The sequence below is a fragment of the Bufo gargarizans genome, chromosome 3, assembly GCF_014858855.1.
Source record: "Bufo gargarizans isolate SCDJY-AF-19 chromosome 3, ASM1485885v1, whole genome shotgun sequence".
Lineage (NCBI taxonomy): Eukaryota > Metazoa > Chordata > Amphibia > Anura > Bufonidae > Bufo > Bufo gargarizans.
The window spans coordinates 209706473-209832741 of record NC_058082.1 but is presented as its reverse complement, the minus strand read 5'-3'; the positions used below and the strand labels follow the sequence as shown (position 1 = coordinate 209832741).

General features: G+C 46.0%; 1 protein-coding gene across 6 annotated transcripts; it reads left to right on the top strand.

The window, feature by feature from the left end:
• Positions 1–26054: 26054 nt before the first annotated feature.
• Positions 26055–103935, top strand: LIMS1 (LIM zinc finger domain containing 1). Of its 6 annotated transcripts, none has more exons than XM_044283823.1 (11): positions 26055–26211; positions 80354–80513; positions 89485–89551; positions 91258–91378; positions 92475–92624; positions 92764–92914; positions 93649–93741; positions 94489–94537; positions 95548–95623; positions 97548–97718; positions 102225–103935. In XM_044283823.1, exons 1-10 carry the CDS (start codon positions 26183–26185, stop codon positions 97687–97689), a joined length of 1038 nt encoding a protein of 345 aa, XP_044139758.1. In that variant the 5' UTR covers positions 26055–26182; the 3' UTR covers positions 97690–97718; positions 102225–103935. The 6 variants fall into 6 exon arrangements, with proteins under 6 accessions (XP_044139758.1, XP_044139761.1, XP_044139759.1 ...); XM_044283826.1 differs by lacking the exon at positions 26055–26211 and adding an exon at positions 52614–52752; XM_044283824.1 differs by lacking the exon at positions 26055–26211 and adding an exon at positions 67893–68110.
• The last annotated feature ends 22334 nt before the right edge of the window (positions 103936–126269 follow it).

The following is a 126269-nucleotide window of genomic DNA, read 5'->3' as shown; positions in this document are numbered from 1 at the left end:
TGATAGAATTTTACAGCATATTGCCTGGGTATACCATAAGGTTGTGATGTATGGAGGTCACACTCATCTGGTCAGAGGTGGACAACCCACTTTAGTCAAGTGTTAAGACCTAGGGTGATAGGGGATAATCATCTGATCAGCAGGAGTCTGGCTACTGGGACCCCCACTGATGACAACAGGGGTCTTAAGTCCACTGTATGCAGTAGTGGTCGAGCATGCGCATTCTGCTGCAAAGTCTATGGGGTTGCTAAAGATATCCTAGTAAGGTGTAGTCCTCTCTCTGCAAGATAATTTTAGGGAGGGGGGGGGGATTTGGGTGATAGTCAAATTTGTTATTTTTTATTTTTTTTTGTATTGCTCTGTATTATCATTGCATTAGATTTTTGTCCATGTAAATGGCTGGATCCTGTTCATTGTGTGCAATGTGTACCTCATTTAAAATCAATAAAAATTATTTAGATTTTTTTTAAAAAGATATCCTAGTAAGGCAGGGATGTCAAACTCGTGGCCCTCCAGCTGTTGCAAAACTACAACTCCCATCATGCCTGGGCATACTACAGCTATCAGGGAATGATGGGAGTTGTAGTTTTGCAACATCTGCAGGGCCATGAGTTTGACATCCATGTAGTAAGGCGTTCAGCTATCTCTGGCAGTCACGTAGAGCTTCAGTGGAGTAGCAATGTGCATGCTCCAATCAACAGGAGACACAGGGTGCCTGTTCTCATGAGTTAGGCACTTATCCCCTAGGATGTGGATAGGTGATAAGGTAACATTATGGGGCAACCTACAGAAGGGCCTTGTAATACTCCACCCCAGCTTGGAGTAGTGTTCTATCTCTGAAGAGCGGTCACTACTAGTATTATATTCTAGTTAGTAAAGAGGTTGTAGACAGGTCCATATATATTTGGACAGAGACAACATTTTTCTAATTTTTGTTCTGTACATTACCACAATGGACTTTGAACAAAACAATTCAGATGCAGTTGAAGTTCAGACTTTCAGCTTTAATTCAGTGGGTTGAACAAAATGATTGCATAAAAATGTGAGAAACTGGACTTGGAGGGAGGCGACAAAGGTGGGAGAACGGAGTCTCTAGGAGCAGGATCAACGCGCCACCCCCCCCCTCCTCCTAGAGACAAATTAGCATATTATAAAAGTTAGATTCCTGGTGTAACGGGGGCATAGATGAAAGTAGGAATAGGCTAGTTAGGTTTAGCTGACATTAGCACATCGCTAATGTCAGCCAGCTTAATAGGGTTAAATCTGGTGACAGAATCCCTTTAACAAGTGAAATGCATGCTCTTGGGTTCAGTTCAGGTGACTGACTTGGCCATTCTAGAATATTCCACTTCTTTGCTTTAATAAACTCCTGGGTTGCTTTGGCTTTATGTTTTGGGTCATTGTCCATCTGTATTATGAAACACTGACCCATCAGTTTGGCTGGATTTGAGCACACAGTATGTCTCTGAAAACCCCAGAATTCATCCGTCTGCTTCTGTCCTGTGTCACATCATCAATAAACACTAGGGACCCAGTGCCACTGGCAGCCATGCATGCCCAAGCCATCACACTGCCTCCGCCGTGTTTTACAGATGATGTGGTATGCTTTGGATCATGAGCTGTACCATGCCTTCGCCATACATTTTTCTTTCCATCATTCTGGTTGATCTTGAAAAAAAATCACAGAAATAAGATAATGCAAGTAGTGGCGTCTGCGCTCCTGAACATAAAAGCCCAATGGTTTAGGTAGGTTTAGCGTAGGACCCGCCTGACCTGAGACCACCTTGGCGCTTGGTAGGCGGGCACAGATGTGTTTCGATCAAAATATATTGGCTAAGTGTCTCAGATTTTATCATATCAGAGTGAGGACTTTGTCCATATATAATGCTTGCATCTAATTTACTAAGTGCATTATTATCTTATTTCTGTGATTTTCTTCAATAATATGGCCAGTGACATCCGCAGATTTGTATATCATACCGTGCAAGATGTTTTTTACCTTTTTTGTTTTTTCTGTGATTTTGCATCTATCATCATCGTAAAACCATACTGGATGCCCGTGATCTCCAGGCCCTTAAACGACACTGCACCACAAACAGGAATGCTACTGTAAAGGAAATCACAGAATGGGCTCAGGAATACTTCCAGAAACCGTTGTCAGTGAACACAATCCACCGTGCCATCCGCCGTTGCCAGCTGAAACTCTACAGTGCAAAGAAGAAGCCATTTCTAAGAAAGATCCACAAGCTCAGGTGTTTTCACTGGGCCAGGGATCATTTAAAATGGCGTGTGGCAAAATGGAAGACTGTTCTGTGGTCAGACGAGTCACGATTCGAAGTTCTTTTTGGAAATCTGGGACGCCATGTCATCCGGACCAAAGAGGACAAGGACAACCCAAGTTGTTATCAACGCTCAGTTCAGAAGCCTGCATCTCTGATGGTATGGGGTTGCATGAGTGCGTGTGGCATGGGCAGCTTGCATGTCTGGAAAGGCACCATCAATGCAGAAAAATATATTCAGGTTCTAGAACAACATATGCTCCCATCCAGACGTCATCTCTTTCAGGGAAGACCCTGCATTTTTCAACAAGATAATGCCAGACCACATTCTGCATCAATCACAACATCATGGCTGCGTAGGAGAAGGATCCGGGGACTGAAATGGCCAGTCTGCAGTCCAGATCTTTCACCTATAGAGAACATTTGGCGCATCATAAAGAGGAAGGTGCAACAAAGAAGGCCCAAGACGATTGAACAGTTAGAGGCCTGTATTAGACAAGAATGGGAGAGCATTCCTAAATGGCCTTATCCCAACTTTTTGGGGATTTGTTGACACCAGGAAATTCTGATTCAACATATTTTTCCCTTTAAAATGGTACATTTTCTCAGTTTAAACTTTTTGTTCCGTGATTTATGTTCTATTCTGAATAAAATATTAGAAGTTGGCACCTCCACATCAGTGCATTCAGTTTTTATTCACTATTTGTATAGTGTCCCAACTTTTTGGGAATCCGGTTTGTTCTCAGATTGGGTCACTGTCACTAGTGGGGTACCTCAGGGGTCAGTATTGGGCCCTATTCTCTTCAATATAGTTATTAATGATCTTGTAGAAGGCTTGCATAATAAAATATCAATTTTCACAGATGACCCTAAACTGTGTAAAGTAATTAACACTGACGAGGACAGTATACTACTACAGAGGGATCTGTATAGATTGCAGGCTTGGGCAGATAAGTGGCAGATGAGGTTTAACACAAATGTAACAGCAAACAAAGCTGCAAAAAACAGTGTCAGGCAGCTGCTGCCAAGGCCAATAAGATAATGGGTGGCTTTAGAAGGGGCATAGATGCCCGTGATGAGAGCATAGTCCTACCACTTTACAAATCATTAGTCAGACCACACATGGAGTACTGTGTACAGTTCTGGGCTCCAGTGAACAAGGCAGACATAGCAGAACTGGAGAGGGTCCAGAGGAGGGCAACTAAAGTAATAACTGGAATGGGGCAACTACAGTACCCTGAAAGATTATCAACATTAGGGTTATTCACTTTAGAAAAAAGACAACTGAGGGGAGATCTAATTACTATGTATAAATATATCAGGGGACAGTACAGAGATCTATCCCATCATCTATTTATCCCCAGGACTGTGACTGTGACTGTGGGACATCCTCTGCGTCTGGAGGAAAGAAGGTTTGTACACAAACATAGAAAAGGATTCTTTACGGTAAGAGCAGTGAGACTATGGAACTCTCTGCCTGAGGAGATGGTGATGGTGAGTACAATAAAGGAATTCAAGAGGGGCCTGGATGTATTTCTGGAGTGTAATAATATTACAGGCTATAGTTACTAGAGAGGGGTTGTTAATCCAGGGAGTTATTCTGATTGCCTGATTGGAGTCGGGAAGGAATTTTTTATTCCCCTAAAGCAGTGGTTCTCAACCTTTCTAAAGCCGTGACCCCTTAATACAGTTCCTCATGTTGTGGTGACCCCCAACCATTAAATTTTTTCCCTTGCTACGTCATAACTACCGTTTTTTTCGCCGTATAAGACGCACTTTTTCTTCCCCCAAAATGGGGGAGAAATGCCCCTGCGTCTTATACGGCGAATGCAGTCAGTTTTACATCGCTGGCAGCGATGTAAAGCGAGCGGGGACTCGGGGAGGGACTGGGAGGAGGAGCTGGGGCCGGCAATAGCGGCGGGGCGGTGCAGTCACTGTACTAAAGGCCCGCCCCGCCGCTCCGGTGTACTAATAAAATATGTCATATTCAATTAATAGTTATTAAATATGCCCCTTTATGCCTAATAGTACCTTAAATCCTAAGCGCATCCGTACAATGCAGGCCGGGCGGGCGGCAGCGTAACTCCTTGATGTCACGTGCCTGCGCCGCCTACTTTATGAATGAAGCAGGCGGCGCAGGCAAGTGACGTCAGTGAGTGACGCGCCGCGCCGGCTGCCCGGCCTGCCGGCATTGTACTGAAGCGCTTAGGATTTAAGGTACTTTTAGGAATTTAATAACTATTAATTGAATAAGACATATTATATTAGTATACTGGAGCGGCGGGGGATCTGTGGATGGCACAGTTATGGGCTGGGAGGGTCTGTGGATGACTCATGTATAACAGTGCCATCCACAGATCCCCCCCCTGTAACAGTGCCAGCCACAGATCCCCCTGTAACAGTGCAAGCCACAGATCCCCCCATAAGTGTCTGTCATCCACAGTTCCCCCATAACAGTGTCCGTCATCCACAGTTCCCCCCATAACAGTGTCCGTCATCCACAGATCCCCCCATAAGTGTCCGTCATCCACAGATCCCCCCATAACAGTGTCAGTCATCCACAGATCCCCCATAAGTGTCCGTCATCCACAGATCCCCCCATAACAGTGTCCGTCATCCACAGATCCCCCCATAACAGTGTCCGTCATCCACAGATCCCCCCATAAGTGTCCGTCATCCACAGATCCCCAGTAATAGTGCCATCCACAGACCACCTAGTTCCAAACCCACCAAACCCACAGCACACCTTTTGGTTAAAAATATTTTTTTTCTTACTTTCCTCCCCAAAAACCTAGGTGCGTCTTATACGGCGAAAAATACGGTAATTTTGCTACTGTTATGAATTGTAATGTAAATATCTGATATGCAAGATGTATTGCTACAAATTAAACATAATTAAAGCAGAGTAATTAATCACAAAGACAAAATGTTGGGTACCCCTCAAATAAATAAATCAGTGGTGCTTCAAGTCCCCCCCAAATAAATAAATCTGAAGTGCTCAGGGTCCCCCAAATAAATAAATCAGTGGGGCTTCAGGTCTCCCCCAAATAAATAAATCAGTGGTGCATCAGGTTTCCCCCAAATAAATAAATTAATGGTGCTCAGGGTCCCCCAAATAAATAAATCAGAAGTGCTCAGGGTCCCCCAAATAAATCAGTGGTGCTTCAGGTCCCCCCCCCCCCCCCAAATAAATAAATCAATGGTGCTCTGGGTACCCCCAAATAAATAAATCTGTGGTGCATCAGGTTTCCCCAAATAAATAAATCAATGGTGCTCTGGGTACCCCCAAATAAATAAATCAGTGGTGCATCAGGTTTCCCCAAATAAATAAATCAATGGTGCTCAGGGTCCCCCAAATAAATAAATCAGCAGTGCTTCAGGTCCCCCCCCCCCCCCCCCAATAAATAAATCAATGGTGCTCAGGGTCCCCAAAATAAATAAATCAGCGGTGCTTCATGTCCCCCCAAATAAATGAAGCCTTGCTCAGTCAAATAATTAAAATAAAATTAGCCAGGCTCAGCCAGGCTCAATTAAATCATTGGTGGCAGTGGTGCCCAGCGGCGGTGTCATTAACGAAAAAACTCGGACCTCAGCAGACAGGCGGCCCGACTTACCCGTCCAGACGTCAGGCTCCTTCAAGCACAGGCAGTGATAGGACATCACTTCCTGGGCGCGAGGATAAGGGGCCGCTGCCGTTGTGCGGGCGACCCACAATAGGAAGCCTCAGACGACCCCCCGAAAAGGGCCGATCGACCCCCAAAGGGGTCGCGACCCCTAGGTTGAGGACCACTGCCTTAAAGTGAGGAAAAACTTCCTCACTGTTTTTTTTTTTTGCCTTCCTCTGGATCAACTTGCAGGATGACAGGCCGAACTGGATGGACAAATGTCTTTTCTCGGCCTTATGTACTATGTTACTTATGTACTATGTTACTATCTTGGTTTCATCTGTCCAAAGAATGTTCTTCCAGAAGTGTGTGGTGTGTTTTTTTGTTTTTTTTAGCAAAGTCCAATCTAGCCTTCTCATTCTTGAGGCTGATGAATGGCTTGCACCGTGCAGTGAACCCTTTGTATTTACTTTCATGCAGTCTTCTCTTTATGGTAGATTTGGATATTGATACGCCTATATCCGGAGAGTGTTGTTGGCTTGGTTGGCTGTTGTGAAGGGGTTTCTCCTCACCATGGTAATTGTTCTGTGATCATCCACCACTGTTGTCTTCCGTGGGCGTCCCGGTCTTTTTGCATTGTTGAGGTCACCAGTGCTTTCTTTCTTTCTCAGGATCTACCAAACTGTAGATTTTGCACTCCTAATAGTGTAGCAATTTGAATATGTTTTAGTAAACAGGTAATAAAAACTAAATTTGTGTCAGTGTCCAAATATATATGGACCTAACTAAGTATAGGATTTGTGAAGTTGTATAGATCTTCTTTTGGTTATGTTTTATCACTAGAGATGATCGAATTTCATATTTTGAAATTCATTCACGCTTCGTTTACTGGTAAAAGCAGAATTGCGTTATGGATTCCGTTACCACGGACCATAACTCAATTCTATAACGGAATGCCTTAAGAGGCATTCTGTTATTCATTCCTTCATTATAGAGGTGTATGGGCTGCAAAACGGATCCGTTCCATTTGCGTCATGCAGGGGATTCCTCTCCCGATACTGAGGACTCTACATAATACACCTCTATTATGACTGAATGAATAATGGAATGCCTCGAAAGGCTTTCCTTTATGCATTCCATAATAAAATTGCATTATGGTCTGTGGTGACGGAATGCATAACGCAATTCACCTTTACCAGTAAACGAAGCGTGAACGAATTTCAAAACCGGAAATTCTCTCTCTCATCTCCATTTTTCACTTCAGACCTACATATCATCAGATTAGTTTGCTAGCTGTAGAGGCCAAAGTCTGATTCCTGCACTCTGGTAATCAAAAGGTAACATTCTACTTGGAAGAGATCCCAGTACAGTTACAATGGAGCCTCCCATGTAGTAAATCCGCTTCAGACTTATTTAATGGTTGGTGACTATGAGAGCCCTTAGGTAATAATACATTTTTATGATCTACTAGGGAAGACACACACACACACACACATTTATCAATGTATTTGTTCCTTTTTCTGCACATTTTGCACACAAAAAAAAGTCAAATCTGCGGTATTCCAAGTTTTTTTTTTAACTGATGATCTGCCCTTTGGATAGGTAATCATTATTAGATCGGTGGGGGTCTAACATCTGGGACCCCCGCCGATCAGCTGTTTGGGAAGACACTAGCGCTCGCAGTAGCACTTGCGGCCTTCTCTCAGCTCACCGTGTGCAATGCCGTACACTGTACAATGGCTGTGCTTGGTAACGCAGCTCAGCACCCTTCACTTAAATGCACTAGGCCATGTGACCAATGAACGTGTTGTCACTCGACCTAGGGAAAGATGAAGGCCATGATGCTACCGTGAGCACCGATACCTTCTCAAACCGCTCACGTGACTACTAGGGGAATCCAACTGTAACTGGCATCTAAGGCCCCTTTCATACGAGCAAGTTTTCCCGCACTTGTGTAATGTGTAACGTGAACGCATAGCACCCGCACTGAATCCTGACCCATGCATTTCAATGGGTCTGTGTACATGAGCGTTGTTTTTCACGCATCAGTTCTGCGTTGCGTGAAAAACGCAGCATGTTCTATATTCTGTGTTTTTCACTCAGCCCTGGCCCCATAGAAGTGAATGGGTCTCCAGTGAAAAGCGCATTGCATCTGCAAGCAAGTGCGGGTGCAATGCGTTTATCACTGATGGTTGTTAGGAGATGTTGTTTGTAAAATACCTCAAAACGCATTACACCTCCGCTTAAAAAACTGAACGCTATTGCAAACAAAACTGACTGAACTTGCTTGCAAAATGGTGCTAGTTTCACTGAACGCATCCAGACCTAATCAGTCACGCTCATGTGAAAGAGGCCTAAGGGCTGTTTCACACGTACGGATGCCGTGCGTGACATCCGCTCCGTGAATGACAGCCAAGACCCGATGCAGGACTGCAGACGCAGGGAACATTAACATGACTGATAATGCTCCGTGCCTCTCTGTGACCTCTTTACTACGAAATCACAGTGACAACTTTATCTCACTGTGATTTTGTAGTAAAGAGATCACAGAGAGGCACGGAGCATTATCAGTCATGTTAATGCTCCGTGTCTCTGCTGTCCGCATCGGGTCTTGGCTGTCTTTCACAGAGCGGATGTCACGCGTGGCATCCGCTCGTGTGAAACAGTCCTAAGAGTCTGCATGAGTGACTGACATCCATTTCCAATCCTATCCTACTCCCACAACACGATTGCAGGGTGCAGATGGATTGCTATGGCAGCTGGAGTCCCAACAATGGCCTTCTAGCCTCCCAGCTAGAGGCAGGGTCTAAGGGCTCGTTCACACAACCGTTGCCGTATTGCGGCCCGCAATACACGGGGCACAGGCTGTGTGCATTCCGCATCGCGGATGTCACATGAATGGGTCCTGCAAATCCGGAGGTGCGGAACAGAAGCACGGAATGGAATCCCATGGAAGCACTACGGAGTGCTTCCTGGGGTTCTGTTCTGTGTCTCCGTTTTATCGTTTACCCTGTCCCGTGGGCCACCACAAATTCTTCTCCTTTTGTCTTCGTGGAGAATGGCGCTTTCTCTTTTGTTCCTATTTTTTACCTTGTATCGTTCCTTCTTACAAGCTTGCTAGTCGGTAAGCGCCTTTTGTGAAGTTTTTTTCCCTGACTGACAAGTTTTAATTACTCTTCTGGATCACCAAGTGTATAGCTCCGCTAACACTATCTCCAGTTGCCTTCTCCACCACCTCACAACCCTCTGTCTTCACCTCTTTTACTTTTAAAAATTTCATTCGCTACCATCACCTTTGGCGCCTCTGGTTTAACACTACTCCTGGGATATCATAGACGGAGGAAGCTTTTGTTACCCTCCTCCTCTCTTTTTTTCCTCTTTTATGTGTCCACTGTAATACCAGACACAGCCACTGCTAAAGTATGGCGCTCTGTCTCCTAAACAATCAAAGAGGCGGGACCTACTGGAGCACTTTGACCTCTTCAAACAGCTGATTGGTGGGAATCCCAGGAGTCATACAGCTGTAATGATGTTTGTTAAAAAGGAAAAACTTATAGGGCCTAAGGAGTCATTGTGTGTCACATGGGATTCTGCCTTTGGTGTTCTTTGAATCCCAATGTCACACACTGTCCCCTCAGGCCCTGCACAACGGGTGGCATATTTACATTTCACTCCAAATTGCTGATTGAAGAATACATTGCTACTCACTATTCTCCACCTTCTACCCAATATGTGCCATGGTTAGGCCATGACTGATGTAAAAATTTTAAATTAAACATCCATCTCTTTCTAATAAAGCTAGGACCAGCCCTGTACCTCACATGGATCCAAAGATTTACCCATTCACTGCTAGATTATCTTCAGCCTGGCAGCTCAGGGGGACATGTCCTTTCTGCTGCACTTCTCTCCCTGTAACAGTAGGTACAGCTGGTGGCAGTTGAAGGTTGAGCTGAGCATGTGCGACCACCTCTGTAGGCAAAAGGGCACCTAACTAAACAGATTAAACACCGGGGGTGCCATTATATAGAAGAAAAGAGCATTTCTCACAACTGGAACAGAAAGTAAATTACAAAAGTAACTAGTTTTTCATGCTGAATTACAATAAAATAACATTTATGGGTGGCACAACCCTTTTAGGCTACTTTCACATTAGCGTTGTTCTTTTCAGGCATAGAGTTCCGTCCTAGGGGCTCTATACCGGAAAAGAACTGATCAGGTATATCCCCATGCATTCTGAATGGAGAGTAATCCGTTCAGGATGCATCAGTTCAGTCATTTTGACTGATCAGGCAAAAGAGAAAACCGTAGCATGCTACGGTTTTATCTCCGGCGAAAAAAGACTTGCCTTAATGCCGGCATTTTTTCCATAGGAATGCATTAGTTCAAAATACCAGAATGCGCAGACCTTTAAAAATGAGAAAATAAATAAATACCTGATCCGTTTTGCCTGATGACACCGGAAAAACGGATCCGGTATTGCAATGCATTATTCAGACTGATCAGTCTGAAAAAAATGACATGCGTTTGCATACAGTTTGCCTGATCAGGCAGGCAGTTCAGGCAACGGAACTGCCTGCCGGAATCAAACAACGCAAGTGTGAAAGTACCCTAAAGGACACTACTCTCTCTGAATGCTCATTCAGTGTATCATTTCTCAGCTAGACTACTACTCCTCTCCACCTTGCTGTTGTGGTCCCTCAGGCTTCAGTCCTAGGTGCTCCCCTCTTTTCTCTCTACATAGCGCCTAATGGACAAACTAACAGCAGATCTGGTTTTCAGTACCATCTCTGTGTTAATGACACCTAACTGTATACCTCTGGTGACATCTACCCTCCAATACCACCAAACCCCAGTGATTGTATGCTGTCACTAACATCATGTCCTCTCTCTGTTCTAAACCAAATGTCAAAAATGTTTCCACCATCTACAAACTTGTGTAAACCTGATATTTCCCTCTCCATGTGGGCATAGATAACTACCAAATCGTATACGTCTGTGTAGTTTTTTTTTTTTTTTACTGTATGCATAAACGTATCCGCCTGATGTACAACAAAAACAAGATGTGAGCAGCCCGTGAGGCTTCATGCACATGACAGTGAAAAAAATATAATTGATGGCCATGGCCAGTTTTTTGTCTGTATTTAATGGCTGTTTTGCATCACTTTTTAAAAACAGTTGAATTTTATTGGTTTATTTTCTTTTAGCATCCCAACCCCCGCAGTTCCCTCAGTATCTTTAATGATCCCCCCCCCCCCTATAATGTTCCCAGGTTCAATAATGCCCCCCCCCCCCATAGTAGCCCCAGTATATATAAGGTCCCCCACCATTCCACCCTGTATGTAAAATCTACCCAATAGTGTTCCACTGGTATAAAATACCCCCAATAGTGCCACCTTATGTATGAAACCGCCCCAGCAGTGATTGCAAAAAAAATACTTACCTTATCTATTTCAACGCTCTGATACTTGCTCTGCAGTCGAAGGACCGGACACTCCCACAAATGCCAATTGTCACTATCCAACAATCCAAAATATCTCTTTCACACTTTACACTCCCTTCTTACTGACCTCTGTGCTGAAGATCTGGCCACCCACTTCAAAGATAAAACTCAAAACATCTGGCAAGAAATTATCTCCCAGTCTCCAAGTATCATTGATCCCCTTCCCTTTCCCACCTCTTCTGGTTCACTTTGTACATTTGACCCAGTCACAGAAGAAGTCGTCTCCAGGCTCCTCTCTTCTTCTTGACCTACTACCTACACTAATGACCCTATTCTCTAACACCTCCTTCAGTTTTTCTCCCCAGCTGTCACTAGTCAGCAATTGTTTTTCTCTCTTTCTCTCTCTCTCTCTCTCTCTCTCTCTCTTTCTTTCACCCATTCTATCATAACCCCATTACTGAAAACTAGTTGAGTGCTCTCATAAGAGAAACAAATTTGCAGGTTTGATACCTTTTAATGACTAACAAAAATCGAAGTAATGATGTTACATAGCGAGCTTTCGAGACATCACCAGTCCCTTCATCAGGCATACTCCAAGAATATATGAAGAAACAGCAATATATATATACACAATAAGAACAGAGACATGGGGGAATGAATGGACATTTAAAAAATTACAGAACAACAGAATATCAAAGATCTTGAGAATGAGTCCTTAATTATCTTACAGATAAGGGTTGTGAAAGTTTTATGGTCTGTAAATTTATGTTATCTCAGAGACCTGGTGCCCCGACAATGTCTATAGAAGACTCTTTAGATCTTGTAGTGTGTCATAAATCCTGGGGACAAATTCAGTCCAGTATTCACAGTGTCAAGCAGGGTTATAAATTTGTATTCCCAAATTCTTCTAGCTCTTTGAGATTTAAAGTTACCTTTTAATATGGGAACTTTCATGTGTTCTTCGTTGTGTCCTGGGCTACAGAAATGCTTAGCCACAGGAAAGTGTAGCTTATTCTAGATAGGTCCTCTCTTAGACATACTACCAGGTAGATATAGTTTACAGTAATCATCTTCACGCTGATGACGATACTACTGAACTATATAATTCTTCTCATGTCATCAGTCTCACACTACAAACAATACAGCAGTGACTGCCTCTCCAATTTAAACTTCTCGCTCTCACCCACAAAGCCCTTCATAAAGCTGCACCTCCAATATCTACTTACTAATATCTGTCTATTACCCTACCCCTACTCTCCACTCTGCCAAGGATTTATGACCACTATAATTAGAATCTCTCACCCCCAACTCCAAGACTTCCCTTGAGCTGCACCACTTCTCTGGTTTACGCTACCCCAGACAATTCTGTTTATTCTCAACTATATCTCATAGAGTCCTATGGCTTTCAGTATCACTCTTATGCTGATGACACAAAAATCTACCTCTCTGGTCCAGACATCACCACCTTATTATCCAGAATCCCAAAATGTCTATCTGCTATATCATCCTTCTTCTCTTCTTGCTTTCTAAAACTTAACATGAATAAAACAGAATTCATCATCTTTCCCCCATCTTGCTCAACTCCCCAACAGACCTATCTATCACGATCAAAGGCTGCACACACTCCCCGGTCAACCAAGTCCGCTGCCTTGGAGTGACCTTGGATTCTGCCCTCTACTTCCGACCACACATCCAAGCCCTTTCCACCACCTGCCGCCTCCAACTCAAAAACATCTCCCGCATCTGCGCTTTCCTCTACTTTGAATCTGCGAAAATGCTTGTACATGCCCTCATCATCTCCTGCCTAGATTACTGCAACATTCTCCTCTGTGACCTTCCATCTAGCACTCTCGCACCCCTCCAATGTATCCTCAACTCTGCTGCCTGACTAATCCACCTCTCACTCTGTTAGTCCTCTGCCAATACCTTCACTGGCTCCCCATTGCCCAGTGAATTCAGTTCAAAATACTAACAAATACATACAAGGCCGTCCACAACCTGTCCCCTCCCTACATCTCTGAGCTACTTTCCCTATACATCCCCACACGCAATCTCCGATCCTCACAAGACCTCCTTCTCTCCTCTCCTCTTATCACCTCTTCCCACAATCGCCTCCAAGACTTCTCCCGTGCATCCCCCACACTCTGGAACTCGCTACCCCAACATATCAGACTCTCACCGACAGTGGAATCCTTCAAAAGAAACCTAAAAACCCACCTCTTCAGACAAGCCTACAACCAGTGACCCTGCTGCCTCTATACCACCATAACCAGCTTCACCCTCACCTGCTGTGTCCTTCACCCATACCATGTAGATTGCAAGCCCTCACGAGCAGGGCCCTCTCTCCTTCTGTACCAGTTTGTAACTCGTCTTGTTTATGCTTAGTGCAATTAAGTCTGTATTATGTATGTATACCCCTTTTCATATGTACAGCGCTATGGAATGAATGGCGCTTTAATAATAATAATAATAATAACTCTCTCCCTGATGGACTATCATACAGCCAGGTCCATAAATATTGGGACATCGACACAATTCTAACATTTTTGGCTCTATACACTACCACAATGGATTTGAAATGAAACGAACAAGATGTGCTTTAACTGCAGACTGTCAGCTTTAATTTGAGGATATTTACATCCAAATCAGGTGAACGGTGTAGTAATTACAACAGTTTGCATATGTGCCTCCCACTTGTTAGGGGACCAAAAGTAATGGGACAGAATAATAATCGTAAATAAAACTTTCACTTTTTAATACTTGGTTTCAAATCCTTTGCAGTCAATTACAGCCTGAAGTCTGGAACGCATAGACATCACCAGATGCTGGGTTTCATCCCTGATGATGCTCTGCCAGGCCTCTACTGCAACTGTCTTCAGTTCCTGCTTGTTCTTGGGGGCATTTTCCCTTCAGTTTTGTCTTCAGCAAGTGAAATGCATGCTCAATCGGATTCAGGTGAGGTGATTGACTTGGCCATTTCATAACATTCCACTTCTTTCCCTTAAAAAACCTCTTTGGTTGCTTTTGCAGTATGCTTTGGGTCATTGTCCATCTGCACTGTGAAGCGCCGTCCAATGAGTTCTGAAGCATTTGGCTGAATATGAGCAGATAATATTGCCCAAAACACTTCAGGATTCATCCTGCTGCTTTTGTCAGCAGTCACATCATCAATAAATACAAGAGAACCAGTTCCATTGGCAGCCATACATGCCCACGCCATGACACCACCACCACCACTACCATACTTCACTGATGAGGTGGTATGCTTAGGATCATGAGCAGTTCCTTTCCTTCTCCATACCCTTCTCTTCCCATCACTCTGGTACAAGTTGATCTTGGTCTCATCTGTCCATAGGATGTTGTTTCAGAACTGTGAAGGCTTTTTTAGATGTCGTTTGGCAAACTCTAATCTGGCCTTCCTGTTTTTGAGGCTCACCAATGGTTTACATCTTGTGGTGAACCCGTCTGTATTGACTCTGGTGAAGTCTTCTCTTGATTGTTGACTTTGACACACATACACCTACCCCCTGGAGAGTGTTCTTGATCTGGCCAACTGTTGTGAAGGGTGTTTTCTTCACCAGGGAAAGAATTCTTCGGTCATCCACCACAGTTGTTTTCCGTGGTCTTCCGGGTCTTTTGGTGTTGATGAGCTCACCGGTGCGTTCCTTCTTTTTAAGAATGTTCCAAACAGTTGTTTTGGCCACACCTAATGTTTTTTCTATCTCTCTGATGGGTTTGTTATGTTTTTTTCAGCCTAATGATGGCTTGCTTCACTGATAGTGACAGCTCTTTGGATCTCATCTTGAGAGTTGACAGCAACAGATTCCAAATGCAAAAAGCACACTTGAAATGAACTCTGGACCTTTTATCTGCTCATTGTAACTGGGATAATGAGGGAATAACCCACACCTGGCCATGGAAAAGCTGAGAAGCCATTGTCCCATTACTTTTGGTCCCTTAACAAGTGGGAGGCACATATGCAAACTGTTGTAATTCCTACACCAGTCACCTGATTTGGATGTAAGTTCCCTCAAATTAAAGCTGACAGTCTGCAGTTAAAGCACTATCGTGTTTGTTTAATTTCAAATCCATTGTGGTGGTGTATAGAGCCAAATATGTTAGAATTGTGTCCATGTCCAAATATTTATGGACCTGACTGTATACTCTATTCTAACTCTTCTCCATTCACCTCCTTCAACATTATTCCTCAGAACCTGATCTGTCATCCAACAGCATCCACTACACCCCATGCACTAAAACACACTTCAGATATCAGCTTGTGACTTTGTATATACAGTTCTTTTGTGCCCCCCTCTTATCTCCTTATAGAATGTAAGCTCTTGTGAGCAGGGCTCTCACTCCTCTTGTTTTAATTGTTGACTAGTTTGATGCTAAGTAATGTATACTCTTGGAGCTATATCTATAAAGATTATTATATATCAATAAAGATTATCATTATATCATTAGGTATATAATTATCATATTACTGCCATTTTATACAACTGACGCGCTTTAGTGACTCATAGCTATGAGCATATATGCAGCGGCAAATATCTGGTAATTAAACTGAATTTATGAGCAGACAGACAGGCAGCTTACGAAATCTCTCACTAATCTGCCATGTGAGTAGACTGCAGACCCTACGGAAAATATTTTGCTGGGAATCAGCCCAAAGAGTTTGATATCTGACTGAGGCTAAGTGCACATCTGTGATTGGATTCTGGTATTCTTTTCTGGTATAAGGACGGAATACTCCAGCCGGGCCTAACAGATCCTATTCACTATAATGGGGTTTTCTGGGTATCTGGAGTGAATAATGGAATTTTGCTGCACAGGTACTGCTGCATGCAGCGGTATTTACAGCAGATGTGAACTTTGGGTAACACTATGAACTTTTTGAAGGCCATCAATGAGAAGTTTATTTATGGTCCTTGTTCACTTCCAGAACAAAACAGGAATAAGTCTTGGCCGTGGCAGGAAGGAAAACCTTTCCTTAGGGAGGTTAGCGGATCTGACTTATTAATACTGGAGAAAATGGGGAACGGTTTTATGTTATATCCAGTAAAAAAATATACAAAGAAACACAAAACTCTGCATTCACATGTATTGTGCTCCACTTAGAATATGCGGCATCTGGTAACAGAAATCTCGCAGTGTTGTATGCAGATTCAGTGGCACTCCAGGATCCCATGCTTCTATATACGTCTTATCGCGACCCCACTATTGGGGGTTGGTCACAGCCTTCACAGCACCAGCACTGCTAAAAAGCCACAGTGTACACTGCTGATTATAAAGCAATGTTTATATTGTATTTATGAGCAGGGGTGGACTGAGAACTTAAAGGGAACCTGTCACCGGGATTTAGGGTATAGAGCTGAGGACATGGGCTGCTAGATGGCCGCTAGCACATCCACAATACCTAGTCCCCATAGCTCTGTGTGCTTTTATTGTGTAAAAAAATAGATTTGATACATATGCAAATTAACCTGAGATGAGTCCTGTCCCTGACTCATCTCACCTACAGGACTCATCTCAGGTTAATTTGCATATGTATCAAATCAGTTTTTTTACATAATAAAAGCACACAGAGCTATGGGGACTGGGTATTGAGGATGTGCTAGCGGCCATCTAGCAACCCATGTCCTCAGCTCTATACACAAAATCCCGGTGACAGGTTCCCTTTAAGGCCCCTTGCAGACGAGCGTTCCTCCCGCAGCGAGTCCGCATCGCAGGCACCCTGGCCTTACCTACCAGCGCTGCCGGGATTCACATAGCATTATATTGATTTATGATGCTATGTAACCCTTACAGTTCTAGAATGTATTGGATAACACTGGCAGCAGAGTTTTTTACACAGATATTTTAAATTCCTCACTTTTCCATCATTCTCTCCACCTTCCAAACACAAACTTCCGATCCTGGTGCCCCAGTAGTGTAAGGCTACTTTCACACTAGCGTTAAAGTTTTCCGGTATTGAGTTCCATCACAGGGGCTCAATACCGGAAAAAAAAAACTCATCAGTTTTGTCCTAATGCATTCTGAATAGAAAGCAATGCGTTCAGTATGCATCAGGATGTCTTCCGTTCCGTCCCTTTTACGGTATTTGGCTGGCATCTGGATCCGGAAACAAATTATATCTGTTTGCATATGGATTTCCAGATCCGGCAGGCAGTTCCAGCATACTGCAGAAAAATAGTAACTCTAGTAGTAATAATGCCCACTAAAATGCCCCCAGTAATACTAATGCCTGCATTATTAAAAATTCCCCCTATAGTGCCCCCTGCAATAATAACGTCTCTGTATTGTGCCCTTAGTAATTATAATGCCCCCATAGTGCATCCAGTTGTAAAAATGCCCCTATAGTGCTTCAAACAATACTAATGCCCCCTATTGTGCCTCCAGTAATAATAATGCCCCCATAGTACCTTCTCCAATAATAAGGCCCCCTTTAAACTTCTAGCTAGTTCCCTGGTGTAGAAATGTTCCAAATTTTGGTGCAAGTCCCAGTTTGCACCAGAAGTTTTCCAACCCTCACCACTTTTTGTAAAAAGAGGGCTAAGGCATGGTCGAGGACCTCTGTGGCCTGATACATTTAACAGTATACATGACAGAAAATTGGCACATGCTACTCCTGAAATCTACTCCAGGTTTCAGTTCTAAAGTAGGTGATCAGTATCTGATTGGTGGGGTCTGACATCTGGGACCCCCGCTGATCAGCTGTCTGAGGAGGCACTGACAGTTTGCAGTAGCACCGCATGCTTCTCCTAGTTTTGCCTAGGCCAGTGACGACACTTGCATCTATCACATGGACTATAGAAGTGAATGGTGCTGAGCATGATACCAAGTACAGCCGCTATACAATGTACAGCGCCGTACATGGTGAGCTGCAAGAAGGCCTGCGGTGCTACTGTGAGCGCAGATGCCTTCTCTAACAGCTGATTAGGTACTGATGACCTATCCAGAGGATCGTATGGCTTTTTCAGTATTTTGCGGTCCGCAAAAAACGGATCCACAAAAATACGGATGGCGTCCGTGTGCATTCCGTTTTTTGAGGAACGGAACAGCTGGCCCCCGATAGAACAGTACTATCGTTGTCCGTTATGCGGACAATAAATAAGGGTCCATTCACACGTCCGCAAAATGGGTCCGCATCCGTTCCGCAATTTTGCGGAACGGGTGCAGACCCATTCATTTTTAATGGGGCCGGAATGTACTGTCCGCATCCGCATTTGTGGATCCGCACTTCCGTTCCGCAAAAAAATAGAACATGTCCTATTCTTGTCCTCAATTGCGGACAAGAAAAGGCATTTTCTATAAGAGTGCCGGCAATGTGCAGTCCGTAAAATGCAGAACACACATTGCCGGTGTCCGTGTTTTGGGGATCTGCAAAACACATACGGACGTGTGAATGGACCATAGGACATGTTTTATCCTTAAACGGAATGGAAATACAGAAACGGAAGGCATACGGAGTACCTTCTGTTTTTTTTGCGGATCCATTGAAATGAATGGTTCTGTATACGGTCCGTATACTGGAACGTAAACGGGAGAAAAAAAAACGTTTGCATGCAAGAGGAACCTCTGGCACTCCAGCTGTCGTAAAACTACGACTCCCAAGATGTACACTTGCTTGGCTGTTCTCAGAGCATGCTGGAAGTCGTAGTTTAACCACAGAGGCCTTATTCACATTTCCATGTCCATTTGACATCCATGAAAAATCCGTGTTGTGTCAGTGGTTTTTCACTGACCCATATACTTCAATGAGTGTTTGGTGTTTGGACCAAAGTAGTGAATACTCACTTGGAAAACCACTAATGTGTGATCACAATAAAATCCATGGGTATGTGTGCTGTCCGTGAAGAACATGGACAGCACATGTCCGTGATTCACTGAAGTGTGAATGAGGCCTCAGAGCGGCATACAAAATACTATTCTTTGGCTACGTTAACAGACAGTGAAAAAAACGGCCCTTAAAAATGGCAAACCGGTCTGTTTGTAAAGGACATTTTTTTCACCTATGCCTTTCTGAGAAACGGCTGTTAAAAACTTCAACTGTATGGGGCTGTCGGTCCATGAAAACGGACAAGATAGAACATGTCCTATATTTTTACGTTTGTTATTCACTAACATTCACGACATGTCGTACTTTTATTCCGGCCGCCTCTCGGCATGTTTGCCATGCTGCTGCCGGAACTCCAGCCCGCCCCCATTATAGTCAATGGGGCCAGAGCGGAACTCCGGCGGCAGTGCACGTGTGCACTAGAGGCAGCACGGATCCAGCAGGCTGTTTACCCGCCAAAACAGCTTGCCGGAGAAGGCTGCCGCTAGTGTGAAAGTAGCCTTACAGTTCTGGAATGTATTGGATAACACTGGCAGTACTATGTCAGTGTGATCTAATACATTCCAGAACTGTAAGGGTTACATAGCATCATAAATCAATACAATGCTATGTGACCCAGGCAGTGCTGGGAGGTCAGGACAGGAACTGTGCTGCGGACTCTTAGCGTGACACACACTTGCAGCATGCCGGGGTTCCCTAAGGATGATGAGCGCATGAGCGTACTAGTGATAAGGTGCCGAGGATAGTAGTACTCACAGGTTTAGTTGTCCCTTGGGGCCGGCAGCAGCAGTGGATGGGAAGACAGCACAAAATCCTCTGGGGCACTCTCGGTTGCAGGGAACACCAGCCAGATGGAAGTTGAGGTGCCCTTGATGTAGGTGATGTTTAGGGTGCTTGTGGCGGAAGGGGCCCCTGTGTTCATGACGCCAGCACCGTTAGGTGCAGATGTTGAGAGTAGTGGTAGTAAGAACGAGGAGTCGGTAGTTGTAAACCAGTTGAACTTTTACTGACAATCAATAGTCTCTGAACAGTTGGTACAGTTCATCAATGGGAAGCTTTTTATAAGCAATAAAAAGTTCAATGGTAATCCTATTGTCAGATAATGGCAGATGTCAATGGAGGGATTCTTCTAATGCTGATACCTTACAGACAAGGATCCAGGTGGTAATCCCAAAATTCACTCTTTACAGCACTCTGGCACTAAAGATGCTGATATATATACACAGTCAGGTCCATAAATATTGTGACCTCGACACAATGCTAACATTTTTGGCTCTATACACCACCACAATGGATTTGAAATGAAACGAACACGATGTGCTTTAACTGCAGACTGTCGGCTTTAATTTGAGGGTATTTACATCCAAATCAGGTGAACGGTGTAGGAATTACAACAATTTGCATATGTGCCTCCCACTTATTAAGGGACCAAAAGTAATGGGACAATAGGCATTTCAGCTGTTCCATGGCCAGGTGTGTGTTATTCCCTCATTATCCCAATTACAATGAGCAGATAAAAGGTCCAGAGTTCATTTCAAGTGTGCTATTTGCATTTGGAATCTGTTGCTGTCAAATCTCAAGATGAGATCCAAAGAGCTGCCACTATCAGTGAAGCAAGCCATCATTAGGCTGAAAAAACAAAACAAACCCACCAGAGAGATGGCAAAAACATTAGGTATGGCCAAAACAACTGTTTGGAACGTTCTTAAAAAGAAGGAACGCACCGGTGACTTCAGCAACACCAAAAGACCCGGAAGACCGCGGAACACAACTGTGGTGGATGACCAAAGAATTCTTTCCCTGGTGAAGAAAACACCCTTCACAACAGTTGGCCAGATCAAGAACACTCTCCAGGAGGTATGTGTATGTGTGTCAAAGTCAACAATCAGGAGAAGACTTCACCAGAGTGAATACAGAGGGTTCACCACAAGATGTAAACCATTGGTGAGCCTCAAAAACAGGAAGGCCAGATTAGAGTTTGCCAAACGACATCTAAAAAAGCCTTCACAGTTCTGGAACATCATCCTATGGACAGATTAGACCAAGATCAACTTGTACCAGAGTGATGGGAAGAGAAGAGTATGGAGAAGGAAAGGAACTGCTCATGATCCTAAGCATACCACCTCATCAATGAAGCATGGTGGTGGTTGTGTCATGGCATGGGGATGTATGGCCAGGGCCGTCTTTACCAAGGGGCAAAAGGGGCAGCTGCCCCGGGCCCAGTTGCTCCTGGGGGGCCCAAGGCAGCTGCCTCTTGAGCCCTGCTAGCTACTGCCCCGGGTGTCAAGCTGTCTGTGTACGTTAACGTTGTGATCTAGGACCTTAATGACATCATCACCATGTGCCCAGTAACCTAGCAATTACTGGTCACATGGCTATGAGGTCATCACAGGAGTGTTGCAGAAGTTAACTGTGGAGCTTTTTTGTGTGAAGATTACATCAGAAAAAGGTGACAGGGGCTGTTATGTTAATATACTGTAAACTACTGTATAGTGGGGTGCTGTATATTGTGTGGGGCCCTGTATACTGTGGGGGGGTGTATATTGTGTGGGACTGTATACTGTGGGGGGCTGTATATTGTGTGGGACTGTATACTGTGTGGTGGGCTGTATACTGTGTGGGGCTGTATACTGTGGGGGCCTGTATACTGTGGGGGCTGTATACTGTGTGGTGGGCTGTATACTGTGTGGGGGCCTGTATACTGTGGGGGGCCTTATACTGTGCGGTGGGCTGTATACTGTGCAGTGGGCTGTATACTGTGTGGGGGGGGGGGCTGTATACTGTGTGGGGGTCTGTATACTGTGTGGGGGCCTGTATACTGTGTGGGGGGGCTGTATACTGTGTGGTGGGCTGTATACTGTGTGGGGGCCTGCATACTGTGGTGGGCTGTATACTATGTGGGGGGGGCTGTATAGTGTGTGGGGGGGCTGTATATTGTTTGGGGGGCCTTATACTGTGTGAGGGGGCTGTATACTGTGTGGGGGGCTGTATACTGTGTGGGGTGCTGTATACTGTGGGGTGCTGTATACTGTGGGCTGCTATACTGCTCTACTATATACTGTGGGGTACTGTATAGTGTGGGGTGCTATACTGCATACTGTGGGGTGCTGGGGTGCACTGTAACACTAGGGTGAGCCGAGCCCTGGTCTCCTTCCTGCAGAGCGGTGCCCACTTCCAGCCTGAGCCCAGCTGCCCAGAACACTGATCCTGAGCCGCGGGAGTCTTCAGAACTGGAAGTATTTACAGTCATTTACTGTACTCTACCAGATGTGTGGATTTTTTGTGTGTGTGTTGTGGTGGAGGGCATGATTGCCTGCTAAGGTGTGGGAAGGCGGGATCCAGGGGGCCCAAGTAAATTTTTGCCCAGGGTCCAATCAATATTAAAGGGAACCTGTCACCGGGATTTTGGGTATAGAGCTGAGGACATGGGTTGCTAGATGGCCGCTAGCACATCCGCAATACCCAGTCCCCATAGCTCTGTCATAGCTGACAAAAGCAGCAGGATGAATTCTGAAGTGTTTTCGGGAAATATTATCTGCTCATATTCAGCCAAATGCTTCAGAACTCATTGGACGGCGCTTCACAGTGCAGATGGACAATGACCCAAAGCATACTGCAAAAGCAACCAAAGAGTTTTTTAAGGGAAAGAAGTGGAATGTTATGCAATGGCCAAGTCAATCACCTGACCTGAATCCGATTGAGCATGCATTTCACTTGCTGAAGACAAAACTGAAGGGAAAATGCCCCAACAACAAGCAGGAACTGAAGACAGTTGCAGTAGAGGCCTGGCAGAGCATCACCAGGGATGAAACCCAGCGTCTGGTGATGTCTATGCGTTCCAGACTTCAGGCTGCAATTGACTGCAAAGGATTTGAAACCAAGTATTAAAAGGCGAAAGTTTTATTTACGATTATTATTCTGTCCCATTACTTTTGGCCCCTTAACAAGTGGGAGGCACATATGCAAACTGTTGTCATTCCTGCACCGTTCACCTGATTTGGATGTAAATACCCTCAAATTAAAGATGACTGTCTGCAGTTAAAGCACATCTTGTTTGTTTCATTTCAGATCCATAGTGGTGGTGTATAGAGCCAAAAATAAATATTAGAATTGCGTAGATGTCCCGAAATTTATGGACCTGACTGTAGTTGGCAGGCAAACACATCTGCTTAATTATTTGGCAGGATACTTTTATAAATAGGTTTTTCCACTATGACCCGGAAGGCTTGTGTAGTGGATAAGGACAATTTTGGCCTTAATCATCCCGTTATGTCCAGGCACTCGGAAAGCCTGGACATAACTGGATCACAATGTTGGTTCTCAGCCCTGCAAAGGGCCTGGAAAAGAGTCCTGGTTATTCATGGCTTCCTGCTCTCCTGCCCACCTGCTGATGACTGGCAGTCTTCTACCTACTTGTATCCCTTTCTATCTAAGAGAGAACTGTGTAACAATGTACTGTAGACTGATAGGACCCGGGGTTGGCGTCCCGATCGCCCGGCAACTGTCAGTATATCTCACGAGAATGGACGAGATTGGACGCGGTGACGTCATCACATTCACTAGCATCCTCCTGGCTATTCCTACTAGTGCTGCAGTATATGCCCCCCATGCGCATGCGCAGGCGTGACCCACACCGCTATCAGCAGTAGGAGTGTCTTTAGCCAAGCCTCATCTTGAGGCTGGCGTTTTAAAAAGGTGGCGGTTTCTATCTCCGCCGCAGGCAACATCTGTCTATGCGCTAGTTTTTTGGCAGGGGGAGGGTGGTCAAGTATCAGTGGTCCTCTCCCATCTGTTCTGCCAGCTAGTCCATTTGGAGCCACATCTGGTCAGTGGACATCTCATTTTGCTGTTTAGGGGTATCGGCTAGCATCACTGTCTGTACCCCGTTCAGCTAGTCAGCCCAAGCTCCCTTTTTGTTTCCCGATGAGCTTTATACTCATATTTCAGTGAAACATGCGTGTAGGGACTAGGTAGGAGAGGGCTTACTAGGGCGCATTAATTCCAGGGCTAGGTTCCTGCTTGTGCCTGGTCACGGGGGTCCGTGATCAGGTCACTTAGGCCAGTGTAGTTCCCCAAGGCATCTTTAGGGCCAGCTAGCCTAGCTTTCCTAACCCTGTGATCAGCAACTGTTTCCAGCCTCGTTGTATGGACACTATCCAATATCGGTGAGGCAACCGTTGCACCGAGAATCATCTCATCGGAGCGGTAGGACCATCTGGTTATTTAATTTTGGTGCCGCCGAGCACCTTCACTATCAAGCGTATCCTGGTTATCCGGTACCACAATCATCTGTGGGGTGACTTACCATGCTTCTTTATTGTTGAAATTGTATATTTATCTAATTTTGGGGCCATTTTCATAATTATTGTATATTGCTAGGAGAGAACTGCCAATCATCAGCAGATGGGCTGGAGATTAGGAATACCCATGACTCTTCTCAGGTAGATTTGACTCTTATTAAGGCCTGGGCTGCAATGATTATGATGCTGGTTCTCAGCAACCACTTACATTTAGCTCATGAGAGACACACCGCTGAGATCAGCATTTCTGTCAGTACTTTACGCTGCCCTCAGTGAGGTCAGCATAAAGTTGATGACACGTTCCCTTTAAAAGATGTGACGGCCATTAAAAAAAAGTGTCATATGTCTGTTTTTCATCTTGTGAATACCTTAAAGGGGTTATTTTCAGGTTGGAAATGGCCCCCCATACGCCCTGGTCCCTCACACTGATTCTACTTACCTGGCGCGATGCCTCTCTTGGTTCCTGCACCTCCGCCGCTTCTTCTTTCCGTGCGCAGATGAAAACATCCGTTGTCGGGGGGAAGCAGCCAATGGCAGGCGGCGACGAGTCTCCTTAGCATGCAGGTGACACTAGGGAGGCTCGTCCCAGTCTGCCATTGGCTGCTCCCCCCCTCCTCCCCGGATGTTTTCATAAGTGCGCGGGGAGAAGCAGCAGCGGTGCGGGGTAAGTAGAATCAGTGTGAGGGGCCCGGGCATATGGGGGGGGAGGGGGGCATTTTCAGCCTCGGATAACCCCTTTAGTTCATTTATGACCTAACAGGGCAAAGTGGGGTCCTGCACAGTTCAGGGGGCAGCTGTGAAATAGGTGGAGGGGATTTAGGCCCCTTGCAGACGAGCGTGAGCGGATTAGATCCAGATGCGTTCAGTCAAAAATGCGTGATTTCGCAAGCAAGGTCATTCAGTTTTGTTTGCTATTGCGTTCAGCAACCATCAGTGAAAAACGCATCGCACCCGCTTGCGGATGCAATGCTTTTTTCACGCAGCCCCATTCACTTCTCTGGGGCCAGCGTTGCGTGAAAAACGCCAAATATAGAACATGCTGCGATTTTTACGCAACGCACAAATGAAACCCAACGCTCATGTACTCAGCCCCATTGAAATGAACGGGTCCGGATTCCATGCGGGTGCAATGCTTTCTCATCATGCACTGCACCCGCGCGGAATACTCGCTCGTCTGCAAGGGGTCTCATTGTATTATTCACGGCTCTTTCAGTTATACCTGTTCACACTTTTGGGCATTTGCATCATTTCTGGCCGCACTGTATGTTAAAAATGACAGGAAAAATGTGTTTTTTTGCACACTACAGTGCAGACAAGTGAGGCAGCAGCACACACGCACACTACAGTAGACAGTGTGTCCGATGAGCTAATGGCGCGGAAATGCCTCAAATGACATCACCGCTCGCGGCTGGAAACCATCAAGCAAGGTTAGTGGGCGTGGCCACCGCCAGATCCGGATATAGTAAGGGGGCTGCTGTTATAATAACCTGTGGAGTAAACCAGTGGGCGTGTCCTGCAGCCTGCCTCCTGGCGTCCCCATGGCAACCCCTCCTCCGCGGGTGATTGGCAGCCCAGGGTGGGCGGAGGTGAGTCAGAGCGGGCGTGGAGCAGCCTGCAGTGGGAGGGGGGAGTGCGCGCTCCCGGGACTCTGCCCATTCCGCTCTCCGAGGCGCTCTCCGTACCCCATCGTTCTTCACCGGACCGAGCCAGGGGCCCTCATGTTGGGCGTCGTGGGGATGACGAACAGGTAAAGGACTCCGGGGTTCGCTCTGTGCCACTCACCTGCTGGCAGAGGATAGCGGGCACGCAAGTGACTTTCTGTCGCCTGGGGGCTCATGTGACTGCTCTGTACATGTGGACATTGTATGGTGTGATGGCATCTGGCCAGTGGCACAGGGGGAACTTGGAGCAGCATCTGCTTCTGCTGGCTTCCTCTGTGCTGCTGTAGGTAGGGCACAGATGGCATTCGTCAGGGCCCCACCCTCCCTGAGAGCAGCCCCTGCATGGGGGCACAATCCTCCCTTCCCTTTGGTGAAGATCACTAGTAACATCCCATGGAATACAAAGGGTGTCAGACCCTGGTGCCCATAGTGTGCCAGCTGTGCATCTCCCTCCAGGGCATCTGTTATGTGGCATGCCCTCTCCAGCTCACATACTTGTGGATCCGCACTCACATTGTGGTTTCATACATTCAAGGAGAAGGCAAACACCACACCCAGCGCAGCCTGGCATGGGCCCATAACTGAAGCTGCCCGTCATGTAAAGTGTCCCCATGGTTGAGAGAAAGGAAAGTGTCAGTAAGTGTCCTTACAAGGAGCTTCGGAATATCTGGAATGTCTCTGATTCAGCCCAGATTGCTCCACCATATGGTGTGGTGACCCCAGCCAGCTGCTGTGGAGACCCCCCTTATAGCTGTGCCTGCTGACATGTGTCAGGCATGTAGTCTCTCGCTGCCGGGCACGTCCAGCTTGCAGAATGCCCACGTACGTTCATTTCTATGGCTGCCCAAGATCTCCATGTAGCCCTAGCCTTAGAGGCGATAAGATAGATCTGCTATCCATGGCCAGTTTTATGGGCAAACCTTTATTGGGACGGCTGTTTCGTGTGCACAGTCCGATTAGCTAAACCTGCGTATTTTTGTACGGCCTCGTGCACATTTGTCCTATTCTGGTCCGTATTGCAGATACGAGTAGTGCTTTCTGTTGATGGGTGTGAGCAAAATGCGGCGTGCACGTAGAAGATTCCCGTATTTTGCGTTGTTTGCAGACATAGCTTTGTGCATAACGCCTTAAAGGAGTTGTCTCATGACTGTTATTAGCCATCTGAATATAGCGTAAAACTGGCCGTATGACTAAGTATTGTCACACAGCCAGTCAAAAAATGGACTTCCGACTAAAAAAAGTCACAAGTCCCTTCATTAAATGACCCTCTATGAGTCTATATTATACTATGTCTGTTACCATGGGGACGCACATCGGTGAATTTGGACATAGCCTTTAAAGGGGCTGTCTCACTTCAGCAAATGGCATTTATCATGTAGAGAAAGTTAATACATGGCTCTTACTAATGTATTGTTATTGTCCATATTGCCTCCTTTGCTGGCTGGATTCATATTTCCATCACATTACACATTGCTCGTTTCCAGGGGTTAGGGCCACCGATGCAGAGCAGATTCAAGGTGGTCGGGGCGGAAGCTGCTGCGCATGCTGTGCCTATGTGCCTCCGGCAATCCCAGCCACTAGAGAGGACGGCATCTTTTCCTACAGTGTGCAAGCATGTCCACCACTGCTGATGGATTACAGGGTGGTCGTAACATAGGAGAAGTGTATAAGGTGATGGAAAAATGAACCAAGCCAGCAAAGGAGGCAACATGGACAATCGCAGTACATTAGTAAGTGCCTTGTATTAACTTCTCTACATGATGAATGCAACTTGCTGAAGTGAGACAACCCCTTTAAGCTGGGGAGGGTGGTTGGCGTCACTTACCTCTAGTGGAGAAATAAAATATAAAGCCAGCAATCCACATTAGGAGTTGGTCAGCTACTTATGCCAAGTTGACAGACGAGTGAGGCAATGTAGCTTTTGGATGAATACAGCTCTACCAAGTTGTACCACTTTGGCGCATCTAGGGTTTCTGCACTCTTTTCTGACATGCCTGAAACAGGCCTAAAATGTACCATTTGTGCCACAATTCCTGCCATCAAATCCTGTCTCAAAGTAATCGCTGTATGACACTAGCAGATGAGCATTACAGTTGTCCTGGTCCGTAAAGGAGACTGCGGCATTTACATGCAGCGATCTCCTCCACAGTATAGGGAGGAGTTGGCACTAATGCCGTGGCTCGTCCCCATACATGATCTGCTGCCAACAAACCATTTTTTAGCCTGCATAAAAGATGCTGTTGCCCCAATGAACAAGCTCGGCGGCACTTTTACACAGGCAGATCATCGCCCAGTGTAATACAGGCCTAAAACAACCAATAGTCGGTATGGAGTCGGACAAAAGTGTCTATCCCTGCAGCCTGGGCCCCGGTGAGAAATCGGTCTATAGGACTAGTAAATGAGGGTCTATGTGTATGGCCAGTCCTTGTTATCCCTATTAGTGGATAACTTGGGGCTGTCTGACAGCCCCCCAAAAATATTAAACCAGTGGTCTTGGTCAGGTTATGTCTGCGCATTTTTTTTCTGTGTGGGTAAACCGCATAGTAAGGCATCGTCCACACTTAGGTTTTCCACGGACAACACATGTACCCATTGATTTAAATGTGTCTGTTCACACATCAGTTCACACCGTGTGTCGGTAAAAAAAAAATCATGGAGACCTGCACTACTGTGGTTCATGAGGCGGATCAAACACGCCCATTGAAGTCTATGGGTCTAAAAATCACGGGAACAACACAGATGGCATCCGTGACGCGTCTGTTTTTCACGGAAGACAGATTGGAAATGCTCTTGAAATTTTCAGCTGAGCAACGTCCGAGGATTATAGATGACACATGGAGGGTAAAAATCGACACATGGACCATCCACGTATCCTTCGTGGACATCTTCACGGATAAAATAAGGATGCGTTTTTCACATACGTAATACTGACATGGAAATGTGAACGAGGCCTAAGCAAAGTGTGTGGGATCAGACAGATGTCATGGGCACTTTTTTTTTATACTGTGGTTCTACTGAGGAAGGGGGAGAATTTCCCGATGTGATTGTGCCTGGACTCTTATAAAATGCCCAAAAATGCGGTGCATAAAGTCGCATGAAAAAATGATCCATTGGGCCTGGCTCGACCGTATGTATAAAGTTACATACGATAGGATGGGATAGCCGCCAGCTCATGAGTACACCGGACTCTTCCTCCATCGCGCTGCCACCATTCAACTGGGAGTTCTCCAAATCGCAGCCATCTTTACTAATAACAGACACACTACTGGAATCGGGGGCTCTCTCCCTATTTCGTGCTGCCCTCAGATGTGTCATTTCCAAAATTGTTCCTCTGATGGGTTGCCAAGACGGGCTGTCACAAAGCCTGGCATTCACATGAATTGGCATATTTGCCCTTGGGAGCATAGCTGTGTGAAGGAGCCAGAGCACTTAAAGGCTCACTAAGTGTCACAGAGACATATCCAAAGTTTAGATCGGTGGGTGTCTGAGTGCTGAGAAGCCCATCCATCTCTCTCCTCGCTGCGTGAGACGGGCCCATCTCAGCGCTTAGACCTCCACCAATCTAACGTTTTAATATGTCTCTGTGACAAGTTCTTGAGCTTCTTTGGGGCGTTTTGTCGCGCGTTCCCGTACATAGACTTTCGGGAAAGCGCGACAATGGGCGTTCGCTTGTCTCAGTATGCGCGATTGTAAACGCCGGTACAATCGTGCATACAGAGCGCTCCTTTCAGAACGCTCAGGTGTGGACCCAGGGTTAGAGGGAACCTGTGACCTGGATTTTGGGTATAGAGCTGAGGAGCTGGGTTGCTAGATGGCCGCTAGCACATCCGCAATACCCAGTCCCCATAGCTCTGTGTGCTTTTATTGTGTAAAAAAAAAAAAACGATTTGATACATATGTAAATTAACCTGAGATGAGTCAGAGCTTGAAAATATGACTCTTCTCTGGTCACACAAGTAAGATTTGACTCTTTTATGTTAATTTGCATATGTTTCAAATCTTTTTTTTTTTTTTTTTTTACACAATAAAAGCACACAGAGCTATGGGGACTGGGTATTGAGGATGTGCTAGTGGCCATCTAGTAACCTATGTCCTCAGCTCTGTACCCAAAATCCAGGTGACAGGTTCCCTTTAACTAGCGCTATGCCCAATAGTCGTACCTCCTCAGTCGTGCTATATTAGAAGTGATGACATACTGTATTTTCCGGCGTATAAGAAGACTTTCTAACACTAGAAATTCTTTTCAAAAGTCGGGGGTCGTCTTATACGCCGGGTATACTCAGATCCGATGGTATATTCTAACCCCCAGGCGTTCCCATGGTGACGGGGATGCTTGTCTGGGGGTTAGAATATACAGGGCTCCACCGCTCAGAGGAGTATACATTTATTAACTGTAATCTTTAAATCAGCGCTCATCTCTTTACTAGGGTGTCTTACTCTCAGCTCCAGTAACGAGCAGTGCGGGCGGCGCTCACTCACTGACGTCACGTGTCTGCTCCTCCCACTAGGCGGCGCAGGCGCGTGACGTCAGTGAGTGAGCGCCGCCCGCACCGCCTGTTACTGGAGCTAAGAGTAAGATACCCTAGTAAAGAGATGAGCGCTGATTTAAAGTTATGGATTACAGTTAATAAATGTAATTTTTAATTATTTTTTGTTGGAGTACTCGATTCATCGATAGAATACTTGATTACAAAAATAGTCGATAGCTGCAGCCCTAAATGGTGAGACTAAGGGCTCATGCACACAAATTTATTTTTTCCCTCTGTCCGTTCTCTTTTTTTGTGTGGCGCACATGCTGAACCATTCACTTCAATCGGGCTGCAAAAAAAAAATATGAATCTGTGTGTAGTCAGTGTTCCTATTATTGACCGCATTACGATGAAGGATAGGACTGGTCTATTAGGGGCCGGCTGTTCTGTTCCGCAGAATGCACACGGCCGGTATCGGTGTTTTGTGAATCTGCAATTTGCTGACCCCAAAAACCGCATCCGGTTGTGTGAATGTACCCTAAAATAGAACTTTAGGGTTAAACACTGTATTCCAGCATAACAACCTCATCCCATCTGTGATACGTGGTGGAGTTCTCATGGTTTGGGCCTTTTTTTCTGCCTGTAGGCCAGAACATCTTGCCCCCATTGATGGTACAAATGAATTCTGAATTATATAAGCAAATTCTAACGGCAAATGTCAAGACATCCGTCCGTGAGGGCTCGCAAACTTTCAAGCTCCTCTGTAACTGGCTTCTTACATATGTATCTCTGGGGCTGTTTTGTATTTGGGGGATGAAGTGTTCAATGAGAGCTTATGGCAAGGCATCCTGGGAGATGTAAGGGCTTGAGGAGCTGCTGCCAACCTACAGAAAGGGAGGCCTGTCCTCCAGATGTGGGGTGATCTCTTTAAATGACCTCTGTATTCTTCTGATAGGAGTGGTCGGGTGTTTTATATTCCCACAGGATCACTCCCTCTTCTTCTAGTAAAGTTATGAGAATTACTCATAAATCACTGTAGAGACTCCAAGATGCTGCTTTACTTTTAATGTGGACATCCATTGTGAAGTAGGTTGTTGGCATAGTATCGCCCTGTGCCCAAGATAAAGTGCTGGCACAAGCACCCAGGCTCATAAGCTGCCATGTATTACGCCTTACAGCAGATGGTTTGCAGGGAGTGTTTAAATGACTCCTTTCCAAAGTTACAATAGCTTGGCTTTTCCCGAAGAGGACATGAAGCAAAAAGAGAAAAAACAAAACTCGAGCCTTTCCAGAAGAGACATATGTAGGTGCAATCCAGTGCATCTGTTATAATGTCACACATTTATGCACAACTTTGCCCCTTTTTGCCACGCTCCCCTCTTGTTAAAAGCTATTGGGGCCTAATCATTTCAACACTTTTACTGTTACGCCAGTTTCCTGGCACAAGTCACGCTTGAACCTACGTAAGCTCCTAGCTGGCATAGCTTTCATGCTGGTGCATGGATCAGCCAAGTTGTGCTAGAATTAGGACGTGCATCTCACGTCACCGCTCTCTCGATCGACTGGCGTAAGAAATGTCATTCTTGATAAATCTCCCCCAAAGCGTTTTTTTTTTTTTTTATTGCATTTCTTTGTGCATTTTTTTTTTTTGTCAAAACACAGCTTGCTGTAGGTATGTTTTTTTCCAGGCATTTTTCCCATATAAATTTCTGTGGCAGTTGAAAAGCACCTGTTTTAAATATGATTAAAAAAGAAAAGCAGCAAAAAACTTAAATGGTCCAAACTGCATGGTATTTTTACCCGCAAAAATATTCAGGTAGGGAAAGCAACAATCAAATATGTTGTTAAAGACAATAGTTGTGAACCTGTGCCAACTGGCCGGTTTGACTTTGGGCTAGTCCTGTGGGCTCCTGGTTTACACCCTTTAACCCCTACCCAGGGATGTGGTCTTCTCTGCAGGGGAGCCACCAGTGCTGTGCCTCTGGTGTACAGTAGTTGGCAGCGGACCCACAGAGGAACAGGCACAGAACCAGGCTGAAGGTCAGTCAGAGTACAAGTAAATCCAAGGAACAGACCCAGGGCCAGGACAGATGGAACTAGGTCAGAATACAGGCACAGGTTAAGGGCCCTTGCACACGACCGTATGCCCTCCGAGATATATGGAGCGGCATTGATCGTGCGCACGGGAGCACACAGCATCATAGATTACAATGATGCTGTGCACGTCGGGCCGCCAGCAGGACTATTGTACCGCACTCATATGATCTTATGAATGCGGGTCAATAGTCCCGTGGGCGGCCCAAAGTGCACAGCATCATTGTAATCCATGATGCTGTGTACTCCCATGCGCACAATCAATGCCGCTCCAGGACATATGGCCCGCTCACGGACCTTACGTCTCGGAGGGCATACGGTCGTGTGCAAGGGCCCTAAAACAGACAGACTAGGTACAGAGACAGACAAATGGATTATAGCTCTAGTGCAGAGTGACTTGGCAGATCTGAAGAGACCGATTGCCCAGGCGAGAGGTGGGGGACACAGCCAAACATACATAGTGGGGCTAATCCGCACCACACAGCCTAGCACCTGTACACAGAGCAAGAGGGAGTTAATCTCGAGCTGTGGTGGATCTGCTAAATGATGGACCTAGTGACATATGGGGTATGACTACCTGACGCACAACATTTTTTGTAACGATAGTCAATGGTGTCACAATGCGGCATGCTGCGACTGTTGGACTTTTGTGCGATGGTCATGTTACCAAAAAAATAAATGTAGCGAGACACGTGTCGCTGCGCCTTTTTTTTTCTTGCGTGACTTATTGTCGTGTATCCTAGTGTTGGGTCATGTTGTCCTTCTGTTTTTGAGGCAAATCTCCCAGAATCTCCTCCTCTGATGTATAGCTTAATACATGGTTGTGCAGGCTCCTGTATACTAGTATTTCTCAAGTCCCCACAACAGGCCATGTTTTCCGTACCTGTGTAGTATGGTACAGGTGATCTAACTATTGTCAGTGCCGGTTCTTGCTACGGTCTTATTCTCAGAGGTCTGATGCGTTTAATGGCCTCTGCTCGCCGCCTCGGTGGATGGAGTGGATTATTTTAATTAGAGAGAGACGTTTTTGATGACTGTGCTGCTGGTTTATGCTCTTTTCCAAGGACATCCTATGGTTTCAGGAATAAAAATCAATATTTTGTTCTTCACAGTGTAATATTAAGATGAGAGAAATAACTTGAATTATTAATACAAAAATCGGAGGTTGAGCTGTGGTGCGTTTAGCTGCCGGCCACAACGTTTTATTGAATTCTTGTCTTATTGTTAAGTATTTGTTGGCGTGTGATGTATCGCGCTGCGACCAGTCCGGATCCATAATCCTCTGCTTGTCTGTTTGTAGTCGTGAATGTGTCTAGAATTGGGGATTTTTATAAAAATTAGGAAGAACAATGGTCCACATTTATGAGTGCACCTAGATTTTGGCATTGATTGCATTAAACAGCATTTTGGTGCACTTAAAGGGGTTGTGCAAGAATGCAGGGTTTTCGGCAATGTTTTCTCTCCCCCCACTCTGCCAGACGTGCAAAGGGAAGATGACTTACCTGCTTCCCGATGCCAGCTCCTTCTCCTGCTGGCTCTACTGCCTGGCACGATCAATGTCAACATCCAGTTTGACATCGCTGCAGCCAATCGCAGGCCGCAGCGGTATTGGCTCCCTTGCATCAACACATGGATTCTGAATGTGTGCCTGCCCCCATTTTTATTTTTTATTTTTTTTTATTCCCCTAAAAATGTTCTATCCTTGTCCGCAAAACAGACAAGAATAGAACATGTTGTATCTTTTTGAGGGGGCCGCGAACAGATATGGACACGGACAGCACACGTTGTGCTGTCAGCTTCTTTTGTGGCCCCATTGAAATGAATGGGTCAGCAAAAAATGCAGACCAAACATACGGTGGGGTGCATGAGCCCTTATACGAACACCAGAACCTCCTGTATGATGAAACTGCTTGGACTGTCCATACATGCTCTTAAGAGGGGAAAGGGGTTTGGCAAACTCATCACAGTTAGGCCTCCTGCTCACGAACATAGGGGTCCCGTTGCTGTATTGCGGACCGCATATGCGGATCCGCAATACGTGGGCACAGTTCCGTGTGCATTCCGCATCACTGATGCAGACCCTTTGACTTAATGGGTCTGCAAATCCGGAGATGCGGAACGGAAGCACGGAATGGAACACTACAGAAGCACTACGAAGTCCTTCTGTGGGGTTCCGTACTTGAATGGGTCTGGAACCGTCCCAGTGGCCGCACGGAGGTTGCCCGTGCGTTGGGGACCGCAAATTGTGGAACGAATATGTTCGTGTGCAGAAGGCCTTTAGGGTATGTTCATACATCAAGATTTTGACACTGGTTTCAGCATGGATTCCATGCCGGAAACCGCATGGCATCTAGCTCAAGCCGCATTTCATTTTCAATCGGAGTCAGCGGAGGATTTTTCACGTGCTGTTTTCCAGACCGTGCCATGAATGGACATGTCCATTTTTGGCACCGTCACTGTGCAGACACCTTGGGAAACCGCGGCAGAAGTTAGGCCTAGGCCTCATGCACACGATCGTATGTATTTTGTGGTCCTCAAAAAACGGATCCGCAAAAAATACGGATGACGTCCGTGTGCATTCTGTATTTTTGCAGAACGGAACCGCTGACCCCTAATAGAACAGTACTATCGTTGTCCGTATGCAGACAATAATAGGACATGTTCTATCCTTTTGCGGAACGGACATACGAAAACGGAATGCACATGGAGTAACTTCATTTTATTATAAAAAAAAAAAAAAATGAGGACCCATTAAAATGAATGGTTCCGTATACAGTCCGCAAAAAAAACTGAACGGACAAGGAAAGAAAATACGTTCGTGTGTAAGAGCCCTTTTGAAGATATGGGTGTGTCTTTCCAAATCCTGTCCAGTCAACTGAATTTACCACAGGTGGACTCCAATCAAGGTGCAGAAACATCTCAAAGATGGATGAAGATAAATGGGAGGCCCCCAGAACTAAGCTTCGTGTCGTAGCAAACGGTCTGATTTATGTCGCTGAGAAATTTTAATAAATTTTGCAAAAATGTCCAAAATTCTGTTTTCACTTTCTCATTATGGGGTACTGAGTGTAGATCAGACAAATGTGAAATGCAGGGTGATCTCTAACATTTGGTACGTGTCTGATCAGAAGTGGACAGCTGACTGAACTTTGGAGAAGTGAGTGCGATATAGAGTAACGTAGTAGTGTTTCTGCTTGAGGTCTTCTGTAAGCTGGCTAGGAGATCTTCTGATTGCTGTTTGGTTCATCTTCAGAAGCACCCGGTGGTCAGATGTTACTGCTGGGGGAGAGGTCATGCCCGGCTTTATAATTTATCTGGGGCTACCGGGAAAAGGAGATTATTTGTCTCTATTCCACTCAGCACTGGCCTTTCGAAAGAGGCCCAAGCTAGAGACCACCACTCCATGATGTCCATGTGCATATGGAAAGGGGTTGTCTGGGAGACTTGGTACTGTGTTGTGCAGTTTATCTGACAATTGTATTGGGGGTGCATTTTAGTGTTCGTGTTGGGGCCACAGTACCTGCAGTTTAACAGAACCTGTCTCGGAGCACTATAGTGTTCTGTGGACATTACGGGGTTCTTATTGTATTCTCTTTAAATTATGCATAAAACGTGATTGGAGCAGATCTGTTTTGGATTATCGCAGCCGTGTGGCAGGGCCACATATCTGCACGCTTCTGCTGACTGCTAAATAAACCTGCCAACAAAAGCTGGCAGGGTGAGTCACCCGGCCAGACACCACTCATGTACGTCCAGACATTCAGCGCCGATAGGATTAGAAATGAGATGTCAGCTCTATGAAATCGCTGCTTTTGTGCCATCAGCAGCACATTCTGCTCTTGGCTTGGTACTAATTAGGTATGGGGGCTGATGCTGGCAGTCAAAACGTGTGCATCACATCTATGTATAAAGAGATGTTAAAGGGGTATTCCAGCGAGGAAATTTTTTTTTCAATGGCCATGAAATGGTTTAAAAATAAAAGAAAATTGACTATGTTTTACTCGCCTAGCTGATTCCTCCCACTGTTACAGTTCTAGCGGTGCCTGGGTTCCCAGTGAGCTCCACCTCCTGCTGATGTCACATAGCAGCAGGAAATGGCTGAGAATCACTGGCTGAAACGGGCCATCGCTGCACCCAGTGGTTGGCTGAGGAACATTCACAGACAGAGGAAGTGGATGGCAGCGGGATCCAGGCACAGTCAATGCAGCAGCGGTGGGGGAATCACAAGGTGAGTATAAGGCCTCATGCACACGACCGTATGTATTTTGCGGTCCGCAAAAAAATACGGATGACATCCATGTGCATTCTGTATTTTGCGGAACAGAACAGCTGGCCCCTAATAGACCAGTACGATTCTTGAGTGTAATGCGCACAATAATAGGACATGTTCTATTTTTTTGCGGAAGGGAAATATGGACATACGGAAACAGAATGCACACGGAGTAACTTCTGTTTTTTTTGCGGACCTATTGAAATGAATGGTTCCATATACGGTCCTCAAAAAAAAAAACGGAACGGACACTGAAATAAAATACATTTGTGTGCATGAGGCCTAATAAAGTATTTTGTTTTTTTAACCATTTAATGGCAGTTAAAGGGAACCTGTCACCAGTTTTATGGTGTCCTAACTAAGGACTGATTCTCTTAGCAAAATGCTGGGTCACTTTCTTTATTTGACCCAGTCAATCTGCCAACATCTTGTATTGAAAAGCTCCAGCTCATAATGATGAGTCCTGAATATTCATGAGCTCCTGACTCTCCTCGCCTATCTGCTGCTGAATGACAGTTTGTTTCCATAGGAATCAGCAGCAGGTGGGCAGGGGAGTAGCTATAGCTCTGAATTAAAAAAAATGCTGGACTCAGTGACATCACGCTGGACTCAAATAAGCTCATTAGCATGCGGCATCTTTGTGTGTATATTATGAGGTAACCATCTGTCACACCAGTAAGTGAATACATCTAAGGCACTTTTTAGTAGTTAATTATTGTATATAATTAGTTAATTATAATCAAATATCCACATGACAGGTTCCCTTTAAGTATACCCCTTTATTGCCTTGGTGTGTGATGGCTTAGGGTACTTTCACACTTCAGAGGTGCGACTAATTTATTAAGGGTACTTTCATACTTGCGGCAGGACGGATCCGACAGGCTGTTCACCATGTCGGATCCGTCCTGCCGCTATTTCGACGGACCGCCGCTCCGTCCCCATTGACTATAATGGGGGGGGGGGGGAGTTCCGGCGCAGCACGCCGGACTAAAAAGTCGGACATGCAGGACTTTTTAGTCCGGCGGCTTTCGCCGTGCTGCACCGGGGCTCCTCCCCTGTCCCCATTTTAGTCAATGGGGACGGTCTGGCGGCACGGCGAAATAGCAGCAGGACGGATCCGACATGGTGAACAGCCTGTTAGATCCGTCCTGCCGCAAGTGTGAAAGTACACTTAGAGACTTATTTATTAAATTAGGGGCATTTAATTCCAGAGCAGGGAGATCAAGACTGGCGTATGGGAAGACAGTCTTGATAAATGTTTCCCACAGTGTCACTTAGACGGCTCATGCACACGACTGCGCTGTGTTTTGCAGTCTGCATATTGCGGATACGCAAAACACGGATGCCGGCTGTGTGCGTTCCGCAATGAACAGAACAGGCAGCCCATGATAGAAATGCCTATTTTTGTCTGCAAAACGGACAAGAATAGGACATGTTCTATTTTTTTTGGGCCACAGAACGGAACAACGGCCCCTATTGACGTGAATGCGGCTCGGATGCGGACCCAGACAATGGTCGTGTGCATGAGCCCTTAAAGGGGTTGTGTCATGTTTTCAACTTATCCCTTACCCTTTGTATAGGGGATAACTAATTGGTGGGGGTCCGACTGCTTGATAGGGGGTCCGACCCCTGCATATGGGATAGCTGACCTGTGGGCGTCCGACCGCTGGATAGGGGATAACTTTAAAATTTGGCCTCTCTGCTTCAGCATCTTCAGCTTGCGTGCTCGCTGTCTCCAAACTCCACATTAATGGATCCTCATGGAGGTCATATTTCCTTAGCCTGTAGAGCCAAGTCCACTCTGCAGAGTATGGAGGATGACAGAGGAGCAAAAAAGGAGGAGGGGGGGGGGGGGGGAGACCGGGAGGAGTCTCGCTATTTCTGTTCAAATACGTGTTTCTTGTGTTCTGCCAGTCCTGCCTCTTGTAAGTCACTGCATTTCAGATTCTTGTTTCTCATGTAACCAAGACATTTTACAGTATTATTAGTGGCTCACAATCTCTCTATTGGTGCCATTTTGTGATGGTTTTGTACAACATCTGAAAACAAATCCCCCCTGTGAAATCTGAGACGCGGCGGTACAGTGCAGCCCTATAATGACTCCATACTGCTCTGCCGAGCCCCAGAACTGTCTGTAGACTGCTAGATACCTGCCTCTTTCCTGTAAATTAGTATTGTTATAGAACAATTGCTTTGCAAACGATTGGAGTTAAGTCACTCCTAACAAAATAGATGTTGGACAATTTTTGGGTAAACTGTAACATGGTAAACAGTGAAGGAAAACAAGGAAAAGGGTGGGAAAAGATAGGGGAAGTAGGGGGGGAAGAGGGGGGGGGGGGGAGAAGGAAGGAGGTACCAGTCAAATAATCATTTGTAAAAATAAATGATAACAAATAAAGCAAAATCATTTTTACATTTTAACATTTAAACCTGTCAACTTGACAAAAATTTGGAAACTTTTTCTGGAGTCAAGTATTCCATCCAAGCATTCCATATAACCTTATATTTATGCAAGTTTTGCGCAACAGTCCATCTGAGTCTCTCAAAGTCCTGAATTCTCCGGATTTCAAGAAACCAATCTGGACATTTCTGATTGCTGTTGGAGATGCAAAAATGACACCGGCCATTATACACATCTGGTTTAGATACCTACCTCTTTCCTGGCTCTTCTGCACTTTTCTGTAGCCACCCTAAAGGCATTTTTTAGTAAATTTATTTTGTATTGTGTTTTCTGTGGGAAGAAATCCTTATTAATATCTGCTTTAAAGTCCTTGTTCTAGCAATACAAAACACATGCAAATAACTGCATCAGAACTGCATTGTGTTGATGATGCCTTACTTACCCTCTAGTGGTCATATTATAACTAGTTTACACAGGTAGAGTACCCTCTAGTGGTCATATTATAACTAGTGTACACAGGTAGACTACCCTCTAGTGGGCATATTATAACTAGTTTACACAGGTAGAGTACCCTCTAGTGGTCATATTATAACTAGTGTACACAGGTAGACTACCCTCTAGTGGGCATATTATAACTAGTGTACACAGGTAGACTACCCTCTAGTGGTCATAGTATAACTAGTGTACACAGGTAGACTACCCTCTAGTGGTCATAGTATAACTAGTGTACACAGGTAGACTACCCTCTAGTGGTCATAGTATAACTAGTGTACACAGGTAGAATACCCTCTAGTGGTCATATTATAACTAGTTTACACAGGTAGAATACCCTCTAGTGGTCATATTATAACTAGTTTACACAGGTAGAGTACCCTCTAGTGGTCATATTATAACTAGTTTACACAGGTAGAATACCCTCTAGTGGTCATATTATAACTAGTTTACACAGGTAGAGTACCCTCTAGTGGTCATATTATAACTAGTTTACACAGGTAGACTACCCTCTAGTGGTCATATTATAACTAGTTTACACAGGTAGAGTACCCTCTAGTGGTCATATTATAACTAGTTTACACAGGTAGAGTACCCTCTAGTGGTCATAGTATAACTCGTTTACATAGGTAGAGTACCCTCTAGTGGTCATATTATAACTAGTTTACACAGGTAGAGTACCCTCTAGTGGTCATATTATAACTACTTTACACAGGTAGAGTACCCTCTAGTGGTCATATTATAACTAGTTTACATAAGTAGAGTACCCTCTAGTGGTCATAGTATAACTCGTTTACATAGGTAGAGTACCCTCTAGTGGTCATATTATAACTAGTTTACACAGGTAGAGTACCCTCTAGTGGTCATATTATAACTAGTTTACATAAGTAGAGTACCCTCTAGTGGTCATATTATAACTAGTTTACATAAGTAGAGTACCCTCTAGTGGTCATATTATAACTAGTTTACATAGGTAGAGTACCCTCTAGTGGTTATAGTATAACATGCTATATACTGTTCAGGAAATATGATTTTTCAAGTGCACAGAAAGTGTATGATACACATTTTCTTGCCTATTTTCTATTGAATTCTAGGAATTGTACATACACTGGCCGGGCTACAGTGGCAATACTCGTTTCTGAGAAACTTGTAAAACTGTAGGGGGTGGGGGGTTCCCTTGGCATTTGAGTTGCAGATGGTTCTAGTTGGGGTCGGATGTCACATGCCCTGATTACTCCATTGCATTTTTTGCATCTAACAAATGGCTCCTTTGTGTAGGTTTCATAATGGCCGTAGTTTTACATTAGGTTTCTTGGAATGTTGTAACAGTTGTGCATTATTCTTCCTTCACGTTGCCTTGAGGGGATGTGTAGCCGAGTACCTTCCATAAGCTGAATAGATAATAAACTCATAAAATGGGCATTCATCATAAAGACCCAAATTCTAACAAACCTCGTCTCGTCTTGGGAGAACTTGCACTGTAATTTGTATTTGTATTACTTATGGATGTTTTTTACACGATCATTATATGGCAACATAGGGTCGCCAAGACCCCCCCGTCCCATTAGATTATTAGATCGCTGTAGGGTGCTTTGTGGTGATCTTAAAGGGGCATTTTTCTGCATGTCATAATGGGAGCCAGAAGTAGAGAGCTACAGGATCTCGGCAGCGTCAGAACAGCAGTGGAGTATCTTTTCTTTCATCTTTTTAAGCCTTTCTGACCTCTTCAATTTTTGTATAGTAGGAACATCCCTTTAAGGCCTCTTGCATACAAATGTTGTGCATCCGTTCCGTGCATTGGGGACTGTAATTTGCTGTCCCTAATGCACGGGCATCGTCCGTGCGGCGGCCGGGACGGATCGAGACCCATTCAACTTGAATGGGTCCGTGATCCGTCCGCACCGCCAAAAAATAGAACAAGTTCTATTTCTTTGTGGTGCAGAGGCACGGACAGAAACGCCACGGAAGCACTCTGTAGTGCTTCAGTGGGGTTCCGATCCGTGCTTCCGTTCCGCATCTCCGTGATTGCGGACCCATTCAAGTGAATGGGTCCGCATCCGTGATGTGGGGTGTACGCGGGCCAGTGCCCGTGTACTACGATGTTACTGAAGTTTAAAGTCTCCTGTAACTTGTACACCCCTGTCCTAAGGCATTTTGGACGCTTGATAAATGATGGGTAAGGCCACATCTACTACATGCAGCATTTTTTGTCCGTCCGAAAGCCGACATGTATGTAGTATTGGAGAGCGCCTGTGCTTGGTATACTTCTATGGGGCTGAGCTGTGACCGATGAACTTGTCCTCTCACAGCCTAGGAACAGCTGAGAGAAGGCCGCACCGTCACTGCGAACACCAGAGGTAGGTCATCAATTAAAACATCTTGGAAAACTCCTTTAACTCTATGCTGTTATATCAAACTGAAAATGTCAAGTAGTTAATCCTATGCGTTTCCCCCATCTGGGTTCGCTGGGGATGATAATGCCAATTACGATGGGGTATCATCAGAGGGGCAGTGTGATGGGGTCAGTGAATTAATAGTGATATAGCCAAGGCTCGTGACGGATTCGCTCCCTTTTTCCATGGGCCGATATAGAGGATTTATTTGTTTCTTCTTGGTGCTTTTGTTTTTTGGGCCCTGTATTTCGTATCGTTGTTGTTTCTGGTGCCGTGGTGACATTCTTTAGTCTGGCATCTATTAAAAACTAAGTTTAATAGTTCACGATTTCAGTGATATGTTATGTAGTGGTTCCCTTGAGGTGTCTGATCCCTAGTTTCCTTCCTTGCCAGTAGTGGCTGCATATAAGATTTCCTTTTAAGGATACTGACACATGCTGAGCTGTCTTCTTCTCACCAGGAGCTGACACATCACTCGGCGTCCAGTAGAGGGCAGTGCTGCCTCAATAAAAACCTGTTCTGTGGTTGTATGTGCAGTGTGGGAGAAAATACAGATGAAAAGACAATAGATAGGGGCTCTTTCACACCTGCGTTATTGTCTTCCGGCATAGAGTTCAGTCGTCGGGGCTCTATGCCGGAAGAATCCTGATCAGGATTATCCTAATGCATTCTGAATGGAGTGAAATCCGTTCAGGATGCATCAGGATGTGTTCAGTTCCCGGAACGGAACGTTTTTGGGCTGGAGAAAATACTGCAGCATGCTGCGCTTTTTGCTCCGGCCAAAAAAACTGAAGAATTGCCGCAAGGCCGGATCCGGAATGAATGCCCATTGAAAGGCATTGATCCGGATCCGGCCTTAAGCTAAACGTTGTTTCGGCGCATTGCCGGATCCGACGTTTAGCTTTTTTAGAGTGGTTACCATGGCTGCCGGGACGCTAAAGTCCTGGCAGCCATGGTAAAGTGTAGTGGGGAGCGGGGGAGCAGCATACTTGCCATCCGTGCGGCTCCCGGGGTGCTCCAGAGTGACGTCAGGGCGCCCCAAGCGCATGGATCACGTGATCGCATGGCACGTCATCCATGCGCATGGGGCGCTCTGACGTCATTCTGGAGCGCCCCGGGAGCCGCACGGACTGTAAGTATACCGCTCCCCCGCTCCTACTATGGCAACCAGAACTTTAATAGCGTCCTGGCTGCCATAGTAACATTCCTATCATTTCAATGGCAAACTTGACTTAGATTTTTTTTTTCATCTTTCATGTCCGTGGATCCTCCAAAAATCACGGCAGACCCACGGAAGAAAAAACGGCCACGGATCACGGAACAACGGAACCACGTTTTGCGGCCCGAGAAAAAAAACTGTCGTGTGCATGAGGCCTAACACTGAAAGCATTTTGAAGACGGATCCGTCTTCAAATGCTTTCAGTTCACTTGCGTTTTTCCGGATCCGGCGTGTAATTCCGGCAAGTGGAGTACACGCCGGATCTGGACAACGCAAGTGTGAAAGAGGCCTAACAGCCTAACATAAAATACACTATCACATAATATGCTCATGTGAAAGTATTACTTTTAACCTGTTAGTGACCAGCCTGTGTTGGGCCTTACTAAATAAGCTATTTTATTTTAAAATGTTTTTCATCATCCTCTTCAAGAGCTGGAACTAATAATTTGCATTCATTTTTAAGTATGTAGCCTTCCAAGGCTTTTTGTAGTTTTTGATGGAGCCATTTTGGGGTACACATAACTTACTGATTAACTTTTATACGTTATACATTTTTCGGCATAAATAGCACGATAAGTTCACCCTAAAATACTTAGGCCTCTTTCACACGAGCGTGTCCGGATGCGTTGCGGCAAACCCGCGCGAGTAGGTGCACAATTGCAGTCAGTTTTGACTGCGATTGCGTTCTGTTTTTATCGCACGGGTGCAATGCGTTTTGCACGCGCGTGATAAAAAACTGAATGTGGTACCCAGACCCAAACTTCTTCACAGAAGTTCAGGTTTGGGTTCAAGGTTGTGTAGATTGTATTATTTCCCCTTATAACATGGTTATAAGAGAAAATAATAGCGTTCTGAATACAGAATGCATAGTACAATAGCGCTGGAGGGGTTAAAAAAAACTAAAATTATTTTTACTCAGCCTTAATCCACTTGTTCGCACAGCCCGGCATTCTCTTCTGTCTTCATCTGTGAGGAATAGGACCTTTGATGACGTCACTACCCTCATCACGTGGTCAATCACATGATCTTTTACCATGGTGATGGACCATGTGATGATCGCAGTGACATCATCAAAGGTCCTTTTCCTCACAGATGAAGACAGAAGAGAAGCCGGGCTGCGCGAACAAGTGGATTAAGGCGAGTAAAAAAAAAAATTGAGTTTTTTTTTAACCCTTCCAAACCTATTGTACTATGCATTCTGTATTCAGAATGCTATTCTTTTCCCTTTATAACCATGTTATAAGGGAAAATAATAATGATCGGGTCCCCATCCCGATTGTCTTCAAGCAACCGTGCGTGAAAATCGCACCGCATCCGCACTTGCTTGCGATTTTCACGCAACCCCATTCACTTCTATGGGGACTGAGTTGCGTGAAAAACGCACAAAATAGAGCTTGCTGCGATTTTCACGCAACGCACAGGTGATGCGTGAAAATCACCGCTCATGTGCACAGCCCCATAGAAATAAATGGGTCGGGATTCAGTGCGGGTGCAATGCGTTCACTTCACGCATTGCACCCGTACGGAAAACTCGCCCGTGTGAAAGGGGCCTTAGACTTGTATGAGAGGTAAAACCTGCCAAAATTGAAAAACCTAAAATTATAATTTAAAATAACGTTTTAACATTTTCATTTCATCCAGTGTCTGCAAAATGCATGCCAAAATTAAAAAGAAAATTCAATTTCTCCGTTAGAATTTTCTTTTCCAACTCCAGTGTGGGTAATAAGTGTCAAAAATTAAATGTAAAAATAAATAGCCTTTTTCATGTTAAATTTGCACTTTGTCAATTGATTCTCCTCTTCCTATAGTGGGTTTTTCATGTCAAAATCATAAATCAAATGAAAACACCAAGTAGAAGCTGAAAATGCTAGATTGAGATTTCAATTTCATGTCTTGCCAAAAGTAAAATGAAAAAGAAAGCCCATTTGACTTTACATTTTAACGTTGTACTAAAATTCAGATTTATTTAAATGAGCTGCGGTGGGCGCGGTGCAGCATGCAAAATGTTGTTTACTTCCTGACTGCACAGACAGTGACTCTGTTTGTCCACTAGAGGGCGCTGTGCTTCTCCTCATTTCCAACAGCTAATAACACAGGATCAAGGTTATCATTCCAATAGATGGCGCTGTGACAGTGAAATCTTAGTACTGTGCCGAATGCATAGGATAAGATTGAGTCTAATACATGGTGCCCTCTTTTTGAGGACTGAATTATACTAGAATTATGATTATATCATCAACTCTGCTGCCCTGTTAACCCCCTAGATGCCATGGTGCCTAATCACCTGCAGCATCTATGGGGTTAATCTGCTCTGCCATACTTGAGTGAGGACGTGGTGGACGTTGCTCCAGAACAGTGCCAAGAAGCTTAAAAAGTCGCAAATTATGGTACACATGTCATGTGCCATAATCAGTGACTTTTTTTTACATCACTATAGTGGCATAAAATGATTAGTAAATGTCCTCCATTGTGTCTGTGTGACTTGCAGAAACGCGGAGCATCCTTGGCATCACTGTGCCGATTGGTGGTAGAGTTCAGACCCCCATGATCAGTATTGATGGCCTACAATAGTGCACAGGAATGCAGCTATAGCGTAGCTATGTCCTATTATTGTTCATGTTGCAGTTAAGGACAGGCATTGTTACAATGGATCCGCAAAAAAATAATGCAATACGGTTGTCACACAGACGTCATCTGTCTTTTTTGTGTGTGGGGGGGGGGGGGGGGTTTCGGACCATAAAATGCATACATTTGTGTGCATGATTTGTAGTCATGCACATGACTATGTATTTTGTGGTCCGCAAAAAACGGATCCACAACAAAATACGGATGACGTCCGTGTGCATTTCGTATTTTGCAGAACGGAACAGCTGGCCCCTAATAGAACAGTCCTATCCTTGTCCGTAATATGGACAATTATATGTTCTATTTATTTTGCAGTACAGACATACGGAAACAGAATGCACACGGAGTAAGTTCCATCTTTATATTTTTTATTTATATATTTAAATTTTTTTGCGAACCCATTCAAATGAATGGTTCCGCAAAACGAACACTGAAAGAAAATATGTTTGTGGGCATGACCCCTAAGTGTTGGGTCAGTTTTAGGGCTCATGCACACGAACATATTTTATTTCCGTGTCTGTAAAAAATGTGTTTTATTTTTTTTTGCAGACTGCATGTGGAACAATTCATTTCAATGGGTTTGCAAAAAAAAAAAAAACTGAAGTTACTCCGTGTGCATCCTGTTTCCATATGTCTGTTTAGCAAAAAAATAAACATGTCCTATTGTACGTATTACGGACAAGGATAGTACTGTTCTATGAAGGGCCAGCTGTTCGATTCCACAAAATACAGAATGCACATGGACGACATCCGTATTTTTTGCGGACCGCAAAATACATACGGTCTTGTGCATGAGCCCTTAGGGTTACGATTAATAATGGGGTCAGTATTAGGGTTACCATTATTATTAGGTATTACAGTTAGGAGTCTGTATTAGAATGAGGATTCGTAATAAGGTTAGGGTCAGTATTATGGTTTGGCTCTGTATTAGGCCTCTTTCACACGACGTATGTATTTTTAAGTATTTTGCGGTCCGTTTTTCACGGATCCGTTGTTCTTCTTCTTTTTTTTTTTTTTCAGTTTCGTCCTGATATTGTGAGATGTCTTTCCACACTCTTAACCCCCGCGGCACTCTGTTATGTGTAACATACGATTGCAGGGAATTGATAGTCCAAAATAAACGCACTTCTTTCTCAGATAATTGTGCGATTTTCATCTCTAGAGTGCGAGTACTCATTGGGTGCCAGCTGTTAGTGTCATTGCCCGCATTCGCACGACCTAAATTAACCCCTGCTTCACAAGAGAAAAGTGCAGGTTCGGTGATTTCCACACTCATGTTGCGGCGTGCTTTGACTCACAGAACACTTTTCTCTTGTGAAGCAGCGATTCATTTAGGTCGTGCGGATGCGGGCATGTTTTATAACAGCTGGCAAGCAAAGAGTACTCCCACTCTAGAGATGAAAATCACACACTGCTTTAGATGGATGGCGAAACCTGCAGAATCTGCGGGCTTGACTGATCTGCGTCTAATATGTATGGCCAGCTTTTATTTTTTTTTTCCACTCTTTTTAGATATTGATGATTTATCCTCTGGATACGTCATCAGTTTCAGATCAGTGGGGGTCCCCCACTTTTCTTTGCTTTCAAGCAGTTGGCACTGGAAACAAAGCAGAAGATGGAGCAGAAAGCTCTGTCCATGAACAAAACAGTGGACTGAACTGGAAGTAGAAGGCTCTGCCCATTGTGTCGTGCCTGTGCTGGCGTACTGCATCTCAGGCTCCCATTCAAGTGAAAGTCTACTGTCTTCATGGACGGAGATTTCTGCGTCTGGCTCCATCTTCTGTTTTGTTGCCAGTGCTTGCCAAAATCAGCTGGTTGGTTGGGGTGATAGGTGTTAGACCCTCATGAGCTTATATTGATGACCTGTCCGGAGGATAGGTCATCAGTATCTAAAGAGTGGGAAAACCCCTTTAAGACTATATCCACATGTAGCAAAAAATTTAACAGATTTTCTGGGTGGAAAATCCACTGTGTTAGGCCTCATGCACACGAACGTATTTTTTAACGTCCCGCAAAACGTGGTTCCGTTGTACCGTGATCCGTGCCCGTTTTTTCTTCCGTGGGTCTGCCGTGATTTTTGGAGGATCCACGGACATGAAAGATGAAAAAAAAAATCTAAGTCAAGTTTGCCATTGAAATGATAGGAAAAAACGGACACGGATCACGGACACGGATGACAATCTTGTGTGCATCCGTGATTTTCACGGACCCATTGACTTGAATGGGCCCGTGAACCGTTGGCCGTGAAAAAAATAGGACAGGTTATATTTTTTTCACGGCCTCGAAACACGGGTCACGGGCGCGGTGTAAAAACGGTGCACAAGCCGAGTTTTCTACGGCCCCATTGAAAGTCAATGGAGCCGCAGAAAAAAACGGAAAACGGCACAACGGCCACGGGTGCACACAACGGTCGTGTGCATGAGGCCTTAATGTCATCCTGCAGAAAATGGCCAATAGGCAATTCGGCATCAAAGTCTCAATATATGGATTTTGCCATGGGATAGGACTTATTCAGTGCACCCCTTTTAGGCCTCTAGAGCAGCGGTTCTCAACCTAGGGGTCGATCGGCCCTTTCCGGGGGGTCGCCTGAGGCTTCCTATTAGGGCTGCACGAGTGTAGCGTTACATTACCCTAATTCGTGAGATTTCCCTACCTCCTGACTTCCCGTCGCACTGCTAATGACGTGAGGAGGCGTTCCTGAGTTTTGACGATCTGCGCATGCGCAAACCGACAGTTTATGGAAAATCTCAGCGGCGTTCAGCTTCACACCGGGACACTGCGCATGCGCCAGCCGGAGTTAGCCGCGCTTGCGCACTGGGCCGTAATATTTCCCTACTAAGGCTCTCCTGCGCATGCGCAGTATCCCGGTGTAAAGCTGAACTCCGCTGAGATTTTCCATAAACTGTCGGTTTGCGCATGCGCAGATCGTCAAAACTGAGGAACGCCTCCTCACGTCATTAAGCAGTGCGACAGGAAGTCAGGAGGTAGGGAAATCTCAGGAGGTAGGGTAGTATAACGCTACAAATAGGAGAGAGATTGTTTCACACAGGAGTAACATACTTTACACGCAAAGACAGTCATGTGCGCAGTTTAGGACACATGAGGGGACACATAGGGCCATGAGGGGGACCAGCATAAGATGCTATATGTCTTATGCTGGCCCCCCTCATGGCCCTATGTGTCATAGCACACATCCCCTATAACAGTGCCATCCACAGGTCCCCCATAAGTGTCCTCCACAGGTGTCCCCCATAAGTGTCCTCCACAGGTGTCCCCCATAAGTGTCCTCCACAGGTGTCCCCCATAAGTGTCCTCCACAGGTGTCCCCCATAAGTGTCCTCCACAGGTGTCCCCCATAAGTGTCCTCCACAGGTGTCCCCCATAAGTGTCCTCCACAGGTGTCCCCCATAAGTGTCCTCCACAGGTGTCCCCCATAAGTGTCCTCCACAGGTGTCCCCCATAAGTGTCCTCCACAGGTGTCCCCCATAAGTGTCCTCCACAGGTGTCCCCCATAAGTGTCCTCCACAGGTGTCCCCCATAAGTGTCCTCCACAGGTGTCCCCCATAAGTGTCCTCCACAGGTGTCCCCCATAAGTGTCCTCCACAGGTGTCCCCCATAAGTGTCCTCCACAGGTGTCCCCCATAAGTGTCCTCCACAGGTGTCCCCCATAAGTGTCCTCCACAGGTGTCCCCCATAAGTGTCCTCCACAGGTGTCCCCCATAAGTGTCCTCCACAGGTGTCCCCCATAAGTGTCCTCCACAGGTGTCCCCCATAAGTGTCCTCCACAGGTGTCCCCCATAAGTGTCCTCCACAGGTGTCCCCCATAAGTGTCCTCCACAGGTGTCCCCCATAAGTGTCCTCCACAGGTGTCCCCCATAAGTGTCCTCCACAGGTGTCCCCCATAAGTGTCCTCCACAGGTGTCCCCCATAAGTGTCCTCCACAGGTGTCCCCCATAAGTGTCCTCCACAGGTGTCCCCCATAAGTGTCCTCCACAGGTGTCCCCCATAAGTGTCCTCCACAGGTGTCCCCCATAAGTGTCCTCCACAGGTGTCCCCCATAAGTGTCCTCCACAGGTGTCCCCCATAAGTGTCCTCCACAGGTGTCCCCCATAAGTGTCCTCCACAGGTGTCCCCCATAAGTGTCCTCCACAGGTGTCCCCCATAAGTGTCCTCCACAGGTGTCCCCCATAAGTGTCCTCCACAGGTGTCCCCCATAAGTGTCCTCCACAGGTGTCCCCCATAAGTGTCCTCCACAGGTGTCCCCCATAAGTGTCCTCCACAGGTGTCCCCCATAAGTGTCCTCCACAGGTGTCCCCCATAAGTGTCCTCCACAGGTGTCCCCCATAAGTGTCCCCCATAGAACTACCTAACACCTTGTAATAGACTGGCATACATCCTGCATATCAGATATTTACATTACAATTCATAATAGTAGCAATATTAGTTATGACGTAGCAAGGAAAAAAATTTAATGGTTGGGGGTCACCACAACATGAGGAACTGTATTAAGGGGTCACGGCTTTAGAAAGGTTGAGAACCACTGCTCTAGAGGGATCACAATGCTAGAATAATAACACATCAAACGCAAGAAATGACATCATATAAAGGGGGTTTCTCAGCTTGTATTTTCATATTTGTTGCATGTAGAGCAGGCATCCTCCAGCTGTTCCAAAACTACAACTCCCAGCATGCCCAAACAGCCTACAGCTATCAGCCTACAGCAGGGCCTTGTGGGAGTTGTAGTTTTAAAACAGCTGGAGGGCCGCAGTTTGAGGATGCCTGATGTAGGGCTTGAGTTGACAGTGAGCCCATCCCCTCAGTGCTCCAAACATCTGTCCCTCTTCTCAATAAGCCCCTCCTTTCCATTGTAGGCTAACCCGGACAAATGCCTGTGTGCTGTTCTTGCTTGGCCCCATAATCTCACGCCTGTGGCATGTGCCGGAATTACGGTGCCTGCTTATAAAGGTTTTATAGAGTTATTGGATCCAGCATTCTGTTCCTGCAGGGAATATCCTGACAAGTTCATCAGATACAGCAGTTCATCTCTAGCCCCATTCATGATTATAGGACCCGCTTGGTTTTTGCCCGACGGAAAGCTGGCATTTTGCCGGAAGGAGTCATGGCTCATACACACGATCATTGTTTTAGTCTGCATCGGATCTGCATTTTTTGCTGGTTGGATGCGGACTCATTCACTTCCGTGGGTATGTAAAAGATGCAGACAGTACACCGTGTGCGTCGACATCCGTATGTCCGTTCCGCAACACCTGCTAAAAAAACAGAACATGTCCTATTCGTGTCCGTATTTATTATGGGTCGGACGCTCCGTTCGACAAAAGGTGGAATGCACACGGCGAATATCTGTGTTTTGCGGAACCGCAATTTGCAGACTGCAAAAAACGGCTATAGCCGTGTGCATGAGCTCTGAATGGGGTCCAGTGGTGAATGGCTGCATCTAGCTAGGCCAGAGCCGGTGAACTCGGAGAGGCTTTTCTCTGCCGAAACAGGCTTCTGGATCCTTTTGATGCAAGTGTGAACCTACCCTCAGGCATCTCATTCCTGCACAGTAAAGAAGACCTGTACTGTGCATGCACCAGTTACATCCTAGTACAGCCAGACGTTAAGAGCCATGGAGTGATGCAATGGGGGAGTAGAGAGAGATGGGTATTTGAGTTTTGAGGTATCTTAAAAGGGTTGTCCAACTTCATACAGTTTTTAAAATGCTCCACACCCCAACACCAGTCGGTGGGACAAGCGGGGACTGAAATGCAGTGAAGACAGTGGTGGACTCATGGAGCCAGAACAGAGCATTCGGGACTAGGAAAGTATGCTTAACCCAACAAGTCTGCTGGGTGGAGGGGGGGGCTATTTAAAAAAAAATATATATATGAAGTTGGTCAACCCCTTTTTAAGCTGTCAGATCAAGGACTTAGCGTAAAAAAAAAAAAAAGCAAACAGAAGTTTGCCAAGTGACAATCTTGCCATACAATCATACTTGCAACTGATGACTAGCCAAATAAAAAAGGTGAGCTATCCCCTTTTTTTTGGTCGACAGCTATTGGGACATTGCAAACAATCATTTAAAATAGTAAAACTGTGGTCGGCTGAAATGCTTGACATTTTGACCTAATGCTTGTCTTATTTTGACCCAAGAGGACTTGACGTCTTCTGAATGTTATAACCCATCATGCCAGCTAGAGAGGATATTTTATCTTTTTCACTTTTCTCTGCTATGAGGAGCAGTTGTTGAGTAGATGGTCATCCTTTGCGCCTGATCAGAATACTTGTCGACCCAATGACTCGAATAATTATCAGCATCTGAACTGCAAACATTTTTGGTCTCTTGAGTTTTGATGATCTTGTGAACATACCTACATGTAGTCACAGATCTAAAATGTTAGGGCAGTGAGAGGGTTAAGGAGGACTGACTGGTGAGCGGACCTCTTTTTAGCGGTTACTGAATAATCTAGTGATTGCCTTGTCTGTGCTGTGCAGCACATGAGGAACCAGAAGATACATGTACGTGGCCTACAGAGGAAGCACTGCCCAGGAAGCAGATGTATGGGGCAATAGCACTTGAGTTAATGTATACTTTGGAAGCTGTGTAACGAGTGTCCGTCTCATTATTGCGGTGGAAGTTGTTCTAATGCACTGTAAACTGGAGGTACGTGGTCTACGTAAACCTGTGTGGTGACTGAGGAAAAGAACTAGGAACCTTTGCCTGTGTGGGTGACATGCAGGATCATTGGATAGTTGAGTTTTTGGCCACATGTAGTAATGATCTCGGATATTGTATTAGATTGTTCCTTTTCATGTCATGTTATGCTATTAGTAATCTGGATGCATTATATGTATGTATATACAACATTCTTCTCTGGTTCCGACCTATCCTTCAAATACTTTGAAGCTGACCATACACCTCCGATATACATTAGCTGAACTCTCATGTGACTGTCTCCTAGCGTCTACCATGGTGGAGAAATGGCATCAGGCATGTTTTACTTTAATATGCCCCATCTCGTATTCTTGTGGGGTACAGAGGTATCTGAATAAAGGCTGATCCACATGACCGCGATCAGTCCATGTATTGACTGTGGCTCCCTTGAACTGACTGTATCCTAGTGTTTTATGATAGTCAGTTACTACCTGATGGCGGGTCTGATTTACAGTACTCGCGTAATGAGGTTAGCACAGTACAATAGACCCGCAATCCGTTCAGGGCAAGGGAGCAGTGGTCAGTCCAGGACATGTGGCCAATACACGGGCTGTGTTTCCTGGTCCAAACATGGTTATGTGAATGAGGCAGGCCAGACCGGAGCTGTAGTGGCACAAACTTTGCTAGTTCTGCTGACACTTTGTTCATGGGGTCTCTGGGGAGCACAGCGGTTGGTGCCCATAGATTGTTGGCAGAAACGCACTCTTTGCTCTTTGAAGTTGCAGCTTTGTGGCATACAAAACCATGTCACATATGCCACCAGTATTATAAAAGGCACTCATCCAGGTGTGGACCTGTTACAGATGGCACCCAGTGCGCAGTTTAGTGGACACCATAGTAAGGGAGGACTTATTTTTCCTTAAAAGGGTTTTCTGAGATTTTAATATGGATGACCTATCCTCTGGATCTGATCAATGGGAGTCCGAGACCCCTATGGATCAGCTGTTTGAGAAGGCACCAGTGCTCCTGTGAGTGCCGTTCCCTTCTCACCAAGCACAGTGTATTTGTACTTGGTATCACGCTCAGCCCCATTTCTTCTATGGGACTGAGCTGCACCTAGGCCAGGTGCAGTGTTCCCTCTAAGCCTTGGCAGCTGCTGAGCGGGGTCGGCTCAGAGCTGGGCACAGCGCCATCAAAGGTGGGCGATAGGAAAACCTAAGATAATTGTCACTTCAAAGAGCATACAAACCTTAGCGCCATCCCGTACAATATACAGTATAATCCCTGCACCATCCCGTACAATATACAGTATAACCCCTGCACCATCCCGTACAATATACAGTATAACCCCTGCACCATCCCGTACAATATACAGTATAACCCCCTGCACCATCCCGTACAATATACAGTATAACCCCTGCACCATCCCGTACAATATACAGTATAACCCCTGCACCATCCCGTACAATATACAGTATAGTCCTCTCTGTGATCACTGGACATTGGTCTCCGTATAAAAACCATACAGGGAAAAAAAAATCTTTGATCCAGAGAACTTACATAGAAAAACTAATAACCAAGAGGCTAAACAAAACCCAGTTTCTGACCCTTATGTTAAAACATAACTTTCATTTTATTGCTCTAAGGCCTCGTTCACACTTCAGTGTTTGGTCAGTGATTTCCATCAGTGATTTGTGAGCCAAAACCAGGTGCAGCTCTAAACATAGAACAGGAGCAGATTTTTCCCTTCTACCTCATGTCTATGGAGGCTCCACTTCTGGTTTTGGCTCACAAATCACTGATGGAAATCACTGACCAAACACTGAAGTGTGAACTAGGCCTAATACCTAAACACCTAAAGGAAAAAAATAATTTAAAAAAGCTGCTGTTTCTCTAGATGACCTTATGTTGAGAGTAGTGGTAATAGAGTCTCAAGGGTCTATAAAAGCATCTACACTATTTTTACAAATCATTGAGACTCTATTAACACTACTATCAACATAAGGTCATCTAGAGATTCTAGAGAAACAGCAGCTTTTATTTTTTTCCTTTCTCTTTAGGTGTTAAAATAGAACTTTAATTAGATTGCTGTAACACCTAAACACCTAAAGGGGGAAAAAAGAAACACTGTGCTGGGCTGGCGGCGCTGCTGTTGCTGTGGGCTGTGGCAGGGCCGGGGTGAAAAGGGGAGAAAAATACGTTATAAAAAAGTCTGATAAATACCAGTGTGAATGAAGGACTGTTAAAAGGGGTTAATAACTACAGAAGGCCCTTCACAGTAGTTATTAACCACTTCAGCAGTCCCCCATTCACAGTATTTATTAACCACTTCAGCAGTCCCCCCTTCACTGAAGAGGGGACTAGTGAAAGGGGTTAATAAATACTTTGAATGGGGGACTGCTGAAGTGGTTAATAAATACTGTGAATGGGGGACTGCTGAAGTGGTTAATAACTACTGTGAAGGGCCTTCTGTAGTTATTAACCCCTTTTAACAGTCCTTCATTCACACTGGTATTTATCAGGCTTTTTTATAACGTATTTTTCTCCCCTTTTCACGCTGGCCCGGCTACAGCCCACAGCAACAGCAGCGCCGCCAGCCCAGCACAGTCTATCAATTTCTTTCAGACCAGACACGGCCACTACCTCAGCAAACTCTGTGCCCGCGCTCCTCAGAGTTCCCTTCCTTCTCCCACGAATCCTGCAGCGCCAATAAGTGCGCGAACAGCGGTGTGACGTCTGACGTTATGTAGGCGGCGCCCCGCTGTGCTGAGCCGCATAAGACTACGAGGAGGACGTCGGCGCCGTCACGCACAAGTCTGACGAGTGACGACAAGAGCTGGCATTTTGCCAGCAGTGTTAGCGAACTAGGCATGAGCGAGTGAGCGGGCATTATAAAATTGTGAGCGGGGCCACAATAATTGCTGCGCGGCCGCCCACCCGCGCAGCTTAGAGGGAACACTGGCCAGGTGACCGATAAATGTGTCGTCACTGGTCTAGGGAACGCACAGAGAAGGCCGCCGCGCTACTGTGAGCACAGCTGCCTTCTCAAACAGCTGATCACCAGGGTTCCCAGGTGTCGGACCTTCATCAGATACTGATGACCTATCCAGAGAGGTCATCAGTATTAACTTTTCGGAAAACCCCTTGAACATATAATTGAAAAGTCCTCTTATTCTTCATGAGTAAGGGCCTAGAATTAAAAAGGCTGGAAAATCACTTTATGATACTGTATATACCGATTGTCTGAAATTGTCACTTGGGCACTATGTGTGATTTGACCTCTTTAGTGTACAGTATATTTAAGTCACTACCAGGGCTGTGGAGTCAGTAAGCCAAAGTTCAGACTCCTGCATTTTATCACCGTCCGACCCCGGTTCCGACTCATTTATGAATGGCCAATAATTAGTAATAACGAATGTACTGTAGAAAAATGATAACCTTGGGCTTTTTCTCGCCATCATGTCAGTAATCAGGCCACTAAGGGTACTTTAACAGTAGCGTTTTTCTTTTCCGGCATAGAGTTCCATCCTAGGGGCTCCATACCAGAAAATAACAGATCAGTTTGATCCCCATGCATTCTGAATGGAGAGCATTCCGTTCAGGGGGTCTTCAGTTCAGTCTTTTTGACTGATCAGGCAAAAGATAAAACCGCAGCATGCTGCGGTTTTATCTCCGGCCAAAAATCTGGAACACTTGCCGGAATGTCGGATCCGGCATTTTTTTCCATAGGAATGTATTAGTGCCGGATCCGGCATTTAAAATACTGCAGTTCTGGAAAAAAATAAATGCCGGATCCGTTTTTCCGGATGACACAGGAAAGACTGATCCGGCATTTCAATGCATTTGTAGACGGATCAGGATCCTGATCAGTTTTTCAAATGCCATTAGTTGCCATACGTTTTGACGGATCAAGCAGGCAGTTCCGGCGACGGAACTGCCTGCTGGATTCCTCTGACGCAAGTGTGAAAGTACTCTTTCTCGATAGAACAATTTGTGAAATTCCTAACATTTTCTAAATAGCTGTAAGTATGTAATGCACTATGCATTTAATAACTGAAAAACAATATTATACACTTAAATTTATAGATTTCTTAAAATTATTTTCTCAGAAAAAGTTAGAAAAGCTTGCCCTGAAAATGCAGAGAATCATGTGCAAGTCTAAAAATGTAAAAGGTGCCGCTGCTATATTCAGTGCTGACTAGGGCTGCAGCAAACGATTGTTAGGAATCCAGTATTCTGCCGATTTATTTTTACAATTGAGTGCTCTAATAAGAAAAACCTTCTTAAAAATAACATTGCTTTATAAAAACAATATTTTTTATTTCTTACAGTGGTATAGTAAATAATTGCGCACACACAAAAGGCTTCTTTCACAGTAGCAATATACATTCTGTCAGAAGAACCGCCAAAATGTACCCCATCGGGTATATCTGGATACTGCCGGCTGCTGCAGCGATTGACTGTAATGGGGTCCGGCCTTGTCACAGCATTCAAGCTAGGTTTTGGCAGGACAAAATAAAAAGCTTTGGACGATGCCCAGCATGTATGCTGGAACATGGCCAGATGGCCTTGGACCACATTATAGTCAATGAAAGCATATAGCTGGTTGTATCTGGCTATACCCAATATGGTATACTCCAGCAGGCTGTTCTTCTGCCCCTCCATGCCATCCATTGCCAGCCCAATTGCCATGTCTCCCACTCCCCCAGTGCCATCAGATCAGCGCCCTCCATGCATTGTCCCCCACTCCCCCAGTGCCTCAATGCCATCCACCATGTCCCCCCCACCCCCAGTGCCATCAGACAAGCCCCTCCATGCCATCCATTGCCAGCCCAATTGCCATGTCTCCCACTCCTCCAGTGCCATCAGATCAGCCCCTGCCTCCATGCCATGTCCCCCAGTGCCATCTGCCCGTCTATACCATCCATTGTTTCCCCCTCCCCCAGTGCCACCATGCCATCCATTGCTATTTCCCACTCCCCCAGTGCCATCAGCCCCTCCATTGCCATGTCCCCCTTCCCCAGTGCCTCCATGCCATCCACAATGTCCCCCAGTGCCATCAGCCCCTCCATGCCATCCATTGCCAGCCCAATTGCCATGTCTCCCACTCCTCCAGTGTCATCAGATCAGCCCCTGCCTCCATGCCATGTCCCCTCCTCCCCCAGTGCCACCATGCCATCCATTGCCATGTCCCCCTCCCCCAGTGCCTCCATGCCATCCACCATGTACCCCACACCCCCAGTGCCATTAGATCGGCCCCTCCATGCCATGTCCCCTACCTAGCGCCATCAGTCCTTCTATGCCATCCATGTCCCTTCCCCCACTCCCCCAGTGCCATCAGCCCCTCCATGCCATTGCCATGATCAGCCATGTCCTCCAGCTCCATCAGCCCAGTTCAAATCACAGGTGCCCCCTTCAAACCCCCCGCTAACTTTATACTTGCCTTTCCTGGCACTGGCAGTGCGCTGACATGGAGTCCGCAGGAGACGGACCCCGTCTTCTTCCCAGCATGCACTGGGAGGGACCTGACGTCACACACAGCATCAGCCAACGCTCTGACGATGTGTGCGCGCAAGGCCCTGGCCAGTGCAGCACAGTGCCGAGTGGGGAGGCCACGGAGCGGTGAGTGAGAGGCTTCACTTCATTCACTCTCTGTGGTCATGTGATTTAAACGCAGGGAAACTGCATCGAGGATTTTTTTGCCTTGATTACATCGATGAATCGTTTCAGCTCTAGTGCTGACCATGAAAGGGTTGTCCGGGAATAAGTAACTTTTCACAAGTATCCACGGCATGCCTCCGCTATGGAAAGATTCCATACTGACCTGCTATCAGCCACTCCAGTGTGCCTGTCTTCCAGTCCGCAGCTTATTTACTTCCTCTGCGGCACGGACATGATCATCTACTCTGCTGCAATCAATGACTGGATTCAGCGGTGACATGTCCACAAGAGATACTTGACCACTGAAGCCAGTCATTGGCTGCAGTGGAGCAGATTATCGTGGCCGTGTCCAGGAGGAATTAAACAAGCCAGACTGGAAGATAGACACACGGGAGCCGGCATGCAGGGCCAGAGAGGTGGGGAGTAGGCAAGTATGATTCTCTCCATAGCAGGTGCCTGTATTACAACTCATCAGCTCCTCGCAGTGCCATCAGTCCTCTGTGCTGTCAGCCCCCCCCCCAGTACCATTAGTTCCCTGTGCCATCAGCCCCCCAAGTCTTCAGTTCTCCTTGCCATCAGCTCCTCATGCCATTCCCCCATTTCCACCAGCCCCTCCATGCCACCATGTCCCCCATTCCCATCAGCCCCTCCATGCCACCATGTCCCCCATTCCCATCAGCCCCTCCATGCAACCATGTCCCCCACTCTCCCAGTGCCATCAGCTCCTCCATGCCATCATGTCCCCCACTCTCCCAGTGCCATCAGGCCCTCCATGCCATCATCTCCCCCACTGCCATCAGGCCCTCCATGCCACGTCCCCCACTGCCATCAGGCCCTCCATGCCACGTCCCCCACTGCCATCAGGCCCTCCATGCCATCATGTCCCCCAGCGCCATCAGGCCCTCCATGCCATCATGTCCCCCAGCGCCATCAGGCCCTCCATGCCATCATGTCCCCCAGCGCCATCAGGCCCTCCATGCCATCATGTCCCCCAGCGCCATCAGGCCCTCCATGCCATCATGTCCCCCAGCGCCATCAGGCCCTCAATGCCATCATGTCCCCCAGCGCCATCAGGCCCTCAATGCCATCATGTCCCCCAGCGCCATCAGGCCCTCAATGCCATCATGTCCCCCAGCGCCATCAGGCGCCATTTTCCTGCATGTCCCCCAGCGCCATCAGGCCCTCAATGCCATCATGTCCCCCAGCGCCATCAGGCCCTCAATGCCATCATGTCCCCCAGCGCCATCAGGCCCTCCACACCATTGCTATGTATGCCCCCCCCAGCGCCATCAGCCCCTTCAAATTACGGGTGCCCCACAACGCCGCCCCCCTTCCACCGCCAGCAGAGTCGTACCACTGCTAATGAGAATACTTACTTTTCCTGGCGTGCGCGGCTGTCTGACATGGAGTCCGCAGGAGAAGGACCACGTCTTCTTCCCAGCATGCACTGGGATGGACCTGACGTTACACACAGTGTCGGGCAGCGTGCTGACTGTGTGCACGCAAGGCCCTGGTCAGTGCGCGCGGTGCCGACGGGAGGCCACGGAGCGGTGAGTGATGGCAGGCTTCACTTCACTCACGCTCCGTGATCACATGATTAAAACGAATCCTCAATGCAGGGAAATTGTATTGAGGATTTTTTTGCGGACAAGAATAGGCAGTTATATTAAAGGCTGTCCGTGCAGTTCCGCAAATTGCGGAATGCACACGGACACCATCTGTGTTTTGCGGATCCGCAAAAAAACAGAACGGTCGTATGCATGTAGCCTTACATTGAGTAATCGTTGCAGCCCTACTTCAGTACTTTGATCAGTTATTTCAATCAGTGATTGTGAGCCAGATGATCAGCCATGTATAAATATAGTCTTAAAGGGGTTGTCCAGGATTAGAAAAATATGGCTGCATTCTTCTAAAAACAGTACCACCCCTGTCCACAGGCTGTGTGCGTTATTGCAACTCTGCCCCATTGACTCCAATGGAGCATAGCTGTAATTCCAGACCCAACCTATGGACACGGGTGGTGCTGTTTGTGCCAGAAGGCAGACATGTTTTTCTAATCCTGGACAGCACTTTTAAAGGGATGTCCAGAATTGAGCAGGAAACCCTCTTATAGGGGATGTCCCACCTCCCTGCTGGCTACATTTCCATTATCCTGAATTCTGCGGTGCTCTTCTGGCAGAGGAGGCCTCAGTCCTAGCAGCACAACAGGCTCTTCACAGAATATTTACTACTGGAGCACTGCCGGGCAAGGGTGTCTCTTCTAGGAATTCCCTCTGAGAAATGAAGTAGTCGGCCACAGATTACTACCGACTTTTATCCATGACATATCAATGCCTCACCCTTTACAATACTGTGACGGGTCATATGATAGCTGATAATGGCAGGAATTCTGTCACAGCCTCTGACTAACTATGACCAGAGCAAAATCATTTGTGGCTTTTCATGGAAACAAAGTCCAGCGCTGTCCATCTCCAGTTGTACATTTCCATATAAAAGCCATAGAAAACAATCTTGCATTTTATTTTTTGCCTCTCAAGCTGAGTAGATATCCCAGGATAGAAGGGCTGGTGGCTCGTCACCACTACATGTCCATCAGACACAGTGACCTGAGGAAGATCCTCCTTTGCCACCTGCTTCTTCTAGACATCAGGCCAAACTGGTTCACACAATGTCGCCGATATAACTAGTGTTGAATAACGCAAATTTTGATCCCTCCTGGCGAGGCTGCCTAGTCTCTGGATGGGGGACAATTGCTCTGTTAGATGTTTCTGATCTGGACTAGATGTATTGCCGAGTCTTGTAACCCAATTAAGGATCAATAGATGCGAAACGCGTTATTTGTAAAGGCACAAATAAAATATGTCATTCCAAATAGAGCAGCTGTCTCTGTCCAGTGGGAGCTGTGCAAGAGGGGGTCTATTTTTGTGTTATCCGACACCAACATTTTTATATCATTGACATGCCAGTTTTATAGGGGCAGAACAACGAAACAGAATTGCCAGATCTGAACCAAAACTGAACCTAATGGCACTAGACCCGGTTGACTAGAATGACATCCATTGGGTTTCTGTTGGATAAACTGTCCAATATTTGTAACAAAATGTGCAGTGGAGGCCCTGAACAGAGCCTCAGATTTTCTGGTCCTTTTGTATTGATGGCAAATCCTCAAGATGGGCCATCAAAATCTGATTGGCAGGAGTCCAGCACCCCCACTGATTAGCTGTTCTGCGGTAGCCCTGGTGCTGTCCTATCCCAGCTGATCAGATATTTACGGCCTGTCCTGAGGACCTTATTCCCTTCTGATGGGAAGTTCTCCTTTTTATCCTGAGTTTCCCCCTTTAATTTAGAAATATTGCTTCCTTTTTCTGGGTCCACGTTGTTCTACAGAACATTATTTTATTTTTTTAACCAGGAGAAGCTTTCCTGTAGAAGTTTAGGGATTTCATAGAAACATATTTTACGTTCTCCTAATCGCCATAACAGGTTTTTGTATATTGAAATACTTGAGGAACATATGAATTTCAGTTTGTAGACTATACTACATGTTGGCCACCACTTGGATACATAAAACTAACGGGAGATTGTAAGCTCAATCTTGGGCCAATTCTGCATGTGGTTTTCATTCTGTTTGCTGTACGACTTTTTGCCCGGGCCGAAAGCCGACATCTTGTCTGAATGCAACCAGATCCCATTATCTGGCTAAGACCTCATGCACACGACTGTATGTATTTTGCAGTCCGCAAAAAACGGATCCACAAAAAATATGGATGACATCCGTGTGCATTCCGTACTTTGATGAACCGAACAGCTGGTCCTTCATAGAACAGTACTATCCTTGTCCGTAATGCAGACAATAATAGGACAAATTCTATTTTTGGGCGGAACGGAAATACGGACATACGGAAATGGAATGCACACGGAGTAACTTCGTTTTTTTTTCTTTTTTTGTGGACCCATTGAAATGAATAGTTCTGTATACAGTCCACAAAAAAACCGACACAGAAAGAAAATACGTTCGTGTGCATAAGTCCTAAGTCTGAGTTCACACTTCAGCTATTTGGTCAGTTATTTTCATCAGTTATTGTGAGCCAAAACCAGTAGTGAAGCCTCCACAGAGATAAGATATAATGAAAAGATCTGCACTCCAGCAGTGCCGCGGCCTTCCCTCTGTTTACCGCAGGCCCAGTGACATCACGACTAGTATTACTGGCCTGTGTGGGGCTAAGCTCCATTCAAGTGAACAGAGCTTAGCCCCGCCCAGGCAAGTTGATACTAGTCGTGACGTCACTGGGCCTGCGGTAAACAGTGAGAAGGCCGCATCACTGCTGGAGCGCCGCTGCCTTCTCAAACAGCTGATCGGCGGGGGTCCCAGGTGTCGGACCCCTGCCGCTCAGATGCTGATGACGTATCCAGAGGATAGATCATCAGTTAAAACAAACTGCAGAACCCCTTTTAAGTAATTTTTTGTACAGGCACCTTATCAGATGGTGGTGTGTGAACAGGACTCTGCTGCCTAGAAACAATGAATTTGTGCAGTAGCCATGACAAGCTCTTCACCTTCCCTGAGAGCAAGCAATCATCGGGAAGCAATGCTTCCTTCACGATAATTGTCTGCTTATCGGCGCATTGTAAATGCGTCTTCACTTTTAATATGTGGAGCATTTTTAGATTTTAGGCTATTTAATTTATTTTATTTTTTTGTTATTAAATGGATTGTCTCACTTCAACAAGTGGCATTTATCATGTAGGTAAAGTTAGTACCAGGCTCTTACTAATGTATTGTGATTGTCCATATTGCTTCCTTTGCTGGCTGGATTCATTTTTCCATCACATTTTGCACTGCCTGTTTCCATGGTTGCGACTACTCTGTAATCCATCAGCACTGGCTGTGCTTGCACTCTACAGAAAAAAGTGGCAGCATCTCTAGTGGCCGGGACTATGTGATCATGGATAGGCCGGTGCTCTTTCCTGTAGTGTGCAAGCACGACCACCATTGGTCGATTGCCGGGTCGTTGTAACCATGGAACGAGCAGTGTATAATGTGATGGAAAAATAAATCCAGCCAAAAAAAGGAAGCAATATGGACAATCACAGTACATTCGTAAGTGTTTTGTATTAAAGGGGTTGTCTCATCATAGACAATGGGGGCATATCACTAGTATATGCCCCCATTGTCTGATAGGTGCGGGTCCCATCTTTGGGACCAGAATTTACACAGAGAACGGAGCGGGGAAAGCCGGTGGAGGGCACACTGCACATGTGCAGCCGCCCTCTATTAATTTCTATGGGGCTGCTGGCTCGGTTATTTCCGTCAGCCCCATAGAAATGAATGGGAGTGGTGGCCGCGCAAGCGAGGTGCGCTCCCATTCACTTGTATGGGGAAACCTGGGACCCGCGCCATCAGACAATGGGGGCATATCCTAGCGATATGCCCCCATTGTTTATGATGGGACAACCCCTTTAACTTTCTTTACATGATAAATGCTATTTGCAGAAGTGACACAAACACTTTTAAGTACCTGCATCTTTTGCAGTAAATCCTCATTCATGACATGTCTGCACATACTGTCTTCCATAGTGCAGAGCAAATGTTTTGACTAGTATTTCCATGCAGAGTCTGCATCGCTCCATAACTCAGATGCTGTATCTCCACATGGGAATCGTGGTAGGGGAGATGTGATACAGCAGTCAAGTACGCTTCTGCATCATTATCTGTATTCACGATATTGGAACATGAAGCTTACAAAACTTAAAGGGGTTCTGCAGTTCTTTTAAACTGATGATCTATCCTCTGGATAGATCATCAGCATCTGACCGGCAGGGGTCTGACACCCGGGACCCCTGCCGATCAGTTGTTTGAGAAGGCAGCATCAATGGCAGTAGTGCCGCGGCCTTCTCGCTGTTTACTGTGGGCCCAGTGACATCAGGTCTAGTATCAATGGCCTGGGTGGGGCTAAGCTCCATTCAAATGAACAGAGCTTAGCCGTGCCCAGGCCATTGATACTAGACCTGATGTCACTGGGCCTGCGGTAAACAGCGAGAAGGCCCCCGCGCTACTGCCAGCACCGCTGCCTTCTCAGAGACAGCTGATCGGCAGGGGCCCCGTGTGTCCAACCCCCACCGATCAGACGCTGATGATCTATCCAGAGGATAGGTAATCAGTTTGAAAGAACTGCAGAACCCCTTTAAGGCCTCCTGCACTCTAACGTGTTTTTTTTTTTTTTTTTTTTTCCCCGTTTACAGACCATTTTTTGCGTTGCGTATACGGAACCATTCATTTCAATGGTTCCACAAAAAAACCTCAATGTACTCTGTATGCATTCTGTTTCCGTATTTCCGTTCCGTATTTCCGATAGAGCATGTCCTATTATTTCCTGCAAATCACGTTCTGTGGCTCCATTCAAGTCAATAGGTCCGCAAAAAAAACGGAATATACTCCGTATGTCTTCCGTATCCGTTCCGTTTTTGCGGAACGATCTATTGAAAATGTTATGCCCAGCCCAATTTCTTCTATATAATTACTGTATATGCCATACGGAACGGAAACCAAAAAACGGAACAACGAATCTGTAAAAAACAGACTGCAAAACACTGAAAAAGCCATACTGTCGTGTGCAGGAGGCCTAATGCAGTTTTTCCAAAATTAAGTTACTTTGCCGTAATACCTCTTTAAGTGCAGAAAATCCGCAGAGCAACACAATACCAGAATTTCAGAATCTCCCCCCGCACTGTGAGGAAATTGTCCCGCAGTACCGATTTTGAAATCTGCAGCACGTCAGTAGTTTGAGCCTATTTCCAGTGCAGATGGCTTTTTGCAATGCAAAGATCTGGGGGCAAATCTGTGTCAAAAAAATGCAGGGGAAACGCAGGAAAATCTGCATAAACGACATTACTGTGTGCATGTAACTTTAGGCTGCGGTCACAAGTGTCTGATTGGCTGCGGAGTTTAGCAATTCTCAGTCACGTGGCAGGAAAAATCTGCAGTAGAAACTGATCTGCGGTGCAGCTTTTACATGTAATTTCATTGCAGATTTCAACCTTTCCAATGCCAAGAATGAAATTGCGTCTAATCTGCAGCTTTTCTACAACAAAATCATCACTGTGTGAAGACCCCCTTTGTTTTTGTGAACCCAGGCTTAGGGTCTATTCACACGTCCGTTTTTTCTTTCCTGATCTGTTCCGTTTTTTGCTGAACAGATCTGGACCAGATCTGGACCCATTCATTTTCAATGGGTCCTGAAAAAAAACGGACAGCACAATGTCTGATTTTTTTTCAGGACCCATTGAAAATGAATGGGTCCAGATCTGGTCCTGATCTGTTCAGCAAAAAACGGAACAGATCAGGAAAGAAAAAACGGACGTGTGAATAGACCCTTAGGCCTCCTGCACACAACCGTGGGGCCGCCGCGCCCGTGTTGTGGACAGGGCTTCTATGTCTGGTCTGTGCTATGTCCTATCCTTCACTGCGCCCTGCATCAAAGTCAAAGGTTCTGCAGCGCGGTACGGAGATCACTCGGCTGGGGCCTGTGTTTTGCAGACCTGCGGTTTGCGGTCCACAACACAGAAGGCATGCACACAACTGTAATTTCTGTCCGCATACGATCTGCATTCTTTGTGAACCAGATGTGGACCCATTCATTGGAATGGGACCGCAAAAGATGCGGTAGGCACACCGTGTGCTCTCTGCATCCCAGGTCAATTTCCACACCTAAGGGGGAAAACAATAAAGTGTACATGAGATTCGTCTAATCTTCTTCACTTTGCTGACGCTGTATTAGGCCGAATGCACACGGACGTGAGCGGTCCGTGGTATGCCGGGCTGGATTCCTGCTGACAGCAGGAGCACACAGTGTCATTGGCTGCTATGAGGCCGTGCGCTTCATGCCGCAGCTGCACTACAGTAATACACTCGTATAGATCATACCAGTGTATTACTGTAGTGCAGCGGCGGCATGAAGCGCACGGCCTCATAGCAGCCAATGACACCGTGCGCTCCTGCTGTCAGCAGGATGCCAGGCCGGGATACCACGGACCGCTCATGACCGTGTTCCACGGCCGTGTGCACTCAGCCTTACGCTGCGTTTTCCCCCCGCACAAAATCCACAAGTTAAAACCGTAACACCCTAAGGTTACCTGCACATTGTATGGATTTTGGTGCGGGAATTCTGTTTGAAAACCTGTGTGCAGATACCCCTCAGGTACAGCGACACGTTGCGAACATCCAAATTGTGCAGATTTTTCTGTGGATTTTGCTGCAAATGCTGCAGATGCATTACAAAGGGTGAAATCCTTAAATTGACATGCTGCAGATTACGGGTACGGCGCCACTGGTCACGAGGCAGACTTCACAGCCAGGTTCGCTGAGTAGCGGTGAGCTCATAGAAATAAATGAAATTGCCATGCCCGTCGCATGAAATCCACCGCTGCAGATTTTTTATTTTTTTGACGGGTGGAGCAATCCCATTCATTTGCATGTTATCACCGATACTGAGTGAACCTGGCTGTGACGGCTGTCTCACGACCAGTGTCGACATTTATTGCAGAGAATTTGCGCAACGTTTTTTTTGTAATCATAGTAAAAGTTGTCGTAGTGCAGGGATGGCCAACCTAGGGCTCTCCAGTTGTTGCAAAACTACAACTCCCAGCATGCCCAGACTGCCAACAGCTATCAGCCTACAGCAGGGCATGGTGGGAATTGTAGTTTTACAACAGCTGGAGAGCCACAGGTTGGCCATGCCTGTCGTAGTGCAACATGCGACCGTGATATGACTGTCACAAAAAATCCATTCAAGTCAGATTTTTATTTATTTTTTGCCATGTCACATTGCGCATTACAAAAAATGTTGTGCCAGTTTTCTGCGATAAGAAGTGTTACAAATATTGCTGCACCCGTAAAATCCATCCCACACGTGCTGGTTCTGGTGCGGACACGTCCCACAGAGTGTGGATAGGATTTGTGAAACTCTAGTAGACGCACGCTACGTACTGTATGAGTACTGGATACGTTTTTTTTTTCGTGTGCGGTGGAAACCATGTCAGAAATTGCATTCCGATTTTAACATTTTTTATGTGTGTTTCTCTGCTGCTGTGGTTTCTAGGTGTGCGGTCATGCAAGTGTTTTCTGTAACGTGTCTCCATCGCGTGTTCTAGAAGTTGTGACATTACCAGCCATGATGTACGTCTTCTTGTGTCACTGGATTACTGCTCGCTCAACTAGATGTTGTGTACAGTGTCCTCTCATGCATAATTCTGACATTCTGGTGTGTGGGTGACTGTCCACTTAGCACAACAATGGCACTGTGTGCGCAGAGTCGGAGGACAAAAGAGGACCCAGCCGGGCCACCTCCAGCCTGCCTTACAAATAGCACAGACGTCCCCTAGGTGTGTAGGTGATAAGGGGAGCATACCGTAGTGGCCTGGTAGAAGGGTGTGTGCTTGTGAGAAACAGGAAGCGACTGCTAGTGCTTCTGGCAAAGAAGCCTCCGCCTGGAACAGTGCAGGTGTGCGGCCACTCCACTCTGCTATCTCTGCAGGCTACGTCTAAACCTGCCTGTCTTCTACACTTTTACATATATATATTTTTGGGGTCTTCTGAAAAAATGAGTGCGTTGCAGCTGAAAGCCTTGACACAGTCAGACCTGTACAGGAGAAGAAAGGAGCGCCCTGACAGTTTGGGGCTCAATGGATTCCATGGAGATAAAATAAGGTGAGTCCTAGATGATCCCACTGTTTCCGTCAGGTTGGGTATTTCCTACTGAATTCAGTAGTGCAGTGAAAATGCTGAAATCTTGGGCTGCAGTCCTAGTCCGCTATAGCACTGGCATAGTGAAGTAGTTGGTAACTTGCGTCGTCTGAGTGCTTGCGCTTCAGGGGTTAAACTGCACATGCGAAATGTCCAGCACTGAGGTGTTGGTATCTGGCGTGGCTCTCGGGTCTTGCCCTGGCGCTCTTCTGCACTGATATCCTGGAGGAGCATGTTGGATCCTGCTCCTATCTGCTGCACGCAGGCTGCCAGCGCTGACTGAAGGGGCTTTGCAGAGAAGAATGTGGTAGAACTACTTCTGACCTCCCATGGGCAGGAGCTGGAATGCTTTTTCTGGATGACTGCATGGAGCAGGGGCCACTAATGCTATGCTAATGTCTGCCGGTGTCCTGCGTTACAGAAACAATGGCGCAGGCTGAGGTGGACAGCTGCTAGGTTTTAGAAGCTGGAATCGCTCCCGTTACCTGAATACAGCAATTATCATTATGATGTCATGATTTTTTCCTAGAAATAGTAACCCAGGAAAAAAAAACTTTAGATGATTAATAGAATTGTAGAAGACAATCGTCCATACATGCGGAATTATCCATGACACTTAATTGGTCATCTCCCAACTTGTCTGACTGTACCATATTACTAGTTCAAATGTGTGCACAAAATCATCTCTGTGATAGTTAAAGGGGTAGTCTGACTTCAGTATATGACATTTATCATGTAGAGAAAGTTAATACAAGGCACTTACTAATGTATTGTGATTGTCTATATTGCCTCCTTTGCTGGCTGGATTTATTTTTCCATCACATTATACCCTGCTTGTTCCCAGAACGGATACGAGGCGGCCAGAACAGGAGCTGCTGCGCATGCGTGCTTAGGTGAACTTCAGCAGTCCCAGCCACCAGAGAAGGCGGCGCTTTTTCCTATAGTGTACAATCGCGACCACCCTACAATCCAGCCGTAGTGGTCGTGCTTGTACACTATAGGAAAAAGCGCCGCCTTCTCTGGTGGCTGGGACTGTGGAAGTTCACCTAAGCACGCATGCGCAGCAGCTCCTGTTCTGGCCGCCTCGTATCCGTTCTGGGAACAAGCAGGGTATAATGTGATGGAAAAATGAATCCAGCCAGCAAAGAAGGCAATATGGACAATCACAATTCATTAGTAAGAGCCTTGTATTAACTTTATCTACATGATAAATGCCATTGGCTGAAGTAAGACAACCTCTTTAAAGGCTATGTCCAACTTCACCGATGTGCATCCCCATGGTAACAGACATAGTGTAATATAGACTATATAGAGGGTCATTTATAAAGGGACTTGTGACTTTTTTTTAGTCGTAAGTCCATTTTTTGACTGGCTGTGTGACAATACTTAGTCACACGGCCAGTTTTACGCCATATTTGGATGGCTAATAACAGTTATGAGACAACTCCTTTAAATCAAAAATCATGTTCACTAATTCTCTTCTAAGCCGTCAGTTTTCATGTATTTCCGTTAAAGCTTATGTACACGACTGTTGACTGTTTTGCGGTCCCACAAAACGCTGGTACCGGTGGTGTGCATTCCACATTTTCCGAATGTTGCGTACGGCCCCTCCTATCCTCGTCCGTAACGCGGACAATAATAGGATATGTTCTATATTTCTGCAGAGCAGACATATGGACACAGCATGCATACGTCAAAAACGGAAATGGACACACAAAACAATTAATTGGTGTACATTAGCCCTTGAAATGGTTTTCATCCTCAGGGTAGGTCATCAATATCTGATCTTGTGGGGTCTGACACCCAGCATGCCCACAGATCATATGTTTGAAGACATTAGCCATGTGACTGATCGTTGGGATGTGGCTGGACCGCCGCAGCCTCGTCAAACAGCTGATCAGAAGGGGTGTCAGGAGTCAGACCCACCAATCGGATATTGATTACCTGTTCTGAGGATTACATTACAAGTAATGCCATATGTCACTGTAAGTTTACTGGTTATGTTCGAGCGTAACCTTTGTGTGTGGGCGGCTGCCAAGGTGCCTGTGCGCGTTTCCTGCTCTCTGTGTGTGACGAGTTATGGTGTTACTGACACATGGCTACTGTTCTCCTCCTGCTTTTATGTTAGGTGCACTCCACTTTTTGGGTGACTTGACCATTAAATTTTTTTTCAAGGCAAATTGACAGTGGACTCCAGAAATGCGCTAGGTTTAAAGGGAACCTTTCCCATTGTACACGCAGTCTTATCTGCAGGCAGCAGGTTATAGAGCAGGAGGAGCTGAGCAGACTGATAGTTGTATGGGAAGAGATTCAGTAGAACTTGTAGTTTATACATGTATCTTTGTTCTTTCTATGGTGAAAAGTGCAGGACACATTCAGTATATATGCTGTGGCATCAAGATTCAGTCCCGTCAGTTTTCTGCTACCGCTGAGGGTCAGTGTAACTTGGTTCAGAAATCTGACGGAACGGGATCAGTTACAGAGGATCAGTTAAGGATCCTTTGAGAACCAGTGTGAACAGAGCTTTACTGAGGCCATTCTGCGTACCATCTGTAGAACTGGGTGAGGAACAGGATATTGAGTAGGGTGTGGGTACGTGATTCTGTGATTAATCATTGGTGACATGCGGTGATGTGCATGCAAACTTTTATTGATGGCAGTTGCCAGAATGACGGGAATTGCTGGATCTCTAGGCTCATGTTCTCAGTCCTCAGTGTACATGTCTGCGAATCTCTCCCTGCCACTCCGTTCATTCTCTATGGGACTGGCGGAGACGACCAAGTACAGTGCTCCGCTATTTTCAGCAGCCCCCCCAGAGAATGAACAGAGTGGCCTGCCACTCCCATCAGGACGAGAACATGGGACCCAGGATCACGTGGATAAGATAAAACTCATACTTGGCACAACCCCTTTTAAGGGGTGTCCCCCTCTCAGCCATTCATGCCTACTTTCAGAATACCCGCCGTAGGTGGCAGGCAGCAGTGCTTCGCTGTTATCAGAACTCCCATAGAAAGAAATGGGAGCTAGAGAAACGGCATAGCGCAGCCAACTCTGCTGTTTCGATAATCCTGGCCGACGCATACTATAAATGGCTGATGGGAATACCCCTATAATGTAGGAATGGTGGCGCCGCAAGGAAGCTGCATTTCAGAGCAGTGATATGCATGGCTCTTGGTGGTCTTTTGGCTAAGGCATTTTATTATTGTACTACCTGGCACTACCAGCGGCACAGGGGGGCATGCACAGTTGCTGGGTCATATTGCACCTCCTTTTGGGTATGCACTGCAGTGGAATCTCAAATTTTTATGGATGAAAACTATGGAGGAGGTTTATCTTCTCCCTTGTGCCAGAAAAGTGGTTTTAAAAAGTCTCAAGGTTTGTGTTTGTCTTCTTTTTGAAAAAGAAAAAAATGCAAATCCCAAATTTTACACCAACCTTAAAACTTAATTCCAAAAGGGGGGGAGGCAAGGGGTGTATCTTCATTTACACCAGTTTTCTGTGGTAGATTTCTGTTTAGGCGCACAGCGTACAGGGGAAGAGGCCAGGGGTGTATCTTCATTTACACCAGTTTTCTGTGGTAGATTTCCGTATAGGTGTACAGGGGAGAGGCAAGGGGTGTATCTTCATTTACACCAGTTTTCTGTGGTAGATTTCTGTATAGGCGCACAGCGTACAGGGGAAGAGGCCAGGGGTGTATCTTCATTTACACCAGTTTTCTGTGGTAGATTTCTGTATAGGCGCACAGCGTACAGGGGAAGAGGCCAGGGGTGTATCTTCATTTACACCAGTTTTCTGTGGTAGATTTCTGTATAGGTGTACAGGGGAGAGGCAAGGGGTGTATCTTCATTTACACCAGTTTTCTGTGGTAGATTTCCGTATAGGTGTACAGGGGAGAGGCAAGGGGTGTATCTTCATTTACACCAGTTTTCTGTGGTAGATTTCTGTATAGGTGTACAGGGGAGAGGCAAGGGGTGTATCTTCATTTACACCAGTTTTCTGTGGTAGATTTCTGTATAGGTGTACAGGGGAGAGGCAAGGGGTGTATCTTCATTTACACCAGTTTTCTGTGGTAGATTTCTGTATAGGCGCACGGCATACAAGGGGTGTATCTTCATTTACACCAGTTTTCTGTGGTAGATTTCTGTATAGGCGCCCAGCATACAAGGGATGTATCTTCATTTACACCAGTTTTCTGTGGTATGTTTCTGTACAAGCTATATAGATTCCCACAATACTCCTATGGGTGTGTACATTTCTCTAGTTGCTGTTTTGTGTGGCACCAGTGGCATGGGCATCAACAGTGTATGTGACAGAGACGATAGAGGTTCATTTATCTAAGACTGTGTTTTACGCTGGTCCTTGATATCCCCCTGCGCTGCCAGAGGATTCTCTTAAGTTATGACTAGATGCATCCTCTGGCAGTCCGTGCGCGCGCATAGATTGAAATCCAGCCTCTAACTTATTTATGCCAGGAAACTGGCATAAATGATAGTGAATTTGCTGGGAGTAATGTCCCCTGTCACTCCCAGGCGGCTGCAAGCACCTAAATTTAGGTGCGCGGGAGTTTAAAAAGACACACACCCGCTTTTCCGGTGAGATGAGATACAGTGGACACCATTTTCTTAGCCTGATGAAGTGTATTGTGTGCTGTCACTATGGGAATTAATATCTGCCATAATGTTACATGTAAACCCAGCCTTGACATGTGATATCAGTATGTAGTAGTCATGGTACATAGACACAGGTAGACACACACTGGATGTCTATCACATGCTGCAAGGGTGTAACGCGTTTTGTGCCTTTTCTTTATTAGTAGCCTAAGGGTGTCAGTATGTGAAGCATGCGGCCTCCTCCTCCACATGCCATGCCTTACTGCACAGCAGCTATTTTTTTCCATGACATGTAGCTTAAGGGACTTGTTTTTAGTTTCCAGTTCACATGTAAAAGATTGTAAAAAATAAAAATCTGATGGGACGACTAGTAAGGCATGTTCGGTACTTTTGACACACGTATTTGGTTTAAAACTGACCAGGATCATGCCTAGCTGCTGGCACACGGATTTGTAGGGTTAAGCAGCAACATGCCAGGTACCAGTTCCATCAGTTCTCCTTCCCAGAGATTTCTTGAGGGTTATAGCCCATAATACAGCGGTAAATATCTGCTCACATCCTTCCTGATGTTCTGTCCGCAGAAGGGGCGGCCGCAGTGATCTGCAGAATGATCCACCTCTGCTGGAGCGGCCTTATTGTGTGGGTGAGATCGTCACTGGTCCTTGATCAGCTGTATATAATACGCATATAATGTATCGCCTGAACAGTAATTGCTCCATAGTTAAGACACCTAAAAGTACAACTTGTGAATAAAACGATGGTTCATACGTACAGATTCTGCTGCTGCCATACACCATTTCATTTTTAGAGGCATCATGTTTGGCTTTTGGCAGAAAAAAGTCGCAACATTTTTCACAAAAAGTTTGTGACTTCTTTTTTACACTGCTCTTTCTACTTAAAAATAAAAAAAATAGGCAGACCTTAGTGAAAGGGGGTGCAATAATTTACTGCTGCAAACCGGCGTAAATTGTAATTGAAATCTTCTCCAGCTCCTAGCTATAGTCCATTTCTATTCCTGGCCATCAGAAGATGTGACCGTTATTAACAGGTACTGTATGCAACAGCCTGCTGGAGGAAGGGCCGCATGTGAAACGCCAGTCTATAATAGGTGACCCCCCCTTGTTCCGCTCAGGTGTAAACCCTTTAATGTAGGTGAAGTGGAGATTCCTTCATGTAACCATTGTTTTGGTGGCTATGTCACCTGCAGTCACCGAATGGCACAAACCTGACAGCATTGACCCACTGCTGTCAAATGACACTTCAAAAACAACTTTAAAAAAAAAACAACACATTTGATCAAACTATAAAAGTAGATTTCCTACTTCATAGCAACATCTTTTAAAGGGCACCTGTCAGCAGGTTTGTACCTATGACACTGGCTGACCTGTTACATGTGCGCTTGGGAGCTGAAGGCATCTGTGTTGGTCTCATGTTCATATATGTCCGAATTCTGAGGGGAAAAAAATGAGGTTTTAATATATGCAAATGAGCATCTGGGAGCAATGGTCGCGTTGCCGTTGCACCTAGAGTTTCTGCTTTCTCTGCAACTGCCGCGTCCTCTCCACTTTGACTGACAGGGCCAGATAGTAAAAAACATTATCGCACCTGACCCTGACTTCTCCTAAAATCTCGCTTTCCACTATGCGCTTCTGTATTAGGCGCAGTACAGGAAAAAGACTAGCAGTACAGAAGAGAACGGTCAACGAACCTCTTTCCTGTACTGCGCCTGCACTGTATACCGAATAAACACGCGCAGTGCAAGACTTTAGAGGAAGTCAGGGCCAGGTGTGCTCATGTTTAGGCCTCATGCACACGATCGTTTTTCTGGTCTGCAAATTGTGGATCTGCAAAAACATGAATACCGGCCATGTGCATCCTGCATTTTCCCTTCTGCAGGTCCTGCACTATGGTACAAATGTCTATTTGTGTCCAGAAAACAGGCGAGAATAGGACGTGTTCTTTTTTTTTGTTTGTTTGTTTTTGTTTTATATATAAGGCTGCAAAATGGACATATGGATGTGGAGAGCACACAGTGCGTTGGGTCCGCATCTGATCCACACCAAAACTACGGTTGTGTGCATGAGACCTTACATTGTCAATCAAAGCACAGAGGTGCAGCAGCCTCTAGGGGTAATGGCAACGCCCCCGTTGCTCCTAGAGGCTCCTTTACATATATTAAAACATCATTTTTCTCAGCAATGCAGACACCTATGAACATGGGACCAACACAGATGCCTTAAGCTGCCAAGTGCACATGTAACAGGTCAGTCAGTATCATAGGTACAAATCTGCTGACAGATGCCCTTTTAAAGGGGTTGTCCAGGATCCAACCTTTTTTTTAAGGAATAAGAAATGGAATGCTTTAAAATACAGAAAATAAATACTAATTTAAAGTGTTTTCTGGGTTACAGAATATTCAGGATAGGTCATCAATATCAGATTGGTGGGGGTCCAACACCCCCACTCATCAGCTGTGTTGTTCAGCTTCAGCACTGAAAACTATACTGTGTATGGAGCACAGCGCTGTACACTGTGTAGTGGCCATGCTGGGGTACTGCAGCTCAGCTCCTATTCGTGAACTACAGTGTATGAAACCCTCTGCTTAACGTACACTGTATCGTTTTCAGTGCTACGACTTTCTGAAACAGCTGACCCATGGGGGTGTTGGGTGTTGGACCCTCACAGATCTGATATTGATTACCTATCCTGAGGATAGGTCATTAATATCTGTATACCAGACAACTCCTTTAATCCCCTGCTGTGATCAGTTGCAGCAAAGTAAGCAAGGAGGGAATGACCAGCTTTTCATACACCAGTCTTAGGGGGCATTCACATGACCGCGAACATGGATACAGCCGCATGTGTTCCGTATTTTGCGGATCAGCACTCCCGCCCTTTGTTAGAAATGCTTATTTTTGTCCGGAAAACAGACAAGAATAGGACCTATTCAATTTTTTATTTTATTTTTGCGGGGCTGCATAACGGACATACGGATGCGGACAATACACGGTGTGCTGTCCGCTTCTTTTGTGGTCCCATTGAAATAAATGGGTCCACATCCGATGTGCTAAAAATACGGACCTTTAATCCGAAGTGTGCTGGAGTAACATGCTCCAAGTATATTGCGATGCCCATGTCTCTTATTAAATTTGGTGTTTGCGTGCCAGTAAACCAAATCTACTCCTGCCAATGGGCGGACACAGATAAGTTATGCTACTTTCTGGCAAATTTATCAAGCAAATTTATCAAGAAGAAGGCTACAGCCCCCTCCAATGAGCCCTACCCATTTGTCCATTTTGAAAAGTGATGAGAAAAGGGCAAAATGGCGGGGAGGGGTCTTAAACCTAGAACAGTGGCATTAAAACTGCGGCGGATTTATTGTTTGAGTAATTTTGTTTTTGGATTTTTTTCTTCTATATTTTAAAGCATTATCTGCCTAATAATAATATCTTTGACAACCCCTTCGAGTGTGTCCTTGCTCTAATATTAGGTGCAATATCACACACAGACTATCGCTGCTTCATATATCACTCCTGCTGCCCAGGAACGGGGATGCGTTCCCCTAATTTAGAAATGGTGGAAGTAGGGTGTCTAAATGACTGACTGTTTTACTGTATTGTCCTGAAAAGCCAATATAAAAGCGACAAACCGTACTGCACTTCCTATTCTCACTTTTCCCCCCAAAAATGGCCACCAGAGCAAAACAAAAATGCCAGTGTTTTTTTTTTTGTTTTTTTTTTCTTCTAATTTTTATTAGGTGAACTTCCTCTGGCTGTCTGAAGACCGGGTTTCGTCTCATATCTGCGACCCGCTTTTAAAAATTTTAGTTTTTCGTTAGGGGCCCGCTTTTGTGTACCTCCTGGATTCCATTTTCTGTAGAGGTCAGGCTTGGAGGTGATCTGTGTCTGCAGGCATTTCTATAATAAGCAATGCAATCCAATGCTGGAGAGTCTGGCTTTCAAAGAGAATACAGCCCTATAAGGATTTTCAGGCGTGTGCGAGGGTTTCCAGTAGAGGATGTCTGTTTACTAGACAGTTCATCTCGCCTTCTGGTTTCCTTCATCTTGTCACACAGTAATACCGCCGACCCTGTGTGTTAACCCTGGTAGTACACATGAGCCAGATAGATGGCCGGAGGAGGGGGCGTATATAGGAAGGAGCATGATATGAAAATTGAACGCTAGAAGTTTGCAAGGCAAATCCATCATGGTGTTCGTTGTTTGGCTAGAAAAAATAGGAGCAGTGTGCTACTGTAGTCCCACCCTCCAAAATTGACTGTCCGCGTTTTTTGTGGAATGAATGGGTCTGCGTGTGTTCCATATTTGTTTGCGGATAGGATGCGGACCCATTAATTTTAATGGGACCACAAAAAATGCGGACAGCACACTGTGCGGTCTGCATCTGCCTGTCCGTCCCGCAAAGAAATAGAACATGTCCTATCAAGTATTGGCATTTTTGCAGTGCAGCCCGCAGAAATATCCGGATGCACACGGCCAGTATATGTATTTTGCAGGATCCACAGGCTGCAAAATGCTTGCGAAGATGTGCAGAATCCTTATTTCTCTCGAGTGTCTCTATAGCTTTGCCTGGCATCTGAATTTAGATTGTAGGTAGTGTTGAGCGAACCTGTTTTTTAAGTTCTGCGTCCAAGGTTCGGGTTATGGATTCCAAATTCCGCTATGGTCTGTGGTAGCAGAATCCATATCGGGATTCTTCGATAACCCGAACTTTGGACGCAGAACTTAAAAAAACAAGTTTGCTCAACACTAATTGTAGGCCCTTGTGAGAAGGCTTCTCTCTCCTGGTTTGTTTCTTTGTTTCATTGGACATTTCCTTAGTTGTAAAGCACTGTGGACTATGTTGGCGCTATATAAAGATGATTATTACTAGGGCTGAACAGCTGGCTAGATGGTAATAGAAGAAGGAGGACCAACACAGGAATCTATGCCTCTGATACTCAACTGCTTTAGGTACAATTTCCCCTGGAGATGTCATTTCATTACACATGGTGACTGCCACCAGTAAATGTCCACTTTGTGTTATGATCTGGTTGTCTACTCCAGCTAAAGTTAGACGAGGAGATTCCACAGGCCAGGAGATGTCTCCACAGAAGAACCATAAACCATTCTTGGCTCTGCTCTTACTGTCAGGCTCCCACCCTGTGGGGGTGAAGAATTTTAACATCAACAGCCGTGAGCAGGGGAGTCCCACCTCTCAGGGTGACGTGCTCTCCACTCCACAGCCTTAGTTGGAATCTGTGCTCTGGAATGTGGGCAGCGCTGTAATGTATCTCCCACTGCTGGAGTACAGTCTGGAGCACTTGTTCCGGGTCCTGCCGTCCTCTAACAGCTCAGAGATCTTCACAGCTAGCAGGAAATATAACATGATGGACGTTCAGTCCAGGATGCACCCTGACATTCCTGAAAATGGAGAACTGCCTCCTATGGAGGTCACCAGTGATTTTGTACCCCAGGAAGGTGGAGGAGAGGATGAGAAACCTGTGTCCAACCTGCAGAGGAGACGCAGCGATGTTAAAGTGTACAAAGAAATCTGTGACTTCTATGCCAGATTGTAAGTGGAGATAATGCGTCTTCTCCTGGATTATCAACCGGATTGGCTCATTTCTGTGCATGTCTTGGGTGAAATATTTTACCGTTATTCAGGAAAAATGCATCAGATCCAACCTGTAAGATTGAGGCGATGATCAGTGCATGTTGACGGCCAAAAGCTTGCCACCAGCCTGGAGCATATCAGACCTGCCTGAAATGTCAGCACCGTACAGCTGGGATTGTAAAGGGATTTTAGGGAAAAGATCTCTGCTTGAACGTGGTTAGAAGACCATTTTGACCTAATTGTGTCTATGGCTGTTTCTCCTGAAGATCTCAGGATAATTTTTTTTATGTTGATCTTAATGTATGGTCTTATGGTGACAGATATGTCCACAACTTGGGTGAAAAATAATTAGAATTTTTATTTTTGGTAGAAAGACGTGAAAGGTATATAGCTCAATATCCCTATAAGTACACTGAAGTGCCAGGGCACACGGACAAGAAGGGTTGTCATGGGGACACAGGAATCAAAATCTCTTCTCACTGAGGCCAAAGCAGGAATAACACATTTACTGTTTTTTCACCGTTAAAAATGCACAAGATGTACTTGATCAGTGATGTACATGACCATGCCCTTTATCTTCCCTTTTTACTGACTGGTCTACGCACTTTCATAACTGGATACTGCCAGTCTGTGGGACAAGTCAACCTAGACTCGTACATCCTGTGATCCGTGCCAACATGCCATATGGTCTCCCCTCCTTTTCCTTTCTTTCAGTTATTTTTGGGTTTATGTGTTTTAGCAAAACAGAATTTCCTTGTTTTCTCGGTCCCTGGTCACCTCACCCATTCCTGTAGTCTGACCAGAGAGCCAGGACAGGTTCTGGTGGCCTGTGTACTGTCATTTACTGGAAGCTGTGGATATGTTGATGTCTCTGATGCAGTGAAGTGCCCGCCTATGCCAGCTGTTAGCTTGCAACCTTGTAGTTATGCTTCATTTTCTACAAACATAGTAGCATTATGCCGGTGATGCTTGGAAAGCCTCCGCTGCGTTGGCATCTGATGGTGTGCTCCCCAGTAAGATTATGTGCTGTCATCATGTTTACATGCTCTTCCCTTGGGCACTCACTTAGGCCTCATGCACACTTTTGCATATTTGTTTTTTTTTTCACATCCAATCCTCATTTTTTGTGGATCGGATGCAGATTCATTCCTTTCATTGGGGCCGCAAAAAAGTGGACATCACACTGTATACTGTCCGCTTCTGTATGTGCAAGTGTATCCCACAAAACAAACAGAACATGTCCTATTCATGTCCATTTTGCAGACAAGAATAGGCATTTTGACAATAGGGCGAGCAGAAAATACATATGGTCATATGGTATGCATGAGGCCTTAGGTCAGTCAATGCTTTTCCATATTTTTATGCCTAAATTACACCTAGGTACCTATTCAAAGAGGTATCTCCCTAGAAAGAGAACCATCTCGCTATCGTGATGGGTTTTCTTTCCTTGGGAGGTATCTCTTTGCATATAATTTTCCCATGGACCATTACCGATAAGTCTCCATACCATGAAGCACTTCCAGTAAGTCTCCAGTCTCCATATAGGACTTGTCACTAAGGAGATTCAGCACCCTGCCTAAGCCTACTAGATACCTACAAAGCTATGATCATACACAGTCCTTATATTGTGCAGCACCGTGTAATTACCCTGAGAAACCCGGTTTTACCCCCTGGGTTACATGTAGCACAGGTTCTAGATGGTGTCCATTTAGATGACAATTTATTGAAAATGTGCATTCGCAGTTAACTTGAAATGATAGAAAAGATGGTTTTCAGGTCAAGTATCAGACATGCCTTGAAATAGATAACCAGAATGTTGTCCAGTTTTCAGGGTCCTAAATAAAGGAAGTGGTTGGGGGATGATTTTTGTCATCATCTCTCCCATATATACCCTGTGTCGTACACATTTAAGGTACACAGCGTGTTTGCTATTGTTACTAGGGATACAAAAATCTCATCGCTAACGTCTCCCCTTCTCTTACAGCAACATGGCGAATGCTCTGGCGAATGCGATGTGTGAGCGCTGTAGGTCTGGCTTTGCCCCTGCAGAAAAGATTGTGAACAGTAATGGAGAACTCTACCACGAGCACTGCTTTGTGTGTGCACAGTGCTTCCAGCAGTTTCCGGAGGGGCTCTTCTATGAGGTAACAGCAATATATTTATACCATCCTGACTTCCCAAAAATAGCTAACCGGCTGCCCCTGTCTATTTCCATGTTATTGTAATGTGAAGGGACAACCCTCGCTATTTTACTTAAAGGGGTTGTGCCATGGCAGATGTAAAAAAAATATATATATGGAAATCAGACATCATATAGTACATGACTATCTCTTTCTAACAAAGCTAGAACCAGCCCTGTACCTCACATGGATCCAGAGATCTCCCCATTCATTGCTCCGATTGCTCTGCTAGATTTATTTCAGGGTGCCAGCCCAGGGATTGTGTCCTTTCTGCTACAGCTCTCTCCCAGAAGATATGGCTGATGACAGTTGAAGATTTTAACTGAGCGCATGCGACCACCTTAAAGGGTTTCTACCACTTAGGTGTCACATATTTGGCTGTCAGACACTAGCGATCCGCTAGTGTCTGCTCTGGCCAACCATCCTAATATAATTGCTTTTGGGGCGGTGGTTTGGCTAAAAAAACTACTTTTATTAATATGCTAATGAGCCTCTAGGTGCTATGGGGGCGTCATTAGCACCTAGAGGCTCCGTCTACCTTCAGAAACTGCCGCCGCCGAGCGCGTCCCTCCAGCCCGCCCATCTCCTCCTGAATGCGATCCTCGTATGTATTCTGCGCATGCGCAGTGAATGTCTGACCGCTTCCTTGCTCAGACATCTCCACTGCGCCTGCGCGATGACGCCATAGTGCTCCGAGGAACAGGCGCAGTGGAGATGTCTGAGCAGGGAAGCTGTCAGACATTTACTGCGCATGCGCAGAATACATACGAGGATCGCATTCAGGAGGAGATGGGCGGGCTGGAGGGACGCGCTGGGGGCGGCAGTTTCTAAAGGTAGACGGAGCCTCTAGGTGCTAATGACGCCCCCATAGCACCTAGAGGCTCATTAGCATATTAATAAAAGTAGTTTTTTTAGCCAAACCACCGCCCCAAAAGCAATTATATTAGGATGGTTGGCCAGAGCAGACACTAGCGGATCGCTAGTGTCTGACAGCCAAATATGTGACACCTAAGTGGTAGAAACCCTTTAATGAGGTGGACAAAAAATAAGGAAGAGAACAAATTTCAGGTGGCGCTATAGAGATTTTATTGAATAGCTCAGTTGCAAAATTTTTCATTACTTGCAATTACAAAAGTATTTGGATCCAGGTGCTTGTTTGAAAAAAAATAAATAATTTAAAATATTTTTCCTGGCAGGACCCCTTTTAAAGATTTTTATCAGAAAGTGAAATAATGCTGTGATTGCTGTGTATGGCCCTTTAAATAGGTTTTTCTTGCACCATACAGTGTTATGTTCAGGATTAATGATGTTAATATGGATTTGGCATTAGGGCTGACTGATAGATCTGCTGTGGAGCTGGCTGTCCAATACTGGGAATCAGTTTTAGGAGCAGACTGATCATGCAGTAATGTGTCTTAAAGGGGTTGTCCGACATAACTCAAACATGAGTAGCTGGCAGGATTGTGTTAAAGGTAATCTATTTAAAGAGGACCTTTCACGGTTTTGTTTTATTCTAAATAAATATCTTTACTTGCAGAGTATTTTTCCGGCTCAGTATGTTAATACTGAGCATCGGTGCAGGGAGGAGGAGACTCCAGGGTTTCTCAATGGGCGTCTCCTTCTCCCTGGCTGTGGCGCTCTGCGCCCTGATTGGATTGCGGCACAGCCAGGGAGAAGGAGACACCTATTGAGAAACCCTGGTGTCTCCTCCTCCCTGTACCAATGGTCAGTATTAACATACTGAGCGGGAAAACTGCAGGGGGGGGCACAGTGGGGCATAGGAGTGATATTTAAAAAAAACATTCAGGGTGGCAGCATCAGCGGGGGGTATGCCGCAAGTAAAGGTATTTATCTAGAATAAAAAAAAATGAAAGGTCCTCTTTAAGGGCAGTTTAATGCATCCATTCACACTCTAATGACAGACGGGAACTAGCGTCACCCGAACATGTTTTTTGCAGGGCTAGGGATCCGGACAGCACACTGTGAAATGAATGGGTCCACACCCAAAACTGCCGAACGGATGCAGACCCAGAACTATGGACATGTGAATGGATCCTAAACTAGTTCCCTTTCTCTAACTGGAGGAGTCGCTCTGCTATTCATGAGCTCTCCCCTTGCCGCAGATTTACATATCTTTTCCGTAGCAATCAATGGTAGCTGGGAGCTAATGAATATCAGGACTTATCAGCTCGCTCTTTAGCTCCAACTGGGTCAGATAAAGAGAATGAACACAGGAGAACAAAAAAAGATTCACTTTAACAAAAAAAACCTCCCTTTTAAAACGCTTGCCACTTTGGAACTGTAGGTGAGTTTTATTTATTTATTTTATATTAAAGGAAATCTCACCAGTTTCTTTTTAAACCCTCCTGTTGAGTTATGCCAGGCGAGCCCGTCACTTGTCGGTCATGTCCCATAGTATGCGCACTGCAGTACCTAATCTTCATTCGGCACGTACTTCCCAGTTCTGTGCACGGTATTGTGGGCTCATCTTGGTTCAGGCTGAGGAAACCTGCCCTTGGCAGATAACCATGACATGTTCTGCTCTCAAGCAGTGACTGACACTGGAGAGATGGAAATGAGAGCTGGGGTTAGGAGTTTTGGTCTTATTTGGTCCATCAGGATGTCCGTTCTCTTCTCTACGACACAGTAGACAATGCTAAATATGCTTGTCATGAGACTGTTTTCATTTTGAAGTTCTACATTTGGTTTAGTTGGCATTGCAATCTTTTTTACTTGGGCAGGAAGTTAATTATGCTATGAGGAATGTTCCCGGCTAATGTACACAAATAGATTGCTTAAAAAATATGCGCAGAACTCAAAGGGCCGGTTCACACAGTGTTTTTTTTTTTTTGCTGATTTGAGCCTTTCAGCCTCCCATTCAATTCAATTCAATTCAATTCAATTCAATGAGAAGCAGCATGTGGAAAAAAGAAGCAGCATGCCCTATCTCGGGGCAGAATCAGTGCTGAAATTAATATGGAGCAGTAAAAAAACAGCTCCATGTAAGTCCATGCGGTTTTTGTGCATTTTCCATGTTTTTTTTTAGTGCAGATCTGCTTCAAAAACCTCAAGCTGAAAAAACAGCTTTGTATTGAACTCATTGGTTAAAAAAAAGTGTCGAAAAATGCATTAAAAAACTGCATGAAAAAAACATGTTTCGTGCTGAAAAAAACGTGGATAGGGGACTGATGGCACAGGGGGGTGTGGGACTGATGGTGCTGAGGACTGATGGCAGGGGGTCTGATGATTGCATGGGGAGCTGATGAGTTTTTCTAAAGGAAAATATACTTTTAATTAGTCTTATTAGACTACACGTTTAATCGTTGGATTAATGGATAGAATATTTGGCTACTAAAATAATCGATAGCTGCAGCCATAGTGTATGTGATATTGTACCAGCCCAATAAATTGAATAGCAGTGTAACAGATAGGCACATCATGACCACATCCAGAGGTCACACTACATTTTTCCGCAACAGTAAAAATACCCCTCTTACCATTTTTGAAGAATATTTTTAGGTGAGAGTACGAAATTTGCAGTAATTCAAATACATAATACATAGGCCTACACTTGTTCACATCTGCGTTGGGGCCTCTGTTGCAGACTCTGTCAAAAAGAATGAACAAAAAAGCCTTGTATGTAGGAGTTTATTGTCTGGTAAAAAGACAGATCCTGATAGGAAACTGAACGGACTCAACATGGTTAGTGGAGTGACTGGAGTCTGTTCAGCTTCTTTCGTTGTTTTGCTCAACGGAATAGAACAACAGAACTAAATGGCGGTGGTGTGAACCAGTCCCTCCCGTCAGCTTCTCCGACATACAGTCCCATGTAAAAAAATCAACCCCTCCCGTCAGCTTCTCCGACATACAGTCCCATGTAAATACTATTGCTCCCCTCCCTCCAGGATAGGGTTAATAAGCCCCTGGCAAAGTCTGGAGTGAATGCACAGCAGGTTATTGTAGCCAAGTGATGAAGTACAGAGAAGATACAGTATATTGAACTGGATTTTATCACTTGGCTATAATAGCCTGCGGTATATTCACTCCAGGCCAGGCGCACACTTTAGTAATACTCCAGTTATTGTACTATGCGGGAAAATTGTGTGCGTTAAAGCAAAACTTTTGACAGTTATGTAAGTGTCACAAACCAGCGGGTGTGAACCCACTGTGCCACGTGTCCCACCTCCTCTAAGGGAGTTGTCTAAATGTACCCCTAGATTCTTCACAGTACGCCTGATGGTGGAGATAGACGTTCCCCTCGGGAAAGTCTACCAAGTCGCTACCTCTTGAGGAGGGTAGGCACACGAGGCAGCTGGTCCAGGCGGACCAGGAGGTACCAGAGTAGGTACTAGTAGTGCAAGCGTAGTCAGGCAGGTGGAGTCGTAACCAGGAGCAACAGTGCAGGACCGAAGGATGAGGCAGAGGCGTAGTCGGACAGGAAAAAGGTCAGGGGAGGCGGCACAGGAACAGGTCAGGCAATCCCGGTCGGCAACAGGAGAGTCAAGGCAAGCAGGCAGGGACCAGGGGGGGCTGAGCCACTTTAGTACCTGCAGGAGAGCCAGGGTTGGTCAGCGAGGTCACATGATCCAACCCATGCAGCCCAGGGAGTGATGCGCGCCACCTAGGGTGGTGCCCAGGACCACGGGGGTAAGCGGGGGAACAGTGGCGTACAACAGCTGCTGTTACAGTAAGGTGAATGCGCTTAACTTATCTGTGCTCAGAACTCCTGTAGAAAACATAGACAAAAAAATAAAAGGATGTAGCATTTGGTGGTGGTGGTGGTGGGGGGGGTCACAAAACAAACATGGGGGTTAAAAAAAATGCAGTGCAAGAAATCTCATTATGTGAATTGTCATATGTAGAGCTGGCCATAGACATGAGATAGCGGACTCCTGATTGGCTATCCACTAGGTTTAGCTGGCAGTGTGAAGCCTCCTGCCAAGGACTTATTAGAAGTCTGTGGGTGCCCTAATACCACTTTTTTGGGTGCTCTGCTTTCTGTGCATGTGCAGAGATTTCTTCCTTTGGATTTTTTTTGACACCCTTGCTAATCTCTATAACGAGGAGTCTGAAGCACTCAGCCGAGGGCAGCTTCCCCTTACTGCTGAGAGGAGTGGTGAAGACTGTCCCATAGACTTTATATTAAGGCTGTCCACAGTACCGTGCTCGGCAGTGAAGAGAAGCAGCGCTCAGCTGAACACTTCAGACCCCTTCTTATAGAGATTAGCGGGGGTCTCTGAGCTAGAACCCTCGCTAAATCCCACTGCTTACCCCGCCAGGCGCCACCTGGTGAGGATCGCTGGCCATTGCAGGATTCTTCCATCTTTTCCGTCCCCATTGAAAATCAATGGGTCCGCACCCGTTACGCATAATTGCGGAGCGGATCCGGACCCAATGTGCGGACGTCTGAATGGAGCCTTAGGGTCCATTCACACATCCGTATGTGTTTTGCGGATCCACAAAACATGGACACCGGCAATGTGCGTTCCGCATTTTGCGGACCGCACATCGCCGGCACTATAATAGAAAATGCCTCCTTTTGTTGCGGACAAGAATAGGACATGTTCTATTTTTTTCAGGGAACGGAATTGCGGACCAGGAAGTTTTCCGCTTTTCCGGATCTGGCCAGCACATAGTGTGGCCCCATAGAAATGAAGGGGTCCCGCAATTCCGTTCTGCAAAATGCGGAACAGAATTGCGGACGTCTGAATGGAGCCTCAGGCGTATTGGTACGCCTTGGACTTTTTTAAGAAGTAAAATGGCCTGAGCAGGCGTCTGTGACGCTTGTACAGGAGTTATTGTGACCTCTGATCTCATCGTTTTATTACAGTCTCCACTTTCTTTTGCCCTTTTTTTTTGCGTTAGGGAGAGGTCGCATCCGGACACCTCCTGTCCATATTTTCCCCTCTATGACGCAGAGTGGAGAGTAGCTATGAAGCAGCGACCTGCACTCTGGCAGATCAATTTATATAGCTACATGTTATATTAAATTCACTATTTAATAGCGTCTGCACAGGAAATGAGCACTTGGCGTAATCACATAATCAGCTGTTTGTAAGGATCTTGGTCTGCTATTAAAGGGGTTGTCTGTCTAATGAGACAATTGGCGCAATTATCTGGAACCAGTGTTCGTAGGAGAGCTTCTTCCTGATAATTAGCGTTGTAATGTTGCGTCAGTCACTGTTCATCGGGTGATTGCATCTTTCCTGTGACACATTAATAGGATGATGTACCAGGCAATTATCAGGAGTGAATCAAATGTTCCTGATAAAGTTTGCCTGATTTGTCCGAGGAGGTGAGAGCTGCCTTTACATGCAGCCATCACCTCCTTTTGTATGGGGTGGAATGATCACCACTATGATTTCTCATCCCCATACAGATTGTTTCTGGGCAGCAGATCACAGTTTACACAGGAGAATATTTGGCGGCTCTCAAAAGATACAGTCAGCCGATGAACCAGTATTGATTTCCGGCACCTTTACACAGGGCAGTGATCCGGAACGAGCATTTATACAAATGCTCATCCACCAATAATAATTGACCTAATCTGTCTGTGTAAGGGTACAACCACATGGCGTGGTAGAGTACCCCGTGGCAGTGCAAGGGCTCTAATTAATTAGGACTGCACTGATTAGCTGTTCTATATTGTTAATGGCCCTGCAGTATTGGGGTTGCCATTTGCAGATCCGCAATACTCCCAGTCAGCACCCCCATAGAAATGCCTATTCGGACAAGAATAGGACATGCTCTATTTTTTTTCTGGTGCTGCGAATCGGAAGATCGGGGGGCGCGCACTGAAAATGTGGATGCAGACAGCACACTGTGTGCTGTCCGCATCTCTTCCGGTCCCATAGAGAATGAATAGGTCTGCACCTGTTCTGTATAATTGCGGAACGGATGCGGACCCATTCTACGGACGTCTGAATGGAGCCTTAGGCCTCTTGCACACGAACGTGTTTTTTTGTTTTGTTTTTGTTTGTTTCCTTTTATGCGTTCTGTATACGGAACCATTAATTTTAATGAGTCCGCAAAAAAAACGGAATGTACTCCGTATACATTCCGTTTCCGTATTTCTGTTTTTCCGTTCCATTCAAAGATAGAACATGTCCTATTATTGTCCGCATAACTGACAAGGATAGGACTGTTCTATCAGGGGCCAGCTGTTCCGTTCCGCAAAAAAACGGAATGCACACAGACGTCATCCATATTTTTTGCGGATTCCGTTTTATGAAAAAGCCATTTGGTCGTGTGCAAGAGGCCTTAAAGGTCGCAAGGCCATTAACGATACAGACCAATGAAACAGTGTGGTCCTCACTTAATTAGAGCCCCCTGCGGCTGTGCCATGTGGTCATATCCCTAAAGGACCCTTGAATCATCGTTGGCGAGAAGGAGAGCATCTTGTGTGGATGAGATTGCTTGTCCCCATACAGTGGAGACGATTGCTACTTGTAAATTTAGCTCTCCCCTCTACTTAACTACTGGCAGGTATTGGGAATGAATGGTTTGGTTCCGATAATTGTCTTGTAAAAGGACCTAAAGATCTGAGCATCATTCCAGGAAAAGAGATGTAGAGCTGGCTATAGACATGAGATGGCGGACTCCCGATTGGCTATCCACTAGGTTTAGCTGGCAGCGTGAAGCCTCCTGCCAAGGACTTATTAGAAGTCTGTGGGTGCCCTAATACCACTTTTTTTGGGTGCTCTGCTGTCTGTGCATGTGCAGATTTCTTCCTTTGGATTTTTTTGACACCCTGCTAATCTCTATAACGAGGAGTCTGAAACTTCCCCTTACTGCTGAGCGGAGTGGTGAAGACTGTCCCATAGACTTTCTATTAAGGCTGTCTACAGTACCGTGCTCGGCAGTGAAGAGAAGCAGCGCTCAGCTGCACACTTCAGACTGCTTGTTATAGAGATTAGCGGGACCCTCGCTAAATCCCACTGCTTACCCCGCCAGGCGCCACCCGGTGAGGATCGCTTGCTACTGCAGGATTCTTCCTCTTAACTTCAGAGTGGTGTGCTGAATGGTCCGGCAGCCCGATGTAGATGAGCAGCAGACACAACACTTCCCAATGTGCTGCAAGATCAGCCAGAAATGCGAACACCTACTACACCTCTCCCCGGACCAAAAGCTCCGCCCACTACTCCCACCATCATCCCCATGCTATTTCCTCCCACACAGCTGGATATGACGAGCAGTGGACTCCGCATACCCTGCTTGTGGATTGAGGGCGTCAGCCAGCCCATGGGTCTGACATCACGACCATTTGGGTGGGGATTCTTACAGAGGGGATCATGGGAGGCCTGGTGGTGATGTCAGAGGAAATCCAGTCTCCAGGGAGGGCTCAGTTGTGTGACCACTCTACCGCCAGCAGTACCTTCAAGTAGTGACTTTCTTCCTGCAGTCAGATGCGGTAAAAGCGGGGAAAAAAAACTTTATTTTATCCTCTGTATGCGCTAGTCATGCTGGAAGTCAAGGGGGTAGCGGCCTCCTTGCTTCAAGTCAAGCTAAGCGCGTCCCCTTCCCTGCCCCTTCTCCTGTGACTGACAGCGCTTATGCAGAGAGTTCTGCTGGCTTTGCCGAACAGCCGTCTGTAAGTCACAGGCGAAGGGGCAGGGAAGGGGACACTGCTTAGCATGACTGGAAAATAGTGCGCGCAGGGGATAAAAAAAATTCTATATATTTTTTTTTTCATGCGTTTACCGCATCTGACTGCAGGAAGAAAGTCATCGTTAGAAACACACTGCCGGCTACTTGAAGGTACTGCTGGCGGTTTGGGGTGGTTTTTCCCACTGATAGTTTCCCTTTAAGGACTAAAATCCCTTGCGTTATGAAGCGGTTATGGGTGATACAGTGACTGAAACATAAAATAGTGGAGGCCCTGCTCCTATGAGCTTACGAATACAAGAATTAGTAACTTATACATTCTGAATTTCAGTTTGAGGGACGGAAGTACTGTGAACACGATTTCCAAATGCTCTTCGCCCCATGCTGCCACCAGTGCGGTAAGCCTGTTTGTATTTTTTTCCTTTCAGCTATTGTTCACTTACTGCAGAATATACATTGGGAAACTGAATGTCCCAATTAGGGATGAGCGAATCGACTTCGGATGAAACCAAAGTCGATTCACCTAAAACTTCCTTTCAATACTGTACGGAGTGAGCTCTCTGTACAGTATTAGAATGTATTGGCTCCGATGAGCCGAAGTGGTACCTTGGAACCGAACCGGAGTTCGGGAAATGTTTTTTTATAGTATAAATCAATTTCTAAAGTTATTATACTAAGTCTCGCGAGACTTTGCTAAGTTATAACTTTGGCTCATCTGAGCCAATCCATTCTAATGCTGTACAGAGCGCTCTCTCCGTACAGTATTGAAACAAAGTTTTATGCGAATTGACTAGTCCCAATATATTTGTATGTAATTCCAGGAGGATATAGTAGGATTCACTAGGTCATCAAAACTTTCTAATTGGGGACGTATTGTTCCTGGTTCTTCTGACACATTTTATCTGCGCTGCATTACCAGATGTAGACAGTATTAGGCTACTTTCACACTTGCATTCAGAGCGGATCCGTCTGGTGTCTGCACAGACGGATCCGCTCCTATAATGCAGACGATGGGATCCGTTCAGAACGGATCCGTCTGCATTATACTTTAGAAAAAATTCTAAGTGTGAAAGTTGCTCAGACGGATCCGTCCAGACTTTACATTGAAAGTCAATGGGGGACGGATCCGTTTGAAAATTGAGCCATATTGTGTCACCTTCAAACGGATCCGTCTCCATTGACTTACATTGTAAGTCTGGACTGATCCGTTTGCCTCCGCACAGGCCAGGCGGAGCGGAGGACAAACGGTGCAAGACTGATGCATTCTGAGCGGATCCGCATCCACTCAGAATGCATTAGGGCAGTACGGATGCGTTAGGGGCCGCTTGTGAGAGCCTTCAAACGGAACTCGCAAGCGGAGCCCCGAACGCTAGTGTGAAAGTAGCCTTACAGATGTCATAAATCGGTCTATGGCCTCTCTGACATTTGAAGGCTATGGACACCCCTGGGTGCTTTTTTTTTTTTTGTATTGCATTGTACTTCTTTTGTGCTATACATTTTTCAAGCAGTCTTTATTAAAAAGAAATTGAAACTGTTTGTCCTCCACAGTCCATAACTATTTATCTACACTGCAGGCTGCTCTGTCTCCTTCACAGTGAAATCCATCAGATGAAGGTTCTGCAGCCTCGGGGTGTAACCCTTATTTCTGGGTAAATACTCATTAAAGGTGAATTCAGTTTCAATTTGATAAGAATTCCACGGGAATGAGTGTTTATGAGCCCTCGGCAATGCAGAAATAAGGGCTACAGACTGAGACTATATTCACGCAACGTTCAAAACAATTGCTTGTCTATGGCACCCATGCATTGGAGTCTATGAGAAAAGAATCTAATGATTGCTTGTTATAGTTCCCTAGGGGATCTATATATAAAAAAAATATATATATATTTAAAAAAAAGTTGTATATTTTATACATAATGTATTTTATAGAAAAACATGTATCTGTGTTCACTTTTGTGTATTTATGTGGCAATGGCCATGTCTGATTGTTTTATTACACCATTATAACAACGTATTATCTTTTGATTTGTTGGTATCCATATCTCCAGCACGTGCTGTTACGTTGTGCTTCTGCCATATAAATAAACCTTTCATCCATCTCAAGGTGAATTCATCATTGGCCGTGTTATCAAGGCAATGAATAACAGCTGGCACCCTGAGTGTTTCCGCTGTGATATCTGTCAGCAAGTCCTGGCAGACATTGGCTTCGTCAAGAATGCAGGCAGGTGAGTGACTGTGTCCCAAGCTGACCAGACAGAGATTTCTATGTGTGCTCAGAAGTTGTGTGTACATGACTAATGTGGTATTAAATTTGGCAAGAAGAAATCAGATTTTTAAATTGGCATTTGGCACTTTTGCCAGTACTAAGAAGAAGGTAAGTCCATGAGAGGCTATGGTAGATCACACATTTGTAGGCTCTTTACGTTTTTAGGCTACTCACAAGTTTGTTAATTTGCCTACTGCACAATTTAAAGGCTATGTACACTTTTGGGGGCAATTTTTATTATTATTATTGTATTGTACTAATTTTAAGCTAAAAAATATATTTTTGAATTGGTCTTTATTAAAAATGTTGAGCCCCTTTCTCTGAACAGCCTCGAGATTCTCTTGTAGCATGCTCTAAACTTTTTTACTGTGTCCTGTCAGACAGCTCAGCTGATGGCTCCTTATCTCTGACCTTATAAACACTCATTATAGCTCAATTCTTAAGGTGGACTTACATGTACAGAGAACCAATCCATTATCGGGAAGAAAACGTTCCTTCCTGATAACTGGCTGCTCGATAGTGTAGGCAAAGAACTGCTTTTACTTGCAGCGATCACCTCCACAATATGAGAGCGGCTATTGATGATTTACTTCCCAGCACTAATGACCGTTTCACTTGTTGAATGAGAGTTTCACTCATTCATCTGGTGATCGGCAGATTGTCGGGAACAAGTGTTTGCAGGAACGTTTGTCCCTGATAATCTACCTAAATGTCTGCATATGTAGATCCACCATTATCTTACTGATAAGAATATGGCTTAAATAAGTAATGTAGAAATAAGGGTTATTAGATGAGGCACAAAGTGAAAGTACAGTTCACACAGCTAGAAAAAGTTAACAAAGACCAATTGAGAAAAAAACATTTTGGCCAAAATTAATAAAAGGCAATGCTAAAAAAAAATTGCCCCCAAAGGTGTACATAGCCTTTAAACTGGCAGAAAATCGGACCATGCCACTAGATAAGGGGCTTTGATTACACTCCTAGATGTGGTAAAGTGACTGTTGCATTACTTGCTGCTGGCATAACTAATTTAATCATGAAATGTATTCTTCCAGACATCTGTGTCGTCCTTGTCACAACCGAGAGAAAGCCAGGGGCCTGGGGAAGTACATCTGTCAGAAGTGCCACGCCATAATTGACGAGCAACCACTAATATTCAAGAATGATCCTTACCATCCTGATCACTTCAACTGTGCCAACTGCGGGTATGGTTTCTTATGGAGACACTGTTGTAAATGCTAAAAAAAAAATTGTATCGTGCACTGAGGTTGTTTTCTCTGGATTTGGTCATATTTTCAGAAATATCTTTTAATATACATATCTGACTATTTGCTTTTTCTCTAGCAAGGAACTCACTGCTGATGCTCGCGAGTTGAAAGGAGAACTCTACTGCCTGCCCTGCCATGACAAGATGGGCGTTCCAATTTGTGGAGCCTGCAGGAGGCCAATTGAAGGGCGAGTGGTGAACGCAATGGGAAAGCAATGGCATGTGGAGGTAAGAGGGAAAAGGTTAAGGGTAACTAAGCTGAAAATGTGCTTCTGGAAACAACCTATGAATATGCATTCTCAATAGTCAGTCTCGCTGCACCTCTGACAAAAAGAAATGTTTTCCCTTCCAATGCAACCCTTACCTGCTTGGTAACAGGGGGTCAGGTACCCCATTCTTAGGATCAGTGGGAGTGAATGAAGATCAGATATGCCAGTAATTAGTTTAAGAAGTGGAGATAGGGCTGATGGTAGATATGAGCATGTCTCCCAGCTATGCTGTTTGAATGTACTGGTTTTGCTTCCCCCTTTAATTTCTTTATATTTTTGTTATATTTGTACCAGAATAAGATTGTATGGAAATGGTCAGAACCCAAGTCACCTGGATGTTTACTTACCTTGAAATTCCTCATCCATGGTATCATGGAGGGTCCAACTCGGCCCCCAGATCCCTACCAATTTAATGTATTGCCCTTAAGAAGCCATTCGAGAACCCCTTTACCTTTTTACCTGTGTGGTATCTGTTTTTAAAGCGTGTAGCGCACACATCAGCGGAGCGGTTTAACGGATCCATGTGCCCAATCTGAGACGAGTCATGTGAATGAGCTCTAAGACATAAGGAAAATCCCACTTTCAGCAACAAATTATGGACGTCCACAAAGATGTATTTAATGCATATACTGTATTATACATTAAGCCTTTTGTTTTTTTATGATTTTTTATTTTATTTATTTTTTCCCACAGCACTTTGTATGTGCGAAGTGTGAAAAGCCTTTCTTGGGCCATCGTCACTATGAGAGGAAGGGTCTGGCTTACTGTGAGACTCATTACAACCAGGTCAGTGACCGTCCTTCACTTGTGTGTATAGAGATGGGGCTTTCTTCAGTGACTGATTTGGATCAAACTCTATTTTCAGCATTTAGGCTACTTTCACTCTCACGTTTTGGTTTCTGTTTGTGAGATCCGTTTAGGGCTCTCACAAGCGGTCCAGAAGCAGTTTTGCCCTAATGCATTCTGAATGGATAAGGATCCGCTCAGAATGCATCAGTTTGCCTCCGTTCCGTCTCCATTCCGCTTTGGAGGAGGTCACGCTTTTTGGTATCCGCCTGACGATGCGGAGGCAAACAGATCCGTCCTGACTTACAATGTAAGTCAATAGGGACAGATTTGTTTTCACAGACACAATGCAAAACGGATCCGTCCCCCATTGACTTTTAATGGTGTTCTAGAAGGATCCGTTTTGGCTATGTTAAAGATAATACAAACTGATCCGTTCTGAACGGATGCATGCAGTTGTATTATCGGTGCGGATCCGTCTGTGCAGATCCATGACAGATCAGCACCAAATGCGAGTGTGAAAGTAGCCTTACTGTGGTCTCCTGTGACTGTATTCTGGGCTACCTCATGAAGCCCCTGATGGAGCTTTCAATGCTTCCATTAGTGGCAGACTGAGATTTCCTTGTAAATGATCACTAGGTTAACAAGGCAGTGTATGCGTTTGATCAATGTGACTACAATGATGTCTTCATGCTATTTTACATGATGAGAGATGCATATTATTAACATTTTCCTTTATTTCCTCAGCTTTTTGGAGATGTTTGCTTCCACTGCAACCGTGTAATTGAAGGCGATGGTAAGTGTGATTAAAAAGATCTCTTGGTATACGAAATGTGCAATATTTGTATTGTTCTATTGCTTTATTATTCTTCGACCCAGATATGTGTTTTATTGTACATGAAAATTTTTATTTCAATAAAAAGTATATTTGATAAAAAAAAATAAAAAATCTTGGTGCCTGGAGTTGAATTGGCTTTTGTTACAAAAAGAAGTTTAGCACAAAGAGTAATACGGTGTGTGGTGATCGGCAGGGGGAGAAGCGAAGTGCTATACGAGTGGGGTGTATGGATACGCACATACAGGATATCCATTGCAGAGGTGGATAATACTTGATTCCTGGTGCAGTATTTGGTTCTAAAATGGTTCACAAATGCTCCTGCTTGCGTGTTGTCTATAATGTATTCCTATGAGACCGTGATGGCTGGCAGGCAGAGGAAATGCGCAGTATCCGTAGTGTGTATTGCTTGTTTGCATAACTGATGGTAAAATGTGAGCAACTTTTTCTGGGATCAAGTGTCTAGTCTATCTTCTAGTTGTTTGAGTGTCCTATAAAACCGTAGTCATCTGTTCATTACATTGCTCCTGAAATATCAGAAGTGCGTCAATTAAAATCTTTATGACAATTAATTCAAATTGCATTTTAGTTTTACAGATGAAAAGTTAGGGTTCTTTCAGATGAGCGTGTCCTGTGTGGGAATTACCCGTTATGGACACTGCTCGTTTCTCAGGAGTGTACGGCATTATACTGATTTATAATGCAGTGTGTCTCTGCCTGACCTTACTGCTACAGAATTATACTGACAGTAGATACAGGTCAGGAAGAGAGACACTGCATTATAAATCCGCACAATGCTGTGCGCGCTCCTGAGAAACGAGCAGTGTCCCTAAAGCAGAATCACGCTCACACAGAGGATTTGCTCAGTCTTAAACAGCCCTAATGCTCAGCTCAATATCAAGCTAAAAAGCTGATTTATCACCATTTCTCTATGAACTTTAAAGATGCTACTATCCTTTTATTTTTCACAGTTGTGTCTGCCCTGAACAAGGCCTGGTGCGTAAACTGTTTTGCTTGTTCCACCTGCAACACAAAGTTAACCCTCAAGTAAGTTATTAATCTAACTTGAATTTTTTTTTAAATACAGTTCTAGAAGTCTTAGGCCTCTGTATCTTTGGTCTATTTCTGATCCACATTTTCTGCAGTTTATACACCTCCCTATTTATTTCTATGGCACTGCAAAATGTGCGGAGCGCACAGGTGCCTTCATGTGCTTTCTGCATCCGTGTGTCCGTCCCGCAAATTTAGAACATGTACTATTCCTCTCAGCGGACTGCAAAGTATACGTGATCATGTGAACAGATCCGGTTGTATTATCTTTAAAATGACCAAGACTGATCCAGCACTAAAACAATTGTAAGTTAATAGGTGCCGGATCAGTTTTCTTTTGTGTCCGAGAAAATGGATCCGGCACCATTGACTTACATTGTGTGTCGTGACTAATCCGTCTTTCTCCGATTCCCATGCCAGACATAAAAAGGCTGCTTTATTCTGTCTGCGATGGGGACGCAACCAAACAGAATGGAATGCATTCTGGTGCACTCTGTTACGTTCACTTCAGTTTTGTCCCTATTGACAATGAATGGGGACAAAATGGAAGCGTTTTCCTCCTCTATTGAGATCCTATGACTGATCTCAACAGTGGAAAGGGAAAGCTCGGATGTGAAAGTAGCCTTAGGGTAACTTTCACACTAGCGGTAGGACGGATCTGACAGGCTGTTCACCCTGTCGGATCCGTCCAGCTGCTATTTCACCGTGCCGCCACTCCGTCCTCATTGACTATTATGGGGACGCGGGCAGAGCTCAGGCGCTGCACGGCGAGAGGCGGCCGAACTAAAAAGTCGGACATGCAGTACTTTTAGTCCGGCGGCCTCTTGCCGTGCGCTCCGCTGGAGCTCCACCCCCGTCCCCATTATAGTCAATGGGGACGGAGCGGCGGCACGGCGAAATAGCGGCAGGACGGATCCGACAGGGTGAACAGCCTGTCAGATCCGTCTTGCCGCTAGTGTGAAAGTACACTTAGAGACTTAACAGAGAGAAACTATAATGGAAAGTTTTACATTTCTTGTATATTGACTTATAGGATAGCTGCCTTACAGTCTGGTGGCATTAGAGGCAGAGCTTGTTAAGAGCTCATTTGCATCCCTTCCCTCCTTGTATATTTTCGGCCTGCTCTTGTTTTTTTCTTACAAATACTGATGGAAAATACTTACTATGTGAAAGTGGCCGAAGGCTGTGTTCACATCTACGTTGGGTTCTTAAGAACAGATATTGGCACATGCAGCTTTATATTTCCCATCATAATTAATATCTAACACGTCCAATGCAGGTTATAATATAGCCTTGAAAGAATTCTTTTTGGAACTGTTAGCAATGATGCCCAGTCCTTTGGCTAGGTGATTGATGTTTGCTTGAGGGTTCTACTTCCAGGACCCCAGCTGATCGACATAATGTATAAGCCGCAGCTCTCCTTCAGGAACATTGTGGAATAACCCAAGAATTGGCTTCATATGTCATTCAACCTGTTTAGAAGCTCATGACTTGGTGGACATCAGGGTTTCAGCCATCCTGTGAATTCCCAAATCCATGATTGGGAGAAAAATAAAGCCATTATACCTTTTGTCAGGTAGAGCTAGCCTGCTCATCACTAGTTTCCTATACTGCAAGTGTAAAAAAAATGTATAAATAAAAATATGAAGCAAAAGCTTCATAATTCTACTCACTACTGGCTTGCTCTGCCCCCTGCTGGCCTACAAAGGAACAGTTATTTGCAGTGTCCTCTAAATATCAATTCATTCTGTCCAAATAAGGATCTGCTGACTGTACGGATGTTTCTTGTGTGTATCAGTCGCCTGGACTCTTTTAGTGCTTTTTTTTTTTTTTTTTTTTCTTCTTTTAATTCTCTGCTGTTTTCTTATTCGATCTCTTTCTATCACATCTTCTGTTCTTTCTTTTCCTTCCACTCTCAAAGACATAAATTTGTAGAAATAGATTTAAAGCCCACTTGCAAGTCCTGTTATGAAAAGTTGCCTGATGAATTTAAACGACGTCTTTCCAAGTTATCAAAAGATGGCAAAGATAAAGGCAAAAAGAAAAAAGGATCCTGCCTGTGATCGCTCTTTCTTCTTTCCTGGTCACATGGGTTAGTGGCCTGCCTGTGTGTAAATGTTCCCCTACTAACCTCTGGACATCTACTGCATATACAGATAGTATATGATAGCTACAGTATTCCAAATATCGGATGAGGAAGTAACAAGTCTTCTATGGAAGATATTGTATTTATAAACTCTATAATATGTACAAAAATAGGAAATAAAAAGGAAAAAAACTAAATGCTTAGCGACTGTTCTGGAGAATTACAGCTATCTCATATTCCCATAGGGGTTGCTTCAAGTAGGATGCGTGTCACCTTAAAGAGGACCTGTTACCTCTCCCGACATGTCTGTTTTAGTTATTACTTGCATCTCCCTTGTGATAACAATTCTGCAGCATCTGTTCTTATGACTCTATGATGGGCCATTTCTTTATTATTTCTGCTAAAAGTTATGAATGAAGGCCCAGATGGTTGTTACCAGTCGAGGGAGGGGGAAGGTGTCCCTGCACAAACTGATTGGATTGTGTCAGACTGTGCAGGGACACACCCATCTGGACCTTCATTACAAACTACCGTATTTTTCGCCCTATAAGACGCACCTAGGTTTTTGAGGAGGAAAATAAGAAAAAAAACATTTAACCAAAAGGTGTGCTTTTGGTGGGTTTTGAACTAATGCTGGTCTGTGCATGACACTATTATGGGGGATCTGTGGATGATGCACTGTTATGGAGGTGATCTGTGGATGGCACTGTTATGGAGGGGGATCTGTGGATGGCACTGCTATATATGTGTCACCCACAGATCCCCCACCCCATAACAGTGCCATCCACATATCCCCCACCCCATAATAGTGGCATCCACAGATGCCCTAATATACCATAGCTAAACCTGTGGGAGGGAGGAGGAGCTGATGTCATGCAAATGCAGCGGGGCCGGTGCGGTCACTGTACTCCGGCCCCACCGCTCACTCACTGCTTTATTGCTTAAACCTTTTATAATAATAACTTTCATTGAAGTTCCAATCCCCAGCCCTATCTGTACTACTTACAAAATGTCCTGTAGCAGGCAGAGCAGGACGGCCGGCCGTAACTCACTGACGTCACGTGCCTGCGCCGCCTACTTTATGAATGACGTGACGTCAGTGAGTTCCGGCCGCCCACCCTGCCTGCTACAGAACATTTTGTAAGTAGTACAGATAGGGCTGGGGATCGGAAGTTCAATGAAAGTTATTATTATAAAAGGGTTAAGCAATAAAGCAGTGAGTGAGCGGTGGGGCCGGAGTACAGTGACCACACCGGCCCCGCTGCATTTGCATGATACCGGCCCCTACTCCCTCCCCCCTCCAGCTGATACATCGCAGTCTGCGATGTGAAATGGCAGCATTCGCCCCATAAGACGCTTTGGGGGGGGGGGGCGTCTTATGTGGCGAAAAATACGTACTAGTATTTCATTCATAACCTTTAGCAGGAATAATATAGGCATGGAACATGATAAAACATAAGAATAGATGCTCCAGAATTGTTGTTACATGGGCATGTCAGGAGACATTACAGGTCCTCTTTAAAACTAACCCTTCCTTTAATTTTTGTGTAACTATGCAGTGAAGTAACAATGAGTCAAGAGGTGAAATTTGCAGTGGGGTTTATAGCATCACCAGTAAAGACCATGGTGTTCACAACCTGTCGTATAAAATGTACAATTACACTGTTGCTGTAGAGTAGCTGGCTGGTGGGAATTTCACATGTCTCATAAAAATCTAAGACCTACGAAAGGAGGAACCTGCCTTCCCGTGCTATAAGATTGCCTCTGCAGTAATATCAGAGCAGAGGGACAGCGTGTAATACATAGGGGAATGGATGCAGCAGCTGCAGAACAGAAGACAAGTGAGCCATTCATATGTACATAATCCATTGACGGAGAGACTGTCCTTTCTGAGCAGATCACACTGTCCAAGTCTCGTCGGGCAAAGCGGAAGTAAAGAATGTGCTTTTTTTATAGGTCGTGGTCTTTTACACTCTTGCTTTTTATTTTGCATGCATTTTCTTGTGATAACTTTAAATGCAGATGTTGTGGTTTGCATAACCCTCCTATTGTATGATCGCATTGCCAATGAGTTGAGGAGCTTTTTTTAACTATTACCGTGTCCCCCCAAAAATAAGCCTTTCCCCGTTAATAATACCAACCCCTCTTTTTTTTGGCGACCCTGTCTTATTTTCGGAGAAACACGGTAAACAGAAGTCATTTTGAGGCAGATTAATGAAAACTTGTCTAAAGAAAAACTATTTTTGCCCACGGCAGCCAATCACAGAACCCACTGATGAATTACTATGGACAGCAAAGACAGTATTTCTTTTAGACAATTTCATAAATCTTCCCCCATTGAGTTGAATTTCTTTTCAGACTTTCTTTGGTTCCATCAATTTCTGGAAAGCTGGGTGACAACTGGTAATGGCACTATTCTGGTTCTGACAGGTGTCGGCAATGCTGAGAAGCCTGGGCACGAATTGACTGGTGGCCAGATCTGCCAATTTCATTTGGACTGGATTTCCACTGATGGCAGATGTTGGGGAGAAAGAAGGGTCTGGCCGTTACACCCTTTTGTTCTCGAGGGAGATATGATTACTAACCTCTCCTTATTGAGAACACAAGAACTCCGGCTGGGGATGCATGTTTATGTGGGGGTTGGGAGTTATATAGCTATCTGAGGCTATGTTCACATCTGTGTCAGAGGCTACATAAGGGACAATTTTTTAACCTGCCAAAAAATATGGGACACAATAGCGCATTCAAAACCCTATGGACCCTATTATAATCAATGGGGTCCATTCAGCAATGTTGGTATTAGAGTTGTTGCGATACCAAATTTTTGATTCGGTTTCAATACCATGAAAAAGTATTGCGATACTCGATACCTCGCGAAAAAATAAACCAAAAAAGCCACGTGCATTCCGCATTTTTAAAAATGGCGAATTTTTTATCAGGGTGAATAGGACTTCACACTGTCCCTGCTGTCCCTGCTGCACTGTCCCTGCTGCTCTGTGCACACAGCATCAGGGATGTTACCATGGCAGCCAGGGCTTCAGTGGCGTCCTGGCTGCCATGGTAACCGATCAGAGCCCCAGGATTACACTGCTGGGGCTCCGATCAGAAGCTGCCACTGCACCACCAATGAGGGGGGGAGAGGGGACCCTGTGGCCACTGCCACCAATGATTTTAATGGGGTGGGGGGTTTAGGGCGCACTGATAATTACCCCTTAATACAGGAGGCGGGTACTGGCAGCAGATCAGCGGCAGTTAACCCCTCAGGTGCCGCACCTGCAGGGTTAACTGCAGCTGATCGCAGCTCCCTGTCGGGGGCAGGGTGCCAGCAATGCGATTCTGCTGCCGGCACCTGCCCCCTGTATTATTATGTGTTAAGACGTGGGTCCAGACTTTAAGTATTAGGCTACACAGAGCGGCACCTAGCGATGTCCCAGCACTTACTATTATTCCTGGGCGCCGCTCTGTTCGCCCGCAGTGCCCCATTACTGTCTCCTGCTCCATATGCTAATTACTATCGGAGCAATGGGGAGGAGACATCAGCTTCTCCCCTGGCTGTAGCGCTGTCCAATCGCAGCGCAGGGAGAAGGAACGCCCACTAGAGAAGCTGATGTCTCCTCCCTATTGCTCGGATAGTAATTAGCATATGGAGCAGGAAAGGAGACAGTAATGGGGCACGGAGGGCGAACGGAGAGGCGCCCAGGAATAATAGTAAGTGCTGGGACATTGCTGGGCGCCGCTCTGTGTCATGTTCAGAGATACTAGACTGCGCAGCCCAGTATCCAAAAAATGGAAATCCTGGTATCGTATTGATACCGGGACAAAGGTATCGAAACGTCAATACCCGCAACAACCCTAGTTGGTATCAGATATGTGCCATTAAGTCCATTGTTCTGCCCACACAGGGGCAGACTGGGAACTTAGAGTGGCCCTATTTTGTAGTTGGGTCCAAATTGAAAGAAGGCGGGGGTCCAAATACCATATTGGGGCACTTTATACCATCCCAACAGAGCCACTAAAACAAACTGCCACTCTGTGGTGGTCAGTATCAGCTGCAATGCTCTGCCCTCCTACTCCAGTTGCCTCCGAACGGCAATACAGTTGAATTCGGGAGTCAGGAGGTGAGCGTCAGATCATTACCTGCCTGGTGGCTGTGAGGAGGGTTCTGGAAGCCCCCTGGGAAGTTTCGTTGGAGGGTTCTGGCAGCCCCCTGGGAAGTTTCGTTGTAGGGTCTATGGCCAGACTGGTTCCCCTATAACGAAGTAGAACAACGGAATGAACAACACTGGTGTGAACCCAGACTAATGTGACCAGCCTTGTATGATTTGGGGTTAAAAACAAAGATAAGGTGTGGAAAACAGTCGTGGTGACCATACTTGTCACTCAGGTAATCAAGAACCAGATATGACTAAGAAACAGCTAATTTTTCTCAGTATTGGATGGCATGCGGTTATATTATGCTTGTCATGTGTTATTCTGTCGTCTTTAGTGATCACATATTATTTTATTTTTAAGGAACAAGTTTGTGGAATTTGACATGAAGCCGGTGTGTAAGAAATGCTATGAGAAGTTCCCCCTGGAGTTAAAGAAACGGCTCAAAAAGCTCTCGGAAACCATAGCGAGAAAATAACCATTTCCTGTGTATGGTATAGAAGACTGTCGGCAGGGTGCAGCACGCCAGTCCAGCGCCGATCATACATTCTACTTGACTGTTACCTGCACTAACATTCACGCAATATATTTATCTGCATGATAGCTGTATTAAACTACAACGCACAGGCTATTTATTCCCTCACCTCATTAATACCTTTTTGCCTTGCTGCAGTCCACAGCAGCAGAATCCAGCGTCCTTTATGTATTGCTATGTTTCACGTCACCATGTGTAGATCAGTATTACTCCACTAAAACACTGTAAAATGTGACTGAAAAGCTCACGCTCTAGAGTAAGCGATCTTCTATGCATTTGTGCATACAGCGAGAACTGGCCATAGACTACTTAGCGTCCCGGGACCCCAGGTTAGCTCAGATATGTCATGTTCTGAACACTTTTAAGCAGGTGGGTTACATGCGGTCTGTTGCTGAAGAGTATATGCTGCTTTATAGTCTCATCTCTTATATTTGTACTATAAGACACGTACAGCATCTCAAGAGTATACGCAAAAACCCATTGAAAAGCGGCTATAGACCTGGCTGTCGGGCTCCTGATGTCTGACTGCATTTTGGACTTGCCTTGCACAACCAGTGCATCACTAGTGCCTTTACCCAAGTGCGTTAGACAGCAAAGCCATCTCTACTCGCAGTGAAAACCAGAAAAGGGAACCATGGAAAGCACCATTACCAGAGCATTGAGAATACTTGAATTTCACTTGTGCTCTGCAGTCTGCATGTCATTCCCATTCATTGCTTTATATTGTTTATTTTGTGCCTTAAACCTCCATTTCCTCCTAACCTTATACTCATAGTCACTATTTGGATATATATGGTAATTTTAAAGCTTTTGATTATTTCTACTATGCAGTAAACACAGTGCTGTTCATTCCCAGGCAGCATGCTTTTATCTTGAACATGTGAAGTATTTTTATTGCAGATTATCCACATACTTATTGTTATGTAGTCTTGACTTTATATGTAATGCCCAATCTGTACTCTAATGTGTAAGATGATTTGATCAGCTTTTTACACACCCATATACCACCGTTCTTGGAGAAACGGCTAAAACCTTTATAGAGGATGTGTCTGTCTTGTCTTTATATTGAGACTTGAGTTTATTAGGAGTTGTAGAAATTATGGTATTAAAAAAATATATAATATTTTTTATTTTTCCCTTAAAGGGGTTGTCCAACATATTTTCAGACTCCAGCAGCTGGGTCCTGGCTCCATTGCCCGTTCTGCAGCTCCTGGGTGTGCCAACATCAACATCCAATCACTGGCTGCAGCGTTGACGTGTCACCCATGTGGCACGTGACCCAGTGACATGCTGCATGGCTTCAGTGGTCATGTGCCCCGTGTGAAAACGGGTGTTGATGTGAGCACACTTGGGAGCTGTGAAGTGATGGAGCCGGAACCCAGCAGCTGGGGTCACACATGATCGCCGCCTGTCCAGCAATGCTGTGGGTTCTGATGAAAAATGCAAGGTGAACAACCCCTTTGAAAACAAACTAATGCAACAATATAATCTGAATATTTTTATAAATTCATTAATAAAATCTATACACTTAAAGTGAAATTGTGTTGCTGTGCTTTTTAGTAAACAAACACTATTAGGGCAGTGCTCTGACAAAGTATTTGCTCCCTTCCCTTTCCATATTCTGTCACACTTGAATGTTTCTGATCAAATTGCTTTTAATGTTAAAGGGGTATTCCGGTTACATTAAGTTTATTCCCTATCCACAGGATAGGGGGTAACTATTAGATTGGTAGGGGTCCCAGCAGTAGGACCCCCACCAATCACAAGAACGAGGGTCCTGTACCCCTCTGAAATGAACGGACCGGCTGGTCCGGCATGCCTGCTCCATTAATTTCTGTAGAAGTTCCGGAGATAGATGAGCGCTATACTCGGTTATTTACGAAACTCTCATAGAAATGAGTGGAGTGGCAGCAGGCATGCCGGTCCGTTCATTTCAGGAGGATACAGGACCCCCCTTCTTATGATCGGTGGTGGTCCCAGCAGTAGGACCCCCACCAATCTAATAGTTACCCCCTATTCTGTGGATAGGGAATAACTTAATGTAACCGGAATACCCCCTTTTTTTAAAGATAACTCACGTGAACCTAAAACCCTGGTTTTTAAATTATAGAAGACAATTTATTGTACAATCAACCCTACCTGTGAAAAAATAATTGCCCCCTAGCTACTAAATCAACCAGTTAAAGGGGTTATCTGGTAATTAGTATTGATGACCTGTCCTCTGTCACAACCAGACAGCTGAGAAGCTCTGACAGAGGCCTTTCAGAACCTCCTCCTTGAGTTTCTGTGTCGTGGTATTCAGCTCCTCCTCTCGTTAGCCTCTCTCAGCTGTCATGTGTTGGACTAATTGCTTCCCTTTAAATTCCTCCCCAGAAGGCTTTTCTGGGCGGCTTATACTACTTCCTGGAGTGTGTGTGCACGCTGACTCTGTTCTCCTGTTTGCTTCAAAGCTAAGTGTTGTACCTTTATCTGTTATTTTCTGTTTGCTGGATCCCAGGTGACCCTGACTCCCTCCGTATCTTGTGTAGGGAGCCGGTGGTCGTGTCCCCTCACTATTGTAGGGTGCTCAGGGCTTTATAGTCAAGGTTCGTGGATATGCAAACCTCCACCATTCGGATCTTTGCATAGGCTGAGCAGCCAGGGGAAAGTGCCAGGTCTTCTGCAGGGAGGGGTCTCCCTTGGTTCCTTAGTTTGTGGATCCAGCGAGTCGTTTATACAGTACATGTTGCTTTGCCTTGTTTCCTGTACACCGTCCGTGACATTATAAATTTTGTGCGTTTTAGAGAGGCTTGCAAACTCCATTTTCGCCTTCTTCCCCATTCTTCTGGTGATGAGGAACGGAGGGTGGGGATCATTATATCGCTGCTCAGGGGTAACGCTCAGTCCTGGGCCTTTTCGCTGCCGGAGGGGGCACGGCCCCTCCGTTCAGTGGATGAATTCTTTTTAGCCCTGGGTCAGATATATGATGATCCGGATCGTATTGCTCTGGCGGAGTCTAGACTACGTCTCTTATGCCAGGGTAAACAATCCGCAGAGATATACTGCTCAGAATTTCGGAGATGGGCAGCTGATACTGGTTGGAATGATGCTGCGCTCCGAAGTCAATTTTGCCATGGTCTTTCAGAGGGATTGAAAGATGCATTTGCCTTTCATGAGAGGCCTATTTCTTTGGACTCTGCTATGTCTCAGGCCGTTCGTATTGACAGGCGTCTTAGAGAGAGAGGAGAGATGTCCACTTCCTGTCATACTCAGTCCCAGGACAGTGCAGCGGTCCCGTTCTGTGCGCAGGGGTCTCAGTCGCCGTCAGCCCCTTCTGAGCAGGAGCCCATGCAGCTGGGTTGATTGCTTCTGACAATAGAAGATTCAGCTCGCATGGGAGGGTTTGTTTTTGTTGTGGAGGTATAAATCATTTGGCAAATATTTGTCCCTCTAGGAGATTCAGGCAGTTTTCTGGGAGTAATAAAGAAACAAACAGGAAAAAATCTTTTAAAAATGTTCCGTCTGTTACTATTGGCAGGGTTGAGGCGGAAATTGAAGGTTTTCCATTTGCTTGTAGTTCCCGTTTTGTCCTGCCGGCTAGGGTGGCGGTAGAGAGCAAGAACATTTTTTGTGAGATTTTTGTGGATAGTGGAGCAGCGGTTAATCTCATTGATAATCAATTTGCGATAACTCATGGTTTCCAGGTGCGCACTTTGGGAAAGGATATTCCTGTTTTTGCTATCGATTCCGCTCCACTTTCTCAAAAATCATTAAAGGGCATAGTTCACAATATCCGTTTTAATTGTGAGTGATGCTCATGTTGAGGATGTGTCATGTTTCGTCCTTAGCGGTTTACCTACCCCTCTGGTGTTGGGGCTGCCCTGGCTCACTAAGCATAACCCCACCATTGATTGGCAAGCGAGGCAAATAAATGGTTGGAGTGACTTTTGCAGAGAGAATTGCCTCATGACATCTGTTTCTGAGGTTGCTACTAAGACTGTACCATCTTTTCTCTCTGAATTTTCGGATGTCTTCTCTGAGAGTGGAGTTCAGGATTTGCCCCCGCACAGGGAGTACGATTGCCCTATTAATCTCATCCCAGACGCCAAGCTGCCTAAATCTCGTTTATACAATATTTCCCAACCTGAGAGGATCGCTATGCGTGCTTATATCTCTGAGAGTCTGAGAAAGGGACACATACGACCCTCGAAGTCACCTGTTGCCGCTGGTTTTTTCTTTGTTAAGAAAAAAGATGGTTCTTTAAGACCTTGTCTGGATTTCAGGGAGCTGAACAATATCACAATTCGTGACCCTTATCCGCTTCCTCTGATCCCGGACCTATTTAACCAGGTTGTTGGGGCTAAAGTCTTTTCCAAATTAGATTTAAGAGGGGCATATAACCTGGTCAGGGTCAGAGAAGGGGACGAATGGAAGACTGCCTTCAATACCCCTGAGGGCCACTTTGAAAATTTGGTTATGCCTTTTGGTTTGATGAATGCCCCAGCCGTTTTTCAGCATTTCGTGAACAGCATTTTTTATCATTTGATGGGAAAATTTGTATTGGTGTATTTGGATGACATTTTAATTTTTTCTCCCGATTTCAAAACTCATAAGGAACATTTACGTCGGGTCTTGCTCATCCTGCGTGTCATGGTCTTACCTTCTTGCTGTTCTCCTTCGTTTGACATGTGCTGGCGGCCATCTTGGTTTCTGGGTTTCTTGTAGCCTCCCACCCTGCGGCTTCTCCTTCCCACTGGGAGGAGCTGGATGCCTAGCTCATATATATATATATATATAGGAGGTCTGTGGCTTCAGTTCCTTGCTTGGTCCTCCTGTGTTCACATGCTTCTAAGACTGCTGCTGCTTCTGGTTCCTGATCCTGGCTTCGTCTGACTACCCTGCTGGTTCCTGATCCTGGCTTCGTCTGACTACCCTGCTGGTTCCTGATCCTGGCTTCGTCTGACTACCCTGCTGGTTCCTGATCCAGGCTTCGTCTGACTACCCTGCTGGTTCCTGATCCAGGCTTCGTCTGACTACCCTTCTGGTTCCTGACCTCTGGCTTCGCAAGACCCTGCTTCGGTTTAGCCATCCGTTTGGACTTTTGCCTTACAGCTTGATTTTCAATAAAGCCTTCTTATTTCCACTTATCTCTTGTTGTACGTCTGGTTCATGGTTCCATGACATTAGGACCAAGCCATGAATTCTGACGGTACAGGGCCATCCTCGCTACCTACGCTGGTTGCCAGACTTGATCAGCAGGATCACCTGTTGGGTCGGTTCGCTGTGGCGTTGCAAACCCTGCTTGAACGCACGGCTCATTTAGCTTCCGTTGCCGATGGGTCGGTTGTCGCTCCTGGGCCCGCTCCTACTGCCGCTCCGGTTGTTGCGCCAGAGTCTACCCCGACACCTGTTGCTGCGCCTGCGGTGTTTCGGGGTATGACCGGTTCTGCCCCCCTTCCACAGCGCTTTGGGGGAGAGCCAACTCAGTGCCGAGGTTTCCTTAACCAGGTGGGCATTTATTTCGAGTTGCTGCCACATGCCTTTCCTACTGAGAGATCAAAGGTGGGCTTCTTGATCTCGCTGCTCTCGGACAAGGCCTTGGCCTGGGCCAGCTCTTTATGGGAGAACAACAATCCGGTGGTTGCCGAGTTTTCCGGTTTTGTTGCTTCTCTTCGGAAGGTATTCGATGTGCCGGCTCGTGCTGCCTCTGCTGCGAAGCTCCTTATGTCCATCAGACAGGGTTCACGATCCGTAGCTGAATACGCCATTGAGTTTCGTACCCTGGCAGCAGAGGTGGGCTGGAATAATGAGACTCTGGTCGCTGCTTTCTCTCATGGTCTCTCGGATGCCTTGAAGGATGAGGTTGCAGCTAAGGACCTACCAGTGGAGCTCGAGTCTCTTATTTCTTTCCTGATTTTGATTGACACCAGACTCAGGGAGAGACCTTCCTTTAAGGAGAGCCTGCGGAGGTCTTCTAACAGATTGGCGCCTACGTTTGCTGTCCCACCCGTGCCTCCCTCTCCTCCCACGCCTCCTGGGGATGACTTGTCTGGGGGTGAACCCATGCAGCTGGGGTTTGCTCGCCTGTCCGAGGGGGAGAGGGTACTCCGGAGACGCGAGGGCCGATGCATGTACTGTGGTCTCGGTGGGCATTTTCGGTTGGCATGCCCGAACCGTCCGGGAAACGCTCGCACCTGAGATCCTGTCGGGGGCAGATCTTGGGTGGAGTCTCCTCGTCCCCGGTTTCCCGTGTTGACAAACCACTGATTACTGTTGTCCTCTCCTGGGTCGGGGGCTCGGTGACGACCCAGGCGTTGGTGGACTCTGGTGCTGGTGGTTTGTTCATTGATAGTGTGTTCGCTGCCGCCAATTCCATTCCTCTGCAGCCTCGAGGTTCCCCACTGGCTCTTGAGGCGATAGACGGCAGACCCCTTCTGCCGCCACACGTGACTCAGGAGACCCTTCCAGTGAGGATGGCCATTGGTGCCGTTCACAGAGAGTCGGTCTGTCTCCAGGTTATTTCGTCTCCACACTACTCGGTGGTCTTGGGGTACCCCTGGCTCCAGAAGCATAATCCGACTTTCGATTGGAGATCGGCCGAGATCCTCTCGTGGTCACCGCAGTGTGGGGCTAGTTGCATCCATGGGCCTGTCAAGTTGCTGTGTACTTCCTCGGACTCTCTGTTGCCTCCTGAATACGAGGAGTACCGGGATGTATTCGATAAGGTGCGTGCGGTTGCCCTACCTCCGCACCGCCCATACGATTGTGCCATAGAGTTACAATCTGGTGCCGTTCCTCCTCGTGGCAAAGTCTATCCACTGTCGGTAGCGGAGAATGAGGCCATGGAGGAGTACGTGAGGGAGGCGCTTTCACGCGGACACATTCGCAAATCCTCGTCCCCGGCAGGGGCTGGATTTTTCTTTGTGAAAAAGAAGGGCGGTGAGTTGAGGCCTTGCATCGATTACAGGGGTCTCAATCGCATCACGATCAAGAACGCTTACCCGATACCCTTGATTTCCGAGCTGTTCGATCGCCTCAAAGGGGCCACGGTCTTTACCAAACTCGACCTGAGGGCGGCATATAACCTGGTAAGGATCAAGGCGGGCGATGAGTGGAAGACCGCGTTTAACACCAGGACCGGTCATTATGAATCCTTGGTTATGCCCTTTGGGTTGTGCAATGCGCCCGCAGTCTTCCAGGAATTCATCAACGATGTTTTCCGTGACCTGTTGCAGCAGTGTGTGGTGGTCTATTTGGATGACATCTTGGTATATTCTGAATCCATGGAGGCCCACATTCTGGATGTCAGACGAGTGTTGCAACGGTTACGAGAGAACAAGCTGTTCGGTAAGCTTGAGAAATGCGAATTTCACCGATCCCAGGTAACCTTCTTAGGTTACATCATTTCCGCTGAGGGGTTCTCCATGGATCCTGAGAAGGTTTCGGCTGTCTTACAGTGGCCCCAGCCCAGTGGTCTTCGTGCCCTGCAGCGCTTTTTGGGCTTCGCCAATTATTATCGGAAGTTCATCAGGGACTTTTCCATGCTAGCCAAGCCTCTCACGGATCTGACCAGGAAGGGCAGTAATCCCCAGGTCTGGCCGCTCGAGGCCATCCGAGCTTTTGAGGCTCTAAAGTCCGCCTTTGTGTCGGCTCCGATTCTGTCGCATCCCAACCCTGGGTTGCCTTTTGTCCTCGAGGTGGACGCGTCTGAGACGGGAGTAGGCGCCCTTCTGTCTCAGCGTAGAACACCAGAGGGTCCTCTGCTTCCTTGTGGGTTTTACTCCCGGAAACTGTCTTCCGCGGAGTGCAACTATCAGATTGGTGACAGGGAGCTATTGGCCATCGTGCAGGCCCTTAAAGAATGGAGGCACTTGCTCGAGGGCTCGATGGTTCCGGTTCTCATCCTGACGGACCACAAGAATCTGACCTACCTCTCTGAGGCCAAGAGATTGACACCACGTCAGGCCAGATGGGCTCTGTTCTTGTCACGTTTTAATTACGTGGTCTCCTACCTACCCGGTTCCAAGAACATCAGAGCGGATGCCTTATCACGGCAGTACTCCGAGCTGTCCGGGGAGGAGTCGATTCCGACTTCGGTCATACCTCCGAATCAGATCCTGGCCGCCATTCGCACCAGCCTGACCTCTCCCCTGGGTGAGCAGATTTTGGCGGCTCAATCTGGTGCTCCCTCTGGGAGACCCAACGGCAGATGTTTTGTGCCTGAGGAGTTGCGCACTCGGTTGTTGCGAACCTATCATAACTCAAAGGCCGCGGGGCATCCTGGAAAGAATCAGCTGTCCTGGGCTGTTTCACGTCTGTTCTGGTGGCCTTCTCTACGTTCCGACATCGCCGCATACGTAGCGGCATGCTCCGTTTGTGCCCAGAGTAAGTCCCCTCGGCACCTTCCGTTGGGCCTTTTGCAACCCATAGCCACCGGGGAGCGTCCATGGTCACACCTGGGGATGGATTTCATTGTGGACCTCCCTGCATCCCGAGGCCATACGGTCATTCTCATGATTGTGGATCGGTTTTCCAAAATGTGCCACTGTGTTCCTCTCAAGAAGTTACCCTCTGCACAAGAGTTGGCCTCGATTTTTTATTTTTTTTTTGCCAGGGAGGTCTTCCGGTTGCACGGTTTGCCCAAGGAGATTGTGTCGGATCGGGGGAGTCAGTTTGTGTCCAGGTTCTGGCGCGCCTTTTGCTCCCAGTTGGGGATTCATCTCTCTTTCTCCTCGGCCTACCACCCTCAGTCCAATGGGGCCGCAGAACGATCCAATCAGGCTTTGGAGCAATTCCTTCGTTGCTATGTCTCCGATCACCAAGACAATTGGGTTGACCTCCTGCCCTGGGCTGAGTTTGCCAGGAACACGGCGGTGAACTCTTCCTCTGGGACGTCTCCCTTCATGGCCAATTATGGGTTCCAACCTGCCGTGTTACCGGAGGTATTCTTCCCCCAGGATATTCCGGCTGTGGAGGATCACCTTTCCGTCCTACGTGCTTCTTGGGTACAGATCCAGAGGTCCCTTGAGGTCTCTGCGCAGCGCCAGAGACTCCAGGCTGATCGCAGACGAGCGCCCGCTCCTTCCTACCAGGTCGGAGACCGCGTATGGTTGTCCACCCGCAACCTCAACCTTCGAGTGCCCACTCCCAAGCTGGCGCCTCGCTTTGTTGGTCCCTTCCGAGTGCTTCGCAGGGTAAACCCGGTAGCCTATGCCCTTGCGCTTCCTCCTGGCATGCGGATCTCCAACGTGTTTCATGTCTCCCTGTTGAAGCCACTGGTGTGTAATCGTTTCACTTCCTCGGTTCCTCGGCCTCGTCCGGTCCAAGTGGGCAATCGTGAGGAGTATGAGGTGAGCAATATCTTGGACTCACGCCTGGTCCGCGGTCGGGTGCAGTTTTTGGTCCATTGGCGTGGTTATAGGTCCAGAGGAGCGTTCCTGGGTTCCCTCCGCAGATGTCCATGCTCCTGCCTTGCTCCGAGCCTTCCACGCACGCTTCCCTCAGAAACCGTTCTTTACTCCGTGGAGGAGGGGCCCTTGAGGGGGAGGTACTGTCATGGTCTTACCTTCTTGCTGTTCTCCTTCGTTTGACATGTGCTGGCGGCCATCTTGGTTTCTGGGTTTCTTGTAGCCTCCCACCCTGCGGCTTCTCCTTCCCACTGGGAGGAGCTGGATGCCTAGCTCATATATATATAGGAGGTCTGTGGCTTCAGTTCCTTGCTTGGTCCTCCTGTGTTCACATGCTTCTAAGACTGCTGCTGCTTCTGGTTCCTGATCCTGGCTTCGTCTGACTACCCTGCTGGTTCCTGATCCAGGCTTCGTCTGACTACCCTGCTGGTTCCTGATCCAGGCTTCGTCTGACTACCCTTCTGGTTCCTGACCTCTGGCTTCGCAAGACCCTGCTTCGGTTTAGCCATCCGTTTGGACTTTTGCCTTACAGCTTTATTTTCAATAAAGCCTTCTTATTTCCACTTATCTCTTGTTGTACGTCTGGTTCATGGTTCCATGACGCTGCGGGAGAATAAATTATATGCGAAACTGGAAAAATGTGTGTTTGCGGTTCCAGAAATTCAATTTCTGGGGTTTCTTCTCTCCGCTTCTGGTTTTCGCATGGACCCCGAGAAGGTCCGCGCTGTGCTTGAGTGGGAGCTTCCTGAGAATCAGAAGGCGCTTATGCGTTTTTTGGGCTTTGCCAATTATTACAGGAAGTTCATTTTTGAATTATTCTTCTATTGTTAAACCACTCACTGATATGACCAGAAAGGGGGTAGATTTTTCTTCTTGGTCAGTAGAGGCGCGTAAGGCTTTTTCTGATATCAAGGAGAGTTTTGCTTCCGCTCCCATCTTGGTGCAACCTGATGTTTCTTTACCCTTCATAGTTGAGGTTGATGCTTCTGAGGTGGGTGTGGGGGCGGTCTTGTCTCAGGGTTCCTCTCCTGCCAATTGGCGACCGTGTGCCTTTTTCTCAAGAAAACTCTCCTCCGCAGAGAGAAATTACGATGTGGGAGATAGGGAATTGTTGGCCATCAAGTTGGCTTTTGAGGAATGGCGCCATTGGCTAGAGGGAGCCAGACACCCTATTACCGTATTTACTGACCATAAAAATCTGGCCTACTTGGAGTCAGCCAAGCGTCTGAACCCGAGACAGGCCAGATGGTCGTTGTTCTTTTCTAGGTTTAATTTTGTTGTCACGTTCCGCCCTGGAGTTAAGAATGTGAAGGCAGATGCCCTGTCACGTTGTTTTCCGGGAGGCGGGAATTTTGAAGACCCGGGTCCCATTTTGGCTGAAGGTGTGGTGGTCTCTGCTCTTTTTCCTGAATTGGAGGCAGAGGTGCAGGCAGCCCAGTCAGAGGCTCCTGATCTTTGTCCTCCTGGGAGGTTGTTTGTGCCTCTCGCTTTAAGACACAAGATTTTTAAAGAACACCACGATACGGTCCTTGCTGGGCACCCGGGGGTAAGAGCCACACTGGATCTCATCGCTCGGAGATTCTGGTGGCCTGCGCTTCGTAAGTCGGTTGAGGGTTTTGTGGCAGCCTGCGAGACTTGCGCTCGTGCCAAAGTCCCTCATTCACGGCCATCAGGTCCTCTCCTTCCCTTACCCATTCCTTCCCGTCCTTGGACACATCTGTCCATGGACTTCATAACGGACCTGCCTCGTTCCTCGGGGAAGACTGTGATTCTGGTGGTGGTGGACCGTTTTAGCAAAATGGTGCATTTCATCCCTTTTCCTGGTTTGCCCAATGCTAAGACGCTGGCGCAGGCATTTGTTGATCACATTGTCAAATTGCACGGTATTCCTTCAGACATAGTCTCTGATAGGGGCACGCAGTTTGTTTCCAGATTCTGGAAGGCTTTCTGTTCTCGCTTGGGGGTTCGGTTGTCATTCTCTTCTGCTTTCCACCCGCAGTCGAATGGCCAGACAGAGCGCGTCAATCAGAATCTGGAGACATATCTGCGTTGTTTTGTGGCGGAGAATCAAGAGGATTGGTGTTCTTTTTTGTCCCTTGCTGAGTTTGCTTTAAATAACCGTCGTCAGGAGTCCTCTGATAAGTCACCATTTTTTGGTGCATATGGGTTTCATCCACAGTTTGGGACTTTCTCGGGAGAAGGGTCTTCTGGTTTACCTGATGAGGACAGATTCTCCTCGTCTTTGTCATCTATTTGGCAAAAGATTCAAGATAATCTAAAGAGCATGAGTGAGAGATATAAGCGTGTGGCAGATAAGAGACGTGTGCTTGGTCCGGACCTGAATGTTGGTGATCTGGTGTGGTTGTCTACCAAGAATATCAAATTGAAGGTTCCCTCCTGGAAGTTGGGTCCTAGGTTTATTGGGCCTTACAAAATCCTGTCTGTCAACAATCCTGTTGCATACCGTCTTGATCTTCCTCAGACTTGGAAGATCCATAATGTTTTTCATAAGTCCTTATTGAAACCTTATGTTCAACCCATTGTACCCTCGCCTTTGCCTCCTCCTCCGATTATGGTTGATGGGAATCTTGAATTTCAGGTCTCTAGGATTGTGGGTTCTCGTCTTGTCCGCGGTTCTCTTCAGTACCTTGTTCAGTGGGAGGGGTATGGTCCTGAGGAGAGGATGTGGGTCCCAGTGACGGACATTAAGGCCTCTCGTCTCATCAGGGCTTTCCATAGGTCCCATCCTGAGAAGGTGGGTTCTGAGTGTCCGGAGTCCACTCGTAGAGGGAGGGGTACTGTCACAACCAGACAGCTGAGAAGCTCTGACAGAGGCCTTTCAGAACCTCCTCCTTGAGTTTCTGTGTCGTGGTATTCAGCTCCTCCTCTCGTTAGCCTCTCTCAGCTGTCATGTGTTGGACTAATTGCTTCCCTTTAAATTCCTCCCCAGAAGGCTTTTCTGGGCGGCTTATACTACTTCCTGGAGTGTGTGTGCACGCTGACTCTGTTCTCCTGTTTGCTTCAAAGCTAAGTGTTGTACCTTTATCTGTTATTTTCTGTTTGCTGGATCCCAGGTGACCCTGACTCCCTCCGTATCTTGTGTAGGGAGCCGGTGGTCGTGTCCCCTCACTATTGTAGGGTGCTCAGGGCTTTATAGTCAAGGTTCGTGGATATGCAAACCTCCACCATTCGGATCTTTGCATAGGCTGAGCAGCCAGGGGAAAGTGCCAGGTCTTCTGCAGGGGTCTCCCTTGGTTCCTTAGTTTTTGGATCCAGCGAGTCGTTTATACATGTTGCTTTGCCTTGTTTCCTGTACACCGTCCGTGACATCCTCTGGATAGGTCATCAATATCAGATCAGTGGGGGTCCGACACCCAGGACCCCCACCAATCTGCTATTAGAAGAGGCCAGTGCTCAGTGAGTGCCACAGCCTCTTCCTAGGCCATGTGACGTCAATGAGACTGATCTGCAATACCACGCACATCCGCTGTACAATGCACGGTGCTGTGCTTGGAAATGGGCCTGCTGCGCTCACCAGAAACAGCTGATCTACGGGGGTGTCGGGACTTGGATCCCCACCGATGTGATAATGATGACCTATCCTGAGGATAGGTCATCATTATCCATTCCTGGATAACCCCTTTAACCAAACTCAGTGCAGTTTCACTAACCACTCCCAGACATAATTACTGCCAAGAACCTGTCACTATGAAAATGCAGTGCAATCTTCAGGCAGCATGTTATAGAGCAGGAGGAGCTGAGTAGACTGACAGCTAGTTTTATAGGAAAAGAATAGCTCTCAGTCACTGAGAAGGACTGCCTTGATGACTCCTCAGCATAGAATGAGCAGAGGTTTAAATGCATAAGTTAACCCCTTAGTGACCACTAATACGCCTTTTTACTGAAGTAAACAATAGGGGTTTTAGCTAAACAGCTGGCTTTAATCAATCATTACATGTTCCCAAAATGGTGCATTAAAAACTATAACTTATCTAGCAAAAAAATAAGACCTCATACAAGTACATTGATGAAAAAGTTATAGCTCATGGAATGCGATTTTTAAAAAAATGTGCGTGGTCACTAGGGGGTTAAGTTACTTTTTACTCTTTTGCCTTAAAACTATATATCCATCTGCTCAGCTCCTCTTCCACTAATAATATGCTGCTAGCAGCTTGCACTTCATTTTTGTGATAAAGGTTCCCTTTAAATAGAACCTGTCTGGCCATGTAATGGCATATAGAGGGTCTCAAAAAGCAGCACATGATGCCACGTTCTAAAGACATTGAAATACAATGCCAAACAAAGTCATCGAAATCGACCAGTCTGGAAAGGGTTCCAAAGCTATTGCTAAGGTTCTGCTACTTCAGGGAAACAAGTTGAGAGTCGCTATCCAGAAATGGAGAGAACTTGCAACATTAGAATATTTCCAGGAGTGGTTGGTCTACAAAACTTTTGTCAGAATCACATGACAATTCATCCAAGAGGACACCAAATAACCCAGATGAAGCTCTAAAGAACTGTGGGCCTAATTTGCCTCAGTTAAGGTCAATATACACAATTCCACAATATAAAACACCCTACATTGGAGAGTTGCAAGGTGCTGACCAAAAAGAATACAAAGGCTGATCTTGCATTTACAAAAACTATTGGAATAATCTGTGGACTGATGAGTGGATCTTTTTGGAAGATGTGGGTCCCATTACCTGGCATGGAGGTAATGTGATAATTAGTGTTGTGCTAAGAGAGCTTTCGACGCTACATCAGTCGATGCTACAAGTCGCTTCGTTCAAAACTTCGAATACTGTACAGAGATCTGGAGTCATTGGCCAGAAGGAAGTGGAATTATATTTATGTACAATATCCAATCATTTCCATCTTCCATGCGCTGCTGAAAATTCACAAGAATATCTTTCCCCCGCCCATGAGACCCATTGTGGCGGGGATAACTGGATGCATTGGGGGACACAGCACCATGGGTATATGCCCAGCTACCACTAGGAGGCACTAGATATAAAAAAAGGTTGGCTCCGTCCAGGTGGGCTATACTCTCTCCACAGCACTAGGCTATCCAGTTTGTACCAAAAGCAGTAGGAGAGAGAAACAAAAGCGAAGAACCAACATATCCTGGACCGGGAAATAGCAGCCCGGTGACAGGGAGAGTAAGTAAAAACAGAGGGTGAGATCTGTGTCCCCCAATGCATCCTACGAGAAAAGGATTTTACGGTGAGTACAAAAATCCAGTTTTCTCTTGAATGCATTGGGGGACACAGCACCATGGGATGTCCTAAAGCAGTCCTTGAGGGTGGGATTGAAACCTCATGCAAAAAGAAGGATGCACAGGTGCAGAAGAACTATGTGACCCAAAAGGACCAGGAGAGACCCTAGCATGAAAAAGGTTCCAAAGAAAAGGGAGACAGTAAAGATCCCAAGGACAGGTGCCTGGGAAACAAGGCCTGAAGAAGGAACAAGGGAATACCCAGCTCCACCACGGGTTGGAAATAATAGAGGGTAAGGGACAGGGCCAGCTGTCCCGCACGAGAGGTAGACAAGAGTGCTCTAGAGATCCAGAGAAGGATCAAAATGAACCAGAGCTCCCCCTGAGGAAACAAGAGAGTAGCACAGCAACGTCTTTTGGTAGCGACCTAGCACTCTGCATATGGAAGGACGTAAGTTTGAAACAACCTAGCATTCTGCATATATAAGAAAGCTCCAGGGAGGAAACAAGAAGCACTGGAGGCTAAATGCTTGCGAGAAATCATAACGAAGACCCACAAGAGAAGGGAGCGAGCCTCCTTTCACAGCAAGGAAGGTGGGAAAAGGAAACACCCATGAGAAGGTGGAAACCTCTTCCTGCCAGAGAAAACAGCCAACCCCCGGAGGTGGGGGGTCGTATGTAATGGTCAGGAGAAAAGACCTGCTTCCCATACAGAGGAGGCGATGAACAAGCCTCTGGAAGACATATCGCTGTGAAATGTAAGACCAGGTAAATCCCTAGCTACATAAAGCCACAGGGAAAAAAGGGACCAGTCGCAGGCCCTGGTAATACAAGTAGAGACCCACTGGTGTAAGAGATATTTGAGTAGAAGGAGAGGACTCCAAACAGCCTAAGGAGGAACAGTTCTCCATACGATGGAAAGCTCCGTCCTAAAAGTGACCATATGGAAACCTCTTCCTAGGTACCCAGTACTTGACCTGGGGGATGGAAAGAGAGGTTAGAATCTCAAGAAGGCAACAACCTTTGAGGACCCAGGAGGGAACTGGGCCCAAAGAAGCAGCTGTCATACAGAGCCTGTGTGGTCAAAAGCCATGGGTAGCTTCCCCAGAAGGGAGCTGCCAGCTAGATGGTCTAGGAAGGAATGGGGTCAGGGACCTGAAGCAGGATTACCCGAACAGGGCCCCAAGAAGGGTCCAAAGGACCGGACCACCTAAGGACAACAATAGCCAGAAAAAAAAAAATAATAATAGCAGAAAGACCTGAAGGAAAAAAGCAGGTCAGGTCTGCCTCCTACTGTACTAGACAAAAAACTGGATAGCCTAGTGCTGTGGAGAGGGTATAGCCCACCTGGGCGGAGCCAACCCTTTTTTTTTATATCTAGTGCCTCCTAGTGGTAGCTGGGCATATACCCATGGTGCTGTGTCCCCCAATGCATTCAAGAGAAAGGATCTTTTTCAGAAAGGGAGTCCAACAAAGTCAAGAGATTAGAACAAAAAACACCTTCCTGTTTTAAGTTATGATAAGGAATGGTCCTAGTTCACAAAAGGCGGTATTAAATGTGTGGCGCGACAGGCGACAACAATGGGAAATTTACTAAGCCCAAGTCTTTATGTGGATGGTCCAAGGTTACAGCCAACATGGCTATCTAACAAGGGAAGCTACAAATGTGGACATGCCAGATGTGTTTGTTGTGGCCATATGAAGAGAAGCAGTACTTTTGCATCTACAGCTAATGGCAAAAAATTTACAATCAAGGCTTATGTGAATTGCAACACCAAATTTGCTATATATTTAATTACGTGTGAAGTCTGCTTACTCCAGTATGTAGGCTGTACAACAAATGCTATAAAAACCAGGATAAGAAAACACATTTCTGACATACGACATTTTAAAACAAGAAACGTCTCTGCTGCCAGTTTGCATTTTGCCCTAGAACAGTGGTTGGCAAAGTGCGGCTCGCGAGCCACAAGCGGCTCTTTAGACCCTTCTATACGGCTCTTTGGTGCGGGCTCTGCGATTTGGCCGACCCGAAAATGCTGCGATTCTATATGAAGGGGTCCCGTGCACATAACTGGCTTTGTGTGTAAAGTAATTTACTACCGTCTGAAACAAGCTCTCTCCTATTGATAAAATGGCCAGCCTCTGTACTCACTTTCACTATGAATGCACTGCAGCGAGCGACTTCCGGTGCAGCTACATCACTTCCGGCTAAAGACTTTTGTCCGGGTATAGAAAAGTGGCAGAACACCGGCCGGCCGGCCCGCTCGCTACCGTGCATTCATAGTGAAAGTGAGTACAGAGGCTGGCCATTTTATCAATAGGAGAGAGCTTGTTTCAGACAGTAGTAAAATACTTTACACACAAAGCCAGTTATGTGCGCAGTTTAGGACACGTGAGGGGACACATAGGGCCATGAAGGGGACCAGCATAAGATGCTATATGTGTCTCTTATGCTGGCCCCCCTAATGGCCCTATGTGTCATAGAACACATCCCCTAACAGCGTCCTCCACAGATCCCCCACATAACTGCGTCCTCCACAGATCCCCCACATAACAGCGTCCTCCACAGATCCCCCACATAACAGCGTCCTCCACAGATCCCCCACATAACAGCGTCCTCCACAGATCCCCCACATAACAGCATCCTCCACAGATCCCCCACATAACAGCATCCTCCACAGATCCCCCATAACAGTGCATCATCCACAGAAGCTTTACAGTGGGTCATCCACAGTTGCTTAGCAGTGGATTTAGGTTTTAAAAATGTGGCTCTCAAAAGAAATTTCAATTGTGGTTTTGGCGATATTTGGCTCAGTTGACAAAAAAGTTTGCCAACCACTGCCCTAGAACATGGAGGCGATTTTTCAGCCTTGAGTGTGCTAGGCATAGAAAGGGTTACAGCTCCCTTACGAGGTGGAGATCATGGAAGGAAGCTTCTCAACAGAGAGGCTTTCTGGATGTTCCAACTCAGCACTTGCATTCCAACAGGTTTGAACAAAAGACACGACTTACTCCTACAATACAATTAAGTATCTGTTTATTGCATTGTAATGAAAAATAATTCTTTTCTTTTGTTTCTGATTTTACTAGTTTGTGACCAAGCTTTTTTTTAACACAATGTATGTTCTAATCCTACTAAGGAGTTAACAGCCATGTGATACCTAAACCCCCACGGATTGGTGTGGGAGGAGTATATTAGCAACTGCTTACCTATGTCATGATTAAGGACTGAAATATGAAGGTCCGAAACGCGTAGACTGTACTCTTGCTTATGAGGATTGTAAAGTTTTTACCGCATCAATAAAGTGTCTCCTGTTGTCATCAAATTTTTTAGAGATCTGTCTCTGTACAGTATGAAAATGTATGGGCTCCGATGAGCTGAAGTAAGTAATTTGCGAAGTCGCATAAGAAAAATCAACTACCAAAGTTATTCAACGAAGTCTTGTGCGAAGTGAGTGAACCATGATTTCTGCTCTCAGAAAATCTTGAAGGAGAATATCCACCCATCAGTTTGTGACCTAAAGCTCAAGTGCAGTTGGGTTTTGCAGCAAGATAAAGATTTGAGGCACACAAGTCTTAGGCTACTTTCACACTAGCGTTCGGGGCTCCGCTTGTGAGTTCCGTTCAAAGGCTCTCACAAGCGGCCCCGAACGCTTCCGTCCAGCCCTAATGCATTCTGAGTGGATGCGGATCCGATCAGAATGCATCAGTCTGGCAGCGTTTGGCCTCCGCTCCGCAGGCTGTCACGGCTGAGGATGGGGAAAACCCTCAGCCGTGCGATGCCCGATGATGTTAGGCTGCTCGGCCAGGACCACAGGATTAGGGAGCAGGTCACCTCCTAAAGCGTCCCTAACCTGACCCTAACTCCTAGCTGCATGGGCCAACCTTTAAGGTAGGAGGACCCATGCTCAGGAACCTCTGATCCCTAACTCACCCTCCGACCGGTCCCTGGACTAGGAGTCAGGGTAAGATGGCCTGTTCCTTCTGGACATGGAGGAACAGGAGTCTCAATGGCCAAGCTGCAGGGAAAAGGGGAACACAAACAGACTTACGGATATGGCAGGCGAACAAAGTAGTTCCACCTACCTGCCACAGCCTTGCTGACTGGATCCCTGTGCACACAGGAATCCAGAACCATAAGCTGCACAAAACAACAAAGGAAAGTCCCAACAGAACATCACATGGACAACACACACAACATGGCATAAACATAATGTGACATAGTCTTTATGACCACAAGGGTGGCCCCAACATTGGCAGGTGGAAACCACAGGAGGCTGCTCCAGCTAAGCATGGCTGAAGCAACCCCCAGACCTGTGCTAACAGTGAGGCTTTATAGGCCAAGAAGCCACACCCCACAGTCGGACACACCCAGTGACACACACACACACACACACACACACACACTGGGAAGGGAGTTAACCCTTCCAGCACCAGGAAAGGGAAAACACAACTTAAAAGGCGAAGTGTCCAAAACACACTGTGGCTGTTGCCGCAGGCAACGACATGGGTAGCACTTATGTCCTGGGAGTCAGCCCGAAGGCCGGGACACTGCCACATGTATACACAACGACCAAACGTTGCCACGGGCAACCACAGTGAGGGGAAGATGTAAGTGCACACCACACATAACACAGAGTGCACACAGACCTACAAAGGTGCATACATACACGCACACAACTCCATAGAAACCGCACACACTCCTGTTGTCCGCGGCAACCGCACTTGAGGCAAACAACATTATGCCTCCAGCTGCGGTTGACACAACAACCCAAACCGCGGGCAACTGTATGCGGCTCCCAAGGAGTCACGGCCATAAACATGGTCGTGACACAGGCGGACACAGCGTTCGGGTGTCCGCCTGGCCGTGCGGAGGCAAACGGATCCGTCCAGACTTACAATGTAAGTCAATGGGGACGGATCCGTTTGAATATGACACACTATGGCTCAATCTTCAAACGGATCCGTCCCCCATTGACTTTACATTGAAAGTCTGGACGGATCCGTCTGAGGCTACTTTCACACTTAGACTTTTTTTACAATATAATGCAGACGGATCCGTTCTGAACGGAGCCACCGTCTGCATTATATGGGCGGATCCGTCTCAGACGGATCCGCTCTGAACGCAAGTGTGAAAGTAGCCTAACTCTGAATTACTCAAAAGAAACAAAATGAAGGTTTCGTGTGGCCGGGTCCAGACATGAATCCCATTGAGATGTTGGGGCAAGACCTTAAATGGACAGTTCCTGAATTAGAACAAAGTAGAGTGGTTTCCCCTACGGCAATATAAAACACTGATGGCAAGTTATCGCAAACATCTGATTGCAAGTTGTTACTGCCAAGGTTGGCACAACCAGTTCCTGAGTTTTGGGAAGGGGCGCAATTACTTTTTCACACGAGTGATATAGACTTTAAATGATTATTTATCTTCTATAAATGTTAGGATCATTTAAAAGCTGCATTTTGTATTTACTCGTGATGTGTTTCTCATATTAAAATAAGTTGAATGATCAGAAACATTTAAAGTTTAACTCCAGTTATAACAAGTTTTCTGAAATGAATAGTATAGGTGAATATAAGAAACTTTGTAAGGGTACTTTCACACTAGGGTTGTTGTGGGTATCGAAATATCGATACCCAATCTATACTTTTGTCCCGGTATCCATACAATACAGGGATTTGACATTTATCGATACTAGGCTGCCCTACTTCACAGCCTAGCATCAGAGAACATGGAGCGCACTGCTGTCAGCGCGGCCATGTTCCCTCAGCAGCACGGGGAGAAGGAGTCACTCTCTCCCTCCACCCTGTGCCACTGCTGCTGTCAATAAGAAGAGAGAGGGATGGGCACACTGCGCCACCAATGATAGTAGAGGACCTTTCATGGGTCCAAACACTGTAAACTATCAGGATATGTAGCACGGCACCCAGGGATCTCACTGAACTTACTATTATTCCTGGGCGCCGCTCTGTTCGCCCGCTGTGGCCCCCGGTATATTCTCCTACTCTGTATGCTAATTGCTAGCATCAAAGCAATAGGGAGGAGACTGACCTTTTTCTCAATGGTTGTGAAAAAAACCTCACCTTCTCTCTGGCTGTGACGCTCTGCGCTTTGATTGGACAGCTTACAGCCAGGGAGAAGGAACACCCATTGAGAAAAGGGCAGTCTCCTCCCCATTGCTCTGATGCTAGCAATTAGCATATAGACCGGGGGCCACAGTGGGCGAACGGAGCGGCACCCGGGAATAATAGTAAGTGCCGCTCTACATATCCTGATACGTAGTTTACAATGTTTGGACCCATGAAAGATCCTCTTTAAACTTTAATACAGGAGGCAGGTGCCGGCAGCAGAATCGCATAGCCGACATCCTGCCTCTGACAGGGAGGTGCGCTCAGCGGCAGTTAACCCCTCAGGTCCAGCATGTGAGGGGTTAACTGCCGCTGATCTGCTGCCGGCACCTGCCTCCTGTATTAAAGGTTAATTATCATTGGTGGCACAGTGCGCCTTCCTCCCCAGTATTAAAATCATTGGTGGTGCAGTGCGCCCCCCCTCAAGCCCATTCATTTCCATTCGGTTTCCCGATCTGTGCATGTGCAGACCTTTAAAAATGCGGAAAAAAAATACCGGATCTGTTCTTCCGGATGACACCGGAGAGACTGATCTGGTATTTCAATGCATTTGTCAGACAGATCCGCACCCAGAAACAAATGCTTTCCTTTTGCATATGGATTTTCGGATCCGGCAGGCAGTTTCGGCAACGGAATGATGCTTTCTTTTGGGGGCTTCTCGGGCTGCTTTCCTCCTCTTTCTCTTCGCTCAGCCTCTTATATCTAGTAGCTCTTGTCTCAGTCTCCAGTCTCACACACAAAGGTCTATGGAGAGAGGAGGATTCGGCCAGCTAGTAAGTCACTTACTACCTCACTCTGCACAGTAGAGCCTCATCTTACTACACTGAACAAAAATATAAACCCAACACTTTCGGTTTTTCTCCCATTTTGCATGAGCTGAACTCAAAGATCTGAAACATTTTCCACATACACAAAAGACCCATTACTCTCAAATATTGTTCTCAAATCTGTGTTAGTGAGCACTTCTCCTTTGCCGAGATAATCCATCCCACCTCACAGGTGTGGCATATCAAGGTGCTGATTAGACAGCATGAATATTGCACAGGTGTGCCTTAGACTGCCCACAATAAAGGCCACTCTGAAATGTGCACAGTTTTGCCTTACCGGGGGGTTAGAAAACCAGTCAGTTTCTGGTGTTGCCACCATTTGCCTCACGCAGTGCAACACATCTCCATCGCATAGAGTTGATCAGGTTGTTGATTGTGACCTGTGGAATGTTGGTCCACTCCTCTTTAATAGCTGTGCGAAGTTGCAGAATATTGGCAGGAACTGGAACACGCTGTCGTATACGCCGATCCAGAGCATCCCAAACATGCTCAATGGGTGATATGTCCAGTGAGTATGCTGGCCATGCAAGAACTGGGATGTTTTCAGCTTCCAGGAATTGTGTACAGATCCTTGCAATATGGGGCCGTGCATTATCATGCTGCAACATGAGATGATGGTCGTGGATGAATGGCACAACAATGGGCCTCAGGATCTTGTCATTCAAAATGCCATCAATAAAATGCACCTGTGTTCGTTGTCCATAACATACACCTGCCCATACCATAACCCCACCGCCACCATGGGCCACTCGATCCACAAAGTTGATGTCAGCAAACCGCTCACCCACACGACGCCACACACGCTGTGTGCCATCTGCCCTGAACAGTGAGAAGCAGGACGCATCCGTGAACAGAACGCCTCTCCAACTTGCCAGACGCCATTGAATGTAAGAATTTGCCCACTCAAGTTGGGTTACGATGAAAAACTGCAGTCAGGTCCAGACCCCGATGAGGATGACGAGCATGCAGATGAGCTTCCCTGAGACGGTTCCTGACAGTTTGTACAGAAATTCTTTGGTTATGCAAACCGATTGTTGCTGCAGCTGTCCGGCTGGCTGGTCTCAGACGATCATGGAGGTGAACATACTGGATGTGTGGGGGTCCTGGGTTGGTGGGGTTACACGTGGTCTGTAGTTGTGAGGCTGGTTGGATGTTCTGCCAAATTCTCTGAAACGCCTTTGGAGATGGCTTATGGTAGAGAAATGAACATTCATTGCACAGGCAACAGCTCTGGTAGACATTCCTGCAGTCAGCATGCCAATTGCACGCTCCCTCAAACGTTGCAACATCTGTGGAATTGTGCTGTGTGATCAAACTGCACATTTCAGAGTGTCCTTTTATTGTGAGCAGTCTAAGGCACACCTGTGTAATATTCATGCTGTCTAATCAGCACCTTGATATGCCACACCTATGAGGTGGGATGGATTATCTTGGCAAAGGAGAAGTGCTCACTAACACAGATTTGTGAACAATATTTGAGAGTAATGGATCTTTTGTGTATGTAGAAAATGTTTCAGATCTTTGAATTCAGCTCATGCAAAATGGTAGCAAAACCAAAAGTGTTGCGTTTATATTTTTGTTCAGTGTAATATAGTAGAGTCAAAAGTGTGAAGTGTAGCAAAGCTAAGAAACTGTAGTCTCCCATCCAGTAGCCTCATCCCCCTCCATAGACATAAATGTAAAAAGCAGGAAAGAGCAAAGCAGCCTGATAAAGCAGATAGCTTTTTTTTCTTTAACAAGATATATTACAAAGTTTCTTATATTTACCTGCACTATTCATTTATGAAAAGTTTTATAACTGGACTTTACACTTTAAATGTGACATTTTAGTTAGTCTGTGCCATTAAAGGGGTTATCCCATCTTAGACAATGTGGGGATATCGCTAGGATATGCCCCCATTGTCTGATAGGTGCGGGTCCCAACAAGGAGAACGGAGCAGAGAAAGTGGAGGAGGGCGCACTGCGCATACGCAACCGCCCTCCATTCATTTCTATGGAGCCACCGAAAATAGCCGAGCGCTGGCTCGGCTATTTCCGTCGGCCCCATAGAAAGGAATGCGAGCGGTGGCCGGGCATGCGCGGTGCGCTCCCATTCACTTCAATGGGAGAGGCGGGGAGCTGTGCCTGATGGTGGACGGACCCTGGGAAACCCGGGGTCCTCCAGCCACAACTCTCTCTGGCTCCGTTCTTGTTTTTGGTCCCAGAGGTGGAACCCGCACCTATCAGAAAATGGGGGCATATCCTAGCGATATGCCCCCATTGTCTAAGATGGGATAACCCCTTTAATTTATCTTGCTTATATATCACCAACATATC

Excerpts from the sequence above, each read along its gene's own strand:
- LIMS1 (XM_044283820.1), top strand. The coding sequence starts at position 78,140 with ATGATGGACGTTCAGTCCAGGATGCACCCTGACATTCCTGAAAATGGA. Across the intron at positions 93,742-94,488 it reads GTGAGACTCATTACAACCAG|CTTTTTGGAGATGTTTGCTT; the intron begins GTCAGTGACCGT and ends TTATTTCCTCAG. Across the intron at positions 95,624-97,547 it reads AACACAAAGTTAACCCTCAA|ACATAAATTTGTAGAAATAG; the intron begins GTAAGTTATTAA and ends CCACTCTCAAAG.